Consider the following 140,810-nt stretch of genomic DNA (forward strand, 5'->3'; position numbering starts at 1 on the left):
TTGGCTATAGGAGCATCAGGAATTCCCTTTACTTTTTGGCTTTACGGACACTGAACACACAGGTGAAGACAAGGAGAGGACCTGAATGGATCTTGAATATCATGGTTATAGTGTAATAACACTACTTCCCATCAACTCCCTCTTCTATCTGCAATATTTCCCACGTGAGCCAAAAATAAAATGATTTCGTCTAAAACAGATGAAAATGTATTAGCATAATTCAACAATAATGAAAAAAATGATTGGGTTCTGAATGGGTTTTTTACTTGTAATATGAAATAAGCCATTATCATCCAAAATATGAAGATCCTTCTTACAGAACAAACACTACAGAAATTTTAACAGAACAGTAGAAACTATGTCATTCATCAGACACCTCAACACATTCAAACAGGATCAAGTACTCAATGTCCAAAACGCCAAACCTGAGATTGCACACAAGCTCATGTTACCCTAAATGGCAATACCACCCACACATTAAAAGAGTCACTTTTAAAAATACACAATCAAAGCATCTAGTTTAAAACACTACTCTTTAAGTTGAGGACTTTATTCTACTCAGCAAGGTGTCTGTCTTCCAAAGCAGCGTCTCGCATTGCAGAAATACAAACTCATGGTGAGTTCTGTGACCACTGCTGGCCTATTTATGTCACTCTAACCACTACCTCTAATCCCAGGGTGTGTTCTTGACTGTGTAAAAATCTAATGTTTCTTGATAAAAACACTATAATTCTCTTCTCCAATGGTTACAATTATTTTTTAAAAAGTATGCAATAAATTTAGTGTTACTGCCATGAAAGGACAAAAAGATGTAATTCTGTTCCAAAATTAACTTAGTCTCATGGATTTCTATTAAGTCTCTCAAGCATTCCAGAGAATCTTTTCATATCTCCGTTTCTGGAAAGTGTAATCAGTATAGAAGTAATTTGGGAACTTGGAAATGGCATTCATGTTTTGCAGCAGATGCCAAATTTTTGACCGACATGGCTCCCACAATTACTGTTACCATCAGTCCAGTCAGTTAACAGGTTGTAGGAAAAGATTCGTTTTTGCAGATACTGCTAAGCTGTTTAAAGAGAAGAGAAAGAGATTAATTTAGCGAGTATAAAACGCACAGATATTTAAAATATTTTGAATACTTTGTTGGATATATCAGAGGTCTGACTACATTTTTAACAAACATGTACTTTTTAGTTAAGCCTGCTTAAAAAAGGTTAAAACTTAAATTACCATTATAGAAATACTATGCCAATATGTGTTAGTTAATTCATGTATGAATACTGACCTCCAGAGGAAGACAGGGATTAAAAAGCTACATCTTTAGGTCTTCTACCATTTTTACCACACAGGTACAAATCGGAAATCAAACTCGAAATAGTTCCCCAAATACTAATTTGTTCTCAACCATCACATTAAATACAACGGAACCTGAAAATTTCAATCTATTTTATATTCCAGAACTCTCTATCAAAATTCTAATTATTCACAACACAATTTCTAAAAATAGTAAGACAACAGTTTTATATTAATCATAATTTTTAATTAACAAGTAGTGAACAGGACACTTTAAGATACTGTTTACTACACAATGAAATTAAACAACTGTTGTAAACTGAGAAACCCAAACATTTACAGAAAAATGTGCTTACACATAAATATGATAAAATTTATTTAAATCCCCTGGTCAGTCCTAAATACATGCAGTTACCAAGTAAAAACATGACTATGAGTTGATGCAAAAAACAAAAACAAAAAAAAAAGACAAAAACCATTGTCGCCCAAACTAGGAAAGAAACAATGAAATGGAACTAGAAAAGACAGGTACTAAAACACGTGGACCTTAACAAAGCAACTCTAAAATCAGGCATTCTAATCTTGCCACTATCAAGAGCTCTAATTCCCCAAGCTGCCATTTATAAAATGACATTCTACAGTCTGTACTGGAATTTCAAAACAGAAACTGATCTCCCAAACCCACAACTTGAATGCAGGAAAAGCAGATGTTAAGAAACCAGTCCACGGAAATGGTGTAATTCTTAGGAAAACAAGCTTACTGCTTCCAGAATCTTTTGACTAAGATCACAGTCTGTATTACCAAGAATCATTTTCCCTATTTTCATCCACTACTTCCCAATGTCATGCTAAAGATGAATAAATTCTTTGAGCCCATAACTGAAAGATCAACAAACCTGATTTTATTATGTCACCATATTTTTGTCATTGGTACTGCACAAAATTATATACAAAGAAATATATACAAAAATGTTCAAGTATTAAATTTCAATTCAAGGCTTCTGTTTCAAAAGCTACATTTAACATATTTCAGAAGGAGCACAAATTAGTCATTTCAAATAACTTTCCAACTACTTTTGGTTTATCTCTATGTATATATATATATATATATAATTCAGTAGGCACTAAAATCCATGCAGCTGCATTGTGGGGGCTTGTTCCTGCCCTTGAAGAAGCAGGTCCATCACTCCAAGTTGTAAGAGATTGGCTACTACCCATTCATGCTCAAGTGCAGTGGATAACTTTACAAAATGTGATATACTGAAAACCAGAGACTAATTTAAGTCTCAAATCATATTATCTAGCAATAAAACAGTTACAGTTAGTTGTGCAAGAACAAGATTCCATTTCCATAAACAAATAACAAAAGAAAACATCTTACGTGTAAGATAACTTACATCTTTGGACTGCTGGAAAATACTTAATAATGAACATTTTAAAAATAAAAGACAGCAGAAGCCCTGATATTACCTCTTCTTCCTTATTTCTTATACTACCTTTTAAAATAAAGCAGGAAATGTGGCCAGCAGCTGGTCCCGTCTCTTCTGCCCCAACAGCTGTATCCACTTTAGCACAAAGAAAAACAAGGATGCTAAATACGTATATCCTTTATCAAACAGTGATGTTTCACAAAGAATTTAATGTCTCTTGCACTAGGACATGATAACACAGATTTAGACAAGTGGACAATAAACAGTATTTCAAGGGAAGAATACTTTTCCATCTTTGGAAAAAACAGTCTAAATCATATTAAGTGGCCAAAACTATTTAATTTTAAAAAGTGAAAAATTTTAGAAATATGGAAAATAAGATTCTTTGTGAAGCCTCACTTTACATGTTTTCATTCACATTTCATAACCTTCAATATCTATCTAATCATACACAAATTTAGCCTAAACTTTAATACAACAAAAATAAATGCTTCCAACAATTTCTTCGTACTCAGTGATAGATAATTACTGTGCTGGTCCTCAGACATTTCACTAATCATTTCTCCCAGAAATCTGAAGGGTAGGTTAATTTCCAACTTAAGTAATGAAATATTAGGATCTTATATAGATTGTATTTCTGTGTTTTCTACTGTAAACTAGAAGGCATTCTTAAGTATTTTAAGAGATTTGTCATCTCCAGAAAAATACATTTGTGCATGCCTCAAATACTTATGTCAACCTTCGAAGTTGCTCTACAATTGGAATTCCAATTTGCACCGGGTACAACTCGGAAGTTCCATTCACTTCACCTGTTTCACTGTCTCCAAACTGTATCTCTATTAGCAGGTTTCAGTGTACAGTTGGAACCGATGTCCTCCAAGGCCATGTCCACACTGGGGACAGAAGAGCTAGGGACACGCAACTCTGAACAAGGGGACACATTTAACAGCTATTCAACCAGAAGCAACTTTAAGTACATCGTTGACCAGCACAAGTCTGTTTCCAGGGTGGACAGGGCCCAAATGAAGATTCCCCTCCCACCTTTCAATAAAAAAAGAAACAAACGAAAAATTTATCACACACACACACACACACACACAAATTGAGATGTTGCCCAGTAAAGCAGACTAAGCAGCAGAGCATGAGCGTTACGTGAAGAGATGGATCCTTACCAGGTTGGGAGGCGGGAACGACTGTTCTGTAACCCCTACAACGGAGCCTGGCAGGAAGGAAATCACCTAAAAAAGAAACTGTCAGAGAGATTTAATAGTCACAGGTTATCATTAGGAGTTGGTTACAGTGTCACATTCATGCGTTTTAGCTAAACACTTAAAAGATTTAATATTACTTTTTTTTCCGCCTCTGAAATGTGTCCGGTGAAGATGTCCCACTAAGGTGTTTGACATGGTGTAAGGGAGCAGAAGGGGGTAACCGCGGGTAAAGAGCAGATTACTTGACCCTACATTTTAAGAGAAGACGACGCCTTCCGAGCGCACGCCGAGCAGAACTCCACCGACACCTTATCCTTGTCCACATGGAGACACACTCCTCCCGCCGCGTCGTCCTCTTCCGGCAGCTCCGGCGGCTGCTTCCCCACCGGCAGGGCGTAGTCGTGGTCACCGGCGGGCGAGTCCCTGAAGAGCGAGGTGGTCAGGCGCAGTCCCACGCCGCTCAGCCGGCTCAGCAGGCGAGCCAGTCCCGTCTCGTTGGCGAGGACGGCCCGTAGGTAGCGACTCTCCTCCTGCAGTGCTTGCACGCGTCTGCCCAGCTCCCGGTTCTCGGCCCGCAGCTCCTGGTTCTCGGCGGCCAGTCCCCGGACTCGACTCTCCAGCCCCATCACGTACTCCTTCTTCTTGAGCCGATTGAGACGGGCCGCGGCCGCCGCCGCCTTCCGGGGACTCTTGGTCGCCGCTTGGTTGTTGTCGTTGGTGGTGGCGCTGCCGGTGCCTCCTCCCGGGGACTTTCTCCGCCTCTTTTCCGCGTTGCCGCGATCGCCACCGGCGCCGCCGCCGCCGCTGCAGCCTCCGATGCCGTTCAGCAGCCTCTGCAGCAGGTCAGAAAAGCGCTGCATCTCCGCGGCCGCGCTCTCGTCGTCGTCGTCCCCCCGCAAGAGGCCGCCGCTCTCCGAGCCTCCGCCGGACGAGGACAGGGGCCCGGGCGAGCTGAGCCCGGGCTCCAGATGCCAGTCCGGTTGCCGAGGGTCCAGCAGATCGGCCAGTTCCAGCCCGGAGAGAAAGTCCATGTCCTCCGGCTCTTCTTTGGGGACCATGGCGATCGCGTCCTCCTCGTCCTCCTCCATCTTCCCTGGCGGGGGCGAGGGCACGGGCGCGCGCACGGCCACGCCGCCGCGGCTCCCCCTCCGGGCCGCCTCCGACTCGCCCCCGTAGCCCGGCGGCGGCCGGCGCTCAGGCGATCCCGACCCCGCCGAGGTCTCCGCCCCCGCGGCCGCCGCGCTCGGGTCCTCCCGGCCGGCGCGGACACTCGACGAGTCTCGGCCCGAGGCTGCCAGCAGCTTGGTCAGGCTGTGCCTCATGGGGCCGGGCGGCAGGCCCGGCTAGGCCGCAGCCCCGCCGACCCCGGGGCCCCCCCGCGCCGCCGCGCGCACAGCCACGACGCGGAACGAACCGCAGGCACCGGGAAGGTCCGAGTCGCCTCCCGCGGCCGCCCAACCCCCCGCGCGGGGCGGGGAGACGGCCGTGGAAGCGAGAAGCGGCGACACCCGAGGGGACCCGGCCGCGCCACCCAGACAGCGGCCCGGCCGGAAGTTACCCTCGCTCCCCGCCCCGCCCACCGCAGTGCGCGCCGCCAGCCGTGATCTCGCGACGTCGCGAGTGCTTTCGAGGGGCGGGATTTCGAGCTCCGCGGTGATGTCATAGTAACAGCGGCAAAAACAATGGAACTTGGGTTTACACACGCTCCCTAATCCATCAGTACTACCCAGTACCAAACTCGACAATCCAACGCTTGACCTCTAGCTTGACCTATATATACAAAGATTTGAGAACACTTTATTTTTGCTGTTTCTCCCTAAATTGCAAGCAAAAGAACACGCGAGGAAAGAGCCACGACTAAAACAAAAGACTAAATGGTGTTACCAACCTCAGAACAACTTATTCACGCACTCATGTCATAGCTCTCTGGGCGACATTCAGAAGTCCTTAGTGTCAGGCAATCTTTCATACTACAACCACAGCTATTATTACTGTTGTTATCATCTTCATCAGCGTCATTATTTGTTTTTGCCACGGACTCACAGCATTACCTGGTTTGCTGTGGACTGAGTGGCTTGTTTGTTTACTGGTCTGTTGTTTTGCTGTTTGTTTTGTGCATGTCTTTTGGTAATGTTTTCTTCATTTGTCAAACTAGCAATTTCTTCTGCTTTTTCAAATACTGGCTTTTTGAGAAGACCAAGTCAGCTGTCTTGAAGAAAACACCACATTCCCAATCTGTGGTTCTGGCTTGTCTATGCTATTTCTCTAGTTTCCTAAGGGATTTGGGACTTGAAGTGTTTACAAATGCCCTACAGTATAATGAAACCATAGCTCATGTTTGCCAAAGAGAAGCTTGCATTAAAGAAGGACACACACACACACACACACACACACACACACACACACGAGGGAGAGAGAGACAGAGACAGAGAGACAGAGACAGAGAGAGACAAAGCGAGAAAGACAGACAGAAATGTTACCTTCTAGGGTTCTTGGTCTTGCTTGACTCTGCTAATTAAAGAATTAAAAGCAGGAAAAATGGAAACAGAGCAAGCAGCAACGGGTAAATTTTATTACAAACAAAGCACACACAGGTATTCCTGGTGACCTAGGATCTGTCCCCACCCCTCCCATTTTGGGTTGATCAATTTATGGAAAGAAAGAGGAGCTGACAGGCCTATAGCTTTGGGCAAACATGTTGCAGACCAGCTTCGACCAGTAAGCTGAAAAGCGTAGAAGGGCAAGCTGCTGGCCTGAAAAAGCATGCCAGGCCTTTGTCGCAGGTAAGAGCAGTGAGGAAGAAGCCCAAAGTTGGCAGTCTTTATTATCATGTGCTGTTCCTTTTCCTGTCTGTCCACCCGTCAGTTCGGTTCTGCCTCCTGGCTCCTTTAAACACACTCCACTTGTTCATGTGTAAAGTACTGTCAAGGCAAACTACCTGCGCCTCAAAGGGAGTAGAAAGAGATGGTTTTTCTTGTGCTGAATAAACCGTGGCCCAGGAACATGAGATTGAGGGTGCCCTGAATGACATATTCCAATTTGGAAATAGTTCCAGACAAACAGAAAGACACAAAGCAAGACATTTTTCAAATACGTTGGTGGAAACTTCAGGTAGGCAGATTACAGCAAAGTGAGGAAATCCCTGTTACTGTTCTCAGAGATCTTTGATAAAATTCCTAGCTTTGGATTTGGGGGGCGGAGCTACTGGTCTGTTAAATCAATACTTTCCAAACACTTTTACATAATAGTTGAAAGGATATAAGGTCAGGCATAGAGGTGGTCAATGAATGGTAAGCCTAGTCAAAATAGCCCAAGATAATTTCTCTCTGGAGTTTCAACATCACAACACTGCACAATCAAGTTGTGATCAATCTTTCAAACATGCAGAATCTTTAACATGGAGATGTGGTATTTCTTTCTGGAAAACGCAGTTCATAGTGCACATGGTGACTAGAATAAATCCATCTCCAAGCTTAACTTACATACCAATAGAGGACCCTGACTGACCCAGAATAGAAGACATACATCTAAACCCATGTCGCTCCGCCGCATGAATCTTGACAAAGATGTCAAAAATATGAATTAGAAAAAAATAACCTCTTTTGAAAAAAGTGGTGCTAAGAAAACAGGTTATCAACATGTAAAAGAGCTAGGCAGTGGTGGTGCACATCTTTTATCCCAGCACTTGGGAGGCAGAGGCAGGCGGATCTCTGTGAGTTTGAGGCCAGCCGGGTCTACAAGAGTTAGTTCTAGGACTGTTAGGACCCCAGTTGTTCAGTGTACAGTTGTTCTGTGTGAAACCCCAGAGGTTCAGTGTACAGTCGTTCTGTGTGGGATCCCAGATGTTCAGTATACAGTCGTTCTGTGGAGGACCCCAGATGTTCAGGAAATGATTAGGTAATAATTGATAAATGGGATCGCAAGAAATCAGAACATGTCTTCTTAACCAAGGAAGCAGTCTTGTGAAGAGACGCCCTACAGAAACAGGGGAAGTCTGTTAGCTCTGCGCCTGACGTAGGATTAACATCTAGAATACATTAAGAACTCATAAAACTAAATAACAAGAAATAAAATGATTCGGTCAATAAACGGGCTAATGAAATAGACAGGGGGTTCTCAAAAAAAGATGTGAAAATGGCCAATAAACCTGTAAAACTATGCTCTGTCTCAACAGCCATCAGAAAATGTAGACTGAAATTACAGCCGAAAATCCACTTCTTTCTCATCAGAAAGGCGGGCGCTAGAGCAGCACCAAGTGCTGGAAAGAGTGTGAACCATAGGGAACCCGTATCTGCTGCTCGTGGGGATGCACTCTGGTCCGTCCATGGCGGAAATCTGTAAAGTAGCTCTGCCTTATGGACCGACCGTCCCTGTGTCTTCACCAAAGGACGCCAAGTAAGCCTATCACAGAAATATTTTCACATCTGTGCTCACTGAAGCACAGGCCACAATAGCTAAGTTATAGATCCAATCACGGTGTGCCACAGTGTAAGAATGAATAAAAGGTAATATATATAGACAGAATGGATCTTTTCTTCTTTCGTGCGTGCATGAGTGTGTGTGTGCTGAGACAGAGTTTCTCTATGTAACCTTCCTGGTCATCCTAGAACTTACTTTGTTGTCCAAGGTGTTCCCGAACTCACAGAGGTCCACCTGTCTCTGCTTTCTGAGTTCTGGGATTAAAGGTGTGCACCACCAACACCAGGGCAGAATGTAACTTTTGTAAGCCATAAGGAATAACAAAGTTTTCCCTTATAGAGGAATGGGAATGACTAGGGCTAATATATTAAGCAAAGAGAAAGCTAGTCTCCGGAAGATAAACATTACATGTTTTCTCTCATTTGTCGTTTCTAGGTTTTATGTAGACACACAAAATCATAGACATACATAAACAATTTACATACATACATACATGTGACAAAGTGAAACTGTCTAGGAGAACAAAAGGGTCCAACAGAAGTAGAGCTGGGGAGATGGGAAATATGCTCGAAGAACACTATATACCTATATGAAAAAATACTTTTTGTAATATATTATTATGTACAGTGGATACATAATGAAAACAAACGTATAAAATCTAAGATCTAAGAAAATCTGAAATTCCATGAGAAAAGGTAATACTACCCCAATCATTAAGTTTGAGAGAGAAATGCTAGCTGTTAGGAGACAGTCTTTGGAGTGTAGAATGCCACTGGGACTTGCCATATGCTACTGGACATGTGTGAGCGCAGCCGCTTCCAGCTGAATGACCTGACCCAGATCTGTCAGGCCATACTTAGCGTGCCCCAAAATAGATCCTGCCTGCCTGGTTGGAGAAAGAGAAGTCTGCAGACTTTAAATAATTTACACAGAAATGAAGCCTACTGGAAGTTAAGCAGACACATGGAAGGTTCTTTCATTTTGTTTTGAATGTTGCTGTCTTTCAAGTAATTACGATGGTGTATGGCTCAAAAATCAAATGACGTAAAAAAAATTGTCCATGTTGAGAAGTGTCATTTCAAATCTTCTTTTTGACAACTTCATTCCCTATGCCCCACAACACCGCTAACAAGTCCTTTCCCTAGCATTTTTCAACATTCATTTGTATTTCTAGACATAAATTTTACTCATAGTCTCCTCTCCTCTTTTGCCCAGAACCAGAGAAAGAGCATATATTATATTGTTTCACCTTTTTACATACATCCTGAAGATACTGCTGTGTAATAGATAATCAACTATTTCTTCATGGTTGTGCCGAATTACAAAGAGAAATGTTAACTGGGTGTTCTTCAATGCTGTGAGCCATTTCTAATCTTCTGCTATTAGAATGATATAATCAATATAATCTTGTGTTAGCATTCCATAACTGTAACAAATACTGACAGTTGACAAGTGGGAGAAGATTGCTTTGGCTTATTGCTTTGCAATTTTAGCCCATGATTAATTAGCTCCCTTGCTTTGGGGCCTGGGAGGGCATCATGTCTGGATCAGAGAGTAGAACAAGACCACCCACCTCACGGTCAGAGAACAAAGAAAGAAGAAAGGATCCAAGTCTCTCAGTCCTCTTCAGCAGCAAGTGACCTAAAGACCTTCCATTAAGCCCCAACTCTTAACACTTCCCAGTGATGTTCCCTCCAGGACCATTAGCATGTGGGCATGTAGGCACTTAGGATCCAAACTGTGTCAAACCTTTAACATGAAAGAGAAAATTATTGTAGATGAGTACAGAGAAGAATGGATCAGAAAACGGATGAGAACAACTTGGCAGCTAGCAAAGGCCGGCGTCCCCTTGTGGACCTGGGGAGTTGGGGCTTGCGGGATATTATAGTTCATTAGATGTGTAGTGAATGACAGGGCTGGCATGGTCCAAGGGTGATGTGAGAGTGTCATATATCAATCTGTTGATTTCATTGGTTAAGCAATAAAAAACTGCTTGGCCCTCATAGGCTAAAACATAGGTGGGAGGAGTAAACAGAACAGAAGGCTGGGAGAAAGAAGTTGAGTCAGGAGTCGCCATGATTCTCCCACTCCAGGCAGATGCAGGTTAAGATCATTCCTGGTAAGCCAGCTCGTGGGCTACAGCAGATTATTAGAAATGGGCTAGTCCAGGTGTGAGAGCTAGCCTAGAAGAGGCTAGATAGAAATGGGCCAAGCGGTGTTTAAAAGAATACAGTTTCCGTGTAATTATTTCGGGGCATAAGCTAAGCTAGCCATGTAGGTGGCCGGGGTGCTGGGGACGCAGCCCCGCCACTCCTACTACAACACAAGGGGATGTTTTCTTCATATGTTTTCCGAGTGGAAAGGGCTTGGTTCTTGATATCTTTTATTTCCCAAGTGACACGCACATCAGGTACTGGAACTCACCTCACCTGTGCAGCCCAGGCCACACACATCAGGTACTGGAGGTCCCCTGTGCAGCCTGGGTCACGCGCGTCAGGCACTTGAAACTCCCCTGTACAGTCTGGGCCATTAGGCTTGACAGGTTTTTAGCATTTAGACGATAACATCGATTTGTTCTTAGGAGGACGGAAAATAATTGCAAAAGCCTATTCTTAGCCCGTGTTCCACATTCTGAGCAATGTTTCCAAGACTCATGATTGAACTTCTTTAAAAAGTACTCCCTAGGGCCTGGAGAGATGGCTCAGCAGTTAGGAACTCGGTGTTCTTCCAGAGGACTCAAGTTCAATTCCCAGCACCTGCATGGCAACTCACAACTATCTGCAACTCTAAGATCTGTACACCCTCACACAAATGTACATGCAGGCAAAACACCAATGCACATAAAATAAAGGTTTTTTAAAAGAGAGAGAGAGAGAGAGAGAGAGAGAGAGAATGAAAAAGCACCCACTCCCCACCTGACATGGACTTGGGAACTAAGTAGATATAGCAATGCAGACACCTAGTGACCCATTAAACACTCATGCCCCTTCCTTCTAGTTCTCCCCATCTCACAGCAGAGATTGACCGCTTTCCCATCACAGTGGTGGAGCCTGGTTCGTCTGAATCATCCATGGCAACCTGCCCTATGAAAACACTAGGCTGAAGTATTTCCTGAGGGCAGAGTTTGGGACAATGGATGCTGGAAGAGACACCATCTGGCTGGGTAGCCTATGTTTTAGGGTCACAAGTCCAAGTTACAGTCCTCTTTCCTGGTGGCCTAACAGGCAAGGTTTCAAAGTTCTGCTCAGTCTCATAGTGGGGAGGGAAGACAATTCGTAATTCGTAAATTCATCTGGTCAGTGCCCTGACCCAGCCAGCCACAGCTACTCCATAGGTGTCTTGGTAGAAGTAGAACTTGATAGAATCACAGGCGCGGGTGCCAGAGCTCCTTTCAAGTCTTTAAATCATTTTTTAAAAACTTCAATAGAACAGCGCTGTGGAGATCTAGGTTTTCCACCCATCCCTTACTGGGAACTAGCCTGAATTCATTTTCACTCCCCGAAGCAGGCACAGTGCTCTGAAAACACGGCAGATCCCCTGTCCATCAATGTTTCTCTTTGCAAATTCTCATCCATCTTTCGGACTAGACTCTTTCCTTCAGGGCACACCAAGGGCTTACGAGTTTGTGCTCTTCCAGAGGTCACGCGTAGTTCTGCAATGCAACAGACACAGCGTTTAGTTTTAGGGTCTCCACTCTGCTGCCATTCATTTTAGGGTTACTGACGGTGAGTGTGAAGATTCAGTCTGCTTTAGAAGAGTTTTGTTGCTGTTTTGCTTTTAAATTTTTCCCTCTCAAGGTAATAGCTTAGAATAAGCCAACTGACATGTTGTCGGTTTGGTCCGATGACACAATTGGAATTGGAACCTACATGTTCCAATGATAACTATTACTTTATAGAGGAGAACACTCTATCCTGGATGCTCACTCTTGAATGGTCAGAAGTTAAATACAAAGTGTCAAGCATGCAAGAAATACCACACACACACACCCCGTGTGCGTGTGCACGCTCGCGTGTGCGTGCCGTGTGTTTCAAGGGTAGTTTATATACTGGGAAGAAGCATATGAATTTTAGAGTCTGAAAACAGACTTGTTTACTTAATTGGCAATGCCCTACACAAAAAATAGAAGTGTGACATCCTTCGTTAAAACATTAATTGCGGGGGCTGGAGAGATGGCTCAGTGGTTAAGAGCACTGACTGCTCTTCCAGAGGACTTGGGTTCAATTCCCAGCACCCACATGGCAGCTCACAACTGTCTGAAAATGCAGTTCCACGAGATCTGACACTTTCACACCAATGCACATAAAATAAAGTTAAATAAACCATTAAAAAATTAAAAAAACATCAACTGCTTGACAGTGACTATAAAGGATTAAAGCAAGTCAGGGAATTCCATGGCACCCTGGCCAAGAGCCTTCAGTGTAGACCTCACTTCAGAGCATCGTGACTTTAGACAAACTACTTTCTTAAGAGGCTCACTGTTTCATTCACAGAACAGGGACAACACATCCTCTCTTGAGTTGTCGCAGGGTGGAATGAAAAGTGTTTGACACACTGAGGGATGGAGGGAGGACTGGAACAATGGTTGCTCTTGCTAAGGACCCTGGTTCAGTTCCCAACACCCACATGAGCTCACAACCACTCATGACTCCAGCAGCAGAGAATCTGATGCTGCCTTTTAATCCCCTTGAACAAAGGCATGCAAAGAACTCACACACACACACACACACATGCAGACAAAGCACTTACACACACACATGCAGACAAAGCACTCCCGCACACATGCAGACAAAGCACTCACGCACACACATGCAGACAAAGCACTCCCACACACATGCAGACAAAGCACTCCCGCACACATGCAGACAAAGCACTCCCACACACATGCAAAGCACTCACGCACACACATGCAGACAAAGCACTCACGCACACACATGCAGACAAAGCACTCGCGCGCACACACATGCAGACAAAGCACTCACACACACACATGCAGACAAAGCACTCACGCACACATGCAGACAAAGCACTCACACACACATGCAGACAAAGCACTCACGCACACACATGCAGATAAAGCACACACACACATGCAGATAAAGCACTCACACACACACATGCAGACAAAGCACTCCCGCACACATGCAGACAAAGCACTCACACACAAATAGTATAAACACATCTGTAAATAAAATTCTTTGATATACAACAATCACACTTTCTCATTCTTCTTTCTTCATTTACAGGGTGACATTGTTTACATGGGGAATTCAAGGGCAACCTGGGTGGGCTAAGTTTCTCTGTCTCTGGGAAGGAAGGAAGGAAGGAAGGAAGGAAGGAAGGAAGGAAGGAAGGAAGGAAGGAAGAAAGAAAGGAAGGAAGGAAGGAAGGGAAAGTAACAAGCAAAAAGAAAGCCTGCACGTAATAGTTTTTTAGTAAATAAAACTTGCTATATAACTATTGGTGTTCTTGGCAGCAAATGACTGAGAAAAATTACTATACTATAGTCTACCTTACAGGTATTCATAATTTCATATATAAAATGATTAAGAATGGGGGGAAATGGGAAATAAAATATATTTTGGTAATTAACTTGAAGACTTTACTTCTTTAAGAACATTAAGAAGTCTATATTTAACTGCCATATTAAATAGCTATTTCTACAAAAATTATTCCTACCAAATTCCTAAGTATGTATATATGTACATTCAGCTTAGACTTTTGAAATGCAAATTCAGTTGCAAGAAATGTATTGACAGAAAACAGTATATAAGTTACTGGAAAAACAAACACAGCCTGCTATGACTGGTTCCCTAAACTGAGGTGCTTTTGCCTATTAGCATACTGAAAAAAAGAAAAAGAAACCATTGAGAATCTCAGTACAGCACATCTAAATCCTATCTGTGACTCAGGAGAAAAACCAAGAAAGTGGGAGTAAGCTAAACTTGCAGGAAATGTTAAAATTAATGACTCGGTGAACTTGAATCTCAATGATCAATAGAATGAGTGTAACAGAGCTGGCTTTTATATTTTGGTAAGCCAGTGAGCGATCAAACTTTTGGTTTCCCAAGCTAATACAAAATCAGATCAAATCAGACTCTTTTCATTGCGAATCGGGCTAACGTCTGTTTATGATCTTAGCTACAGTAGGCCTAACTCTCTGCAACGGTCAATGGGGCTACGTTTTCCTTTTTTTCACAATAGCACATTCATTTCGGGATCCTTGAAATCATAAATCTTAAGCAATAGGAAGACATCTGAGGTTGAAGATGAGTAAGTTGTGAAGTAGAAGAAACAGATAATCTTAAGAAAACTTCCGGGCTGGAGAGATGGCTCAGAGGTTAAGAGCACTGGCTGCTCTTCTGAAGGTCCTGAGATCAATTCCCAGCACAAGGTGGCTCACAACCTTCTGTAATGAGATCTGATGCCCTCTTTTGGCCTGCAGGTGTACATGCAGACAGAATACTATATACATAATAAATAATAAAGAAAACAAACAAAAAGAGAAAATCTCAAAGGCACAGTGGGGACTCTGGTTAATCTTAAATGTATTCTAGGTGGTCGAACTGAACATTAATAATAATTTTACAACAGCAACAACAACAGTGTCATAGTAAAGTGGTTTTGTACTTAAAAGTATAGTAAATGAATTATCTTTGCTTTTGCCATAAAGCTATGGCACAATATCTGAAGTATTAACCCCAGGCAACGGGAGGCAGAATTTCCCTTATGGGAAGAGATGGCGGAGTTTGGCGTTAAGTTCTCTCTCCTTGCTTAAAAGATCCAGGCTGTGCTTTTTGAAGGCTTCTGATTGGAGACGGAGCTCGTCATAAGCTTTTTGGATCCCGTCTACCTTGCGCTGAAGCTCTCGAACCCTCAAGTTACTGTCAACGGCCACCGCCTCCTGCTCGAAGCGTTCGAGTGCATGCTTCTTGGCCATGGCTGCCGTCTCCAGCTTCTCCTCAAGCTGGCGGATCTCTGCTTGCTTGTTCTGGAGAACCTTGCCCCTCTCCATGGACAGCTGCAGCAGCTCCTCTTTCTCGCGCGAGACAGTCTGCAGCCTAGCCTGCAGCTCCTGGCTCAGGCTGCTGTGGGCCTCCTGGTCCTTCGCCATCTGTTCGGTGGCCTGCCGGTGTTGCTGCTTGAGGCTCTGCAGCTGGCTGAGCAGCTGCTCTCTCTCCTCGGCATGGGCACAGGCCTGCTGGTTCTGCAGACCCAGCAGCTCCTTCTCTCGGGCCTGAGCCTGGCTGGCATCGTGAGCACATCTCTGTTTCAAGACCTGCAATTCCTCCGCCAAGGCCTTGTTGTGTGCGGTAAGCTGCAGTACCTTGTCTTCCTGGTCTTTCAGAGCCTTACTGAAGAGGCTGCTATTCTCCCGCTTCAGCTTCTCGTTCTCCTCCTTCAGTCTGATGTTTTCATTCTTGTGCTCGTCCTTGAAACGAATCATCAGCTCGTGGTTGGCTGCGAGGGTCATAAAGCGACCCTCCAGCTTTTGGACGTGCTCACTCTGGACCTTCATCTTCTCTATCTCCTGCATCCTCTTCTCCTCCAGCTCATTGTTGAGCAATTCCAGGATCTGGCAGCGTTCCAGAGCCTCATCGGCTCTGCGTTTCAGGATGCAGATGAGCTGGGACTGCTCTTGGATGCGGGAGCGGAGCATTGCCTTCTCGCCCTTCTCTTCCTCAGACAGTCCCCTAAGGTTGGCCAAAGCTTCTCTCAGGCCGTCCATTTCCTTAAACCCCAGTTCCTCATCCTGGCTTTGCAGATTTTCGTTTTGCTTCCCAAGGGGCTCGTCGGGGGGTGGGGTATCCATCCTAAGCGTCTTCCCGTCCTGAGGCATAGACGCTCGGCCTGAAAGCTGACTGCAGTCTTTCCCCACTCTGATTTCAAAAGGGCGTTGCTATGGACTCTTGGCACGCTCCAGCAGTTGGTTTTTCCAGTAAGGAGTCCTGTAATTGGTGGGCAGATCTTCAGAATCCAGTGAGGTAACAGGGGGCTTTCAGAGCCAATCTGGTCAGGCTACGGCCCGCCCTTTTTTGTTCTTAACCAATCACAGCTCTCAGCTCCCTGCCACGGTTCTGCCTGTGCAACCCTGAGAAGCAACCACAAAGTCGGCTTTTTATGCACACTGACCCCGCCTGATTTCTGGTAAGAATAAGCAAAGCAAGCCCCCAGAGACCTAGGCCTCCTCTTGGTCCTGAAAAGACACTGCACTGCTGTCTGTTGAGGCACAGTTGCCCTGTTCAACAAAGGACAGTCTGAACCCAAGTGCTCAGCTCAGCTGTTTTAACTGAAATTTCTTTTGTTTCTTTAGTGCTGTCTGGGAACGGATACCTTTAGACACTTAGCACTCCTGTTTTTCTCTATCCGGAAAATAAATTTACAGAAGGAGACACAATGAACAATATAGATGCGGTCAAATCCGCAAAGAAGAAAAAGAAATGATAGTTCCACGTGTGCCTAGCACCCTGGAGAAACCGAGATAAATATGTTGAACAGAGGCCAACGGTAAAAATCGAATGCCTTTAATTAGCTTGTCAGATAACACCGACATTTTAATATAAAGCTTATAGGGATTATTAGAACATCATGTTAAAAGAAAAATAAACAATTTCATTAAAAAACAGAAAAAGTCAGCTGTATTGTGAACCCAGAATTGCCCTTGTCAGAAGCCCTTTCTTGGGATAATAATCTGAAGAAAATATTTTGTGCATGGTTTTTGCTGTCTGCCCTATAATAATTAAAAAGATTGAACTTAAATATCCAAAAGAAGCAGCTATTGATCATTACCATGTCCAAAGGAAGTTTCTCATGGCACAGGAAATATTTATGTTAGAAAGATAACTGAAGAAGAGAAAGGTACAGAATTTGGTGCTCAAAATAAACTTGGTATTGTCAAACCTGGGGAGAGAGAAATAGTTGGCTCTTTGTGCAATGACAGTGTTGAGGAGTTAGACTTCATCAACACACATACAAAGATGTCTATGTGTCCTTGTAACTATTGGGGGGATGTTCAAATACTTCAGCTTTCACTGGGCACAAAACATAAGACAAAGGGGTTGAGATGTTCCCCTTGGTCTCAAATCTTAGAGATTATTTTCCATATCACAAATTTCTTGTCTATACATGGACTGCAAGGCTGAGGACTATGAACTTTCCTAATTTGGCTGTTTCAGACTTTAAAACTTTTTTAACTGATAAAAGTATAAATACTATACATATTAGAAGGGTACTGTACAATATTTCATATATATGTATATAGATACACTTTTGATCAGATTAAAAGGGTACTGAACAATATTTCATATATATGTATATATACACATACACACTTCTGATCAGATTAAAAGGATACTGTACAATATTTCATATATATATACATACATACACTTCCGATCAGATTAAAAGGGTACTGTACAATATTTTATATATATGTATACACACACACACTTTCGATCAGATATACACATTCACACATTTCTGATCAGATCAAATATATCTCCTCACATTTTTACTTTTATCACTTTCTTCTTCTTTTTTTTTTTTTGTTTTGTTTTTGTTTTTCGAGACAGAATTTCTCTGTGGCTTTGGAGCCTGTCCTGGAACTAGCTTTTGTAGACCGGGCTAGCCTGGAACTCACAGAGATCTGCCTGCCTCTGCCTCCTGAGTGCTGGGATTAAAGATGTGTGCCACCACCACCCGGCCCTTTCTTTTTTCTCCCTCCCTCCCTCCCTCCCTCCCTCCCTCCCTCCCTCCCTCCCTCCCTCCCTCTTGCTGTGAGAAAGGGTCTTACATAGCCCAGGCTGGCCTCAACCTACCATGTACCCAGGCATGACTGTGAACATCTGATCCTCCCATATCCACCTCTGGAGTGTTGTTAATGGACATAGATTAAGCTTCCCTCTTACACTTGTCTTTATACCTATAGATTAGAGCAGCTCTCAACCCTCATCAGAGAAGCTTCTTTCAGCAGTAGATGGTGCTTAAAACTGAGTCACAACTGGTCAAAGTTCACAGGATAAACGACCAGAGTATTCAGTTCTCCATGGAGTATCTGTGTTACCAACCAGTCTCCCCCCCCCCCGCCCCCACACCCCCCCACACACACAGAGCTCAGGGATCACAGAAGAAGGGACAGAGAGATAAAAAGAGATAGAGCTTTGCAAGCTCCACCCCAAACTCCTGTTTCCTGGACACCACAAGGCCCATTCTGAATGTGAATTCTGTAGTTATGGGTCCATGCTCATGACCTCCATAGGATCAAGCCAGTCAAAATTTCCACATGGCTGTGTCCTGCTGTGGTTTCCTTGGACATGGAAACAGTCCATTCTGCAGGGAAGCTCTCAAAATAGCTTCAGGAAGTACATGAAACTGATCAGATCCACCAGGTCCCTCCCTGCCAGAGTAAGCAGCGAAAGTTGAGAGTCCCTTTCAGCCTAATTGTAGGCTAAACTGCAAAGACGACTCTCAGCAAATTTAAGCTGCAAAGGAGACTGAGGCCAGACCGGCCGCCTGGAAGAGGGTTAAATCAACTGAAGCACCTGGAAAAGGGTACGCTTCAACCTGCTGAGCTGCTCGCAGGCTGTGGACTGTGTGCTTTTGTGAGCTGTCACCCGTGCTCCTGTAAGTTACCCCAATAAAACTCACTGGTTCACCAAGTTGGACTTTGGGGGTATCCATACTTTAGTGTGTCATGGGATCCTCTTCTTGGGTAAGGAGATGGGTATGTTGCATCTCCCCGGAGAAAGTTTTGTCTCACAACGGAGTGGGAATGAAACCCCATCCGTAGCTGAGGAATTACTGGCAATTGATGGCTATGGGGGAGGGGAAACCAGTTTTCTTCCGGGGATGCTACCCTGCCCATGCTCCAGCTGATGGCCCTACACCTACGTTCACAAACTAGAAGAACTAACTAGACCGAGTGATTAAATAAAGAGGACAGGGAGTTGAAATGGAGATGTGGTGGGTCAGGGGTGTCTGGAAGGAGTTGGAGGGATGAGGGGGGTGATTTTGGCCAAAATACATTGTTTACAGATATGACATTAAAAAAAGGATGAATCCAACATGAAGGAAAAGTAGGTGAAGAAATAGATGGAGTCCCTCTGACACGAGTCAACCTTTTAGTCTCTGAGTTTTACCACACGCGAAGCCTTTCCCACCTACCTCACTTCTGATTCAGTAGGAAAGACCATTAATATCTGCTCTGGAAGCAGACTATCACCTCTAACTGGACACGTGACTAAATAAGTGTTAGAAATATTTTCTTTTATTTATTTATTTATTTATTTATTTATTTATTTATTTATTTATTTAAGATTTCTGTCTCTTCCCCACCGCCGCCTCCCATTTCCCTCCCCTTCCCCCATCAAGTCCCCCTCCCTCGTCAGCCCAAAAAGCAATCAGGGTTCCCTGCCCTGTGGGAAGTCCAAGGAACCCCCACCTCCATATTTTCTAACACGAGCTCTCTGCCGACACAATAATCCCGATCATGCCGAATCAAAGCAAGACGAATTAGAAGATATGCAGGTTTATATAGGACTCCTGCGCTCTCTGATGCCGCCACCTTCATGGGAACCGGGAAGCCACCAGGGGGAAAGAGGGAAGACCACAAGTCGACTTTCCGGGGAGCAGTTTAACTAGACTGGGGGAGTAGTTCTGACCTCCTCTGCGGAGGAGTCAGGTTTGGCGGGCTACCTTGACCCTCTTTCCGGAGGTGGCGAGGTGCAAGGGGCACGGGGCGGGGCCTCCAAAGACGGAGGCCAGAGACAGGGATTTACAATAAGTAGTAAACACATATTTAAATTCTAGTGCAACACTCAAGAAAACTGAAAAAAAAAATCCTTGATGTAGTCAGCAAGCATTCGCAACACATCTCCAGATTAAGTCAGGACGGTCTTGGCCTAGAAGTCACAAAGGCACAAAATGAAACAAAACCATCATGCTGCGTTTCCTTGTGGTGGATGGGTGGTTCCATTGCTCAGGGAGGCAATTGCCTTGTGACTGTGGCACCAGCCAGAGCGGGGCTTGCAATGACGCTGCGTCCCAGAGCAACCTCGGTGCAGAGCAACTGGGTGGCTCAGTTAATGCATCATTCCCTTCCTCAGCATCCGAGAGTACCGCTAATCACTTCCAGGACAGACCCGGCGAAACAAGGGGAAGGAATCTTTACATTAGTGCTCACTAGTAGATTCGAGGCTACAGTGTTCGTTTGGGGAAAGAAGCAAATAATCTTTTAATCTTTTATTCGTGTGAGAGAGAGAGAGTTGTTTGGTTTTGGTTTGCTATTGTTATTGTTGTTGTTGTTATTATTATTATTATTATACCAGTCTCACCCTGTAGCCCAGGCTGGCCTCAACCTTAAAGCAATTCTTCTGCCTCAGTCTATTAAATGGGGCATGACAGGCAGGAGCCACGTGCTTTCTTTCGTGGTTTTGATGATATCTATGATGAGGCATCTTTATAAGATTCCATGCTCACTCATTGACCAGACTTCCGTAAATCCACGTTAAATCAGGGCTTGTTTTGAGAAATGAAAACTAGTGGCGTCTTAAGCTGGAGTAATGTTTCATGCATCAGAATGGCCCAAAGAAATCTTTTGGGAGGGGGGGGATTAGGAAGAAATATTAACGTATCGTCAATAATAAATGCTGACTTACTTGCAAGTCTTCAACAAATCTTGTTAAAATAAAAATTCTGCTTTTCATAATAACCAGAGCTGCTCGTTTAGATGAAACAATGCCTAGAGTTGTATTATAAGGACTATAGAGAAATTAGCCACATTAAAGAATTTATATTTTAAGATTCCCAATACGAAGCATTTTTAATATAAGAAATCAGGCTAAACTGTGAGTACAATTTAAATCATGATAATTTATTCTAAGGGTTTTTACAAAATACCTTATGAAAATAATACATAGGAAGTACAATAAAATTGACAATTTATATTCTAATTAAAATTTGTAGCAAAGCATATCCGTGACTACCTTGATGCTGTTTCCGTATCGTAAAATTATAAGAAAAACAATCAATTATACACAATATTTTAGCATACTGTTATAAAATACAGACTTGCCATCCCTTAGAAATTAAGTCAAAATAAGCCACGAGCTGGATTCCATGTGCGACCAGTAGGTGGCACCAAAGTCCAATTGAGATTGAGAAGGGGGCGGGGTTTCTCCGGGCAGATTTATGAGCAGGAAAGTGAGTCTTACTGCTCTGAAATGGAATTCAATGTCTTATTAGAGGTTTCCAAGTAAATAGTTGTCTGGTTATGAAGTTCTTTGTCATCACTGCTGTTCTTCCTCTCTCCACCCCATCCTGGGAGTATCTTTCTGTCGCTTTGCCCATAATCTTCCTATTCGTATGCCCAGCAAGCATTTTAATAACCGAATTGCAGGCCTGAACTGCTGCACAAGATTGGGGCGTGAAACATTTAAGGGTGGCTTTTTCTTTGGTGCGGAAGCAAAAGTTCGATTTTCCTGGCTCGTTCCATTACGTTCTTGAACGTTGCTTCACACGTCTCGTTAGGCATAGCTCCTGACCGCTGTTAGCCATGCAAACAAAGAAATGCATGCAGGCTGACTTGGGGAGGCTTGCATAGTAATCGTTAGTGACAAGGGGGGGGATCTGTCCACAGAGTCAGAACGCTCAAGCTCAGATCCACCTGGGATCTGATTCTGACGGCGGAATCGGCTGAGTAGGGTCATTTGGAAATCTTGGCAATCAGAAGCATCCTGAGGGGCAGCGTAGCTTCAACCCAAGTGTTGGGAGAATTTGCCATCTTCTCCCAGAGAGCAACTTCCTCGGAAGTAGAATCCATCCAGTCCACTTCAGTCCCGTAGCTTTTTCCTGCAAGAAAGTTTTCCATTTACAATCGTTTCCCACTGTGGGCAGGGGAGAAAGGGAGTTTGTCATCTCCCAATTCTAACCACCGTGGAGGAGAAGGAAGAGTTGGCACACACCTGCAGAACAGATCTAAGGCGTAATAAAGAACATTTTACTCCCCGAGTAGCTTCACTACCTCAGTTCCTCATGGTTCCCAGATGGTTGCTCTTCACAGAAACATGGAGGCTGCACGGTAACTTTCTTAGGAGTCAGGAGGACTGTATTGGTTAGAGACGACACTAGAACGCTGGACCTCAATTTTGCTACTGCTATAATCATAACAATTAATGTCTGGTATGCAACCCCTGTGAAAAGGGTCACAGCCCACAGGTTGAGAACCAATGTGATAGATGAGTACCTGGGAATACTGGCTAATTTTTTTTTTTTTTGCTTGAAAGACTCAATTTTATAACTTGCCTCTGTAATTAGCTGTTATTTATTTATTGTTATTATTGTTGTTATTATTTGGGGATATCAGTTCCTTTGGGACTATTACTAACTGCCCCATGGAACTGTTAAAAGGAGTAAGTATAATAATGTAGATAAATCGTTTACTACAGCGACGAGATGGTAGTCGCTATCATTGTTGAAAGCAGACTCTTAGCCATGTTGTTTGTGGGAAGATAGAATTTCCCTAGTTTGCTCAAACATCTTCTTGAATGTTGCATCATAATCTTATCATTGTTTAGCTCTCTTGAGCTGTGCAACCAAATAAATGCATGCAGACTGACCTGGCCATGCTGCAGAGTGCTCTTTAGTGGCACCGGGCAGGGATATTTGGTCACGAAGTCAGAACTTCCAAGCTCAGATTTTGGAACTTACCAGTAGTATCTTGAGCTCCACAGGACTTCCCTGGACTCGGCTGGTCCTCTTGATCCAGAGCCCTTACAACCCCAGTGGTCTCTCAATCAACTGGTTCAGTTACCCTGAGGACTTTCGCATTCTGGCTCATAGAGATTTAAACTTGTCACAACTGTTACCTGTTCCGAAGCCGATCCGGAGACCCCCCAGAAACTGGTTGGTTAGTTTATAGTGGTCCCAGACTGTGAGTTCAACACAGGCTTCCATCAGATCTTCAGGCCTGAACCCGTCGTACACCATGGTGTGATTGAAGATGGGGTTGGTGGTCTTTCCTACGGCTCTAGTCTTCTGTCGACTTTTTCTACTGGTGTCTGGAAGGATGGTACTATAAAAAGAGAAGGTAATGTTAGGGCATTGTAGTTCAGAGAGTGAGCATTTATGTTGTCCCAGCACGACTGTCAGGTGGGCCATGAGAGAGAAAAGTATGGAAACAAGAGAAATCTACCCTTGTTCGCTGAGGAGACAAGCTGTGTGACATCCAGATTAAAATTCTGGATCCCTTCAGCAGCAGATGTACCCCAGAAGACATTGCACAATATGAGTTTAAACATCTAGCGTCATCTGCAGACATGATCTCTCGGGCTTGATCTTAAAACGGAGTAAAGCCTTGGGAGTCGATGCTGTAGACTCTAAGACTTTGATATACCTACTAATCTATGGCAGATGAGTGTTAGCCTCGCTGACACGGAGGATTAATACCAGCCTGCAAAGACAAGACTGCAGGAGAACTTAAGAAATTCGAGTCATGAATGTTCTTACCATTTAACAAAAGAATTTAGGTGGCTCCCCCTCAGCAGTGGCAAATCAAGGCATTCCTTCACCCAGATGTGGACTTCTCCAGTTGTAGGAGGCTTTTTGCCTGCGATTGAACAAGAAAAACAAAATGTCTTGCTATTTCTTTTCAGAAAAGATGTTGCCTTGCGTATGGAATACCACAAGGCAACAAGCTAATGCTTGCTGGTATTAAGTTGACTAGAGTTTATAGACATTCAACCATATGCTTCTGGGCCTGACTGTCCTGAGGTCAGACAGGTCTATGAAAACAGGAACTACTGGCAACCAACTGGTGCTCAGAGTGGGAGAGTCACTCTCGTTCAAGGATGTGGCTCTGGTTCGTTGGCCACATTCTGGAGGTTCAAAGGCCACATATTCAAGCTGTGTGGACAGAGAAGGATCTAGGAGGAGTTGGGAGGGAGGTGAATGTAATTCAAATACACTGTGTAATATTCTCTAAGAACTAATACAGAGCGAGAGAAACAGTTCTGGAGAGAGGAAACATTCATGCTGCTTCCAAGTCCAGAGCACTTGCTATTCTCCTAGGGTTCCAGTTGTTTCGGCAACATCAGACCTCAGGGGTGGGGGTCATCTGTTCAGAGTTAGACTCCAAACATCTTGAGACGATGTGTAGCCCTTCCAACACCGTTGCCAGTGCAGATCTGAGTGGAACATGACCAAACTAGATGGTGGCTGAAATATAGCCCTTTCCCCCCTCCTGTTAAAAATCCTAACATATGTAGTACAGACTGTCCTTTTCCATGCCCGCACCAGCCATTGTCCCATGGCTTGGTTATTGAGCATAAGAGTCTGCAGCTCCTGACTCCAACAACAACATTCCTACAGCTTCTTGAAGACAGTTTGCCTGGGAAATGAGTTGTTGGCTGGGCCTGACATCATCCTACCAGCTTTTCAGGCTTGTTGAACTGGCTGGAGACCTAAGGTCCTGGTGACTAGGCTGCAATCAGTAATCAAGACAGGAAGCTTTATCTCCTCGTGGAACTAAGAAGGGAAGACCAAGCATGGAGTTCTGATTTCTTAGGGACATTCTATGAACCCTTTTAGTTCCCACCTGGGAAAATAACACTTGAGTCTCCTTCTTATCACCACACTGTCCAGAGGCCCAAATTCTCACTACAGCAAAGCCCCTTCACGTGGTACAAACATGAACGCTTCCCAGAGAACAAGGGGAAGGCAAAACAAGGACTATACACAGGGCTGGAAAAGACAGGACAGAGAATTTCCTTGTAGAAACGGAAAGTGAATTTGTATTTCTTACACTCTGGGGTGGAGGAAGGAGAGGCTGCTATTTAAAGGGCACAGTGCTGTTTAAAGAGGAAAAAGTCCTGGGACTCTGCTGTACAGTAATGTAAGTATAGTTCATATTACTAGTCTGTAGACTTCAGTGGTTAAGATGCTAAGGATTACATATTTTTTAACATAAGAGAAATAATGAGGTTTTTCTCTTTTCAAACCATGATTGACTCCTTAGGTCTATACAGCTATCAACTTAATATGTTCGCTCAGGAATTCATCTTCAAAAATGTAACAGAGCTCAAGTCATTTCTAGAAGGCAAAGCACTAAGCAGAGGGATTGGATCTGAAGACTAAGTCATTTCCATACCTGGATTTGGCTCTGGAACATATTGGAGAGCTAGCTTCATTTCCCCTCTGTTTTCTGTCTCAAGGGCAACCGGTGCTGTCTGAAAAATAAAGGAATGTTAGCAGGTGTAAGAAACAGATCCTTTTTTCTCTCCTGTTAGTGAACACTCTGTTACAGGACCGTGTCTGTCCCATATCTGGGAAAATGGATCACTTGTCTGCTCTGAATTCTGTATTTCCTCTGCTTATTCTACACAGTTATTTTTATAACTAAGGAAAATTGTTACCTATCTTTGAAGACCTTGCAACAAACTCATGAAACATTCCATGAACTCTGCTCTGGTGTGATTTTCTTCTGCTCTCATAAAGCATCCTGCCCCCAAAGCAGCTTGGGGAGGAGGGTTTTTATTTTATTTTACAGGTTTCAGTACATCATGGAGGGAAGTCAAGGCAGGAACTTCCGCAGAGTGGGAACTTGAACTAGAAACCATGGATGTATGCTGCCTAACCTTTATTCTTAACTGGACACAGACCTAGAGTAGCTCAGGAAGAAGAGCCCTCAACTCAAGAATGGCTTTGAATGGATTGTTCAATGTCCAAGTCTGTGAGGGGTTTTCCTGATTGATGGTTGGTGTAGGAGGGCCCACCCATCATGGATGGTACCATCTGTAGGAAGGTGGCCCCAGGCTTGCTAATCAAGGTCCAGGAAGAGTAGGCCAGAAAGTAAGCAACTTTTCTCCATGGCTTCTGCTTCAAGTTCCTGCAGGAAGCTCAAGTGAACCTCAGAGAGATGAGAGAAAACTACACTAACACTCACTATAATAAAATTGCCAAAAGTCAAAGACAAAAAAACACTAAAATCTGAAAGAAAAAGCAAAGACATCACCTTCTAAAGAGTTAAAAGAAAAAAATAGATAAATATCCAACTTTGCGATGTAAATTACATAGGTCAGAACACAATGGAATGGCATTTTAAAAGTACCCACAGAGATCAATTTCAATCTCGCAACTGAACAAAAATATCCTTCAAAGAGAAATGTGAAGGGGATGTCATAAAGCAGAAAAAAAGCTAGAAAGGCTTCGACTTGCCAGTCAATAACCAAGAAAACTGAAAGTAACATAAGTCCCTGGCACAAAACAGAACTCTAGATACAGGAAGGGGTCTGTGGTCATCCCTTCCTGATGGAGGAAGGTCATTGGCTAATAAAGGAACGGCCTTGGCCCATTTTATTGGTTAGGACATAGGTAGGTGGAGTAAACAGAACAGAACGCTGGGAGGAAGAGGAAGTGAGGTCAGACTCGACAGCTCTCCTCTCTGGAGCAGACGCCTCAGATAGACGCCATGCTCCCAGCTCCCAGGCAGACACACACTATGAAGCTCCGACCCAGGATGGACAGAGGCTGGAATCTTCCCGGTAAGCGCACCTAGGGGCGCTACACAGATGATTAGAAATGGGCTAAATTAATATTTGAGAATTAGCCTAGATAGAAATGGGCCAAGCAGTGATTAAATGAATACAGTTTGTGTGTTGTTATTTCGGGGCAAAAGCTAGCCGAGCAGGCGGCTGGGGTGTTGGGGACGCAGCCCTGCCGCCCATATTACTACAAATGGCGCCCAACGTGGGGCTCGAACCCACGACCCTGAGATTAAGAGTCTTATGCTCTACTGACTGAGCTAGCCGGGCAGGCGGCTGGGGTGTTGGGGACGCAGCCCCGCCGCTCTTATTACTACACCTCCCTGAACGTGTCTACTTTTGTCTGATCTCAGAAACTAATCAGAGTTGGGTCTTATGAGGCCTTGGGTATAAGACACAGCGAAAGGGTAAGGAGAAACAGGAAGTAAATATGGTCAAACCTGAGTGAATGTTTCTGCACTTAAGAGTTATAATGTGGAAATTTAAATACAAAGATCATTAAAATATGACTAAAGATATCAGAACCTGAATCAGTGGAGTAAAAGACTTTTGATTCTTGTCACTGGTCTGGATGTGGCAGAAACCCTAATATCTATTAGACACATCTTTGTTCCTGTGCTGGGGATCAGTCACAGGGCCTTGTGTAGGATAGGCAAGTGCTGTACCCATGAGTTGCTTCTCCAACCCTACAGTAGGCATTTTAAATTCAAGGGTAAATATTGTTAATGAAAAATATGGCTTCTGTATTAATGGAGAGAAAAATATATGATACTTGATTAATCCTTACAAAAGCAATCATAGAAAAAATAACATAAATATTAAGGCATTAGATTTCTATTTTATCATATTAATAATTATATTAACTACAAATACATTAAATAATGAAGTTGGAAGGCATATTGGAAGTTGGATATGGTAGAGCATGATGATAATGGTGATAATTAGGGTCTAAGCTGGAAGGACCATGAGTTTGAGGCTGCCTGAGGTTAAAGAGCAAGTTCCAGGAAAAGCTGGGCTGTATAATAAGACCCTATCTCTAAACAAGACACCTTCTTTTCAAGGGACAGTCTGATCATATGCTAGGCTAAAAGTCTGCCTCAGATCTCAAAGGATTGGAGCATTTAAATGACCTTGAAGACTGGCATCAAATATTTCATTGAATGACTTAAGTTCTCCACATAGCTTTTGAAAACTCTTTCTTTACTAAATGTACAAAGAAAATTCAATCCTCACTGCAAATGACCCCGAGCTCCACACTGGCACTGTGACACCCGGTGAAGGCAACCAGGCTCTTCCCCGTAGACCAGGTCCCACACCGACCCACCGCACAAAGAAGGAAACCTGGACCCACCTTCCTCTTGAGAGGGTACCACTTCAGCTGCTTGTTCTGTTTGCTGTCCCAGTCCCACGTTTCCAAGTCAAGTTCCACCTCCCCCAGGAAGCTGTTGCGCTTAAATGTATCCCGATGCCAGACGGACAGGTTCAGCTTCTGCGTCTTTAAAACTTGCCTTTCAACTTTATACTGCAGGGGAGAAGAGAACATTAAAATGATGACTAGCATTGCCTTGTGCCAAAGTTATGGCACAGAGAGAAGTCATCTGTGGGGATCCAGATTTCTCCTCTGTTTGGTTTCAGGTCTCAAAAGCTTACAAAGGCCATCTTACTCCACGTGTCTGATTTCAAAGAGCTACAACTCCATCTTTCACAAAAGCGGATGCGTTCCTCTCCGCTGGAAAAGGCGAACCGTGGCTCAAATATCATAGCTAGAAATAGCTTTCTAAAAACAGAAGTCGATTATTCAGTCTTGCTGGATGCCTTTCCACTTGATACAGCATAAATCTGGTTCATTCTAAAAATGCAGCCACATCGAATCTACTTCGGTTTTTCTAGCTAAGGACAAGGACTGCGTTTTTTTTTCCTTTTGTTATTTTGAGATAGAGTCTCACTCAGCCAAGGCTGTCCAGAACTTCCTAACTGATCATAACCTTACATTCCTCTTCACTTCCTTCAAAGCACTTAGGTTAGAGGTGTGCACCACCACGCCCTGCTTGGCTTCAGGGTCATAGAGAAATCACACACAAAGTACAGTCCCATATACGATCTGCCCGACAAACACACGTCCCCTGTTATCAGACAAAAAAATAAAAAGTTCTTTTTTCTTAAAAAAAGTAAATTTGTTTTTTTTCCCAACCTCACATGGCTAAGTAGAAAGGGTTTAGTGACCTAACATGTTTTCATCTCAAATTAAGTCAACCCTTGATTATATATAATCATGGGAGGAATAAATAGTACTTCCAATCTATAAATAATCTCCACTTGACTTTGTGACATATTCCTTGAAGGACCATTTTGGTTATATCAGACCTACCATTCCCTGAATTCACCATGTAAGTGAGCCGGCTTTTGCTGAGTATAGGGTTGAAGCAGCTAACCCAGAATATCCAGGGGTCCTGTGATATGTCACAAATATAATTACAAGCTTGTTGCCTGAATCCACTAATTCAGCCATGGATCATGGGCTGCTTCTTCCCCTCTTCCTGGAGGATTACCAAATACTGTAGTTTTCAAAAACGGAGAATGAACACATCTCTTGTTGTCAACTTTAGATGATTTGTTAATTGTGATAGATATCACATGTAGGGAGAGAAAGAATGTAGGTACTCCAAACACTGTGCTGCAAATCAGTCCGTGTCAAATGTCTAATATGAGACAATACCTCATTTAATGTCTGTCTAGTCTGTGATTCCCAAAGGGGATAGATAAGATCAGTAGTTCCCCTTTGCAAATACAAAATTACCATTAGCCTCATTTCTCAGATCTGAGGTGCAGTGGTGTTATTTGCCCAAAGATAAACAGTCTATATACATCACAGGATTAGTCCTTGCCCTCATGGACCTAAACATTTAGTGTCAAGGTACTGAGTGTTGGGATAGCCTATCATAAGCAAGGTTACAGAGTCAGCGGACATTAGAGGAATTCTGGTAGCTAAGGAAGAAGTGATAAAGAGTAGCTTAAGAGACAGTTAAGGAAGGGTTGGGAGGAAGACTATTCCAGCCCAAAGAATAAGAAACTGTGGGACTGTGAGGAGAGACATTTCTCCTGAATTATAAAACAGAACACACGTGATTGGAACAAAGATTGTGAAAGCTGAGGCAGGAGTGGTGACTTTTGCAAGACAGACACCATCCAGGCAGACATGGCTATTTCGATACCCAGAACCCCCGAAACTTTATCTGTGGTTTAGAGTTTAGAAATACCCGCAATATCTCATTGTACACAGGATTCAAGCTCTTCTTCACGACGAGTGTTTTCTTCTTGCCCATTTTGCCTTTGTCTGGTAACAGATAGGTCTTTACGTATCTAAAAGAGAAAAGTGGATAGACACGAAAGTCAGAGAAGAGAAGAGTGGTATTCTTCACGCCTGCTTTTTAAAGCACATTGAAACTGGCAGCAGGACTATCTCCGAACACTGATAAACGTGGAAAGAAAGGAATTGTTGTCCACGCCTTCGTATTTTTAAGTGTTTAAATGGATTAAGAAAATTTAGAAGAATGGATTGTTCAACGTTATTTTAAGATTTTTTTTAAAAGAAAGTTTCCTTATCTTTTTAAGTCTGGCGTCTTAGTGTAGCTCAAGCCGGCCTCAAACTCACGATTCTCACGTATCCATCTGTTAAGTGCTTGGCTGCTAGGTGTGAGCCGCCACACCTGCTCCTCATTATTTCCGCTGACTTTTCTGGTGTTTGATGTGTGAGGGGAAGCCAGCCACAGACTTCCAACATAGTGCTTAATTCTTTTATTCTGTTTCCTGTTGTGAAAAGGCTTTGGTGCTTGTGGAATTTGTATGCTACTGCTTTTTTAAAAAAAAAATATAACAGTTTTGTTATTATCTTATGAACAAATTGATATTAACACATATCTGCTTGGTTCGTATTTGGTACAAAATCAATGAAGGATGCCAATGAAGCTCTTCTGGGTTTTTTGTTTGTTTAAGTAAGTAAAAAAAAAAAAGGAGGTCCAAGGAAATTGTTCAGTGGGCGGTAGAGGGGGACTTGGTGCATAAATCCGATGACCTGAATTTGGCTCCCCAGAACCTACATAGAAGCTGGATAGGGTAGTGTGCACTGTGCTCCCAGAACTCTACAGTGTGGTGAAAGGAAGAGGTAGGAGAATCCCCTGGGAGTTCATGGCCACGTTCCCTGGTATATATGGAGCAGCAGAGACAACAAAAGGAACCCTGTCTCAAAGCAAAGCAGAAGGAGAGAACTGGCCTAGTGACTGGGGTTACCTTCTGCCCACCACATATATGCCACCCCATTAGTATCCCCGCACTCAGATACACATCATTAACACACATCAATATACAGCACCCCCCCACAGACACACATGCACAAGCACATATAAATAAAAAAATGAAAGGACAGGGTGGAGAGAGGGTTAACCAAAAATAGGGATGTACAGAAAGTCTAAAGGATATGCAAAGCCTTATGGGTATCTGTTACTTTGTAAAATTATGAAAAAGAAAGAACTTTTAAGGGAGTTTTAATGACGGTATCCTGTATGAGCTTATAATACCACCCCCTGGAAGCCACAAGTTATTAAGAGAAAATCTCATTGCCAGATGGAAATTGTATGAACTGCTGGTCAGAAAGATCCAGAGCCGCCCCTCTGAATAATATACGCTACTATCATTGTTCTTGGTTGTCCGCTAGAACCACATGCGAAGACCCAGCTGACTAAACACACCACACACTTGGTGGCAGGACATAGAGGAATCAAGCGACGCTGGCCTGGAAATCTACTTTGCTGGCTAGCTTTCGCAGCGTGGGAAGGTGCTGTATTAGCCACCAGGAGAGAAAGCTAATCTGCTGTCTTATGAGTAGCATACTCTGTGTGCCACCATACTGACGTGCCAGGCACGATATGCCCACTGCAGCAATGGCAACCAAGACGTCACAGGTGTCACCATCCACTTTCTGCTGGGTATGGAGGTCTGTTCCCACAGGACACAGTTCATGCCTGGGCACTGTAAACTTGGTCAAAAGCCCATGAGAGAAGTCATGGGGGAGCCTATTATTGTTATTTTGCTAAATGAACAAGTTATCAAATATTTGTGTTTCTAACCATAGACCAGTGCTGCCCGCAGCCTTGGTCAGAGACGCTTCTTTTAGTGGTTAGTGCAGAAACTCGTAACTGGTCCAAATGCTGAGAACAGGTGACTTCTGAGCGCTCAGCCCTAAATGGGCCATGTGTATTAATCTCTTCAGCTCCGAGCTCGGGGAACATGGTGGGAAAAGGGGCAGAAAGAATATGAACTAGAGAATGAAGATGAGCCTGTGAGATGGGAGTCCTCTCAGGAAGCCACAGCAGCTGTGGGCTTCTGCACTAGATGGAGACCAAGAACATTCCAGAACATAGGGGGGAAGGAATACAAGAGGTCCTACCCCTAGCTGTAGTAATTTTTCTCAGGTGGATAGCCACTGGTGAATTATCCATGATCCACTAAATAACCCCACATTCATAACATGCAAGCAACCTTAATTAAACCTCGTGGGGTTTTGTTTTGTTTCTTTTTAGATATACTCAAAAGTGAAAGGGGTTTGTTGGGATAAAGGAAGGTTCCAGGGGAAGTGGGAAAAGAGTTAGAGAAGGGGAGAATAAGACAAAAATATATTATGTAAAATTGTCAAAGAATAAAGAAAAATTATTTTTAAAAAGAAATGGCTCAGCGGTTAAAAGCGTTTGTGTTCTTACAGAGGATCTGGATTGGTTCCGGGCACCCATGTGGCCACTTACAACCATTTTTAACTTTAGTTTGAGTTGATCAGATGCCCTCTTCTGGCTTCTGCAGGCAACAGACACTCTTTTGGTTCATACATATACATGCAAGCCAAACACTCAGAGACATAAAGTAAAAGTAAAAGTAAAAACAAACTTAAAAAAGAAAGGAAAAGGAACACTTCACAATTTGATATGTATATATAATTTATTATATATACATACATATATGTATGTGTGTGTGTGTGTGTGTGTGTAAGCACCTTCTAACTTTTAGTGAGTTATATTTGGAATGATTGCGATCCTCTACTCTACTTTTTAATAAAATAGTTCATTGCTTTTAAAATAAAATAAAATAAAAAGCCTCATATTGACCCAGAAAAATGGTCACAAATCAGACTTCTTTAAAGGCTATGAGAAAAATGTAGCAACTAACTCTCAAATAAACTAACATGCAACCATACACCTGACTTAAAAGGTGAATTAACAGTTCTTCATAAAGTTCTTATGCAAGACTTAACTTCATTTATTGCTCATTTGCCTTGAGTCGGGGATCTCCCTATCCAGCAGAAGCTTGCGTCCAATTCGCCATCCTCCTGCTTCAGCCTCCTGAGGGCTGGGATTACAGATATGCACCGCCACACCTGGCTATGTAGGACACAGTCTACGGAAACTGCCTTAGTATTAAGTCTTGAGTATTTCACAACAGTTAATGTTATGAAGTCTGTTCCCTGTGCCTCTAATCTTAGGAAAGGTTTGGAAGTCAGTTAGAAGGAGCAGGGATCTGGTTTTATTCCGGATTTTGCCGCTTTCTAAATCCATGTTTACGGGCTGCTTATCTCTAATTTTTGTCTCTTTATCTGGAAAACGAATAAGCAGGGCAAGATGACCCCCTTACCAGCCCCCCAAAGTGTTTGGTGCTTCTGTATTTTTTATAATTTAATGTTTGGCATATGGATTTATAAAGCCAGTGCAGTCATACCCCCCAACCCAACTTTCCAAACACGCCTTTAAACACGAGCCCACCCAGACCCGCCCTTTGATTGCTTTGACTCCTTGAGTCCCACCACCAGATTAACTGAGAACCAAGAGAAAATGGGTGAGTCCCCCCAGGTCTGCACTTACGGGTCTGAGCGCTGTTTCTTAGCATCGGCTGCTGCTAAGTCCTTACACTGGGCCACAAAAACATGCAGCTCTCTCAGGGACTCCACGTAGTCGACGGCGAACTGAACACTTCCTTTTACTTCGAGGTTGCCGAAGTCCCCACTATAAACGCTCATCACACTGCCACTCACCTGGGTGCACCAGAAACAGGCGGTGTTTGTCTGCGGCTCACTCCCGACACCCCCGAGCAAGAATCCCAGACACAGTCTTTGCTTGGCATCGCTTCTCTAGCTCGCACACGAAAGCAATTAATTTAATGTGGCACAAGGTAATACCAACACAGATAACTGGATATGATATGCCTACGATTTATCTTGTTCCTAAATAGCAGGCGATAGGGCAACGCAAAAGTCTTTTAGATGCTAGTTCATCTCAAAACAGGGCGGGTTCATGCTAGGTGGCATTCGCTGTCGGCCATGCTTAGTGTCTAAAGGGCTGACGGGAAGGGTTGTGAGAGACTACGGCCCCAAATCGCAGCGGCATGTCCTTTAAGACTCCATGGCACGAGCAAGGACTTTTGCCATGTTTCTCATCCTCCGAATCTAGGAAAGCGCTTGCTGAGCCATGCATTTTTAGAGGTCAAGCAGGGTAGACTATATATGAAGGGAATTTAAAGCCTTCCCAAGGGCATACATAGATTACCAGAAAGAAAAAAATCAATATAAACAGCTTTTTAAGGGCTTCAGAAATACAAGGCTAGTAAGAATTTAAGCACAGTGTCGTTTTTCTAGTGTACCTGCTAAGCTATATAAACGTGTATGGATGGTAGAAAATTATTTAAATAAGTGTATGATAATGCCATTTCATGTGTATATGTCCATGCGTGCAATACATGCACACAGAGCTACCTCAAGTTATGGGGAAAGTTCCATATAATCACATTCGCTTTGATCAGAGATGAACAACTGTGCTTCGGGAAAGCCCCATTTAAGACCCTCTTCTGGATCCTTCCAGAAGGCAAAGAATTACGATCCCATTCCTCATCTGTCTCAATCTAAGTTTCGATAGGTTTGTTTAAATGGTGTACAATTCTACGCCTGTAAGCGGTGTGTGAAGCCACGCCTGAGACGAACAGAATCTTTAAAGCTACCCCATTTGTTGTTGCACAGAAAAACTGAGCGGTTTATCTTGTTGCCAATTTAGAATTTTAAAGCATATCAAAAAATTTTCCTTTAATTTATAATGTACATGAAACCCCTTATTTTGTGAGAAAAGGAAGATATAGCTAGCCAGAAGCGATTAACAAATGATAAAAAAAAATAACTTTTTGAGTTTTAGAGCTAAGACAGGCGGCCACTTTACAGCGAGCTGGGGCACAAGAGCAAGGTTTAGAGCAGCAGGGAGGTCAACATAGAGCCGTCATTTACATACAGAGGACAAGGACGTCATGCCAGAGGAGCTGCTAAGATTGGTTAATGAGCTCGGGCTCTTCTTGTATCTCCTGAGCTGGTAACTGCTCTCGGATGCAGTATCTGTTTCTCTGTCATCACTCTACAAAACATCACATCACAAACACAGGGTTTCAGTCCGGAACGAGGCAAGGTCAGCGTGTTCGAAGTTCGGAATGAGTCAGCATTAGAAGTGTGTTCAGGCAAGGACGGTGTCTTGTTACACACTGGTGTCAACATTGCCCAAAGCGGTGGACGCAAGGGGTCATTGCTGGGGACTCAGGATGGAGTGGTCCACGGTGGACCTCACCAAAGGCGGGGCAGTGCCTGGCTAAGAGAATGATGCAGTGATCTTTCTGCCAGAGGGTGACCCTTAGGAGCTACAGAAACAGCACCACTGTGGACTTTCTTGTCCCTCTTAATACACGCACATTTCCTAAAGGATATATGTATATATCATAAAATAAAACATCTGTGAAATCCTACCAAAGCACTAAGATCCATGCTTAATTCTTTCCGTTGTTATTATTGTTGCTTTATCGTTCTTAAAAATCAAATTTTTACTTAAGACACAATTAAACTAGGAAGAATAAAAACTAGTCTGACCTATTTTAATGAAAGTATATATATATATACATAAAGCATCCCTTTTGTGACCCTATTGTTGTACTTAACGTTTTGTTGCTTTAGGAAAGTATGTTAAATTAGCCATTCCCCAGATTTCCACATATTTCTTTAAAAGTTAGAAAGCAATGGGATACTTATTTTAAATATGTCCCAACATCTATCTGGGACAAGGAGGAAAAACAACAATGACAAATTCAACTGTGTTTATTCTTAAAGTTTGCTAGATGTTTTCTCATAAAGTTCATTATTCATGAGAATTTCATTTGGGAATTGCAGGGTCTGCGGAGCAGTGCAGCGGCTCCTGGGTTATGAAGAGTAGTTAGTTCATGCCAGCATATTCCAGCATCATGCAATTACACATCAACCTCACGAATACCAATTATAATGCAGATTAACGAAGGGGTCAAAGAAAGAAGTTAATGCCTTACACAGAAAAGAAAACAATCTTGTCTCATGAATTTCTAAAACTTCATACCTTTTAAATATATTTGATGTTATAATCCCTTCCCCTCTCTTAGGACACTTTATATGCCCTACCTAGCACATCAGATTTTTTGTAGTTATTGGGAGGAGATGTTGCCCTGAATCAGCATTTTTCACATAGCCGGCACTCAACAAAAGTTACTAAGTTTCAAAGGGCCAGCTGGCAAAGGGGCAAGGGCTGGTTTCATCTCTGAATTCTTTAATGTCCAGATCAAGCAGGCCTGCTTTGAAAGGTAAAGTGATACAGTTTAATTCCAGCATCTCTGGTGTACAAATCCAATCTGCCTGCTAAGGGCTGAGACATCAGGTTACAACTGAAGGAGAAATTAAAAAAAACCTGATACAATTCACCTCTCAAATTATGTTTCACTCTTATAATCTCCCTACCCCACCCCTGTTACAAGGCCTAAGCAGATCTCCAAAGGTCTAAGACCACAGAAGTCATGTGGTGTTTATGCTGGCTAGCTTCCAGACAATGGTTTAACTACTGCCTCCCATGAGTAATTTTTCTTTCCAAACTGTAGTGTGGGGCTCCTAAACACCGGCAAGGACCAAATATTTGCAGGTGCGGTTCACCCAAAGTCCCCAGTGAACAGAAGGACCCACAGGGCAGAAGCAGGGTGGTGTTTACATCTCACCCAGACTTCTGCTCACGTCTTACCTTCTAAGAACTTTGGCTTGAGTATAAAGCTTCTCGCTTCTCCTTCAGAAACCAGAGCAGAACCTGGAATCGCAGGTGCTAGCTTTTACTGCCTGCTCGCTGTGTTCCAGGACCACGTTTTATATTTTCTCTGCATTAGCTCAATCTGCCTGAACAGCTTCATAGAGTAGACGCTCAAAAAAACCAGTCTCACTGAAACCAAAGAATTTGCCTGTTCCTGGTAATAATACCACAGTTTTGCTTCATAGCTAGAATTGGAAATATCTTACCACAGACCACAGGCTCCCAATCATGTGGCAGCAAGAAGCTGGGACCATACTAAGTCAAAAGACCTCAGGCAAAGTCTGAGGTCTGCCTGGTGGTGGGAACTGGGAACTGGGCACTGGGAAAGGAACGGGAGTATTAGGTACATACTCTGGACTTGATGAATTGTAGAGCATAGCCATACTCCTGCATGGTGTGGCAGAGTGGTTGCCCACATGAGAGTCAGATATGGACTCTAGCCCACAATCTGTCTGTGTGACGATGCTTTAACTCCATAGACTTTGCTTTTTCATCTGTAATATCGGGACAATGGCAATGCCTACGTCCCGCGGTCATTGGAGATTTAGATGAAATAAGAAGTGTAAAGTTCATGGAATCCAGTAGATCCTCTTGAAAGTTTGTATCATTATTACCTTATTACTCTAACAAGGGCTTTGGAAGTAGTCATAATTAATTTGCATTAATTATGCGTAATTAATTTATGCCACACACTTTCCCCCCAGAGTTCTTATTTTGTACCTACTCTGAAACAAAAGTAACACATCCCCAAATCTATGCAATCTGGTTTCACTGGCAAAAATAACCTCTGTCTGAGGGAAATGAGATATGCCTTGCCCTGTTCCTGGATCAACAAGAACACTGCTTCCATTGACTTGGGAGGCAGGGACCAGCCCCACTGACCTCTTTGGTCTAGGCCACAGCTGAGTGCAGACAGCCCAAGGGTGGGCAGAGAGAAACCACTTACTGGGCTCCATTTTCTCAAAGGTGCAAAACATGAACTTGCCTCATCTTGAAGAAACGCTGGAACAGACTTGCTCATCCTTTTGAGTTTGTCAGGGTGGGAAAACTGATTGTCAGGCGGGGAAGGCGCTGTGGAAACTGAAGAGCAGCATTTCGAGTTCAGAATTGGTCACAACCACCAGGCATCAGGCACAAGGCGGAAACACACTTTGCTTTCGTTTACAAACGCTGTTTTGTATGAAGGTTAAAGGTGCAATCGTTTGCATGCATAGTCGTGGGTTAAGTGGCATGCGGTTTGTATAAGTCACATTCAGAGAGAACTACAAGGGAGCTGAACCAAATACCAAAGGAAAACTAACTAGGAAAAAAAATCCCACTAATTCTTATTCAACTCCTGTTGGTCTTGAATTATATTGTTTACCAGACGTGGTGGCTCAGGCCTATAACCCCAGCAACAGGAGAGGCTGAGGCCAGTGGACTGCTGTAGGCTTCATGTATCGTAGGCTACATAGTGAGCTCCAGGCCACTCTTTGGTGCAAAATGAAAAAGACCACAGTCCCTAAAAGACCCTTGCCCGTCAATGCAAATTGATTTTACTTATGTTTTTCCACATCAGAGCTTTGAACCCTAAGTGCTGTGATGGATTGGTTCATCTCCCCCTCCCCTCCCTCACCAATCAGATCCAGATTTATGACATGCTGCAGGCTGAAAAACTATTTCATTTGGACAATAAGGATATATGTTCACAATTCAACAGTAAGGATCCTTGACTATGGAGTGCCTAAGACCAGGTTTGTTTATTTAGTGATTAAGAACATTCCTGTTGTGTGTGTGTGGGGGGGGGGGGAGGGAGAGGGAGAGGGAGAGGGAGAGAGAGAAGGGTAATACCATTGTGATACCATGGATCTGATGATGGTCCTCACTCAGAATTATGAGAAGCTATAATTTTAAAATAAACTGTTTTATTCAAGTGTGATAAAACATGTCTTTTTATCCCAGTTCTCTGAATTCAGAGGCAAGTAGGTTTCTGTGAATTGAAGGCCAGCCTGGTCTACATGACAATTTCCACGCCAGCCCAGGCTACATAAAAAGAAACCCTGTCTCAAAAAGAAAAAAAGAAAAAAAAAGAAATCATCAAAAATACATATTTAGACACCATTTGGGTCAAAGAATCTTCAATATACCGAGGCCTGGTTTAATGGATCAAGTTAATATACTCTAAGAAAAGATAACATATGACTTCTTCCTAATACAATAAGTACATGTAAAGAAGGCTTGGACCCTAATTTGCAAATCTCTAGCTATGAAACTATTTTCTTCTTTTGTACATGAATTATAATGTGTAAGCTTTTGATATGGTGAGTAATAGCTATTACAATGAGAGTTTTATATTTCAAGATATTTTTTACTGCCTGGGCGCTGTATACGTAATTTTTTAAAACACCAGTTTTTATGATACATCATCTTCAAATTACGTCGTGAACACAATATGAATATATTCATTTGGTTTTATTCTTCAAATTGCCATTAGGAAGTAGATACAAATCAAATTGCATTTCTCTTTATAACTCAAAAGGCGCAAATCCAGCCTTAAAGAAATTAGCTAATCTTGGGTCAGGCGGTGGTGGCGCACGCCTTTTATCCCAGCACTCGGGAGACAGAGGCAGGTGGATCTCTGTGATTTCGAGGCCAGCCTGGTCTACAAGAGCTAGTTCCAGGACAGGCTCCAAAGCTACAGAGAAACCCTGTCTCAAAAAACCAAAAAAAAAAAAAAAAAAAAACAGGAGAAAGAAAGAAAGAAAGAAAGAAAGAAAGAAAGAAAGAAACTAGCTTATCTCATCTTTAGCCGAAACAAATCTAATGAAGGGAACACAAACTGAGCTACAAATATTAAATACATGCATATTCTATATCAGTTCTCATCTAGTCTGAGGCTCACAAAGGTAAATGCATGCACCAAACCATTCAGTGTCTTATTAGAACACCCACTTTATCATTTCTCAAAGAACTAAGGGTGTGAGCATGCACACGTGTGTGTTTGTATGTGCACATCTGCATTTTTGTATGTGTGTATGCGAGTGTGTGTGTGTGCGTGTGTGTGTACATGTGCGTGTGTGTGTGCGTGTGTGTGTGCATGTGTGTACATGTGCGTGTGCGTGCGTGTGTGTGTGTGCATGTGTGTACATGTGCGTGTGTGTGTGCGTGCGTGCATGTGTGTGTGTGTGTGCACTTTTGGGTAAGTTAGAGTGGAAACAACTCAAGATTAGGTCATGTCCTATGTATGGGTTCATAAATTATAAAAATCTTTTTGTTGCTTCATTGTAGCAAAGTATATTGTTGGATGATGAAGGTGGGTCAGATTCCTCAAATATAATCAGTTTCATATTTGTGAGCTTCAGTTATGTATTTTTAATCATACATTTCATTTTTGTCTTATGGTAGGAATATGTTAATTACTAAGGAAAAGACAGTAAGAACCAATTTTTAAAAATTGCTGAAGAAGAGAATTTACCTACAGTAACAGCACATAATTGGTCTATTAGGCTATGAATGAAATCAGAGATTTGGTGCCTATGTCTTCCTATGTTTTGTTTTCATGCCTCAAACAAAATGTTAAACAAACACAGCAACATAAAATCAGATGCCCAGACTTCAGCACCTCCCAGTTCCAAGGCAACAGGAAAAGTCTCTAGCCATAAGCATCTTTGGGGCGGCCACTTGTTCCGTCTGCAGCAGCCAGACAGAGCGGCCTCCTTTCCTAGGCGGCTCTTAAGAATTTGTCAAGTCATGAGCCAGAGCTCAAGTGCCTTTATCCCTGGCAGGAAGACCTGGGAGCAGGCTCGGGTTTCAAGCTAGACATTAGCCATCAGCGCTTTGTTTCTCCATCTTCAGTCTCTTCCACTTAGCTGCTCTCTGCAGGAGGGCCATTAGCAAAGGCTGCTGGGGGTTACTATACTAAACACTGTGGACCTGAGAGAGTCTTGGGTAGCACTGGCTTCAGACCTACAGTGTCTATCTACATTCGTGAAAGAGGGGCCCCAACGACCATGCTTTATAAGGCTCCAGAGGACCACTTTAAATACATAATTTGCCCTTAAGATTGTGGCCAGACTTATGTAGATAATCTTGATACCAAAAACTGGGAACAAGCATCCTTGTCATCTAGTGAATATAAATTAGTTGATGGGCATTAGTAGCAAAAGTAAACATTTATTTTGTATAGATTCAAATATTCACCATTTTTAGATAGACTATTTACTGTTTGAAGCCAGTTTCAAATCTTATAATTTAAACACTGAATACAAGAAATCTTACTTTTATGGATATGTAGGGAGATATATCCAACCATACTATTTATGAACTACCAAAGCACAGTTCTTTGGGGGGGGGAATTCTAATTGCTTTATGACTACTATTGTATAAAAGTTATAGAGACCTGACATGCTCGACCACAATGCAACCTAAAACTTAACTGCAAAAAAAAAAAAAAAAATCTTCCCATTTGACTTTGAGCAAAGTCAAAGAACAGAGAGAAGTCAATAACTTATCAATAGCAATTTATGTAAGCACGTTATACAACTCTTTCTTAGTGACAATACATTCTTTTGGTATAGGCAGGAGTAAACTGTGCTTAATAAGCCCTTATCAGAATGAAATAGTTTTTTTGCAAGCTTCAGAAATACAGTAATAATAAGTGCTGTGGTATTAATGGATTAGTTCATTAGCACATTTAATGTTACGTAGAATGAAACATTTAGTCATCCATGAGCAATGTCCTGCTACTCACTTCCTGGCACACACTCATTTGTATCTGGTTCCTGGTCTGCCTTTTGATCTACCCGAAAGAGTAACATCGAGAATAAAACAGCATTTCAGTTGAGGATTAAACTCAAAGGCTAGTATCAGAGCCCGAAGTTGCAGAGTTCATCCGACAGGTTTTCAGTTTGTCGTGCCCCAGTCTGATCCTACATTAACCCCGTTAAAGCCTCCTGTTCAGTTAAAAGTCTCAGATGCAGCCTAGGAGACCTGAGGTCTCATTCCTGGAAGCCACTCCAACACTGCATGGACATGGCAAGGAAGAACCGGGCCAGGAGCATCTGAGATGATGCTTCTGCTCTCTCACTGACTGAAGCGCTACATGACTGTAGAAAGGTCACCTTATTTCTCTGAACTTCTTTATTAAATCTTCAAAATAAAGACTAAACCCATTTTCTCATTTATTTCAACGAGGGGGTTGTAAATATAAAACAAGGAAACTATACATAAAAGTAAAAGAAAAATATTACCTCCGAGACGCTCTTGTGGTGCGTTTAGCATAGTTCAAGTACATATTTTTATGATTATAGCAAAAGCAGCTCCCAAAACTTAGGAACTGTCGGCAAATATAAATCATTCATTTGCTCAGCTGCTGAACTGCAAGAATCAGACTCGTTTCCAGCCTTTCTTCCTCTCCCCCATCAAGGCTCTATTACACAGTTAATTTGATAACAAACGTAATACATACTTCAAGAGCTTTGGTTCCTTAATAGTTGAAATCAATTCATCTCACCCCCAACCCTTATTCACTTATATAATCATGGGCAGGTTTTCCTACTTTAGTCCTGAGCCCTGTCCTTGGAAGTTAAGACTATTAGTTGTGCCCAGAAAAATCCTAACTGCTAAGATTTGGGAATCAAATACACGAACAATTTAACCCAGGTTCCTTCTCTACTCTTTCTGCCTCCGGAGAGTTCTGCAAGTCGGAGTAATACAAATTAGCTCATACCCACAGAATTATAATTTCCTATTTATAGAAATCCTTGCTTCTCTGGTGCATCTGATGAGATACTCATGTTATCACCAGCAGAAGCCTGAAGAATACACGCAGTATTAAATGTACCAAGTCAGTATGCTCTTACAACTTACGCACTATCCGGTACATACTGGAAAATGACGTTCTTCTATTTATCCAGCAGCTGCATCCCCATGACTGCCCAAATCACCCCAGAACTCAACACACAAACAAACATGCAAATACATAAAGATATTTACCATCTTCAGCACTACGTACTAAGTCTTCCGGCAGATTATCTACTTTTGCTTGATCTGTTCAGGAAAAATTAGCAAATGGTTAATGTGGCTGAGCCTTGATGAGAAGGGAACAATGAGATTGTCCCTGGAAGCTCCAAGCCGCCCGTTGGGAGTGGGAAGCAATTAGTCAAGATGCAGTGAGGGGGTGCAACCAAGATGTCTTCCCCCAAACAGTTTCTTTTTAGATTATCTACTTGAGCCAGTGTCTTAGTGGGCGCTTCCATTCCAGCCCGATGCAGCTCACATCGGCGAATGGCTGTGCACTGACTCCCATGGGTTAGAACGGTTAGCTCACAGCAAGCAATCCGCTGACAGCAGGGGAAAGCGCAGGGCTAAAGCAGCCTCTCTATCCTGCGGCAGAGGGTAAGACTCTGGCCATGACTAACACCTTCCCAAACCTATGGTCATTAGCAAATATTTGTGTATGTGCATCATCGTTTGCATGTGCCTCTGGGAGGCTCGCATGGGAAGCCAACCAAAGAGATGGAACTGGGGACCAGCTGCTGAGTGGAATCTTGGCAGGCTAGTGTGAGAGTGGGTATCGGTATTTGGGAGAGAGAGCACGCAGGAATACCGGCAGCTCACTTTTTTTTTTTTAACCCTACACATTCCTGAGCACTTTAAAGCTGCACCATGGAAATAACCCTATACTTCTCAGACAAGAGGGGTTTTGTTTCGTTTTGTTTTTTTATTAAATAGCACAATTGTTGCCTTTTTCTCCTTTTTGCCTTGGTGCCCATCACTAACGTAAGGAAGGACAATCAGAGCTGTCCAGCAGAGGACTAGACTTGCCTTTTCTGGAAGCATTCAGGCGGATGTGGGGGCTGGCCACCTGTTGAGGAGGCTTATGAATGACTTTCAGGGTCCCCTCCAACCCTGAAATTCCAAGATCCTTGGGAGGATTACAGCTGTGATCTGAACTGGGGATATTTCTTCTATGCCCTGGGAATCTCTGAATTTTATGGATCGTTTTGAGGACAGAGCTCTTTTCCCTTTCTATCTAAACCCTGATTTTTGTTTAAAATCTTAAATTGTGAGTACCTAAAACTTATCCTAAGCCCAACAATGTCAGCAATCATTTCAGTTTGGCAGGGGTTAACTTCTATGTAATAAATTTTCTCATGGTCATCAGCAACACCAGGACAGATCATCGCTTCAAAATAGTAGGAACAAAACTCCAGAGGCCGTGGCTTCTAAATCCACTGGTCTGGCACATGAGTCCCGATGTGCATTCTGTCACATCCGAAGCCCTCCCCTCTTCACCAGGGAAGCAACAGCCTGCATGAAACAGTACCTGACATACCACTTCATGGTAGTCTTTGGCCGGTACCAAAAGAAGTGTCTGAGTAGCAGGAGAGTGATAGAAGAGAAAGGAAGGTTCTTGAAGTCAAGGACTAATCCAAATTCTATCAAGGAAAAATGCATTAGGCACCCAACACCGTCATATGTAATATGGTCGCTTTGTAAACACTGTTGACAGTAGTCTATTTTGAGCCTCTGGTCTACTGAGTAATACTAAGCAAGGCATTTGATCTCTTATTTGACCATTTTGCTCAGTTATAATATGCAGATAACTGTTTGCCTCTCATGGGCAGGTAGGTGCTTGTGGAAAATTCTTAGACAACTTGTTGACTATTCAGTAGATGCTGATTACTAGTTCAAATTTCCCTGGCATGATTAGCTACAGCTGTTCTTTAAAACCCACTGTACTTGTATTTTTATTGAATTGTGTGTGTGTGTGTGTGTGCGTGCGTGCGTGCATAGTCACATATGCATACGTGTGTCGTTTATACCTGAGGTATGAACGTGCTTGAGGAGGCCAGAGGTTGAGAAGAGTTTCTTCCTCTATCAGTTTCTACTTTATGTATTGAGGCAGGGTCTTTCACTAACCCTGGAGCTCGCTGATTTGGCTAGTCTAGCTAGTGAGCTTGCCCTGGGGAGTCCTTGTCTCTCCATATATATATGTACACACACACACACACACACACACACACACACACACACACAATCACTCATGCTTGCACCTCAAGTTCTTTAACCACTAAGTCTCCCATCCTCAAGCTGGGATGTAGCAACCCAAGGAAATCTGATTTTCTCAAGATTAAATATCGTGAGTTGTCTTAAAAGCAAAGTTTCAGACACCGAAGGGCAAGCCGTTTGAGCGCACTTGGGAAAGCATGGTTTAGTCTAGTCTGGTGGCACCTGCACTGGGGGGTCGGTGCATGCCAGCATGCAGTGAGGCCACGGAAGAGCGCACAAGCGTTCTTAAGCTCGGGCGAGACATGGACAGTGGGCAGACTTTGATCTCACTTGCTGAGTCTGATGAAATGTCGTCGAGACTTTTGGAAGGCATTGTCCTAGCCGCGCTCCTTCCCAAAGCTCTCAGAACAGGGCTGTGCTCTTCTTCTGAACCTGTTACGAGACAAAAATGATGAAGGCTGCACACGACAAGAGCAAAAGCCCCTCTCACCAGGGGACACTGAAACCACAGGGCAAAAAGAGAAATTGTACATCGAGCATCCCCTACGTCACAATAGAAACTAAAATATCTGCCATCAACACGCTTCTCAGAGATAATTCTCCTGGTCGTGCGAAAGCACAGACCAATGGAAGTGGGGTTGCCACGCTAATACAAAAGCCCTCTCTGAGTTATCCACACCTCTATTTTAGGCACAAAATTTATTGAGTCACAGCTTGGATCTTCACACTTCACATTCTGGTTTTTGAAGACAGACATGAAATGATTTGGGGGCCATTAAAAAAATGTTAGCAGAAAACCACAGAAGGCAGGATTCAGATGGTTCACATCTGTGCAGGGCCGAGCACATGATGGGCGGGCTCTCCACACCAATAGCAGTGGGATTTCTAGATTTCAAGATTCAGAAAAATTACCAACTAAATGGTAAAAAAAAAAAAAGAAAAAAGAAAAGTAATCAACTCTTTAATTGACAAAAGCGTTTTAAAGGGTAGGGAGGATTTCATTATTTACTAATGCCTCTAGATCTATAAACATTAGATTTTCATTATATATAAAGACATTTTTAATTATTAAATTTAAAACACATTGTGTATTATATTTATGCATACATTTATAACTAAGAGATAAAAGAGGTCATCATGTAATAAGAACAGTCCTTGCATACATCTAAGGATTTCATTTAAACACTGAAAACTCCATCAGGGGTAAGTCCTGAGTATTAATGAGTATCCATGACTAGAAGATTTACACTCATATAGACTTCAAAAATATGAGCTGACTCAGCAAACGATTCCATCAGTCAATCAATCAATCAATCAATCAGTGATTCTAGGCACTAATTTTCTGAAATGCATTCCCAGTCTACCTAATGTACTTAATATGCATCCTTCAGCAAATGGGTTCTAAGACAAAATAAATCCAGGATGCCTCTTGTACATAATTACCCAGCATTTCCAAAAGTATTTGGCCATGGACAAGCGTCCCTGCCACCACCAGGAACATATTAAAGTGGTTCGTGGTTAAGAACTTAGCCACAAGGCCAGCATGTTAAGCTGTTCATCAAAACTAAGGAACCTTGAAGAAAGTTTCTTCCCCAATGCATTCCACTGCTTCCTGCCTGTTGGTTTTCAAGGCTATAAAAACCATGAGGAACTCATAATTTTAAAAATATCCTCTTTGATTCTGCCTGTCATCAGTACTGTTTCTTGCTTAGATGGGTTATCGCTGTTCAGTCAGTAAGACGCTAGTGTACCTACCACAAGAATGGTTACACACATTCCACAAGAGTTTCTATACGGAGTGCAGATTCACAAACCCTCTACAGGCCAGTTTACCCACCTAACTCAAAGGGCAGATTAGTAAGAGAACACCTCAACAGGGTTGGTGGGATGGTTTTATTCTCATGCATGTTTGGTTTTAGGAAACATTTCACTTTTCTTGTTTAGTTTTTTAGTCAGTAACATTTGTTAAAAGAGACTACTCTTGACTGATTGGGATCCCATACGGATCCTTGGGTTGGTGGTCCAGAGAAGATGCTATAGCTACTTGTCAAAGAACTCAGATCTCACAAGCCAGCCACTCAGTAAAGCCCCTGTATTTCCACCACTGTCAAACCAGAAAGAAGATGTTCAACTACGGTTAAGCAGCTTTGGTTAAAATGCTCCAGTCAGAGAGCATCCTCCCCTGCCTCATCAGGTAACGTCCCATTCCAGTTTGCTCTCGTTTTTTTCTGCCAAAATGCCCAAGAGTTGATCAACATCAAATCAAGGCAAGCTTGGTGTTTTGTGGCATGATTGAAAGCAGAACCCTCAGTGCGCTGAGATGAATGTAGCTGTTGAGTAAGAGCCTTCACAACTTAGCCAAGGCAGCAGGGCCAGGCAACGCCCTCAGGTGGAATCAGGTTAGCTCATCTGACTGAAAACTTGTTTGAGAAGGGGAAGATGATTCTGTAGACACACGGGAAGAGAGAGGGAAGAAATACGGGGTAGGAGACCCTCAGCACAAAGCATCTGAGAGAAGGGAAGTTGCGGCCTTGCATCTGGCCCTGGGTGTTAGCTGCACCCATGCTAAAACACCCATCCTACACGGTGAGTTTGGGTCCATTTGTGGAACTTTCCCCCTGCGACTCCTACAAAGACTTCCGGGAGGAGTGTCAGTTGAGAAATCCTGACTATTCCCAAGAAAACATGGCGTGTGTGTCTTCAAGACTCTTCTAATCCCCTAACAAGTTATTTAAAAAATACTGTTGGGCTCTAAACATTTTATAGATTTGATGAGATGATTCTGAAACACAGCCTGCTAAGAAAGCTGTGTTTATACAAACTACCCAAATAAAGAGTATAAGCAAAAGGGCTTTTTCTAACTAAGAAAAGTTTAGGAGAACTCAACCAAACAACAACAACAACAACAAAAATATCATTATGGTGGAATACCAAATGGACCCCAGTCTTTAAAAACTCATCCTTCATGCACAGATCCCATAAAGCAGACTCATTATGGAGTAAAAATTCACAGACACTCACTGGTATTTCTCCAGCTCTCCCCGTTAGAGCTGGTGTTCCCATCTGAGAACTCAGATTCAGAGCTTGCTTCTAGTCTCCGCTCTTTATCTTGTCTCTTATGTGGTATTGCTAGGATCGATTCAGCTTTACTCATTGCTGCTGTAGGTTTTCCTGTTGATTCCAGGAGAGCAATGGGTTGCTTATTTCTGGACACGCTAACTTCCTCAGGAGCTTCTTCAAAGTCGGGTTCCTGGGGAGCCCATGTGCTTTCTGTAACAGCCCTTTCTCTGCCCCTGTCCCCTACAGATTGGACTGTTTCAATAGTCTCTATTTCATAGTCTCCATAAAGTTGGGAGCGTTCAGGGACTCCAAACCCATGTGGGTAACCCCGAACATCTACTGATGGACCAATCACAGCTTCATCTCCTCCTAATAATTTATCACCAAGGTTGAGTTCAGATTCCAACCCTTTACACTTAACCTCCATCTTAGAGGTTCCTGGGGCATTCTGATAAAGATGGGGGATTTTCCCCAAGAACCTGTCTTGCTCTGCCTGTGAAGGCTGCTTCTTACTGTCTTCTTTAGCTGACATCCCGAGCTGACAAGGTCCTTCAGACATCTCTTTAAGAAGTTTCTCAAAACCATCATCAAAGGCACTCTGAGTTACTGATGGAGCCTCAGCCTTCTCTACAGTTTCTTGGATTTCTTTAGGACAGAATTCAGAAGCAAGTTGCTGGGACATCTCACACCTGCCTGTTACAGCTGATGGAGAAATAGTCTCTGTATCCTCTTCTTTCGACAGGGAACTTTCTAATGTTTCCTTCAGTAGTTTTTCCAAGCCAGCCCTAAATTCAAGGCACTCCAACTTGGGCTGAATAAGGGTTTCCCTCACTGTCTTTACCACTTCCTGAAGAGGCTCATGGACTTGCTGAGTGACAGCAGAGACAGATGACCTAACGAGATGTTCTGACGGTGACATTCCAGCAGATAAGTAAGATCCACCTTCAAGAACTGTATCAGGAGCTGTGTAAAAGGAAGGGAAGTCCATGTCTGGAACAACAGCATCCACAGCAGTCCGTGGGGGACTCACTCTCTGAGAACTTGAGGGTCTATCTGCTGTTTGCACTCTCTCAGGAAGTGTGGTTTTCACTTCTCCAGCTTCCCTAAGGAGCCTCTGTAAGACAGCATCTACGTTCGTCTCCTTTGGTCTGGAGGGAAGAACAACTTGCTCTATAGCCTCTGAAATTTCCTCCTGAGAAAGCAATGTGCCATCCTGGGACACAAGACGAGTATTCCGAGTTAAAGACACAGCTGCTGAAGAATTGGAAACACCCTCAAAACAACGGAAAGGCTGAGCTGGGGGAAAAGACCTTTCTGCAGCCGGCTGAGGCTGGCCTTCTGGGTTCCAACGTTCAGCCTTCTGGGTGAGAGCTGTATCTTCCGAAGTTTCAACACCCTGTGGAGAGGGAACTATTAGCCCTCTCTGATCTCCTGAAGGACTGTGCTTCCGTTCTATCCACCTTTCAAACAACCTGTCATCTTTAGATGGGGAGTTGGGCCTAGCGGTTGCAAGTTCCAATGGGGATGGCAAGGGAGTGGATGAAGATCTAGCTGCTTCCTTCAGGAGTTGGTCTACACTGGAGCTCTGTTGAACCTGTGGAAGTGCTACCACTTCATCTACACGCTCCTTGAGGGTCTTCTTGGGCCCCGAGACATCTTCCTTTTCCTCGTTAAAACCTGCTTTATGAGACCCTGTTTCAGAAACACCTACGTGGAGGGCTTTCTGTTCTTGAACGCTCCTGCCAGAAGTCTGGGTTGCTGAAACCGCACCTTCTGCCAACAACTTCTGTAGCCTGTGATTGAACGTGTCTTTAGAGACAGGAGGCAAAACGCTTGTTTTCACTATGGATTCTTGAATTTCTTGATCTGAGTGATCCCTTGTCTCTTCTATTACTGGAGCAACAAAACACCCCATGTTTTTCCCCACATTTTCCTTGGAAGGCTCATTTCCTGCCGAATGATAGGTGAACTTTCTGGGTGGTTTTTGTGGAACTGCGGTTTCATCTGGAGGTGCTTGGAATATGCCCTTTGAATTTGATGTCTCCATCTCTTCAGCTCCCATAATATGTCCCTGTCTTAAAGGTCTCCCTTCTTCTATGTGGGTGTTTTCTCTTGATGATTTCATGCTGTCAAACTCCTTGGATTTTTGGCTGTCAAATGGCACGGATTTCTGTGTATTTGCTGAAGTATTAGTCTCATCATTATCTGTATTATTTACATTGGCTCCCAGGCCCCAAAACTTTCTCAAATTCTCAAACTGAGAATGATGATAGGCTCGTTCTATATTGGGTTCACCCATTCTTTCTTTTAGGGACAGAACTTTGAAGCTGGCATTTGATTGATCAATTACAAATCTGTCTTTCTCCGAAGAATGACACATTTCATCACCAGTAGTGTGAAGGGGAGACACTTTATCTGACTGGTCAGCTGAAGAATAGGTTTTGGATGCACCTGATGTTGGGGGTCTGGTTGTTTTAGGTTTATTTGAGGGATAAAAACAGGAGAGGTGGGGTGTTTGGTCATCCTCATCAAGGACCACTTCTTTAGCAGTGACTTGACCAAATTCACTCTGGCCTGGAGTTGAACTGCCCGTGAACATGACCTGTGACTTGGCAGGCTTGTGTGCTTTGGCAGAAGATGGCTCCTGGCCGCAAGAAGGTGTGGGTTCTTTTGCCTTTATCTTAGCTCCAACCTTTTCTCCTTCCCAGAAGGATATTCTATCACTCACGCTCTTGTATGTCTCTCTCAGCACTTGGTTTTGGGGACCCTCACCTGCTTCCTCCTGGCCTTCAGGCTTCCTCCAAGAAGATCCACTGTCAGCAGCACCGAGTGGCAACTCACCATTCTCTGGCTTTAGGGATGGTTTTAGGATGGAAGTGTTCCTGGTTTTGCTCTGGCCCTCCAGATCATCTTTCGAGTTATAGTCTAGAACAATTGCAGAAGTGCCAACATTCACATGTGTGTTCCCTTTGCTTTTCTGGGGCACATGAAATTTGGATTCTTCTTTACCTAAGCTGCCAGTACGCTTTGGGTTCCATGCAACTTGGGGCTCTGCTTCAGATCTTTTCAGAGCACTGAGGAGGTAGCTACTGTTTGGACTAACTGTCCCACATCCTTCTCCAGTACTCTCTGAACCTTGGCTACAAACCATACTGACACTCCTTTGACTTGGGATTCTGTATCTTTCAAACGGTTGCAGTGTGTCCGGACCCTCCTTTGGGGTGCCCTGTTGGGACCTATTTGCAGAGTTAGATTTGAGAAATGCATCAGCATCTTGGCAAGCTTCAGAAACCAGCACATGTCCCTCCTCTTGGAATGTCGAATCCAATCTCACAGGCTTCCGTTTAATTTTAGTGGACGGCAGGATCTTTGAGTCGCCTTTTACACAGGTATTGTCCGTCATCAAGGGAACAGTAATCTGTGGTTCTGAGTCTGTTTGCTGTCTGGGATCTAGTCCCTGGAGATACTGGAGGGACGACATACTGCCCTCTGTGTGAGAACTTCGGTTAAACCAGTCTAGAACTTTAGATATGGAATCATCGGTTGTCTTCCTTGTCTCAGTAGCATACGGACCCAAGCGCGAGGATGTCTGGGCACCGAGAGCCAGGAGAAGGGGCTTACCTTGCTGATGGTCTCTAAAGCTGTGATCTGATGTCTGAGAGGGCTCAGGCACAGCGCAAGGTGTCAGTTCATCTGCAACACAGAAGTGCTCTTCTGAATAAGATATTCCTTACAGGACCCTTATTTAATCCTTTATTCTAGCATCTCCAATGGGCACTTTGGTTTGCCCTTTCTACATTATTAGCAGCTCATGCCAGCATCTTCCAGGGAGTTTGGTATAAGATATTCTAACTGACTACTCTGTCAAAAGTGCCTTGAAACAGGACAGGAAGGCAGATGTAGACCCGCAAAGTCGTGTGGAGAAGTACTCGGGGTGATTACTTTGGAGTGCATGGTTTATGGTTTTAAAACCATGTGAGTTTTACATTCTGCTCCAAGTTACATTTTAAGTATTAATCTTCTCCAACTTTCAAATATTTGCCTAGAACCTAAAACTGAGAAAGCTCTGTCATATTGGCTTTATGGCTTTCTTCATCCAAGGGAGGTTGCCGTTAACTAGAGGAGGCTTTGAGGGGCACAAGCTGAAGTCATTTCAGGAGTCGGGCAAACAACTTTCAAGTGAGACTAAACAACGAATTCTTTCCAGAACACTTGGATAAGAAAAGGGGAATATCTGCATTCCTGGGACTGACTCCTCAAATATCTGTCATGGTGACTGGTCTACATGCTGGAGGTTCAGAAATCTAATCAGAATAGCCTCCTCCGTCACTTCCCGTTTTCTTTCTACCGTTTCAACTGTGAGTCGGGAGTACTTCTGTAAGACAAGCCAATCAAACTGGTGTTAGGTAACCCACAGCTAAGGGGTCTAAAGAAGCGTGTTTGTGTTCTTTACAAGCCTGAATCACAACGTACATAGAATGTTCACTCACAAGAACACAAGCATTTTATAAGAACTCATAAGGTATTGACTTAAGATACTAGGGAAGATTCTGATCCATTTTGTTTTAATGCTAAGCTGTACAGTACCTGGAGAGGGGTGTGCTTAACACAAGAAGGGCTGAATTTTTATGAAGTCAGCCACATTTTCAGACCCAATAAAATCATACCAGTTTATAAAATTCAATATTTAATTTTAATCAACTCTGACTAAATATGAAAATGTAAGAGATTTGCATAATATTGATATACAGTAGATATTAGCTTCCTTACTTAAATGCACATGGTCTCATTAGATATAAGTCAATACTTGGGAAAGTCATAAAATTTATGTGTCTGTTGTACAGACTATTTAATAATGAGGGAAATGTTTGTGATAAACTAAACAACAAAAACAAAAGTCTTGGGGGCAGGGTTAGAGATGGCTCAGTGGTTAAGAGCCCTGACTGTTCTTCCAGAGAACCTAGGTTTAGTTCACAGCACCCACATGGTGGCTCAAAGCCATCTGTGACTCCAGTTCAGAAATTTGATACCATCTTATGGCCTGCACAGCCTGGTACACAGACAAAGAAACAGGTGAAACACTCATATACATAAAATAAAAGAAAATCTTTTAAAAAGCCAGGGTGTTATAAATACAATTTATGAATTATATTCATGCCTAAAATTTTTGGCAGGTTATAAAATGACAAGTTAACAAAAGTTGATGTTGATCAGCAATATCACAGATGAGAATTTTTAAAATTCTGTGTGTGATTCTTAAGTATTTTACATATAAAGTTGTTACATCAAGAATTAAGAATAGTTCTTTTAAAATATTTCCATCTTTCATTTCTTTGTGTTGTTTTTCATTGTAAAAATACAATGAGTCTTGGTTGCATCAAAGCTCACAGCTAAAGCCAAGCCCCTATGAGTCACATGTCTGAAGGGTTCTTTTATGGCCCCAGAACCTTCTTGTATATGTTATTTCAGTAATCAAACGGCAAAAAGAGATCTTAGTGAATGGGCACACTAAGCGCTCTCTGAATCTAGTAGAGCTAGGAGCCAATCAAAAGAGCTTTGCTGACAGTATTTTCTTCCAAAAACGTAAATAATCAATCACGATTTTAAAATTTGGCAGGACAGATACTTAAATACAAAATTACAAAGACATTCTGTGAGGAGGCAGATGTAGTTTGAAAACAAGGAAAGTCTTATTATTTCCTCCATATAAATTACAACAAAGGAAAATATTATCCCCCAAGTTTTTTTTCATGCTTAAGATAAACATTTAAGTCAGTGGTTCTCAACCTGAAAGTCATGACCCCCATGGGAGTTGCATAGCGAATATCCTGCACATCAGATATTTATATTACAATCAGAAGCAAAATCACAATTATGAAGTAGCAACTTGACGGTTGGGGGGATTACCCCAACATGAGAAACTGTATTAAAGGGTTGCAGCATTAGGAAGGTTGAGAACCACTGGTTTAAGTAAAAGCCACCTGATTATTTGCTAATGTTTGGTCCATCGTTAGTAACTGCTTTTCACATGAATTCTCTCATCACTTGAAGAAGCACTTTTGTTACTTTTTATGAAACAAGTTCTGTAATATTCAAATAATTTAAACATGCAAAGAGCAAAGAGCTTTGTCTCCTAAAGAGCAGCGAACTGTAGGGCTAAGCTAAGCTGAACTACTTCAGAATTAACCTAATACTAAGAGAGAGGTAACTGAATTAGAAACCTGATTATTGCTATTTTAAAATCTTATGGCATTAAAAACTTAATTTTAGTATTGAATGAAGGTTTATTTAAGATGGGAGAAAGTGCACAACATTATATTTCCAATTTGTTTTTCAGGATCCAAGAAAGTGGTAATTACTTAGAAGGGACCTGAGAAGGTAGTTGGAAGGATATTTCCTCAAAAGGACTCAGAGTCTGGTTTTTCAGCCTAATGGCAGGTGAATAATAATATATTTACTCTACACAAACATATTAGAATTCATTTAGTTCTTACCATCTATATAACTTTTATTTAACTCAAAACTTTGCCATTTGTACAAATGATTGGTTTGATTTTGTCTTTTCGACACAGGCTCTCTCTATTACGCAGCTGTGGATGTCCTGGAACTCTCTACGTAGACCAGGCTCACCTCAGCTCACAGAGATTCTCCTGCTTCAGTCTCCTGAGTACTGTGACTAAAGGCCTGAGTCACCACACCTGGCTGATTTCATCATCATCATCATCATCATCATCATCATCATCATCATCATCATCATCGGATCAAATGTAAGGGAACTCATATTAAATATAAGTTAGGCACTGTGCTATTCTGGTTCTTTTGGCAACATCACCAAATCCATGTCCCACAGCAGCTTTTTTAATTCTAGCTGGGATGCTTAAAGAATGCCTTGGTCTTCTACAGGGATAACTGGTCTGGGTATCTCAAGCTATGGGGACAGCTTTTGTAACCCACAACGATAACTCTTACCCGCAGGGCTTTTGGACAACTCTGATTCCAGTCTTGTTAGCGATGGTGATTTATCTTGGTAATCATTGATGATGGGTGAATTCTCAACAGGCTGTGGTCTTGTGGGTTGAAAGTCGGAGTGACAAGGGAACCCATCACTTGGAAGAGACCCAAAAGACGTTGGCTGGTGTGTTTCCCTTTCTGAAACACTTGGGCTTGACGCTGACTGATAAGGAGACAAAGGTTTCCTGTGGGAGGGCTTTTGGTGATCTTGAAACTTGTCTAGGCCCCCAGCATCTTCTGTTCCATTTTGCAAACTGTCAGACTCTAAAACAGTGAACTCTCCTACTTCCTGGCCAAGAACAGGTCTAGGACCCTGAGGAAATTTGTCCTTCACAGCGGAGAATCTCACATGTTTGAATGGCTCCAGCAAGTTTGTGGGCGAGTCGTCTTCTAAAGACGGCTCCTTCTCAGAAATCCTCTCATGGATGGTTAGGCCAGGGGATAGGCTTCTGCTCTTTTGATCAAAGCTGAAATTTAGGCGGAGAGTTTCTGAGTCCGTACTGCTGGAGCTGGAGTTGCGCTTTAGGATCCCCCTTGGCACCCCTTTCGCGTTCAGGGAGTCCCTCCTTTGTCTAGGAAAAGACTGGTTATCATCTGTCTTGAGGTCCTTCGGTTTGTAGAGCAATTTTCTGGCCTTCGGGATTGGAGGTTTGATTTGAGACCCATTTTCAGGTGCCAGGGACACGGGTTGTATTGCTTTCTCTACCTTTTGACTTGAATCTGGGATATAAGTCTTTTCTTTTGATATTGACAATTCATCTGAAAATCAAAACATATTAAGACCTATATTAAGTGGAGAGGAACTACACTTTAAAGCAGCTCTAAGTTTAGTCTGTATTCAGCAAGCACTATGGAAACAGTAAAGACAGCAAAAGAAGCTGTATAATCGCAGACCTCATGGGAGGAGCAGGCACAGGCTCGTAAGTTGGTACACAGATGATGTAGCAATGTTATTTAGTGATACAACAATGGTGAAAACACAGCATTGCACATCTGTCCAAAGCTGTGGAATATAGAATACCAAGAGTGAACCCTTGATGTGAACTATTGACTGTGAATAACAGAGATGTCACAAAGTAGTTCATCTGTGCAGTAGTTTAAATGTCTGGTTCCCACTTGGTGGAACTGTTTGGGAAGGATTAGGAGGTGTGGCCTTGTTAGAGGAGGTGTGTCGTCACTGAGTAGGCTTTGAGGTTTCAAAGCCCCCCCCATTCCCAGTTAGCTTTCTCTCTCCCTGCTGTCTACTTTCCAATAAGATATAAGCTCTCAGCTACTATTCCAGCACCACGTCTGCTGCTGTGTTCCCGCCATGACGGTCATGGACTCACCATCTGAAACTGTAAGCAAACCCCCAAATTAAATGGTTTCTTTTATAAGTTGCCTTGGTCATGGTGTCTTTTCACAGCAATAGAAAAGTAAACATACTTCTATAGTCATAAAAAGCCTACCACTCTGGTGGCAGATGCTAATCATGACAGAGGCTCTGCATGTGTAGGATAGGGTGTGTATAGATACTCTATATACTGCTGTTCAGAATTGTTGTGAAAACAGTTTTAGCATCTTTTAAAACTGATACATGAAAGCTGATAAGATGGTTCGGAGGGTAAAGGCATTTTCCACTCATTGTCAAACTGAATTCAATCCTACGAAACCCATAAAAAAGTAGACAGAGAGAGCCAAGTCCACAGCGTTGCCCTCTGATCTCCACGGTGTGTCATGGCATGCGTGCACACACATATACATGCACACACAGAGGATATGAACATAGAAGGGGCACTGCCTGAGAGCATATAGGGAGAGGTTCAAAGAGAAAGCAGACAGGCTAAAAAACAACGGAGAAATAGGAAGAAAAGCAAAAAAAAGTCACTTTTTTTTCTATGTGGAATCTAGGGGTGTGTGTGACAAGAAACCTGAAAGGGGTTTATTTACATCTGTAGGAGGACTAACAAAGAGAGGGAGGGATGAGAGATAGTAGTGGGGAAGAATACAAGCAAGTCACAATAGTATATATGTATAAAATGTCACATCAGGATCCATTATTTTGTATGTGAAAAAATTACTGGAAATATTGCTGTGCTTTATGTGCTTTGAGATATTTTACAATGATTATAAAAACTTTTAAAATAGAGTTTTCAGGGTCTAGAAAGATGACTCAGCAGTTCAGAACCCTTGTTGCTCTTGCAGAGGATCTGTGTTCAAACCCCAGCACCCACATGGTGGCTCAGAACCATCTGTAACTCCAGGTCCCAGGGAATCTGATACCTTCTTCTGAATTCTGAGGGCACTAAGCGTGCATAAAACAATCTAAAAACAGTCTTCAGAAAAATCCTCAAAGGAGGCTGAAGACAAAACACAAACGCAGCCTTTCAAAATCATATATTAAAACCTTAAAAAGTAATTCTACGTTTAAAATTAGAATCCCAATATCCAAACTAACATCTCAAAAAAGTTTGAAAAGTGAACAGCTAAAAGGTCCCAGTGAGTTTTCCCTACATTTGTGTGTACTATAAAGTGTGCCCGAGGGGAACTTATTAAGGCGGGCTAATCGAAGGCCCTGGATCACTGCCCAACTGCTTCTCATCCTAGGCTAATTTTTAGTGAGTGGCATCTTCTTAGAGCCGCTTTTGAAGGGACAGAATTATCTGGCATTCCCTCTTCTTGGCCCGTAAAATTCCGTAAGTGACCAGCTTAAATCTGCCCAACGACACACTCAATGAAATACTTCTGAGCGGCAAGCCTTATCATTTCTTCCTGGGGGTAACTTTAAATTTGTTTTTCAGCCTCTTTGAATTTCAGACAGGCAACTGGACCAGCACATGGCAGACTTGCCAGAAACACTGTTCTGTGAAAAGACTACACGCCTTTGGTCCGAATTTTTCCCATGTCACTGATGAGGGAACTCAGATCACAGAGGTCACGAAACAATTGACAGCCCCGGGGCTGGAATGCACAGACGTCCAGTTCCTAAGATCTAGACCAAGGACGCAGCCGCAGAAGAAAGCCATCAGGACTTCTCGCATTCTCTAGGGAGTTATTTTAGTGAAAGGAACTCTGAGTATTTCCCCCAGTCCACGGATAACAAAGATAAAAATAGCTAGTCCAGAAAAATAATATTTACCCTCTTTTGAGTTCTGAAATAAAGCAGCTTTTCCAGTTTTTGACTGTTCATTTTTGGTTTGTGGCAGTGAGTGATCTTCTGGCAGCTCGGAGTTGTTAAATGGATTCTTCCTTTGCTGGGGAAAAATAATGTTTATTAAACTTGGTTTAAATGTCATAATAGCAACCCAGCACTAGCGAATGCCTAAGATCTTGCATATTTGATAGCTTTAAACAGCCCAATCTATTATCTGGCATGTTTGGGGCCAGGGAAACTGTTTAATTTGGTTAGCATAAAATTAGTGTACGTCATGCAAAAGCAGAGATACAATTATATAAAGTATACACATTACCAAAGTCCTTTGAAATTGGATCAGAAGCACATTTCATTGATAAAGAGTAAAGACTTGGCCAAGGGCAAGGTTCCGTAATCAGGTCACATACCCACCAGGGCTCTTCCCACCACACTCGTTGCTATACTAGATTACAGCTGTCTGCAATGACCTCCATCATGGTGAAGCGCTTGGCAGTTGTTCTGGCCAATCCTAACATGGCAGCAAAGGTATAAGTACAGGCAGACTGGGTTTGTTGTTGTTTTGAAGCAGGGCCTTCCTACACAGTCTGTAGAGTGGCTTAGGGTTCACACGTTTCCTGACACTGATTTTTCATATTAATGCAAGACCTATTCGCAATGATTACTGTTTGCTGTTTTGCAAATTGGCAATTTCGTACAAGAAGCTATGCCGAAAAGTAAAGACTATGGTAGAACTAACAAGCCGCGTTTAGTAGCCTAAGAATGGCAGCAGCATACAGGCTTTCTACTTTTTACTGTCTGAGACAGGGTCTCCCTGCCTAGCCCTGACGGGCCTAGAACTAACTCTCTGGACTACGCTGGCCTGGCACTCACAGAGATCCTTACTGTCTCTGCTCTCCTCCATCCCAAAGCCTGGGATTAAATGTTAGGTCACCACCTGGCTATTTTGAAAGCAATGTTAAGGTTTGATTATGTGTCTGTTCTTGGGGGTATATGACCATGCACGTGGCCACAGAGATTAGAGGCATTGGATCTCCATGTAGCTGGAGTTGGGAAACTCATGTCCTGTGAAAGAGCAGTAAACCTTTTAAACACTTAAGCCATCTCTCCAGTCCTTAGACACTTAACTCTCAAGGACAAAAAGACATCTGGGTCTTTAGCAACACCAACATAATTATCAACTTTCTCCACCACAGGAGGGACTTCTTACATTAAATACCCAAATTAAGTACACAAAATGAATCACAAAATTCTTTGTGTCTGTTTTGCTTTGCTATGATGAGGAAAATGGCATTCCTGCCAATCATGAGAATTTTAAACATCTAGGCTCAATCTACCTTGGGCAGAGACACAGCTGGATTCCTTGTATTTTGCTGGGACATATCACTCACAACGGAAGCTGGATCCACCACACTGGAACTGCAAAAGAAACAATCGTTCAGAGAATAAAACCTCACTCCGGAGGAAGCATAGATCATGGCTTCACCGTCAAGGGCTTTTAAGGCAGGAGAAGGAAGGGAGTTTATAAGATCCAACCACCAGGAAGGGAGAAGAAACTGGGGTCCGGCCATGATAAGGTACAAAAACAAAGGAAATGATGGAGCAAAAGATGTAATTGCATCCTAAGAAAGGACAAAAAGGACCATCTGTTAGGACCCTGGAAGATGTCCAGGGTACAAGCACACAAGAGGTTCGCCATTTAAACTTGCAGAAATGAACCCATTTCACACTTAAATTTAAGGTCAGATACAGATGGATAAAATAAAGTCACAAAATCCTGATTCCACAGCAGAGTTTCCCCTAATGCATATGGGACATAGCAGAAGCAAAGGCTCAATAGAACAAAGCAACCTGGCCAAGAGACAGTATGACCAGGTCAGATAGCTGGACACAAAGGCTGATGTGTTGTGGCAATTCCCTATGACCTTCCAATCCAAATGTTAATAGGTGCAGTCTTACACAGACACAGAGACAAATGCAAGGGCATCGAGAAGTGGTTGCTGAGGAGATGTCTGCGGCTGGTTTAAAGAGCAGAGGATTCTCTAAAGCCTGATGCACTATCCAGAGGCAGGGCAGTCCCAAGGTAAAAGTCAAATGCAGTCACAGCAAATAGTGAGTTGATCAGGTCATTCCCTTGGCTATAAGTAAGAAGAAAAGTAGGTCGCAGAATCCCGGGAGAGGAAGAAAATCAGCTTGCCGAGAAGGACCGCTCCAGGAGCCTCGCCTTAGACATAAAAGATGAAGTCACTGTTGGCTGGAACCACAGTTCCTTTGTTAATCTCCACCAACTCTAAGTGACATCAGAGTCAAGAGCTTGGAAAAATCCTCTGAAGGTGATGGCTTCTCACCACATGGCCGAGGAACAGAAAGCCCAGCAAGGAGACATTTCACCCTGGAGCCATGGAACCTCGCCCAAGATTACTGCCACTAAACCCCAGGGCTGGATACTTCATGGTTTCCAGTTCTTATTTCTGTATTTGAACTGCTATGTTTTTTTTTCACAGCAAGTCCCCGGAAACCGTTAATCTCTTAAGGAAGCCATTCTCTTCCTTCCATCACCTTCTCTACTGATCCAAAGGTAAAGTAGGGCAGATGAGGTGTCATTTCCAGCTTGAGCGCATGAATGCAAAAAAAGGGAAGGGAGGGTTGTATGAAATGGAAAACAAGAAAAGACATTATAATGGAACCACAATTTGGACAGAGAGTCCTTACAGGAAATCTATCCCTGCACTAGATGAACGCAAAGTCAAATCAAGTTGTGCAGCAGCGAAGTATCAAAAACAAGCATGGCCACCAAGTGAACCTGGTGTCCACAGTGGAAGGCCAACAGCTCAGAACCAGTAAGCCATTTCTTTCCAGTGCCAGTTATGGAGGCCAGTAGGGGAAACGGAGCCAACTACCCGGCGCTAGTGCAGTCCTGGATCTTGGAGGAGAACCTACAGCTGCCGCTGTGTCAATCAATCCCTAACTGTGTTCCTAGCATTTGCTCTCATACCCCAAGGTAAATGCATTCATCCATCATGAAGCAAAGTTCTTTGAAACACTGACCATTACAGGAAACCATACCAGGTCAAAATGCAGTGTCTACAACACAACTCCCACATCAGTGATCAGGGATCATTGTAGAAGAAGGGGCATACAGACTGTAAGAGACTGAGAGGGGGCTTGCTATGAGATTCTGTCTCCTAGAAACGTCAGATATGATACCCATTAAGTCTCACCAGCATTGATGCCTAAACACGTGCTGAACAAGAACAGCACCAATAGACATGATAGCATGGACGAGGGAAAGCCCATCCCTACAAAGTCTGCCCTACACAAAGTACTACAGGCAGCCAAGGAATGCTGAGGGCAAGAGGGATAGGCTTCCCCAGGGAAGAGTACACCAATTAGTTATCTGATACTGAATGGTTAGCCCTGAAAACTTACACATGCAGGTAACATTAAACAGTATGAACAGGTGTATTTATGTGTTTAGGAACACAGGCACATATGTAACAATTGAAAAAGAGGTCACGAATTTGAAAGGGAGCAAAGGAGGTTACATTGGAGGGTTGTGAGGGAGGAAAGGGGAAAGTAAATGTGATTATATTATAATCTGAAAAATGTTTTGAAATTACTTATAAAAAGAGCCAGTGGGTACTATGATGAAGCGTATAGAGCAGATGCCTGGCTCAGAATAAATGAGCTCCCTTAGTAAGTAAAGCAGCGGGATAATCAGAGGGCCTGAGCCAATCACAGAGGTTAGAGCTCCTCAAGGGACAGCCATGGTTTCCTGCCATCTTGCTCCTTCCCACTCCCTAACCGCAAAGGATAAGCAGAGCTTGATACTATACACCCTCCACACCTGGAAATTCAGCTCCTATGCCCCTAGGCTCCAGGGGCCCAAACTGCACATTGTGATTGTCCTCACTAGAGATGAAACCTGTCTCTCCATTACAGAAGTCTGCTCCAGGGTTCTCGAGGAGAACAAAGTGGTTGGCCTAATCATGTGACTCTTAGCTGTTTCCACTCAACCCCCCACCTCATTGTCTGCTGACATCAGTACTGTCATATTCAAGTCCAATCTAAACTGCCCCTCCCATCACGACACTTTTTATTAGTCCTTTGGATTGAGAATTTGCTCTCTGCCTGGCATTGCTTGCTATCACGACAGCAGATCTTTACGAAGAAGCAGTATCTTTCCTCGGGAAATAGTTCTTTATGGCCAGATACTGTATATTTCGTTCTTAGAATCCCACTCCTTCCAGAGGGAGGTAGATTGCATCATAAAAATAAAAGATGCTCAATATATTCTATATGAAAAGACTTTGTGTGTGTGTGTGTGTGTGTGTGTGTGTGTGTTTGAGACAGTGTCTCACTGTGTATCCCTAGCTGTCCTGGAACTCTCTGTGTAGACCAGGCTGGTCTTGCACTCACAATCCACCTGCCTCTGCCTCCCAAGTGCTAGATTTAAAGGTGTGCACCACCACACCGAGTTGCACAATAAGATTTTTTAAATGGGAAGAGCCTGTGCTCTGTAACTTCTTTCCCACATTCTCCAAAAAGGACCTGGGATATCAGAAGTCACACTAAGGCAGAGTAAGATGACTAAAACACTAGATGTCAATACTGTTCTAGAACCAGAAGGAAATTCTGCAAGTAATTATTTTTATGTTTTTAAAAAATTATTTTGATCTCCTTCAGGGCTGTTAAGTTTGTTGGAGGCTGCCGCTGTGTCTCTCCCCAATAGTCTGGCTCTAGGCTCAGCATGTCGTGGTATTCCATGGCGCTTCAACAAATAAACAGGAAGAGATGACCCAGAGGAAAAAGAAACGGTGTGAATTAGAAAACATACTTTAAGCCTTTCAAGTCAGCAGTACTTTTATGAGCACACACACTTCTTTAGACACTACAGACCCCTGAGCACAAGTGTTCCTATCCAAGCAGGAGGCACTTGGAAGCGCCTAGAGCATTTTTATTACCGTAACTGACTGGAGCAGATCTAAAGATCCGATAAGATTAGATATTCTCTTGAGAGCTCAATAGAAATGATATTGTGAGCCAGACATCTTAAAAATGAAATTAATTCTTATTACCGGATTTCCTATCAATTCTCAAATGCGTTGTCCCGCTTACTGGCTCAACCCCATCTTCCTCCAGGGCAAGCTTGTAGCTTCCACTGACCCTGTTACTGGGGGTCCTAGCAAATAACCGATTCTTCTGGTAGAGCACGCTAGACAGATATAACAAAAGCCTTCCGGGAAAGAGGTCATTGGTATAAAAAGCCATGCTATTTCAGAGGCCAAGATGAAGTTGGGATTTATTGGTTCTTGTTCCACAGAGGGCAAGAAGGAGGCTGGTGATAGAGTAAGCGTGAGTGATACACTGGTATTGAAGTGGCATTTTGGTTCCCTATGCTGATACACAAAAAGAGCATCTAATTTCTCCCATACCAACAGTAAATGGGATGCTGGGAAGGTAACCTCCTCATTTTCCCACCATTTCAGGAAAAAATACGGCAGCATCAGGGAATGAAATAGCATGGTGAAGAGTTTAGTTTCTGGAAAGGTGCCCCAGAGAGGTTTTAGCTAGCGGACAGTACACATCCTGACAGCGGCCAGCCTCCCTCCTGCGCCATGCCTTCCTGATTTCCATCCCCAATGCTCCAATCCCAGGGTTCTGTTAATTGGGGAGAGCATTCCAAGCCTTCTCCACCTTTCTCTGGTCACCAGTGATTGAGACCCCACACATCCAAACAACCCATCCACTTTGTCTTATTGGACATCTCTGCATCCTTACCAGCACCACAATGTCTGTCTAGCTGACCCAGAGTGGTCTCATGTTCGACCCTCTCTCCATTACACTTCTCAAGAAAGAAATTCTTGAAGCAAAGCGTTGGGATCTGGAGGCTGCTGGTTCCATTTTGACTTTTTTTCTTTCCATTTCTTTTTCTTTTTTATTACTTACTCCCTGGAGTCCAAACCAATCCATATGTTCATTAATTTATTTCCTGATTTGTTTTTTTTGTCCATCTCTTCCCTCACCATTTATTCTTTATTTATCCATTCATGATCTTACTAACTATTCTCTTTTACTCCTCCATTCCCTCACCTTCCCACTCTTATATATCCTAACTCTTTCTCTGTGGTCTAGATTTGTCGAAGTATTTCCCCGGATCTAATGAAGTCACTGACTTCTATTCATAACATTTAAGTTTTAGGTCCCTTTCTTACCAAGGCACTGAGGTAACCAGGACCCTCCTGACTAGTTTGGTTGAAGACTCCGAGCTTTATGAGGATGCTTATCACAAAGTAACTCATAACTTTTAGAAGCCATCAGTCCTAATAAGTTTTCTACTAGAACTTACATAGTACACAGTACACAGGGAACAAATGTCTGATCCCTGCCTGGCTAGACCTTCTTTGTGCTACATCGCAGCCAGGGACCACCTGGCCTACCTGTCAGGATGGCACAGATACCTTTGGGTCCACATTTCAGGAAGGTGATGGTTAAAAAAAAACAAAAGAATTGAAACTTCCAAGTACATAGGCTAAGTCCTTGGGGAATAGTAAAGTATTCTTTATTATCTAATTCGTGTTACAGCCTTTCGTGAGAAAAGATGACACTCCCAGGCATCTGAAGGGTGTGTGACAGAGAAGAGGAGAAGGGACAAAATGGAGAAAGGACTGGAAGCTGACAATGCACCCAGGCGAGTATTGATATTTTAGATGTTTCTGCCACCCTCTCTGCCGTTCCAGAGATAAAACAATAGAGGCTACCAGAGTGTAAGTCTCGAACAGTGCTATCAAAGGAACAGACACGCAGAGGCAGATTAAAAGTCCATCCTTTTTAGGTTCATCCAAGCCAAAGAAGCACCATAGCAGAGACATCAAAGGCCCTGGTCAGTAAATGCCTCTTAGACTCTCCATGGTACCCAGGGTTCCATACTTGCTTCTCAGATAATAAAGGGTGGTTTCCCATGCCAGACAAGATGTGCTGCAGTTCATTGTGGGTAGCCACTACCTGACACAGAGGGAAGAGATCCCTGGTCTGCATTCCGTAAGCCCCACATTGACTAAGCCATGATCTACGGCCTTTTGTGCACATGCTCAATGAGGACTTTAGGAGGGTATACGATACGTTATCAGTGTGGGGTTCATGGACCAGTGGCAATCCATAAAGTGTTTATCACTGATCTGTGGTGATGTAAGTACAGGGATTAAAAGCATATGCGAAGGACCATTTACAGCCCTTTGTCAGGATGCTCAGTAGACAATGATCTGTGTGCTGTTTTTCCCTTCTGTATTCATTTCTGTGTTTTACAGAAGGCATCAGCCTGAGACATCTAAAAATCAAAGTGTAAAGCAAAATGAAGCAGGTCCTCTGTCTTAGTTTATGAAGTTCAGAAGAGACCATCCAGCTAAGCTAGTGATCAGGACTATAGCTGCTGGCTACCAGATTTCTGTCCGCTGCCCTCAGGGACCAGTGTTCTCTGTTTATAAACCTTCCTGCTTTTCCCAGCACTGCAGCTGTAAAGAACGGTGAGTTCAGAAGGAATGGCGGTGGCTGCCCATGTCTGACTGCTTGCGGGTCACCCATACCATTTTAATTTATAGGCGAGCCCCCCACTGTCTCGTGGCTATAACACAATTAAAGACCTTGCCACCTAAGACCTTGCCTACCTAAGAAACTGCGCTATCCAGCCTCACATCCCCCCAGTTTTCATTCCTGGCTAAGAAAATATTGACAGGTGTTGAGTCATTCGATAGCAAACAACTTCGTCTAGAAGGACGGGCCCCAAAACACACTTAACACACCCAGTTCGCAAAGGTTATGAAAGCATAAGTGAGAAGCGTTGCAGGAGATTGATACCAAGAGAAATGGCGGCCTCTGACACGGAAAGGGGGAAGTCAAAAATAACTCCTTGTACAGCTGACTGATTACCACCCGAGCCACGCCTCCCAGAACCGGCCTTCACTGAGCAAAGCATTTGCTTGATACGACGAACAGCTGTGTGCTTGCCTTCCCAACCACACAGTCCGTGTAATATAATAGTGTGATTGTAATGCTACCCGGAAGTTGCCCATTTCTGTTCTTCCTGAGAAATGCTAACCAGTTCCCACACTGAATTTCAGTTAACCTCACAACATCCTAGTAAGACAATCCCTGTCCGGTTTACAGATACGATCAAAAGGAGCCACACAGAAGACAGTGCATATTCAAATCCCAGATGTTATATTAGCCTGGAAGGAAGGAAGGAAGGCTGAGGAGTGCCCACCAGCCTGGGGGGTGGGGGGGCATGAGGAAGCCGAGTCGGGCACAGTTGCCTCTCAAGTCCTTTGAGATGCAATGAGAGCCTGGGGGGTTAGATGGGAAGTCTGGGCTTGCTCAAACTGTGAACCGAGGTGTTTGCCTCTGAGTCTGCAACGTGTCTTCTTGCCTCTTCTACAGAGGTGTTTGTTCCCCCTGCTGGTTAATGCCCCGTGCTCCTTAGCCCTGATCACGCACAGACTCTAAGATTTATGCCCAGCTTCTTGGTCATGTCTGTTTAATGGCTATGACTTTTCTACTTGGGTTTCTAATATTTTCGGCCTCATCTTTTTTTTTTTTATGAAAATAAGGACTTTACCCATCCGGGGCAGAGCAGGCAATGGGGCTAGGGGACACCAAGAGGAATGACAGTGTCCTGAGTTTCTCGAAACACTTCATTCAAGAGTCCACCTCTCTGCTTACGAGTACCTAGTAGTGCTATGAGCTATGTTAAGAATTCTCTGTTTACTAGCTATTTGGCTTCCTACTAACTCCGTTAGCCGATTATCAGTCTCATATAGCGGTGGAAGTAGAGGCTGAAGAAATTAAGTGGTCATTACTCTACGGTCACGATACCAACCAGCAGCGGTTAACAAGGTGCCTCAACCTCGAGCCAACATGGCAGACCAGCGTAGACGAAACAGAACGTTACAAATTTTTATGACCATTTGGAGTCCTAGCCTCTAGCTGCTCTTCCCTGCTAGAGATCTTTACTTTCCTTCTGATTTGAGTTACTGAAAGCTGTGTCAAAGTTGTTTACCAGCTCTGCTTCACGAGCACGTGTTGCCTTGCCTTGAGGATCAGAGGGTAAGGTTTTCACCTGTTGGCCCACCTGACTGTAGGGTATATAAGCCTCCGTGGTGCTATGGAATGAAGGGCTTCTCACCAGTGATTAGAGGTCTGTGTCTCTGTCTGTGTGTGTTTGTGTGTTTCAAGCTCCAGCCCCTTGCCCGAAGCTTGGGAACTGTATGGTAGTGCATAGAGCGCAGACAGGCCTTGTGCGCTGCAAGGTTAGTCCTGGAGGAAAATCAACACCCACCACTCATGAGAAGTAGGCAGTTAGCAGACACCTTATTAGAGTCAGCATGCCATTACCCATTGGCATAACTTTATTCATAATTGACTCCGAAATGCCCGTTGGTAGCTGTGTTATACATAGACCCTTCCTTGCCTATAAACGTTGGAAATATCTCTGTTCCCATGTGGCCTTAGTCTTGGATCTAGACTCAGTGTGTCTGAAGTCAAAGACACTGACTTCGCACCAGTAGTAGGTTCCGAAGTGAGTTGTCTCCACTGAGGCACTCCTCCCACCAAAAGGCAGTAACTGTCCCTTGAAGAGAGCGGTGCTAACGAGAATATCTTTAAGGACGCAAAACAACTGATTCAGCATCAAAAGTGGAACAACACAGCCTCCCAGTTGGCTGCTTCTTGGAAAGGAGGGACAAACAGACGCTTAAGCCATCAAAAGGTCAAAACTGAAAATACAGAGGACACCCTGCGTTTTAATGAGGCAACTTGCTACCTATGATGTGCTCACTGTCCTGCATACATGAGAACCAGCTCTGACCGGTCTATATCATTCCCGTCCATCCTTGAGCTTCTTCCATCACACTAGACATAACAGTATGATTGCCATTCATCTGTCCCCTTAGATGAACGGTAGCCCGCACAGACCTCTTCAGTCTACTCTAGGAAAAGCCTACACGCCAATGAAAAACCACCACTCCTGGCACTGGAAGAAACAACCACTTAATAACTATGATACCACAGTGGAGATCTGTCGGAAATTCTGAAAGCCAGGGAAGAGTCTGGTTCAGGCTCCATTCTCGCGGGGGCTCAGAAGGCCCCCCAAACATTACCAATCTCCACATGGGTGACTCCAGTCCTTCATCTGTACCCCAAGCCCACATCTGCCTACATAGCACAGCAGGCCACCAAACCCACCCGTTCTGGCTTACCTTGGGCCTGCTGGAGCTGTGTCACCTTCCGGCTCTTCCGCAACAGCCAGCTCTGGGGGGAGGAGAGCATCTTTGTTGACGTTATTCACCCAGCTTTCTTTGGCCCTCATTGCTGTGTCCTTACTCTGCTCTTCTGAAACAGGAAATGACAGACAGAAAGGTTATCTATCACTTCTACAATCTATACCCTTCCTTCTCCTTGGCTCCCATTAGTAAGGGCTTAGATCTGAACCTTGGGCCTTGTAAGTACCAAGGTGACCGACAACTGGGTCTCAGAATCAAAATTATAGCTGTGAGAGAAGACAGGAGATTTGCTTGATTTCAGATCCCTGCCTTCCACTTTCCTGAAAGAATAGGTGTACCCTTATAGATACGGGTGACCCTAGAGATGGCTGAAGCCAAGTTCTAACTGCCTCTAGGTTAATCTGACCTACATTGGAGTCAGGACCATTTAGTCAAGAGATGTTCAGAGTGGGAGTAAGCATTGAGTTCCTTACCAAGCATTTACTAAAAGCCTACAATGGGCCAAAAAAAGGTCAACTCTGGGGTACAACGGAACAATCCTAATTTAGGAGGTCCCCCTCCAGTGCCAAATTCTAAATTCTTTGCAACACACTGCTCAGGTGTCATTGCCCCCATAAAGCCTCTGTGCTGCGTCTTCAGAAATCTCTTCTGCCTCTGAATACCCAGCATTCTCCTTACCTGCATCTCTATCACAGTTGGCATCAACTGAGTGGTGAATAGCAAGCAAGAACTACGCTGAGCTCTTTGTGGACACTGTCTTGTGTGGTGAGAGGTATTTTCTATGTTTATACTTAGAAGTTTAGAACCAAAAAGTTCAAGCAAATTGCTTAAGGTCACATGATAAGTGCCAATAATGCTTTCATCGGTATTAAATGGGCAATATGGGGGCTTTCAGTTTCTAAATGCATTGCCAAATGGAACCTATCCCCTCCTGGTCTTGGCACACATCAGTCAAGTATCTTCAGTTGCAGATGGAGTCCATAGTACTAACCAGTATCACCCAAGATTTCTTAAGGCCTGGGCACATTTGAAAACCAAAAGAGCTTGAGGCAATGCACCGTTCATGCTTAGGAGTCAACCTTTATCTGCAATAAGTGTGACGCAGTCCAAAGATTTGCAATCCCAGTTTTGCTGCTTAGCAATAAGAGGACCTTGGGCGAGTTAACTCAGGGTGCCCAATAAAGCTTATAGGGAAAGTAAACTTACCTTACAAAATGCTGCTACCGTTAAAAATAGATAGTTAACCTTCGCTGAATACTAAATGCTTTAAAGATAGTCTTTCTTCTTCGTCTGCAAGCTAGACCTAGAGGTTTATAGTGACCAGTCATGAGTTGATTAGAAAGGAGTCAGATAGAAATCTGTAAGGCAAAAACGAAGTGGTAAAATAAAAAGAACCGTAAATAAACTCTTAGAGTCCAGGAAGTACTGCACTGGACGATGGAAGAAGCGCATGTTAAGAGCCTTGAACATGAAACCTGATTTCTCTCTAAACCTTTGGTGTTATTCAGTAGGCTTTGAATTTCCAGAGTTAAAAGTCAAAGAAGGAGCCAGGGAGGGGATTCAGTTGATAAAGAGTTTGCCATGCAAATATAGGGACCTAACCTGAGTTTGATAGCCAGCACCTATTCTAAAAAAGCTACCTGAGGATGACTTCTGCCCTCTACACATGTGCATATACTTGTGTGTGTATCCATATATACCCGTGTGTATATATATACACACACCGAGAAAGCCAAAGAAAGATATGCACATTCCTCACAATCCCCAACCACAACCACTACTACATTTACGCCTGGTGCCTAAGAGTTGTGTTCATTTACAGCCAGTTGCCTAACCCAATCCTCACCCATCCAAATCCAAGGCAAGAGGATTTTGAGTGAGAAGGACACACACAATGTGAAGCATCCCCCCAAATGATGTCCTTCAGCAGAGTCCAGTGAAGAGTCTCCCACCCTTTCCCTCCCTTCTTCCCAAACAATTGCTGGCTGTGACCTCACCTGCCACGGGGAGCCTCTTCTTCCTCATGGATGCTCTGATGATATCAGCGCCATGGATTCTGTCCCTGTGCCTTTTAGCTTTAGCTTCGTAAAACCATTGGCCGCTCATATTCTTTAGCTGTTGGTCATCCTTAATTTTTTCAGGCAAATGTCTACAAAAGGAAAAGAGCTTTACTTGCCAAGAACCCTCAGTAAATAAACAAGTCCACTTTGACACTGAAGAAATTTGGAAAGATGCAAGCAAAATGAAGCACTCAATAATTGATGTGTCACAAGCCTCCTAGATGTCTAACAACTGCTCTGCTTTGACTGAAAAGCTAATCAAGTGATACCAAGCATGATTTTTAAAGGGTTTTATTTATTTTTATTTTATGTGTATGACTATTTTGTCTGTCAGTAAATGCATAATGAATGTGCATTGCCCATAGAAGAGAGTATCAGAATCCCCTAGAATTGAAGTTACAGGCAGTCATGAATTGTGGGTTGCGGGGATTTGAACCAGGTCCCCTACAAGACCTGCAAGTGCTCTTAACTACTCTGTCTGAAACTTCTCAAGAGCAGACTCACTTCTTGGTTGAAGTCTTCTATGTCCACCATTCAGATGGGCACAGCAGAGAGGAATGACGGAGAGTCTCTTTGGCCTCTTCCTCATCTTTAAAATGGGGTTAAACACCCCATCTTAGAGGGTTTCTCTGAGAATTAGATTACACCACTGAAACCACCCTCTGCATATGCCAAGGGCCTGTCAGCCATTTAATGGATCTGTGAGATAAGCAGTTCCTTGGATCTTCTCTTTTCAGTGAAATGAGTTTATCAGAGACTTTACTGGAAGCCTGTACAGGAAGAGGACATGACACTCTGTGTGCTGAGGGCGGACCAAAGCGAGGAGGTACAGGCAAGATCCATCAATGCTGAGATTGCTTTTAAGAATTCCATAATCAAAGCCGGGCGGTGGTGGCGCACGCCTTTAATCCCAGCACTCGGGAGGCAGAGGCAGGCGGATCTCTGTGAGTTGGAGACCAGCCTGGTCTACAAGAGCTAGTTCCAGGACAGGCTCCAAAACCACAAAGAAACCCTGTCTCGAAAAACCAAAAAAAAAAAAAAATTCCATAATCATTCATGCTTGCTGAAAAACTAAAACCTAAAGAGCAAACCAACTGATGCCCTTCTAAAACATCCCTAGTTGAGACTGGTTGGGGAAAATGGTGTTCTAACCAATGAGTCTTTTAACCTCCACATTCCCTAGGCAATAAAATGAGAGTCTCAAAACTATCTTTTCTTACTCATGGAGATAACACTCAAGAGTAAAATTTGATTTTAAAAAAAAAAAGCCTTTGGGAAACTTTGAACTCTCCCAAGATAATATGTTGATCAAATCCAAGTGGGTTTACGATTTTCGCTCAAGCTGAGTTGTCTATGTGGCAAGTCTGGATTAGCCAGAGAATGTGAATGGGCCAGGCAGGGGATGAGCACTGAACACAGGCACATCCGGGAATGGAGAAGGAGCCAGAGAGGCAGTCTCCCAGGCCCAGCAATGGCCGCTCCTCTTCCCTAAGTATGCCTGAGGGGACAGCTTCTTTGTCTGTCATTTGCAAACACTTCACCAGTCTTCCCTCCTCTCCCAGTCACCTGGGAAGAAGTGATTTTGTCCCCAATGTGCTCGTCGTGGTCCTGTGTCCAAATCCTGGCAGGGCCAGCATCATTGGTTCAGAGTCCTCAGCCACCAAAAGACTGTGACTCTTATTAAATCCTGCTAATCGTTGCACATTGCCTAAGGCTTTTGACCAAGCAGATAGTCCTTGCTGGGCAACTGCTCTCCTTGGTCAGATGGGGCTCCAGGAAGGTTGGTTTTCATTTCATATATATTTGCTGAGTGCTGTACAAAACACTGTGCTCAAAGAGTGAAGGGATGCTGTACAAGGCCCTGACCTCCTGCCTTCAGATCGGCTTTTTGGGGTTGTTCCCCAGCAGACGCTCCTAAACCCCACTCACCGGCACACTCAACTTTGTGTTGCCCTCGAAACTGCTCTGCTGTGACCTGTAGGTTTTAGAGGTAGGAAATCCTGACTGAAAGACTATGGGCTCCAGAGGATCTCCTAAATAGGGCCAAAGCCTAGTCTGAATTCTGCCTAAACATGACAATGGAAAGGTTAGTGAACTAGTCTGTACTTTAGTCTCGTTGCTTATAAAGATGGAGAAAGTAAGACCTCCCCTTGAAGTCTTCTGAGGTAATTCATTGAAGTGTTTTGCCTGGAAGCACTTAGCAGTGCCTGGCTTTTATAAAGAGACCAGCGACCTCTGGATGTCTTCCCTTGGCTTCTCTGCCCAGCACATTCCTCTTCCTGCTGCTGCAGGCCTAGCCTGAGCATCACAAAGGCGTGATTCCCTTGTCCTTGTTCCCACTAAACCTCCCTTTCGCGCTCCCGCAGATCCCAAGGCTCTGTTTGGACATTTGTTTTGCCCAGGCAGCTGTAGACTCTACACTCCTTGAATACAAGGATTACATCCTTATCACCATTTATAGTCTTACCATGAAGCACAGAGACTGCCACAGGGCTGATACCCAGTAACTGTTTGCTGAGTGAGTAAGTCATCCAGCAGTTATGTGTCCGGCAGCCACCCTAGTCTGAGTAAGAAGAGATAACGAAGATCCCACCACTGCCAAGTTTCAGGGGACCAGACTCCACCATAGTAGGAGGGTTTCTGACGAGGCAGGACTGCTCATCTCTCATCAGAACAGGAAAAAACAGATCATGAAATATGGTTACCTGTCAGCATACCACAAACCCTCACAGCCGAGCTATTCCCGGTTTCTCTGCGTGAGATTGTTTTTGTTAGCTGGAAAGTACTGTGCAATAGATCCTTTGGAGGTCTTTGCAGCTCTTGGCCTCTCTCATCTTAATAACGGCCTGCAAGGCCCTGGTGTACACACAAATAGCACAGGCTACTGAGTCATGCCTGTGGAGAGGCACAGCCCCGGAGGAGGGTGGGAAGCCTTGTGGCAAGAACAGGGTTTCTGCGTCTTTTGTTTGAAAGCGGTAAACGAATGACAATTCTTTCAAATGTAGTGAGGGCCATTTGAGTATTTCTTAATATGATTATTTCTGCTGGGTTTACTAACCTCTGATTTTTATACCTTGGCCACTTGTCATATTCTGCAGATGATGTGTGACATGGAAGACCAAGTTTGTAAAGATATCAATCATTCGAATAATCTCCCCGTGGTGGGTGCTAAAATCTCTTCCAATAGTTCTCTCCTTTCTTCTGATTTAAAATTGAGTGAGCCGCATTAGCACTGGATTTTCTCGTTGTTGCACTGACTTGTGAAGAATGGTACATTTCTTGGGACTGACACTGTTCGTCCTACACACGCACGTTATGTTTAACAGCATAAAGAGAGCACCAGGTCAACCCTGGTGGGCAGCAAGACATCACCCAGCCCAAAAATGCCACTGTCCCGTCAGCCTCCCAGACCACGCACCCAGTGATTATGCTGCACAATCCCCATTCTGCCCCATCAACATCTGCACAACCTCTGCTTGAGTGAGCACACACTCAGCCTGTGCCCGGCATTTCATCCTTCTGATTTCACTACAGATGATTTAGTCCATAGCAAGGGGTGGCCATCGTACCCTGCCATGATTAACCTTTCATGATCTTTTGTTCACTGACTCTTTAATTTCCTAACATATGCCAGGCATATTCTGGGAATTGGGCATAAAAATCATTCTACAGCCCTGATGGCCAGTGGCCATTTTTTTTCAGTGTGTGAGGAATATGCAGACTTACAGCAGAAAAAAAAAAGGACAATGGCATTTTCCAGACTGGATTCAAAGTTGTCCCCAGCCCACCTCCTTCTCACTGCCTGCACACACGCACTCCAACTTCCGGCTTCCTGACTTGATCGATAAGGCCTGACATCACAGACAAGACCTGATCAATAATACCATCTCCAATGTGGGTAGGAAATCTCAGCAGATCAGCCAAAAAGATGCTCCTCTTTATTCTCCAGAGTTAGTTCCGTCCCCGTTCCCAACCCCCCAGTATCTTCTGGGAAAGATGATAAGATTGAGTGATTTGAAAAGTTGCTTCATTGTCTAATGAAAGAATGAGGGCCCAGAGAATGTAAGAGATGTGCCCAGGGTAACACAGAGCCGGACCCAGAAGTTAGCTTGGCCCTCAGCAATTCCACCCTGCTTGGTGACGCCTAGCAAGCTTTTGGTTTCTAAGGCAGTTACCACGAGTCATTCTTCCTACCATTCTTTCTCTCAAGCACTGATGGAGAATCAGGAAACCACCAGACCTGGAAAGAAAATGAACTGAAGATAAGAAATGCGTTTCCGAGATGCGGGCACACCTCGGATCCCCACAATCTGCTGAGGCTTTGGAGGTAGAGCAGCAAGTGTCACCCTGCAGGCTGCTCACCCTCTCCCACGCTATTTCCCCACCCACTGGAGGGGGCTGAACTGCACTGCTCTGAGAACAAAAGGAAAGTGCACGCGAGGCTCCCTGCATGCTGCAGTCCTGGGGATGAACCCCGATTTCTTTTTGCATTGCTTTCATGGAAAATGCCAGCAGAGGTCCTGGAAGCCAGTCCTTCAGTAAAAACTGCCTTCACTTAAAAGGGAGCAACGTCCTAAAGAGGCGGCTGAGAATCATAAGATGTGGTGGCGGTTGAGATGGTATCTCCGGCAGACACGCCCATCGCTGCAGATGTGGTTATATGCATGTGGGGGCCGGGACGTGGTGCTGGTGTGGTGAGCAGACAGATGTGTGCATCAGTTTCCTGCTGGCAGGGTGACGCAAAGCCCAGGAAACGCCACCTCGGCAGCATGTCATTTTCAAACCATAGAAGTCTAAAATTACACACGCGTGTGTGTAGTGATGTTCCCCGCAAGGGTGGAGAGGGGCCAGGGTAGGAGAGAGGAAAACATCTAGCTTGATGTCTGCTTCTCTGTTGACCTATCAAACATCTCCACTCAGGACAGAGTTAGGTACACAGGATGACTTGAGCCCAATGCTTGTAGCACAGAAGACAGAGGCAGTGTCAAGGGTAGCCTGGGGCTGTTGCCTCCCCATGTGCACCCTAGAGACCTTGCGAAGATATTCCCCTGGGTCCATGTTCATATGCTACCACTGACAGCTTGGGAGGTTTAGGAAATGAGCAAGTCTCCTACTTAATGCTCATTTTTATAACCCATGAAGTCAGCCTGGGCTACACAACGAGGTTGGGGAAGGGGATGGAGAGATGGCTCGGTGAGAAAAATGCTATCCACGCAATCCTCAGAACCAGCAGGAAGCGGGGTACAGCAGCTCACACCTACAATCTCTGTACTCCTGCAGCGAGGTGGGAGGCAGAGACAGGAGAATCACTCAGGTCACACAGCCTCATGCCTGTAGTGGGGAACAAAAGGGACTGTCTCGCAGAACTATGGAAGTGCGGGGCCAATACCCAAGGTTTTCCTCTGCCCTATTCGGGTATACCATGACACACATACCTGCCTGCATTCACACACACACACACACACACACACACACACACACAGAAGAGGAGAAGAGACATTCATGGCAGGTTTGCCTTTCTAATAATAACTATAATTAATATATCACCAGCTTGGCTTAGACAAGAGAAAGGATAACTGAAACAGTAAAATCATGTTAGGAGGACAAAATTTAGATTTTCAAATTTCCAATCCATAATCCTTTAAATGGATAAAGGTCATAAGATAGCAAATTCCTTAAGGGCTGGAATCTTGCCTTCTGCAATCATTTTCAAATATCAATACAGCCCTGTCCAGAGCAATCTCTTACTTATAAGATAAACAATTAAATGTCACCGTATTAAAAGCAGTTGAGACTTTGAGGAGTAATTCCCTGATAACTATTAGGCAACATTCTCTATGTCTTATGAGAGGCACAAGCTGAGTGCTGGCAAGGAGGATTCAAATGGTCCCCATCACCCTTTGCAGGCCGGGAAGATTAAGAAGCATTCTTACAGTCAGACTTAGGACCTGGTCATGCTCAGCCTCCGAGTTGAAGCTCAGAGAAGGCTAAGAGACCTGCCCCAATTGGCCACAGCTGATTAACTACCGGTGCTGGGATTTGACTCCATGGCCTCTGTGTTGTGACTGGGCTCTCATTGTTCAGTTCCGAAAGAAAACTTTCAATGAGTAGCATGAGACGGGCGTAAGGCACTAGACCAAGATCGTGGCTTTGTCCCTGACCAGCTGTGTGATCCTGGCAATTCACTCTCCCCCTGCCTGCTTTGCCATCCGGCCTGTCTGTGAAATGACTGAGGCAGATTAACAACAGCATGTCTTGCCAGAGCTATCAAGCCATAATCTACCAAAGAAAGAAGACAGACTGTGACAGATTACAGAGGGGCTGCTGAGCCAAAGCCCTAGGAGGATCATTTTCAGAAACCGGAGACCCTGTCCCGGCAGAGACCGAGAACCACCCCTAAAAGCCCCTTTGGTCCTCAAGCAGCTTGGTTGGGGAGCAAGAACCTTCTTGTGTGGTTCATCAAATGGGCTCTTCCAGTAGAATCCAGTCCTGTGACTGTCTGGCCTTTCTAGTGAACGTTGTCACTAGTCCTAAGGTCCTGGTCCCACCTGTGGTCAAGTCCACAAGAAATTCCTGGTTCCTAGGTAAAAAGACGCCCAAGAAGTGTCAGCAACTAGGGCTGACACAAGACTTTTTGTCACCTCTAGGCTTCTTCCTATCATGTTTTTTATAACAACAATAAGTCATCAGTGCCGGAAACCCCCAGAAACTTGCCAGGCATCTCCCAAGGGTGGTCTCCCATGACACACGGCACTCCTGCAGACACTGTGGCCTAGTGGATGGTACAGTCCCTGCCTTGCCAAAGTTCAGGGCTGTTTCGAGTACCACAAAGGGTAAAGTTTAGCAAAAGGCTTGGAAACTGTGAATGGGTGGAGCATTCACGCTACTGGAAAGTTCTAACGGCAGAATTAATGTCAGTCCTCTACATTTCTGGGGAGACGCCACGGAAAGCTGCAGCTGACATGGGAGATCCCATCTGCAGGATTACAGCTCCGTGTCACGACTGACACGCCATTCTCCACCGGCATGTCTCGGGGAGAGAAGTCGGTAGCCATCAGGATTCAACTCTCACCTGTAACACCTACTATTGGGCAAATCACCCGCCTGTCACATAGTAAATTTCCACATGTCGTCAGCTGGGGTTTTCATATCCCGCTCCGTCACTCAAGGGCTCCAAAGAGTGCAGGATCAAGAGGAAGGATGAGCAAGTGAAGCCCTTTGTGACTGGCCAATCACCGTTCGCTTACCGTCCTCGGTAGTAGTCATCAGACATGCCACAGTGCCTGAACTGAGCTGTTCTCTAAAGCATTCGTGTTCAGAGTCAATACAGATAAATCATCCTTTGTAGCCCTTCAGGAAATAAGAGCACGGCTTATTTTTCTCTCTGGAAGACCGGGGTTGGTGCTGTTAAGCTAATACTGCGAACTTAGATTCCAGAGACGCTTTCACTGCTTCCAAAGCCCATGATTACAGAGACCGAACCCAGACCCTAGAAGGGACAGAGAGGAACCGTCATGCAGCACCAGGCTCTAGGGTTCTCTCTACCGCGGAGAAAGTGGTAGGGATGTAGACAGGGAGCATGTGCGTTATATTGGAAAAGGGATAGTGGGTCAAGTTGGCACTTCTCTTTGAAGGACCCAAGTCAAACGGAAACCTGACCTGTTTGGAGAGCACTTTTCGTTTTGCTCTGAGAACCAGTTAGAGCAGTTCGCAAAGGATTCAGAAATATGAACTACTTCTCGTATTTTTTTTAAATTTTAAAAATTAAAATTTAACTCAGGTAACATAAAAATAAGAAATAAGACAGTAGATATAAAAATACATGCCAAGTTACTGTAGTAACACATGCTCATAAATCCCTGTTCATGAGTCTGAGACAGGAAGATCCTGAGTTTGAGACTAGACTGGATTATATAGCAACTCTGTCTCAATCTCAAATTTCTCTTTCTCTTTCTCTCTCTCTCTCTCTCTCTCTCTCTCTCTCTCTCTCTCTCTCTCACACACACACACACACACACACACACACACACACACACACACACACACAAAACTACCAACTACATTTCTTCTCTTTTTCTGCTTTTTAGTCTTCCCCTTATTTTTTTATGTGCAGTATGGGGGGGGGGCGTTCATGCTCCTGCACGGACGCAGAAACATGTGGAAACCAGAGACTGACAATAGGTATTCATCCTCAACTGCTCTCCAATTTGTTTCTTTGTACAGTTTCTCACTGAACCTGGAACCCACTCATTCAGCTATATGGGGTAGCCAGTAAGCCTCAGAGACTGTCAAATTCTGCCTCCCAAAAACGGTATTGAAAACACATGTGGCCATGCCTGGTAGGTCGTTATGCTTAGTGGCAAGCACTTGAATGACTGAACCATCCCTCTAGCACCTTTTTCTATTGGATTGGGTTTTACTTTTTGGTTTTTTGTTTGTCTGTTTGCTTGCTTGCTTGTTTTTAGTTTTTTGAGACAGGATTTCTCTGTAGCTTTGGAGCCTGTCCTGGAACTAGCTCTTGTAGACCAAGCTGGCCTCAAACTCACAGAGATCTGCCTGCCTCTCTTCCCAAGTTCTGGGATTTAAGGCAGACACCACCACCCAGCTATTTGTTTGCTTTTTAAAAGATAGGGTTTTATATAATAACCCAGGCTAGCATTGAACTCCAGGCAATCCTCCTGATTCAACCTCTCAAATTATAAGGCTACAGAACAGACATACGCCATCATTCCTGGTTCTGTGCCTCATTTTAAACAGAGTCAAAGGCATATGTGGCACATTTCTCTTTGGGGAAGTCGGATCTCGCTGCATTGCCCATACTGATCTCAAACTGCGAGCTGAAGAGGTCCCAGATCACCATCCTGAGTAGCTTGAACTCAAAGTCCACACCATATGCCTGGCTAAAGTTTTCAAGAGATCCTATTTCTGCAGGCATATCGTAGGTAAATTAAGAAACAGCAGGAGCTGGGTGGTGGTGGCACACCCTTTAATCCTAGCACTTGGGAGGCATGGGCAGGTGGATCTCAATGAGTTCAAGGCCAGCCTGGTCTACAGAGTGAGTTTCAGGATAGGCCCCAAAGCTACACAGAGAAACCCTGTCTCAAAAAACCAAACCAAACAAAAACAAAACAAAAAGAAAAGAAAAGTTCTGTCCAGGAAGTTAGCCTAAAATTGGAATGGGTGAGTTTACGTTGCAATACAAACTACCAGTTACAGCTGAAAAGGAAACAGCCCTATTTTCTGTGGACCGCCTCTTCTTTCCCTCATGCCCGAGTGCTCGTCTGGCCTCTTACCTGACTCTCTCCTCTTCAGTCCTCTTCAGGGCCGCATCCCGCTGCAGAACCTTTAAAATGGCATCTTGTTCCTCCTCTGTTAGGAAGCTTAAGTCAATCATTTTGAAGTACACACAGGAAAAGAAACAATTGTAGCGAATGTGGCTTGGGATTCTCAGGGGAAAAACAGTTATAGGAAAACTATAACCAGGATGATTGCAGGATACGAAAATGAAATATTGTCTTATGGTGGCAAAAAGTCTTGTCTGTGCTCCAAAAAAGTTTTAAACAGATGACATCAAAATCCTAAAAATAAGGTCCCTCGAGGTAGTAGCAGTCTGTGGGATGACGAGCAGGTCTCAAGAAGTTGCTGCACTCCTTGTGTGTGCCTTCGTCAACATTCCTGGAGCGCACCCTCTCTGGACCAGTCTTAGACACGAACGCTCCATGAGCATCACCATCTTGAGAGACAGCCGCTTTGGGGCATTCCTGACCTGGAGGATGACGAGACAGCAAACACCAATCAATGAGAAGAAATGCCTGCCTGTAACCGCCACTCCGCGGTACATTTTAAAATGACCAGAGGTGATGGTTTCGGAGAGGAGGAAACCAGTTCTGCTAGCCTCCCGAGTTCAAGGTCAATGTGTCAGGAGCTTCCACCCAATTCTAGACCACAGGGATGGGACGCGCAAAGACGCCTGTCAATGTTTAACAACCCACCTGAGCGGCAGGCATTCCCTCTCTAGAAATTCCTGCCTAACATATGATGCTGGCGTTCAGCAGGCCCAGGGAGATGCCACCTCAGGCACCAAGGAATTATGGGAAAGAGATGGAAAATAGAGAGTCTGAGGGCTGGCCACTTTGCAGATGGGAGCATTTCGCTGGCGTGGATCTGTGTTCAGCAGTGCAGCAAAGCTCACCCTGGTCAAATCTACAGCATGTTATAGTTACTGTCAGCTCAACTGCTCCCCTGACCTTCACAGGGCCTGGAGGAACCTGCCAAGCTTGCCTTTCTTCATTTCTGAACACTTAATGCTAGGCACATATAAAACTGGGGGAAAGGAAGAAAGAGATACAGTTCCAATACACCCCCACCCTCCCGGGTCAGCACTCATGAGTCACAAGGTAAGGAAGAATCCTGTTTTGCTAGAAGCATCCAAAAGATGGGTGAAACACGAGGCTGAAGTTTGAAGAAATGCCACGAGGAAAGATCTTAGAGATGATTTACTTGGGTATAGCTCCTTTTAACAAGTCTAGAGCGGCCTATGCAGAACAGACACTCAAAGCCACGGGCTTAAGTCATCCTTAAAGCACCCCTACTTAAGAAGCGGAGGAAATGTGTACACAAGAGAATGAACTTTATTCATAGGTACCTTGCAAAACAGTACTGGGCAGCTACCAAGAGCATTGGCTTGCTAGCTAGAAGCCACTGATCAAGTTGTTCTACCCCGGGTTTTATACGCTCCTTTATACTCAGCGTTAGGATGTCCTATGCAGACCGCATTGGCTAAGCAAAGCGGTGGCTAGGAAAAGAACACATATTGCACCCCGTACAAAAAGTAGCCACTAAAAGACATTCTTGCCTCCCTTTGGAGCCCACGCTTTTGTTGCTAAATAAGAGCATGCTTGATCAAATCTGACTCCAACTTTTTTTGTACACTTTTTGCTTGTTTTTGTATTTTTCTTATTATTATTTTTAATTTGTTTCGATTTCCATTTTTTTTTGGTTTTTGTTGTTTTTCTTGTTTCCTTCTTTGGTAAAGAGAGAGAGAACATGAAGTTGGGTAGCAAGGGAGATTGGGAGAAGAATCTGTGAGGCATAGGGAGAGGGGAAAATATGATAAAAACATATTGTATGAAAACAATTTTAATACAAATTTTTAAAGGAGAAAGTAAATATTGTGCTTGGCTCTGTTTTCCAATTGTCTTTGTAACATAAAATTTGAGATTCATAAACAGAAACTGATAACTTTGTTTCATTTTCCTATAGTTTTTTATTTTGCCACAGAAACTAAAATACATTATTTTAAAAGTCTCTTTTTAAAATCTTCATATATTTGCATAGGCTATACCTTTCCTGTCTACCTTGGAATCCGCTCATCCTTCAGGAAGATCAAAGTTATCTCCTCCATGAAGCCTTCACTAACTTCCATAGCCAGGAATAAAACCTAGAGTACATTAAATTATTGTTGTTCCTAACTTTTCACGCCCTCCCTGTAATAGACTTGAGCCTGATCCGCCTGAGTCAAGATCACTCTGGCAGACCCACAGCTACAGAAGAAAGAAACAAATGCTTATCACTAGAAGCCGCTAAAGTTTCACATTCGCAACAGAAGCCTAGCTGATACAAAAGCCACCCCCTTTGCCATATACAAATATATGTGTGTATATACACATGTGTACATATGTGTATATATACATATATAAATATATTTAATCAATACATATGGATATTTATGTCCTTTATCTAGATATAATTACAACAGTGAGTGTTTTATGTCACCGAGAGAGAGATCCACTACTATAATTGCTCTCCACCCCCTATTTTACTAAGTTGAGTAACTACGTGAAAGAAGGGGGTTTGGTTAGAGTAGGCCTCACTGACATGACATTTAAACAACACTTGAAAAAGATGAAGAGATACACCATGCTGATATCAGAGCGCCCTGAGGTGGGAGGGAAACCCACAGATTGTCTAGAGTTGGGCATCACAGAGTGAGGAAGGATAACAGGAAGAGCAGGTCAGAGAGGAAGTAGTCCAGAATGCATTGGGTGCTGTAAGGACTGTAGGTTCCGGCTCTCAGTCTGAAATGGAGCAGTGTTGAGAAAAGGCAGATAAAGGAAGAAGGGAACGAATGTTTCCTGGTGCCTCCAGCATGCCTGGTACCCATTCTGCCTCTCCATAGAATGGAGCTGAGTGCCTCCAGCATCCCTGGTCCCATTCTGCCTCTTTATAGGATGATGCTGAGTGCCTCCAACATGCCTGGTACCCATTCCATAGAGTGATGCTGAGGTTGGTCCTGTATTTTCACAGAGCCTGAGCCCCAAATAAGGCTTTTGTCATCAAGTGAGACAGGCATTTGCCAATTGTTTTATCATGATAGATGACCCTATTGCTGGCATCTCATTCAGTGCCCACTTCCACAGACTCCTCAAAATGAGATGAAAAAATCAACTTTATCTGCCTGTAGACAGTCATTCCTTTCAAACACAAAGGCTCATGACTATAAGCAAGTATTATGTTGCCTGAAGTGCCTCTCTTTCCATACCCTCCCTGTGAAGAGGGGATAGCAATAACTGTAAGGAGGGGAAGCCAAAAAGGAGCATTTCTGTATTCATGGGGATCACTAATTCACGTGATCCCCAGAAGTAGCCCAGCGGTGAGCAGAGAGTTTCCCTTGTGTTCAGCCTCCCACTCATCTTCAGCATGCTGCCAAGTGATTGTTCTATGTATGACTCAGATCCAACAAAAACATATGTGAAGCTGAAAACCCTTGGCCGTCTTTCCACGGTCCAATTACTGAAGCTAAAAGGCCTCAACGTGGCCTGGGAAATCACACCTCTTTCTTCCTCGAGTTCTCTCCCTTCCGAACCAGCTCTGAAGAGCATCTATAGTTCCTTTGGCCACTGGGTCTTCCCGCAGTCTAGTCTTTCTTTCTCGGTCCTGATTTACACGCCACTTCCTGCACTAGGCACCTCCAACAGCTCTAGACCAGGTTGGCGTCCCTCTGTGTGCTCTATCAACATCTGATTCAGAGTGTCACCGTAGACATCAGCCCATCTCAAACTCGGGGCTGCTCATTTGCCACCCACCTGCTTGGAGGTGTGGTTTGGATTTCTGAGAGATTTGTGTCCTCAGCAAGTGCCACTCAAATAGGAATGAAAGAAGCCCAGCGATACAGAAGGGGAACTGGAGAGCTCTGAATGTGGACTGTGTGACATTTTCTGCGTGTCATCCCTGCCGTGGCTCATCTGTAAAAGGGCGTGCCCCTCCCATCAGCAGTCAAAAAACTGAGCCTGAGAGAGAAACTAGACCACAGCAGCACCTGCTTTTGCTGATAGCAAAGAGGAAATGGGGGTGGGGAGTTGGGGCCTCTACCTCAGTCGCCTTGCTGATTTGACTCCGGTTAAAGCCTGGGTAGCTAAAGACTCTCTTTCCCAGCATGCTCTGCCACAAGAAGGGAGCTGTTGGCGGTGGTGTATCAAACAAGGCCCTGTCAAGGGGCTGAAAACTCACGTCAGCAGTGACTCTCGCATGATGAGCTAGCTATTCAGAGGAAAAGCAAATTGTTCTGGCTGTCCCATGACATCAAGGATGAGAGCTAAAAAGAAGGGTGGGGGGAACCCTCTGGATGATCGAAAAGGAACAGAAACAGACGTGTCTGAGCAGCAGAGAATGGAACTTCACTAAAAACATGATAAAAAAAAATAAAACAAAAACAAGAAAAGCTCTGCCCAGTCACCTCTCATTCCTGGTAGTAATACAAGCCCCATGGGACACAGAGCTAAAAGCCTCATAACCTTTCTAAAGCGCACTGGCGTTGAAGGGTTCATGGACTAACCCACAGGTGCTGCAGGGGACACTGAGGATGAAGTCAGCACCCTCAGAGTCCTTGCCTGCCTCCCTCCCAGCAGAAAGGCCCCCCTGAATATCCTACAGCGCAGGCTTGTGCGACCAGGCATAAACACAAACGCTTGCACCAAGGTGGAGCCAGCTCGCAGTTCTACAACGTCGGCTTCATTTCGCCCTGCCATCTGGAACCACATTTATCTCAGCGTTCCTTCACATCCACATTGCTGCCTTTCTCCTCCGTCTCTGGCTTTCCTCTGCGGGTACTGGATTGGCGCCCTCAGCTTTATTCATCTGCCTATTTGTAACCTCTGGGCCGTTTTCCCACGTAAACGTCTAGATTCTGTATCTGGCATTTAACCCACGTTCGTATCTCTGAATTCTGTTGTGAAGGAACTCTTCCTTCGGAGGACACACGCGGCTTGTCTCTTCAAGCGTCTTCTGTCTCTGTGTTGAGATTTGTGCAGCCACTGTTCTGGGTACTCATTTGGGTTTTATCTGGAGCTCTTTCCTGGGAGCAGTTTTTCCTTTAGAGCTCAGCATCGCTTTCGGATTCAGCTTCTGCGAGCATTTCCAGTTCAGTCGCACAGCTGGTAGAGTTTATATATTTAAACCCTCTCTCCCTCTCTTTGTGTGTGTGCATGGGCCTAAGAGCACGGCAAGGCACGTATGTAGAAGTCCAAAGACAACCTGGAGAAGTCAGTTCGCTTCCTCCGCCAGGGAGAATCAGATCATCAGACTCGACAGCAGGTGCCGAGGTCCAGAGAAGCGCAGCTTCTAAGATGTCCCCACATGTTGTGTCTGTCTGACCAGGCCTGGGATCACTATAAAAGATCCCCCAGGAGGTCAAACTTAGCTGACTACCAGCTAAAAAGTTCAGCAGTTACTAAAAGCTGAACACATCCCTTTACATATCAACTGATTTTCAGTTGCTGCCAGAGGGTGCGCCCTCGCCCACCCCGCGGTCACAGCTGCGTCACAGCCTCTTGGCGAGTTCTTTGTGCAGACAAGGGAGTTGAGACAAAGAGGATGCGTTAGACACGTGCTTCGGGCCGCACAGCTGCCTAGCATCAGAGCCAGGCCTCTCTCTCCAAGGAAACCTTTCTCCTACAGGGCCGTATCCCTTTCCGGCGGAAACACGGCTGAGTAGATGAGCCGGCCTGCTTTTCACAGCATTCCTGAAACCCACGCAGCGCACGGAGAGCACGCAGGAACTACGGACACATTCTAGTTTTAATTATTTCCAAGGTTTCATAGCTAAAGGAAGGGAGTGGAGGAACCAGCTGATTCCTTAACTAGACAGGAATTAGCCCAGAAAGATCAGGTTCACTCAAATGGAGCTGTCAATAGCTGGGACTTTAAAAGCCTCATTTGGGTAGAGTTATGTCCATTTCCAGCCAGGCTGGGGTTGGGAGTTGAGGGACCCTCTTCATATGTATTAACGTGGGGTTCCCAAAGCTTGCCACTACATCACCTGAAAAGCTTTTAAAAAAAAATCCCAGGGGAAGGCAAGGCACTATCAAGAATGCTTGGGAGACATGGACACGGGCAACGGAGAAATGGCTAAATCGGAACAAAGATCAATAAGACACACATACAAGACTGCAACTGTGAGACCCTTCACTCTGTATATTAATTTTACAATTTTTAAGAAAGAAATACATTCAGGCTTCTTTATACTCTCTTTCCCTGCTCCTTCCCACCCCCAAGTGAGTCTCTTGTAACAGTTCAGACATAGGACCCCACCTGGGAGATTTTTGTTACAGGTTCCAGATGACTATGATGTAGGGTGCAAGATCAGACCACTGAACTAACTTGTCTCTTCTCTCTAAACCCTGCTCGAATCCAGTATGAAAGAATAAAGCAAGCAAAGTATCCAAGACACAAAACATGAAGCAATGCCCCTGAGTCCAGCATCGTGCACTAGCACCCTGAGAATAAATGTCTCCCTAAGAGCGATGCTGCCGGGATACAAGTTTTAAGAAGACACTGAAGATGTTACCAGTACAACAGTAACACTTAGCACCCTTGCCTCAAAAGCTATGATGCCCTAGCTCCTCACCCTCATCCCATAGCCGCTCCTATCTCTGCTCATCCCATGAATCATCCCATCAAAGATACACCAGAATGTGCAAGGTCTCCCTTCGCCCTCTAGTTTTCTAAACAGATGCTTTTGTAATCCAGCCGTGAGCATTCTCTATGCCCCTGCCATAAAGCCTTGCTGGGCTATAGCTGAACGTACTGACTTTCGTTCTTCTTGGAAGACGACTGACCTCTTGTGAGTCTTTGGAGACACCTTTAAGGACTCTGGGTTAGTTTCCTGGTCTGTACTTCAGGTTAGTCAGCATTCTGCACAAGGTCATCATGATGCTGACATTTGGTCATAGGTAAAACGGAACACGTATAGTAGTGAGTGCCCCGTCAACCGCCCTTCGCAAGGAGGCTCCCGCATTTTCCTAGCTCTCCCCTTTCCGTGTTGCCTTGAGGCTGGAACACGACTGCCACTGCTTTTCCTCTGACCTCAGGGAATGCTCTTCCTTCTCCCACCCTCCCACCCATTTTAGGGAGTAATTTGCTGGTTTCTATGGGCATACGCACGCAGACCCCACCACTGAGGTCTTTGCATAAGTCAAAAATATGATATCTTGGATTCTGGTTCTACATTTTAAACTTCACTGTGATTCTACCATTTTGTTTTATTTTTCAGTAGTGTGCGGAGGACTTGGCATTGCTGTGCCCCCAGGGTGTAGCATGCTGCTTGACACATAGCAGGTACCTCATTCACTGTATAATTGAAGGATAAAGGGAAAGAGAGTAGAGAGGAAAATCAAGTCAATTCAAAGACACACACACATACACGCCAAGTTGGATCACAAGAGGCATATAAAAATGTTCCTGTTATCGTCCACATATGTATTTGTTAACTCTACAGTAGGCAGAATGATGTTCTTTCAAATATTTCCACATGCTATTTTAAAGAAACTGTAAATATGTTGTAAACATGTAGCAAAAAGAACTTTCCAAATGGCATCAAGGACCTTGTCGTAGGGAGAACGTCCATGCTTTAGTATCTAGGTGGCGCCACCATGACCACGGGGTCATTATGAAGGGCAGAGGACAACGGGGGGGGGGGGGGGAGATATCCGGAAGAACACAGTTGGAAAGCTGGGTTGTCAAGTTGGAGGAAGAACTCAGGGATACCACCTCCAGAAGCTGGGAAAATGAGGGAACATTCTCCACAAAATCCTCAGGAGGAACTCAACTCCGTTGACCCCTTGATTTTAGCTTCCACGACTCCTGTGATTCACAAGCTGGAGGAGTTTTACATCACCCAGCTGAGCACGGCAGCACTATGTGCGTGCGCACATCTCTGGATCCCCAGCGCTGCCTAGGCTCCTGTGCTTTTGTTTTGTTTTGTGTTTAGTGTTTGGTTGTTGTTCTGTCCTGTTTTGTTTTGTTTGGCAGGAGTGGGGAGAAAACCCAGAGCTTCACACGTTCTAGGCAAGCGTTCTACCACTAAGTCACCTCCCCAGCGCCCTGACTAAATGCAGTCTCTAAAGTAACTATGGGAGGCAAACAGCACTGTTTCCTCCGTGTCCAACAGTTCCCGTGCAGACGGAACTCTGAGCTTTCCTTCCAGTTCTACTTCCAGCCTCCTTCTCCATCAGTCTTGGATTATTAAGTAATCCAGTAGATTCCGAGCCATCATTCTGGTTCTGCTATACCACTACTTAAACACCCCCTTCAGAGCTTCCCTGCTGCAAAAGCCAGATTCTTTATCCTAATATTAATGCCATCCTTATTCTAAGGCCGGCAGTCAACTTTCCCATGGGCCTCTTCGTAGCCCTTGAATTCCAGCCAACCCACTCCTCATTCATTCCCTTCTCGTCATCGCCTGGTGGTTGTTTATGTGGCTTCCTCCCTCTAGAATACCTTCCTTGAGCATCTTCATATAGTCAAACCTTCTCTCTCTCTCTCTCTCTCTCTCTCTCTCTCTCTGTCTCTCTCTCTCTAAGTCCCAGCTTGAATGACACCTCCCCCACGAAACTGCTCCTCCAACCCACTTCCTTTCACCAACACCCCCACCACAATCCGGCAATATTAACTCTTTCGCAGAGTCCTTGGGTTGCTGCCTCTCATCTAGGGAGAAAGAAGGCAGTCTTTGGAGTCAGGTAGACGGATACAAACCGTGTGCACTCTCCCGGCACAAGCTGCCTAGCTTCCCTGAGCTTCAGAGCTGCCTGTAGAACGGACATCATAACAATCCTACTAAGTTGCTGAGAAGAATAAAGCCAACAGTGTCCAGAAGGCTAGCTGCTCACTAATGGCTGCATCGGCAGTACCGTCACTTCTAAGTGCACTTCTGACACTCACGCTCCTTAAGGGACGAGTTCTCTTTAGCTCATTTTTTAAAACCACTTCGCCTCTTGTCCATCATTTAAGAGCTAAATAAGGTACTAAAAGTTTTGAAACGTTCCTCTAAGTTTCCTGCCCACCTGGACAAGGATGACCTCACCTCCAGATGTTTCAGAGCAGAGGAGAAGGAAATTGGATCTTTCTTCAGCCTCGGTGTTAGAATTCTTTTGCATGTATGTAGCTATATGCACAGACACACATGTATGGGCATATGCATACGTGTAGTGGTGTGTGGAAAAGCCAGACATCAATGCCAAGTGTCTTCCTCCATCACCCTCCTCCTTACTCTTTGGAGACGGAGTCATACACTGCTCCTGACTTTACTGTTTTAGTCAAATGGCTGGCAGGTGAGCTCCAGCTAGCTGCCTGTCTTCCCCTCCCCACACTGCAATTACAGGTGGGACCACTGTACCTAGCTTTGTTTTGTTTTGTTTTTTTACTGTGGTACTGAGGATTCAAACTCAGATCCTCATGCTCTGATGGTAAGCCCACTACCCACTGAGCCAACTCCTCCTTCTCCCGGACAGAAATTTTAAGACGGACACTTTGCGGACTCCGTCTTCAGCTAATGCTACTAACCCAAGCTTTACCCCAGCTGAGCCATAAATAAGTATTGTTTTCATGAGCATGATTGTGCGTTGCTATTGTGACATCATTGAACACTACCTCAAACAATAGACATTGTTCCAGAAGCGGGAAGACAAAGATGTTTTGACTGGTCATGTTTAAAAAGCCATGAGATGAATTCTCCATGGATGCTCAGGCATATGAGCAGCAGAATTTCCTTCCTTTAACCATAACCTTAAACCACTCCTACGGTGAGAAAGAAAACGCCCCTCCACGTCCCCAATCTATTTGGCTGTGTCACGAAGGAAAACCGTGAGATCTAAATCCACAGCATATTGTTTGAAATGTGGTCACTCACTTAACGAGCTTTCTGACCAGGATTAAGGTTCCATTTGTTCCGCTGTAAAGCTGAGATAAACCATTGCCAGGCTCCCCTGCTGAAACACTGCAGGGAGCCAACAGCCCAGATCGGAAGACATTTTGTAAACAAAAGGCTGCACAATTATATGTACCTATTCATTTCCTAATGCAGCTTGAGCATCAAGCAGATGCCCTTGAGTTTGGCTAACAGAAGGGTTCATAGTGCCCTGTAGAGGAAATGAAGACCGCCTTCTTCATCTGCCTTCAACTAGCTCCCAAAAGGAGTAGTGTTATAGCCATAGATCTTTTCAAACACCACTTGGAAACCTCCTAGAAGTCTTAAGGAATATCTGACCTGAGTAACATTCTCGAGTCAGAAGTGCGATTGTGTTAATGGTAACTGTTGCGTGATGTGAACTATCTGGTAATTTGGTCAGGACTTCTGCTCTGGCATCATACTGAGCTGGTCCCTGACCCTTCAAAATTCCAGCCATCCTTCAAGGAAGAGGTCATTTGCCAGAAAGATACCTCCTGCATATGAGAAAGTAAGAGAAATACCCGCCTTTATGCAGAACTGCATTTAAGGTTAATATTGAATGCCAAAAGCAGCAGCTCAGATCCCTCAAACTCCCTCCCTTTGCCTGTTCTCCAGTCTCCCCTGACTCAGACCCAGTAGGATCCTTCACAGAAGGATGAAAGTCCTAATGAGCAAATCTCATGAAATATTCAGCTGGTCTTTTGGAGAAAAACAGCTGGAGATGACCTTAGGAATTCCACTAATTCCCCCTACCACACAGTTTAAAAATAACCAAAGAGCATGTTCTACTGAGTGATGGCCTTTCCTTTAAAGGCAATAATATGCAAAGAGGCATGCTGGGGTCATTAGCGCAAACAGTACAGTCCCCGTGATAAATCTCTGGCCAAGCGTTCCTATGAGAATCTGCCTTCCAAGGGTCAACGTTGCATTTCATTGTGTTAGCCACCCTCCCCCACCCAGCCCGACACTCCACTATATAAAGACATGTGGATACCATCAACCCTTCATGACCTGTGTAGCCATGAGAAACCTCTCCTCCATCTTTATCTAATAAAGGGGTGGGCTCGGGCCTAGGGTCCTCTCTCAGTTTAAGGTTCCTTCCTAGGAGGTACATTTGATGACTCTTCGCTGCTTCAAAACGGCAGTCCAGCCTCCAGTGGTACCCTGGGACCCCGCCTCTGCCCCTGAGCCTTCCTCTGCGTTTTCCTTATGTGAGTCTGTGAAGTTCCTTAAACCTACCTCTCTACCTCTGTTCCTTTGAGATATCTAGCTCCCTCTACTGCAAGGCCCATCCAGACTTCCTTAAACGCTTATGTATCTTTCAGCATGCCTGCCTTCTTTGGAAAGATGAGGCTAGCCCGTCTCACAAATTACGTTAGCATCTCTTCTGCTGTGGTCCCTAGAGCTTTTATTATAGAGTGATTATCTGTTTACTTACTGTCTCCATTCGCCCAAGCTCCCCTGCAAGTGGAGATATCAGGTTTGACTCCCCAGAATCCCCCAGCGCCAGACCCGTGTCTGCCACTCCATGTTCTGTGACTTTGCACAAATTCCACCAAAGTACCACACACATTTCATGTTATTCCAAAAGATCAGCACTTTCTTCTTTTTTTTCCCCAAGAAATGTTTTCTCTACTCAAAAAGTGAGAAACTTTTCTCCAAGCTTTTGCCCTATTAGGAAAAAAACGTATATGGTTGCTCAGAACTATGACATAATCTTTGCCAGGGTTGAAAATATACATTACATAAAAAAAAAAAAGAAAATATACATTACATTTATCCCTGAGAAACTTCCACTGGTTTGAAACCAACTGAACCACAGTTCTCAAAAAGGCAACACGAAGCTAAAAATGATGTCCAGCTTGGTGGGTTTCTTCTTCTTTTGCTGAGCCCGAAGGAATAATTATACACTTCCTTTTCTAAAGATTTCTCAACCAGATGCTGGAAACTTAAATGACAAATGGCAAGGAGGCATGCAATCTTCTACAGGAAAATCGAAGTGCCTTATTAACCACTAATAACGCCGAAGTATGTGTGTGCTATAGAAGAGAAACAGTTAATTAAGGCAGTCCATTGGCAAGATGTGCATTCGGTGGAAGAGTCTGAAAAGAAATAGCCATTTCATCTTCTTCGAATCCCTTCCCGAGTCCTATCTTATAGTATATAGATCATGCTCTATAGATTGTAAAAAAAAAAAAAAAAACAGATCACAATCATTCATATTCCAGGGAAGTCCCTGAAGTTTGGAGAGATTAAGGAACTTAATTTGCATCCATACACTTCTAGCAATAAAGTCAGAACTTGCACCCAGATCGCTGGAGAGCCAAAGTTCTATATGATACATCAGGGAGAGAAGAAATAAAGATAGAAGAAAAAGTAGGGGTGTGGGGCTCTGCACAGGAACTCCCATGGAACCCTGCAGGATGTCTATAGGGCTGGACTTCCGTACCCAGCCCCTCGGAATGCCTAACACACACACCTGCTAAACTTGCCACGTGATGTAGTCAGTTTCATTCTGCATGTGGCTCCAATGTAGCAATGTCTGTAAAGAAACACCGAGTCTGGGGTCCGGGGGGGAGGTTGCCACAGCAGCATTTTCCCTAAATCTTTATAAAAAAACAAAACTTCCTTTGCACTGACCTAGGAAAGAACTTGATGGTATTAGTCAATCCTAAAGCACCCTGAAAGGCAGGAAGAAGTAACTGATCACTGACACTGTATCTACAGGGTCAGCTACGCCCTGCCTAGAAGAATAAAGATCTGGGTTTTCATCCTTGCTTGACTACTAACGACCTTGCGCTTACTCTCTTGGCTGGCTGACCACTCTTGTAAAATGAGGTGTACCTACCGATGTTACTTGTTCTTACACACGTAAAATCAAACAACAAATCAGATGCCACCTCGGCCTTCGAGTTAGCTGAGAGAAGAAATAACTACAGAGGCAGACTATTTAAACTTCTCAAGAAAAACAACACATCCTCCTGCTGTATCATGAAAAAAATAATTTAAGCATATGATATGGTGATAGCGAAGGAGAGAAGAGTAATTAGGAAAACAGGACCCAAAAATGAACAACAGTTTTCAGTGTATTTGTGTGTGTTGAGTGTGTGGATATGCACGAGTGTATGTGCATAAGTGTGTATGTATGTGTGTGTGTGTGTGAGAGAGAAGGGGGAGGGGTGTTGCTAAAGTTTAAAGCCAGGACCTCAAACACCCTGCACATGCGTTTCCCACAGAGCTACAGCCCAACCCCCTTTCCTTTTCTCTATGCATCCCTTCCCTTTTTCCTTTTTTACTGAGAATGCCCTCTCACTGGGATTGGACAACACACAACTGATAGAAGTCCTAAACAGGAAGACCCAGTTTTAGTCATGCAGAAGACTCTGATTCAGAGCTGTACTGCGTGCTCCCATTGGCACAGTGTTGAGGGCTTGCACGGCCTTGAGAACAAGCGTGCTGGAGGGAGACCAGGTGTCACAATGTGAAACCCGAGGATATTGGCTCTCAGCTGGCTCATTCAAGGTTATACAGGTGTTCGGTGAAAGAACTGAGAAGAAAATGCATTTGTATTTGGGAAGGAGGGGAATAAATAACTAAAGACATCAGGGTGTATTTAAGGGTCAGTTGTGTAGTTAGAGGAGGAAGAGGGGTGAGGGCAAAGACTAGAAAGAGCTGAGGGTGGAATTGAGCAGGATGGGCTTAAGACTAACCTGAGTCAACTCATGAAATTCATTGCAGAAGACAAGACCCTGGAACTACTTTGGAGAGGCTGGAGTACAGAAAAGGAGATGCCTAGGTCTCTACATACAGAAAAGCACATTGTCTTTTACTTAAGAAGTGGGCATTCCTTTGCCACCATAAGTAATCAGCATACATATCTTTCCCAGGAATAGAAACAGGCATCCTTGAGGCTTGGTTTTCCCTTGGCTCTCATAGTGGGTTTTGTGAGAGGACTTACGGAGGGCTAAGGGGGTGGGATCTAAACCCCTTCCTGAGGATAAAATTATCTGGCCTTGGCATTGCTGATTGTTGTGTAACTACCTGAGGTAGCCAGCCCTGCCCATCAAAATGCTCCCATCTGAGAATGTGACCAGTCACATGGCTGAACAGCAAGCCTGCCTTCCCAGACTGCATTTGCTGTTACCAAGCCTCAAGAATGTAATTAATGAGCAACCTGGACTCTTCCTGAGGGTAGAAGGGAGTGGAGGTGAATGGCTGGAAAGATTTCAAGGTGGTGATAGAGCCTCCAAGTCACAGGAAGGTTTAATCAAGCAGGCCTGGTTCTATAAAACAGACAGTGTTCTGAATATCATCCAAACTGCTGTTGTGGGGTGCTGTAGAATAACTGGAGATGCTGAAGGAAAAGCCTCATACACAAAGGAGAGCAAGACCTTTGTTAACTGCAAACCCGTGTTTGGAAGGGAACCTAGAAAACAATCCTAGTATGTACTCTTAGCAGAATGACAGGTCTAGGTTACAGAGAGTGCTGAGTCAACCCTACAGAATTCTCATCATTTTATTTCACATAGGAACCCTAAAATAATATCTATTTCGTCAGGAGTCATTGGGCGAAATTCACAGCTATAATTCATACAATATAGAGCATGATGAAATTAAAAAGAAACTCTTTCTTCATTCTCTCATCCCTAAGCAGCTAGCAAGCCGGGTGGCCAGTGTGGGGACCGGTGTTATGTGACTGCGTTACCCAAAAACTAATCTTGGAAAGCGACTCTGACAAAGGAAGTTTCTCCTCCTCCACATCAGCTGTGAAGCGAACAGAGAAGCAGATGCAAGGAGCAAGGGAGTTCTAGAGCAGGGGCCACTTCTAGAACATCCCTCAGGGTTTTCTGGCATCTTGACCTCATGTGAAGGTATTGAGCTTCGTGAAGACATCGATGAAGGCACGAAGGGTTGTCTTGGTAAAATAATAATAATATTATTATAAATATAATAATTATAATGTTACTTAAGAAGAAGCAAGATGTAAACACAGTACTATACTATATTAACTATAATCTTTGTGTATGTGTGTGTAGTGTATGTATATTGTGTGTGTGGTGTATGTATTGTGTGTATTGGGGGTGGGGTGATGACACACAATTCAAGCTACAGCAGAATTTGGGCTACAACAAGCCATGCCACAGCAACTTGCAAGCTTAACACTCATTCCATTTCAAATGCAAGAGGAAAGCCACCCCTAAATCTGTAGAAATTTCCATAGTCTTTCTTTTGATAGTGCTTAGTCTTCCATAAAGTGGGACTATTTTGAGTAAATTAAATGATCCCATGTGTTTGCTGTCCCCTTGGCACACAGGCCTGTTGGAGTTCTACGAGGCCCTCTAACACTTCAGTCAAGACCAAGTAGAAAGGAGTAGGGACCCCACCTTACAATCAGAAGTGTAAGTGGCAACCTATTATTTGCAAACATCATCTGAAGCAAAGGCGGTCTTGTGGAACAGGGTCCTTCAAGCTGTGGGAGCTGATGCTGTAGACAAAGCATGAAGGTGATGATACCCAAATAACGTCTGAGAGAATCAATCACTCAGCTTCTATGTGGCAAACACAAAATCTGGGGCCACAAAACTGGTCTGTGCTGGCTGAGAGGAGACTAGGAAAGCACACTGCTATTCTTAAAACATTGTTCTTGACGATAACTAAGGCATTAATATTAACTGATAACAATAATAGCTAATTTAATTAAGAACGATGAGGCTTGAGTAGCGCTCAGAATATGCCAGACACTGTTTGAAGCACTTCATGTCCATCGCCACCTTGAGCGCTCATAATGTGATACAGTAAGCTCTTCAACAAGAACCAGGAGTCCATCTTCAGTGTGCACACCCTTGACCTCCATACCACCCCACCTTCTCCAGTGGACACGTCACAATGTGCAGATGGGACAGGCTGTACCTTTGTAGTCCTTGACTCTTGGTCACCTCTTAGAGATGACCTTCATGGACTCCATACATTGCTTGATTCATTATCTAATGTCTAGCTCAGAGTCTTTTCCTTAATATGACTGAAATCCTCAAAAATCCCAAAGAATGGAGTCCCTAGGGTCCCCCCGCACCCCTGCTGACCACAAGATGGACATTGCACAGCCACAAGATCTATGTGTTCATTGCAGACACCTTTACAAGGTAACTGCAGTGCTTTGGTTTGTTTCCAAATTGGAAATTCCCTTCATAAACCCAAGGAGACTTCTCACCTTTGTCTAGGGACCAACTCTGGGAGGGAAGACCCTTTCCTGGTTGAAAGGCCTTGACGAACTCATAAACAGAGACAGCAGATTGCTGAAGCTGGACAGTGGAGATGGAGCAACACAGCGGTATGAAAACAGCTTGAGTGTTCAGGGCTGCTGAACCACGGAATGCCTCAGATTCCTCCAGCCTGATTCTCCGTTAGAGAGCCAAAGCCACCAAGAGGAAAGAAAGCCCATGACCAACTTGCACAATGGAATAAGTAAATTGAGAGCGACTTGAAGAGAAATTTTGTCTAAAGTCATAAATTCTATGTTCCACTGATTTTCTGTCCTATATTTAAGAAAAAAGCAGATGACCAAAAAAAGTCAAGAATAACTATTGAGGCTATAATGCTTTGTCATCTCTAATTTAGGGACTGCAATTATAATCATCAGCCCTGGGTTCTGTAGAAAGCAGGTTTAACAAGCCATGATGAGGAAGCCAGAAAGCAGCACCCTCCATGGCCTCTGCATCAGCTTCTGCCTCCAGGCTCCTGCACTGCTTGAGTTCCTGTTCTGACTTCCTTTGACAATGAACTATGATATAATAAAGCTTTTCCTCCCCAAGCTGATTTCATCATGGTATCACATTGAAGCAATATGAACTCTAAACAAGACAGTGACAAAGAAGGTGTGGTATTAGCACAAAAACAGGCATGGAGACCAAAACCCAGAAATAAACCCTACAGGTACAGCCATCTAATGTTCAACAAAGTTCTCAAACATATACATTTGGGAGGAAAATCAGCTCCTTCAACAAACATTGCTAGTCAAACTGGATATTCACATGTTGAAGCATGAAACTAAAGCTGTGTCTCTCATCCTGTACAATGTACAAAACTTAATTAAAAATAAATCAAATACCTCAGTGTATTTGAACTACAAGAGAAAAAAATAAGGAAAACATTTCAATATATGGACATAGGCAGAGTCTTTCTTAAAAGGACTCTGATAGAAACAGCCTCAAATACTGATAAATGGGATTGGTAGGGTGAGGAGACAAGGCACAGGATGGGAGAAAATGCTGCCAACTGCATATCAGACAGGGGATTAATGTCTAAGACACAGAATGAATTCCAAATATTTAACACACACACAAACTTACATCAAATCAATAAATACACGAGTAAATAGTTCTCAGATGTCCAATAAATACTTTAAAGTGTTCAATACTTTTAGCTATATGGAAGATGCATATTAAAACTATTTTGAGATTTCATCTCACCCAAGTCAGAGTAGCTATTATCAATAAAACAAATGACAGAAAATGGCGGTGAGTAGGTGGGGAACGAAGAATCCTTGTCCCCTGTTGGTAGGGTTCTGGACTGGTACAGCTATCTTCTCAACAAACTGAAAGGAGAGCTCCTATTTGACCCAGTGGGACCCTCCTCTGCGTGTGTGTGTGTGTGTGTGTGTGTGTGTGTGTGTGTGTGTGTCTGTACCATCCTAACATAAAAACCAGTCCAGGAGGGTAAGGAAGACACCTTACAGGAGATAGGAAAGGGGGAGGATAATAGAATATACTTGACGGGAAAGCCAGAATTAGATACTCTGTGGGTGGTGGAAAGACCAGCAAGGGTGGGGGCTAGGGGAGGACAATGAAAGAGAGGAGAACCAACTAGAACAAAGTGTAATGAATGGCACTAAGCGTATAGAAATACCACAGTGAAACCTATCGCGTTGTGTATCTTTAAAAATTAACAAAAAGACGGGAGAGAGACGGACTAGGTTGGATAATTGATAAGTTGCTCCGAAAGCCATTAGAGAGACAGAATAATGAAGGTGGGAGAGGAGAGAGGAAGAACGAGACGGCGGAAGATGAGGAGCAGAAGCAGTGGCATTTCTATGTCACCTTGGATCTTATCTTACTTTCCATAATTCCACAGATCCACAGAGCTGGTGACGAAAACGCATCTCCATCATCTAGGTTTACAGACCAGTTTCGATCAGCTCTGGGAATCTTCACCTGTTCACCTCACAGCTAAGCGAAGGGTCCATGGATTTCCCTGCGTTGTTTCCTTTAACCTCCTGCAAATCTATAGTTAACCCAAAATGGAAGGATTAACTTTAAAACCCCCTAAAGCAATTCCACCCCACTGCTTGTGCCTTCATTTCACGGAGCGTGGAGGAGGCAGTGTTTAGCACACACAAAGCCTCTCCTGTCTCCCCAAGTCTTCCCCAGCTCTGTGCTCACCAGTGGACCAATGACTTGTATCATGTAATCTCTCTCCTGCTCTCACACAAAAAACAAACACTATGGCGCTCGCCTCTCCTCATTCAGAGCATGGCTTCTTAGCCTGTGTGTTGTGACCCATATAGGACGATGTAAATGGATGAATGGGGGTGGGGGCTGCAAAAAATTCAGCAACTGTAAAGATTTTTAAATACACAACAACCAGAAATTCAGAACAAATGTGCACAGAATCCATGCGTTTCTGATAGTGCTTCTATTTACGCAGTACCCTGTGATGTCACCGCAGCTACGTGTTTAATATGCAGTCTGCATTGCTCATCCTGCCGTGCCACCAAGGACCAGCAAAGGCAGCCTTAAACACTTCCACTCTGACACAAGACTGTACGTCACCAACCACGGTGTTTTCACTGTAACGCGAGCAACTTCCCGATCTTATAGAGACATAATGGTTTCCTCCCAGGCAGTAATGTTATTGTCATAATTTACAGAACACAAAGATTTCCAGATACCATCTCTTCTCTACACATAAGTATGCATTAGCATGTCTCTGGGTTGTATTGTGTTAGCACATTTGATGTTTCAGTTGCGGACCTCAGCTTCATTTTAAAACATCGTCCAGTGAACTTTGCTTTGGGATGACGACGGAATTTCCAACTGCTTCTGAGAGGGTCCTAGACAGACTTCTGCCATCTTGTAGCAATGCATGCATGCAAAGAGGCAGTGATAGCATCGATTCTTACAAAATTAAAATGCCAGTCAATCCTGAATAGGGTTGAAGGTGTTTTACATCCTTTAGTATCAAATATTAGCCAAGATTTAATCCTCTATAAAAAATAAGCAAGCATATCCATCTCACATGTATGTAAGTCTATGCTATTCTTTAATAAATGATAAGATTATATGCATAACAAAAATTTGCTTCATAAATTTCCTTATAATTTATTACCAGTAAGTATTTGATTTTATACCTACTTTATATAGCTTATATATTTGGGGTCTCATAAAAAAATTGCTGGCAAAAATAACTCATGGGCAGAAAATATGTGAGAAGCCCCAACCCAGGGTCAAGCCCTTTCACGTCCTTTCTCTGGATGCCACAGCTGAGCCTTGAGCAAAACCTTGGAGAAAGTGTTGGACGGATAAATGCACCCCTTCCCCAACCACAAATTCAATAAATTATGAAGTCACAATGCCTGTGCCATTTTTCTTTGCTTCCCAAGGCCAATCATAGCTGTGCCCATCTTTCTCACAGGGCCCCAAGGAGCTGAGGGCCGTCTCATCTGAGCATGTGCAGTAGAGGAAGCACAAATCACTTTAACAAAAGACAGGGAGCTACATCAGTCATTTGTCGTGTGATCTCGTGCTGACTAATATCTTCGAATCTCCGCATTTCCTTTTAAATGGAGGGCAATACTTTGCAAAGCTGCTGTGTGAAGGTTACGGTATGGGGTTTGTAAAAGCCTGTGACTGATGCAATCTCACCCTATTCTCTGTAAACATCTTTACCCTCCCATAGAAACCATAGCTATAAATGGAGGCTAGTACTCTCTCCTAAAGATTAAAATTTGCTCCCATCCATAACACACAAGCCATTGGATAAACTGAATGTACAACGAGGAAGAAGTGCTGGAGAGGTGGCTGTCAGTAAAGTCTAGGCTCACAACCAAAACGTCAAGAAATATGACGAAATAAACGGGAGGGCACTTAGGATGACACTGTGAAATCGTCTCCCCACAAGCCATGCCACAAGAGACCCTGTCTGGGACTTGTTCGTCTCCTCCATAGATAGATTCATGCAGAGACCATCGACAACAACAAGTGAGAATTAAAGACGCTTACCAAATTGAAAGGAGGCGAACTGAGATACCGAAAGAGAGGAGGGGGAACTCTAGTGTTTCCTGCTAGGGACGTTGTTTGTTCTCAGGACTGGGAGTGCCTTAACCTATCCTTACACCAGGGTGGTAACTCTTCCCCAAAGTGTAGAAATGCCTGGCAGTATATTTGCTCTTGATGTGTCATGGGTCATGAGGAATCTCTGACAAACACTTTACACATGGGTATCTCTGAGCCCAAGCAGTGGAGACGTTAGCTGATCCGTGAGGCCGGAATAGACAAACATGGGGCATGATCCCGGGTCCAGTTTTTAAAGAATACATTAAGTCATGTGGCCAAGCAACAACATCTGGGCCACAGTGATGCACCTGACCTTTGCTCATAATGGAGAACGAGCCATCCGTGACTGCCACGCACCAGGCCCCTCCCACGAGGAGCGGGTGGCTTTTCTCTGCACATTCCCCAATTGTTTGCTTTGGTCCTGTTTCGTGAGCTTGCATGGCACGCAGATGTGCAGAGAAGCAGCAGACTCAGAATTCAGAATACCTCCCCAAGTATGTTCCCTCCATGTAGGATTAGCACAAGAAATAACAGAAGGATGGGTCCACGCTGTCCCTGTAGGTGTGGTCCATGCTTCCGCTATCAAGAAAGGTGGACACGCTTTGTAGATGCCTCATAAATCTGTAGTAAGCTGATGGGTTTGCTCTCTTCCTCACTAGTACAGTTAGGGACTGAATAATCGTATTAAGACTCACTACGAGCCAGGCCCTACATATACTAAACCCTTCAAAGAATCGTATCAGTTAATTAGAAAGAAAACTCAAAGTAATAGGGAGATAGGAGCAAAGTTGTAGGGCCACCAAGCTGTCTCGGGAGGAAAAGGCACGTGCAATGCAGGCCTGACAACCCAAGTTCAATACCGGGAACCCACATGAGGTGGAGGGAGAGAACCGATCTCCCTAAAGGTGTCTTCTGTCATTCACATGCGCACTATGGCATTTGCATGCCCATCACACACGTACACGCACATGATACATACATGTATATACACAAAGTGATACAATTTAATAAATTAAGAGGGATGCATATATTCATAATTATATTTATCATATAAATAATATATTTATTATAGATCATCTATTTATTATATAAATAACATGTATTTATATAATAAATGTATTAATAATTATATATATAGTCAGCTTAGAAAAACCAAGGATGTGAACCTAGGAGCTAAGGATTCAGAATTAATCTTCCAAAAATCACTTCTACATTACTGTCTTCTTACTTGATTATGGAAGGAAGACAATGTCATTATAGCCATTCCTAGAATAAATATATATAGTATAGATCCTTAAAACATACTATGTTGAATTAGGCTGAGCCATCATAGGAGCTGTCGATGTAATGTAATGGTTTTTATTCACCAAACTGGCCATTTTCCTCAGTTCAGTTTTCTATGCCACAGAACAAACACACCTGACCCTAGACCCGGCACCACTTCTGAGTAACTGTATCCTTTCAGCACGTCACTTAGCATCTCTCTCTTGCTTGCTTCACCAAGAAGTTGGCTAGAATTTGTCTTTAGCCCCCTTCCAGCTCTATAACAACATGAGAATTACGGCTTATTTCCTCAACCCTTTGCTAAGTAACTATGCTCTGCAGAAACCTGGGCCTTCTCTGCCATGCTAAGCTCATCTGCATTTGTTTCCATCCCAAGAGCTTCCTGTGTTCTCTGCACTCCTGTGATGCTGCAGATAAAGAACAAGTTTTAAAGATCCCCTGCCCCCACCTCCCTTCTAAAGAATCTGAGATGCGCCCTAACATTCTTCCTACAGCTGAAAAGGACCAAGGTACCTAGAAGTCACTTTAGGGTGAGAAAACAGCCTGCAGCAGAGAAAACGCTCAAAGAAACAAATGTGTGTCTTCCAGCAAAAAAGGTCTCCATAAATATCATTCTTGTCGTGAATTCCCAAATAATCTTCTTTGCTTATCCTTCTCCAGTAGGACATTATGTAGCCTTGAAACACAAATAACAGAAAGCAAGAGCCTTCAAACTCTCCTTGGCAGATCATGTGACCATTTACTAGAGGCTCATGATTAAGGACTTGGGGCCAAGGAATACAAGCAACCAAAGTGCAAGCCCCCCAAGATGCCAGCTCCACAGGCAGCCATGCCAACACTTTCCCTCCTGGGAGAGGTGATCTCTAAGTACCCTTCCTGTTTAAAAGAAAGACCAGTCCTCGGATGGCCACGTTTTGACGGTTTAATTGGCCACCTGTGGTTCCCTGCTGCCATGTCCATTGTGTGCGCAGATAACAGCTGCTTTCCGAAGCGCCAACAGTAGCTCTTCAGAGACATCCTGGGAGATCCTTCCACGCGTCCACCTCGCTCTCTCTGCTGTAGCCTAAATCCAAGTCCTGAATGGAGTTGTGTCTTTAGCAGGGTGTGGTAACTAATTCCTCTGGACTCGTGTCTAAACAGTGAAATCATGAGTCAGGGAATGCACACAGTAAAGAGCCTTTTGCTTTCTCAAATTCTTCTTTGCTGTGGGAGAAAGCCTGGGGATCCAACACGGGGCCACGGGAGAGAAAAGCACTTTGCCACTAAGCCATCCTCGAGCCTCTGAACTTCTTGTAACTTAGAGTCACACGTGATTCTCAACCCCGCTCCCAGGAAATTCTACCAGCTGCTCTGAGGATACAAAAGCTGCAAGAGAGAGGAATTAGTAACCTTGATATTGTATATCAGCAATACAGGGGGGGGGGGGAATTAAAACTAAACACAGTATGTAACCGGCGGATTCTGCAGGACAGGTTATTGTTGTGTGTTAAGTTTACAATGTGTACCCAGCATGAGTCATAGGAAATCGGGCAGAAAGGTTAGATGAGGAATAGAGTCTGGCCCAGGGAACGCCCGCTGCTCTCTAGAAGGTTAGACTCTAAGTTACTCAACATAGTAGAACCCACGGGGAAGCCATGACACCAATGTAGCCGCTAGCAAGGGGCCATGGAACTTCAGGTTAGGGGTAAGTCTGGCCTCAAACCATCTAGCTCCTCAAACCTAGCTGCCAGGAACAGCTCAGAACAGACCGCAGAGCGGTGGCCGCAACGAGTGTCAAATCTCATTTATCTTTCTCTGCTCTGTTTCATGGCATGGCCAAACATTTGTCTCTCCACATGTAACCTTTTTAGCCCAATTAATGCAAAATATCTCTAAATCCTGTGGGATGCGTCACATTAAGGCCTTGCAGTCTCCTGGAGATCTTTTTGTCTTCTTCAAACAAGCATGGTCTAAAAACAACCAAAAGCTAAAAATAATTCTATAAGAGAAATCCCAAAGCAAACTATTTGCTAGTGATCTCCCTGCCCTAAGAACCCTACTTTTGTATTTTATTATGCTTTTCTCATTACAAAACACAAATACCCACAAGGAAAAAGACTTGAGCATGCTTACTGCCAAGTATTGTGTTATAAAGTCACTTTTCTTTTTCTTCCTCGGGGACTTCTCAGAAACACGCACAGAGAAAATTTTCAGCCATCTCAAACTTTTGTCCTATCCATGAAATCTAAACTGCTAGATTTCATACCAAGCTTTTATACATCTGTCCTTAGAAATCAAGGCCACGGTCCCAACACTTCCTGTCATGGAAATTGCTCAACAGGCAAAGAAATTGGCATTTCCATGATGAAGGTCTCCCAGCTGTCACACAGCTTAGTTCCGCACAAGTGAAAGACTGCACTACCAAGAAAGGCTAGAGGATCCGCGACAGGACCCTGGTGAGCATGTATGTGTATCAGTAGATTGAGGATGATGTAGAAGAACATCTGTCATTAATTAATCAACTCAAACCCTGATTCTCATTTGTTCCCAAGGAGATGAGAGAAAAGCTGGGTTCCTAGGAATCACTCCATGAGTTTGCGGAAAGTGGAGTCATTTCACACCGCTTCTTCTACTAATAACAACACAAGAAATAGCTGTGCCTTTTAAATATCATGGTCCTAATTCCTTAGCAGTGTCTCTAAAATAATAACGAGCTGCACCGTGGGCTTGACACGTCCATCTAAGAACAACCACTTTCTGAGCAACTCTAGGCAAATTACTTAACACCTGTGGTGATTAGTTTCATTTCGACTTGACACCAGCCAGAGTCGTTTTGGGAACCTCACTTAAGGAAACGCCCCACCCCAGATTGACCTGTGGGCAAGTTTTCTGAATTGATGTGGGAAGACCCAGGTCGTTGTGTGGATTAGGTGGGCAGGGGAGCCTTTGGTCCTGGGTTCTGTAAGAAGGCAAGAAGAGCAAGCCAATAAGCCACACCCTCCACGGCCTCTGTCTGCATCAACTTCTGCCTCCAGGTTTCTGCCCTGCTTGAGTTCTTGCCCTTACTTCCCTCAGAGGTAGACTGTGATATGGAACTGTAAGCTGAAATAAACCCTTTCCTCCACAAGCTGGTTTGGTCATGGTGTTTTTAATCACCGCAACAGAAACCGCAAGACAGCATTTTCATCGGTAGAACATCTACCTGAAATCATGGTGTGAAAGTCAGATGAGCGTCTATGCATAGAGACCTTAGTCAAACACGGGCTCACTGTGTAATTATTAGCTGATCTGACTCCTCGCGGTGCTGTGTTCTCAGTACCCCAAATAAAATCACACCCTACCCTCAAAAGAATGTTTGCATTTCCATTCCTGAAATGGTGGTGACCTGGCCCCTGGTTCACCATCTAATTGAGAAAAGCTGAACCTTGTCACCTGCGGCCAGAGCACCCTAGCAGGCCCTGAGCTTCCTTGCTCTTGGAAGAGATGCTCGTGCCCAGGAGTCTTGGTGGCAGTCATTCACTACTGTGTCCCTAGTCAGTGTGTGGAAATAAACCATCCTAGAATTTATCTGCCCATGGTCAGCTTTTCCATTGTACCCGAAGGCATGGTGGCACCTGCCTGCCACTCCAAGTGCTCAAGAAACTGAGGCAGGAGTTGGAAAGATGGCTCAGTGGAGGACCTGAGCTTGGGTCCCCAGCACCCACAGAAAGCCAGACATGGTGGCACCTATGTGTAACCACAATATTGTGGGGGGTGGCAAAGACAGAAGAATTCCCCAAAGCTCACTGGTTCATCTAGCCAAAACAGTGAGGTCCAATTCAGTCAGAGGCCCTGTTTCAAAAAATAGGGATACCCATATTGACCTCTGACTTTTTACATATTGGTAAGTGCCCCTGCACACATAGATGCATACACACACACACAGACACACACACACACACACACACTGGGTGGGGGAGAAAGAGGAGGCAAAAGAAGAGGAAGAAGAGGGAAGGAAGGAAGAAAGAGAGGAGAAGGAGGAGGAGGAGGAGGAGGAGGAGAAGAAGAAGAAGAAGAAGAAGAAGAAGAAGAAGAAGAAGAAGAAGAGGAGGAGGAGGAGGAGGAGGAGGAGGAGGAGGAGGAGGAGGAGGAGGAGGAGGAGGAGGAGGAGGAGGAGGAGAAGAAGAAGAAGAAGAAGAAGAAGAAGAAGAAGAAGAAGAAGAAGAAGAAGAAGAAGAAGAAGAAGAAGAAGAAGAAGAAGAAGAAGAAGAAGCAATTGGAACAGGACAGCCTAGACATACCAGAAAGGCTGTCTCAAAAAATAAAAACAACACAAGGTTTAGCTACTTGTAAACAACATGAAAAAATAGCTTTTATTGCATGAAGTCGCGCTACTGTTCTCAGGGAACAAAGGAAAGAAAGAGCACCAACTTGGATGTGAGGCCCAAGTTTGAATTCCTTGACGGCCACGAATTTGCTGTGTCACCCTTGGCAAATATTTAAACTTCACTGAGTCTCAGCTTGCTTATCTCTTATATGATTTAAATTTCCTGTCTTGAGGATCTTCATGAGAATTAAAGAAATGCTTTATGTTAGACACCTGACACACAGTAAAAACTCAATATAATTGATGATTGTCCCCAAGGGGTTCACTGTTGTAGAAATACAGAAATAATGAGAAGAAGTTGAAAGCAATTATTGACCCTAATTTGTCTAATACCTTAATTCTACTGACATTTTTTAACCTCTGAGATGCTGTGAAATAGACAACCAAACCCTCTCCCTTCTCATCTAGATCTGTAGGGAACCAGAGATAAGGAAGGCTTCCACCTTTTCCCACGAATTACCAAGAGCACAGAACTGTAGCTCACATCCTCCCAGGTCCTCTGTCCCTTTCTCTTTCTGTCCAATTCTCTACCCAGGTACTAAACCAGAAAGGCTACCTGCATTCTGCATTCTCTCCCTAGAAGTAAACTGTATCCAAGATGGTGCCCAGCAAGAGTGGAAACCTAGCCTTAAAGCTTTCACTTACTCACTGGCCCTTCATTTCTGAAGCTTGGCTGACACATTAGAGATGGACTCCATCAGTATTCTATGAGATGTCGCAGAGCTGAAGCTTCTCTGGATCTAAATTTAAAATAGAAAAGCTGGATTGTTCTGTCATCTGGACAAGACACTCGGTTTTATTTTCTCAGTCTCTTTATCTTTGAACTAATAATGTTCCCCCCACACACATAAAGATAATTTGGCATCAGATGATAGAACTTGCAAAGGCATTTTGAAAGCTGTATATTTCCATACAAATATTATGTTAGAAGATGGTAGTCTTTGTATTGGTTCCCCAGAAGTTAGGGTCCTGAGCTGATGTGTAAGTCTCCCCAGTGGCTACTCTCTACTTGTTCAGGCCCCCAACCTCAAACCACACTGTAGCCTATACACGCTGACTCGAGGCCGGCTTTGGTGGTGGGTGTTGTGTCTGTGAACCCTCCCATTCTCGCTCTGCCTCCAAACAAACAAAAAGTTATCAGAGACCCCAATGTTCTCAGAGTTTGGTGTTTCAAAGCCTGACATTTATTTCCAAAGGATGAAATCTGATTTGGCTCATAAAATGCCAGGATCAATGAAAGCTTTGAAAGCATGTCTCTTCCCATGAGTTAATCTCTATAGAAGGACCAGTAACCTCTCTGACACTGTGTATCCACAAAGCCCTGGTTGGAAAATGAATACTAAATAACTAATAAAATTGAAACCTAATAAATGGCTGGGATCTGCACTGTGTGGCAATCTGTGTTATTTTGAAGGAATGGCCAAGTGCAGTTTCAGGTTTCAACAAGAAGTCACAGTCACTGCTATGAATTTCTCACAGTGAACAGAGACACAGCTGAGTCAGCCAAAGACAAAGCACATTCGGTAAAGTTGGAGGAACAAACAGGTCTGAGCTTCCAAGGTCCTCACCAAGGAGACATGTAGGGCACAGGGCGAATGGGGACAGAATATGTGAAATATCTCCAGCTAAGAGCTCCTTAGAGATTTGGTGTGGGACTGTCTGGCGAGATGGTCACATAGGCATGTGCCCACTTTCAGAATTCCCCGACGAAAAGTAGGTACCCAGCAGAAACTATGTTTTCAGTATAGATAGAATGAGCTACTCTGATCCTTCAGAGTACTGGGAACCCTCCTGATACCCAGATGGGAGCCCTGGGCCAACATTGCCGGGAGACCTCTACATGGCTAAACATGTCAGGCCTGCTAAATTAATTCTTTTCCGCTTCCCTGGGAAGAAAAATAACTATGCAGTTAAGAATAGTTTGTTGGTGAGCTGGAGAGATGCCTCAGCAGCTCAGAGTACTTACGACTCTTATAGAAGACAAGGTGAGAGAACCAAGTCCTCTTCTCTGTAGCCATATCATACAGCTATGACATCAGCTTCAGGGATCTGACACCTCTGTCTTTTGCAGGTACAATGCCCCCATACACATACACAATGAAAAACAAATATTTTTCAAAAGAATTATTTATTAACCTTTAAATTTTCATAAGAAGCATAACTAAGTGAGTCAAGCTAAATTTATTCAGTGTACCTTGCCCCTGTTGGTCTTTCAATGCTGGGGGAATTGAGGAAATGAGCTCCCTTAGTCCCCGCCTCTAAAAGCAATCAAACCAAGAAGGAAGATAAAGCGATGGTGTAGGGATGGATAGCATAGCAGGGGGTGATGGCACCAGAAAGGAGGTACACAGCAAACACTGAGCCAGCTAGCGAAGGACCAGACCACCCCCAACGGTGGACCAGGAAGACCTGGGGAGGAACCCTTAGCCCTGGAGGTTTAAACACAGCAGAGTGGGAGAGCAGTGGGGCCAGGAAGAGCTTGACAAAAGGCGGCAAACTTCACTGAAATAAGTATCAGTCTCAATGGCGTGACGCTCTCCATGGCCAAAGGGTCCACTCCAATCTCCCTGGCCTCAGCTCCTGCCAGCCTTGCTTTAACCAGACTCCATTACCTAACATTATTTCTCTACTACTTTGACTGTTCTGTGTGCTGTGCATCCAAGTCTCTTCCTCAAGGGTCTTCTCTTCCAGAGACCCTTACCATACCGCTGATTCTCTCTTCCATCTGGCCACCTGACCACTGCTAGCTTCTGCACAATAATGATGGGCATCTGTCTTCCCCACTGGACTCTGACCTCAAACAATTATAAAACAGTATTTGTTGTGTGAATTAGTAGATCCCTTAATCTGATGTTTGTCCCACTAGGCGAAGGCATACCCTTTTATCACACATCTTTATAGTTTAATAGCAGCTTCAATGAGGTGCCACTTTTTTTTCAGTGAAGAATGACCAATATTACCAATGTATGTAAAACTAGAATTTTGAGCATTCTCAAGAACATGTGGTCAACTACATAGATAGCAGCATTATTCGTAATAGCCAGGACCTAGAAACAAACTAGACGCCCCTGGACCGAAGAATGGATAAAGAAAATGTGGTACATTTACACAATTGGAGTACCACCCAGCAGTTAAAAAAAAAAAAAATCAGATCTTAAAATTTGCGGGCAAATGGAAGAATCTAGAAAACATCATATTGAGTGAGGTAACCCAAACCCAGAAAAATAAATACAGTATGTACTCACTCATAAGTGGCTTTTAGACATAAAGCAAAGAAAAAACAGCCTACAAATCACAATCCCAGAGAACTAGACAACAAAGAGGACCCTAAGAGAGAGACACACATGGATCTACATAGGAAAGAGAAAAAGACAAGCTCTCTTGAGTTAAATTGGGAGCATGGGGGTAATGGGAGAGGGGAGGAAGGGAAAGGAGCGGAGAAAAATGTATAGCTCAGTAAAAATAAATAAATAAATAAACAAACAAACAAACTAGAATTGTATGCATAGTTGCCACACACCCTCAAGGACCTGAGTGTTCCTACTGGAATTTCATCATTCATAATGCGTTGATCTCCAAGGAAAGAGACCAACACAGAATCTATCACAGACCAAGCCTATGCTTGATTCACCGTTAGATCATGGACCTCGGCCCAAGAAAGAGGTCCAGTTCAAAGGTTGAGCGTCCCAGCAGTTCAATTTTTGGGTGCCTCTAGAAGCTTAAAGCGGATGCCTTATATCCCCTGTGTACTAAGTATCAGCCCAAAGCTTGCTTGCTTTTAGTTTCTGCCTGCTCTGAAAGCCGTCTTGGGGAAGAGAATGAGAGAAAAAGGTAAAAACAAAGGGCTCCGCCCATCCCTCGCTTCCTCACTCCCCAAGCAAACAGCTGTGCTCAATTCCGTGGCAGGGCATCTGACTCCGGCAGGATCTGACAGGTGGCGGTACACTTCCTCCACACCCTTGGCTCCTGGCCATACTTTGGTTCCAGTAAGGAGGCAAGCGATTCTCTTTCCCCAGGCCTCAAGTAACCAAGGCCAACTCCCCAGCTGCTTTCCCTAAGGAGCTCCAGGTATAGGTCATGTTTTCCCCGGGGTCTGAAAAGAACAGACAACACTCTGGAAAACATAAACACGGTCCTAGAAACACACAAACATACACTTGTATGTCCTTGAGTGTGGTCCTAACTGCCTGCGGAGAAGAGCCACGCAGGTTCTTGTAACTTCCCACGAGTGAGAGTTTGAGTCTCTCTGTTCCTCCCGCCAGGAAGTGAGTCGCTGCTAGCCTCAACAGTGCCTACTAAGCACAAGGAACCATACAGTGCACAGGCCAAATTCACGCAGTGGGTATCTAATCCTGGAATCTTAAACTCGATTTGGGAGGTATAAAAAGGGTCCTTACATACTCTTTCTGGGTTTAAGCCTCAGCAGTTTTGCCAAAAGGACACCTTGCTCTTTATTAGAAATAGCAAATAAGGGTTCAGTGGTGGAGTGCTGGTCTAACGTATGAGTTTCTCCATGGTCCCGTCTCCAGTCCTTCCTGTCTCTATGCTTTTGAAGGTCACATGTCTTTCTACCTGTCCCCCACTTTGTCCCCTTCCCAACCTAGCAACATGCCACTCCTGTAGATCTACTTCACCTGTCACACTCCAACTGTCCTTGGTAGCTGCTTTCTCGGCAATCTCACAGTAAGCTGGCCATGTTTATTTTTACCAAAACGCTCACCACCTGCACCGTGACTATTCCTCTACGTTTGCCACCCAAAAGAACCAAAAGAAGAAGCCAAGAGGAATGAAGGAGGGCAGAGGTGAAAGGAATGGGAAATTCCTTTCCATCAGTAGAGCGTCACGACAACATGGGGACCTAGACCTGAGCTCAGAGTCTGGGCACCCACATTAAAAAGCTGGGTGTGGCAACACGCACCTATAACCCCAGGGCTGAGGATGTGGAGGCGGGAGGATTCGGGTGTTTGCTAAACAGCCAATGGGCCCTAGGGTCAGTGAGAGAGCCTGTCCAGAAATAAAAGTGGTGAGTGATAGAGGAAGGTACCTGCTGTTGGCCTCTGGCTTCACATTGCATGTCCTTCCACATGCATGTTCACATATGAACATACATGCACATGAGAAAACAGACCGGAACTGACACTCTCCGACATTGCTACCTTTCCACCCCTCTCCTGATCCTTTTCTCTCTTCTCTGTCCGATCTTCTCCCCTTTCTCTTGGCTTCTTTTGGCTTTTGGGGGTGATGACAGAAAAGCACCACCCGTGGCGCACTCTACATGGAAGGTGCAGAGCTACTTTACTGTGTCTTACACCGAGAGCTCATGAAGTGGCTCTTCAGAAAGGAAACAGACTTGGAGAGACTCAGTTACTGCTCAATTTAACCAACTACTAAGTGGATCCAAAGGGTAACCTGACTCCAGAGCCAAGTTTACTCTTTTGCCAGTTGGTTTTGTGGGAAACACCGGCTTCCAGACCCGTGCTTGACCAAGACCTAACCACAAATGCCTTCTTTACTGGAACCTTTCTCCTATCATGTCGCTGGATACCAGCTTCTAAACTATCTATGGGTGAGCCTCAAAAAAATGTCTGTCATGAACCATCAGTTGACAAAGTGTCCCAGGATTCTAGCAAGACAATGACTACATTCTCATGAAAGTGGTGTATATAATTTCTGAGCGCTCCCCTTCCAATTAGATAAGCAAAAAGGCTGATAAGGAGTAAATACCGCACTCGGTAAATAATAGCTCTTCTTGAGACTAGAGTGTGACTAAGCAGTTAAGAGCGCTTGTGCTCCTGCAGGGAACCCAAGTTTTACTCCCAGCACCCACATGGCAGCTTCCAACTATCTGTCACTCCCACTCCAGGGGATCCGAGGCCGTTCTGACCGCCACGGTTATCAGGCACACATGTGGTGCAGACAGACAGACGGACAAAACACTCACATTCACAAATAAAAATAAATAAATCTTAAAGAAATATTCTGCTTATCACCTTCTTCCGGTCATTATTTATAGCTCACCCAAATGAAAGGGGGAAAGAAAAAACAATGTCTCCTCTTCTAAAGACCAAAAGTGTCATGATTTATTTAATGTAGGCAGCACTGGCTTTTCCTGCTGTAAGCACTGCACGTGAATTACCTTCCGTTAGAGCACTATTGATCCTTTTCTAAGAGTCTGTTTGGTTTGAGATCGGGCACGCGCCGCAGCACACATATGTAGATCAGAGGACAATTACTGGGAGTGAGCACCCTCCTTTTACCATGCGGTCCGTAGCATTGAACTCAGGTCATCAGAACTGGCACAAACTTTACCTGCTGAGGCATCTCTTGGGGCGCTGTATTGGTAGGCTGCTGACTCATAATTTGTAATTTATTGTCACCCTAGATATTCCCTGAACTATTTATTCCCATTATTATTATCTCTCTATAGGAAAATTTTCCAAAGTTTTACAATACACCCATTTTCAAATGTTCCTTTGTATCGTCTCAACACTGTCCAAGCTGTGAGCCCTCCCTCTGCACCTAGAACTCATTTTGTAATGTGAGTTACAGCTTGTATCCTGCATTCACGAGCAAGAGGACAGGATGCCAGTTGATACTGGCAGGTAACAGGCACTTTGAAAGGCATTCTGATGGTCTGGACCATGGGCTCTGATGTCAAGATACCAGAGTTCAAATCTCTGCTTGCTCTCTTGTAAGCCAGTTGACTTTGTATGATGTATCTGTGCTTCATTTTCCTGAGAGGAACCAAAACTAGCATCAGTAACAAACTGTTTCAATAATTAACAAATTTCTGTAGGTACAGTGTTTGGAATAATACCTGATACGTAATAAGTGTTAAATAAATGTCAGACGCCACTCTCATCATTTGCTTGCATCACAGGGTTGAGATGGGGATCCAGGAGAGATCAGCGTCAATGCGGCATTAGCAACCAAACGCACCCCAGCTCAGATCAAATGCTCTTAAAGGAACTGAGGAAGATAAACCCATATAACCAATGAAAACACTGACGCAAAAGACTTATTGCATTTGCCGATAGAATGTCTGTGGTTTTAACTGCTCATGAGTTGCCTTGAATACGTCACGTGGAAACTAGTTAAATCAGAATGGCTCGGGATAGGTATGAACCAGCAAGTCTTTAAATGATGACTCTTGGCCAACCACTCAGCAACAGTGTCTGTTTTGACTGATTTTCATTAAATATACAAGCTTATCCAAGTCTCTCTGCCACGTGGTGAGGCAGATAGGACCGTAGCCATCTCAGGGACACATAAAGACTATAGGATTTGGGGACAACAGGGTTCTTGAGATGCAATCCCTGAACATTTCCACAATGACAAAACCGAGCCAACCTTAGCCTACATATGGAAAACAACACAGTGAAAATCCGAACCCTTTACTTCCAAAATTCAAATGACTAGTCTAGAAACCACAGTGGTAATGAATCTGCCTCAAGGAATCCAGCTTGCCACATTTACCTTCTTCCCCAGAAGATCCCTGGCAGAAAGACCCAGAGCACAGCTCTGACTGAACAGCTCTTTCTGGCCTGGGCTCCAGCTCATGCCCTCAGCCTCACAGCCCTGTGTTTTAACCAAGTGACTCAGCCAGTGGCAGCAAAGCCCAGGCGCCTGTGGCCATGAGTAATGGCAGCATAAAACACATCTGTCTGATCAGAAGCTGATGGTGTCAGCTTGGTGCTGTGAAAACCTCACAGTGAAACAATGCTTCCATAAGGAAAAGAAGAGCCTGTTCACCCAGAGGCCATTTGATGCCTTTCTTTCTCCTCTAGCTTACAAGGTCTTTCCGTGGATGCACGTGGGCCTCTGGACATGCTGGGGTCTTGGGCGTGCTAAGCAAGCCCTTCACCTCCGAGACCCAACCCTATAACACCTATGGATGTGTTTTTGGAGGTCTAGAGGCACAGAGAAGTTATTGTAAGCGTCAGAGGGGCTCAGCACCCGCTTTGGCAGACTTCTCTTCAACAGAGTAGTTCATTCATTCTTTCACTTGTTCATTTAGTCTATTTGGAAATACTTCACTAAACCTCTGTGGAGTACCAGCCTTGGGATACAGAGTGGAACAGCCCAGTCTGAGCCCTCGGGGCCTCGATCTTTCCCTACACTGGTCTTTTCATTGCATTCCTATTCTGACCACAGCTGTGCGCCCCCCTCTCTCTTGTCTTCTGTATTCTCTTTTCACCCCCTCCAGTGCTGCGCTTGTCAAGTGGGGTCATGTGCCTCGCCCATACTCTGCAAAAGTTCTAGCACATGACCAAGTGCCCAAGGGGCCACTACGGAAAAACGCCATTCTGAGTAACTTAAGCGGCAAGTACTTAATGAACCATATGACTTCATTATGATTTTTAGAAACCCTGGTTTTTTATTGTATGTCTATATCCTACCATTCCAAAATTACCCCCAAACTGTTTTCTTCTCCCAACCCTGTAGGAGGTTCTAGATTAATAATTTACAGTTAAATGACTGAAAACAACTGCCCTCCAGACAGTGTGTGAAGGGCAGTCAGGCGCATGCCCGAGAAGCCCCCTTGAATCGTGGCTCCCGGTTCCCGGTCCTCACCTATGTGCCCCCGCCTTTCGAGCCACACATACTGTGTCTGCCTAGCATGCTTCCGCCTGACTGAGACAGCGCCCAGAATGACCCACGCAAGTGCACAGCTCCCTTGAAGGTCAAGTCTGCCTTCACACCGTAAAATGGTCCACCTGCCTCTTCTACTCAGAACTGTGATTAAGAGGGAGAACTATTAGCCACCGAGTATTCCTGGATTCTTAATTTTAAAACAAAAAGGAAGCGAGAAAAAGAGAGAAGGAAAGAGAAAGGAAAAGAAACAAAATGAAACGTGGACTCTGATTCCATAAAACATTTCTATTATAGTTAGGTCTATTCGGTCAAAAGCTAGGACCCACCGCTACATTAGGTCTGCCAAAGCTTCTAAACTTTCTGCATTTAAACGTGTTAATAGCATACACCCTTGGGTACAACTCAAGTGATAAATAACAAATAACGCCCAACACTTGGTTCTCAGGGTGATGGACGGAGGAAAGTGGAGTGGTGGTGCAGTTTGGTCCCTAGCTGTCCCCTGGAGGACCTGATGCTTGGTGACACCCCTGGGATGTATTGGAACCTTTCAGAAGAAGGACAGGGGGACTATTAAGATGGTTCTGTGGATAAGAGCCCTAAGAGGAGCTGGAGAGATGGCTCAGTGCCTAAGCCCTGAGGTGCTAAGGGGCACTGGCTGCTCTTCCACAGGACCCAGGAGAGGAGGATGAGGAAACCGTGGGCAGAGTGCAAAATAAAGAAAAAAATGTTAATAAAACATTTTAAATTAAAACTTAAAAAAAGGTCAGTTCACAACCATCTGTAACTCTAGTTCCAGGAGCTCTGACAGCCTCTTGGGAACTCCAAGGGCACCAGGCACTAATGTGGCACATGGACTTACTTCATGCAAAAACATTCATACACATTACATTAATTTTAAAAACTCAGGAAGAGTTCTGCTCTTCCAGCTGGCACGGTTTGGCTCCCGGCACCTACATGGTGGCTCACAACCTCTGTAAGTCCTCTCCCAGAGGGCCCAACCCCCTCTTCATGCCCGTGGTGCACAAACATACATGCAGGCAAAACACCCACACATAAGATAAAGTAAATAAATCTTTATTTTAAAAAGGAAGCAGACTGCGGTAGACGGAATGTAAGGCCTTGAAGGCGTTCACTCACAGAGGAAACTGAGGCCCCGGTTCCTTCCCCTCTGCCACACACTCCCACCGCCCTAGCGTGGGCCTGGAAGCAACAGAGCCCACCTGGGCTGAAGCCACAGCCAAACACACCCTTACCTCTTTAACAGCAGATCGTCCTAGGTGCTTTGTCAGGGTGAGGAAACCCTGACTCAAGTAAGGAGGATCCTTATCTCCTTTTCCCAAAGGGCAACCGCACAGAAGTAACCTGCCTTGTCTGAGGTCAGGCAGGTGAGAAAATGCCCTGGCTGGCAGTGACCTTTGGTGGGGGAGGGGCTTCCTTCTAGCTTTGCGAATGAGCTTTTGAATTTCTGCCCTGATCTTCACGTTGAGGCAGAGAAGAGCGAGCTTTCCTGCTGCACTGAGTGAGGAGGAGCACAGCTTGACCCTGTGACTTCTCCAGCAGCCCCACTGCCAGACTCTCTGCTAGGGACTGAATGACGGAGGAGAATTACACGGTGGGGTGACATACACTGGGGCTCACACTGCACTGACATTTTGTGATTCTTCAAGTGTTTACCATCCATTCTCTGTCTTCTTTAGAAGCATTCAGGTGGCTCTAAACTCTGAAAGGAATTCAACCAAAACTAAGGTTTATCTGTGTGTGTGTGTGTTCTTATTCATAGATGTGGAGAAAAGATTTAGAAAACTATATGCCAAGTTTTACATTTGTAATTCCAAGCCTAGATACATATTTTCTTTATTATTTATAGTAGTATTCTGTGTTTATCTTTTTCTGCAATTAATATGTATAGTTTAGGTAATAAAAAGCAAACAATTAAAAAATTATTTTTAACACATATTCTTTTTTTTTTTTTTTTTTTTTGGTTTTTTTGAGACAGGGTTTCTCTGTGGCTTTTTGGAGCCTGTCCTGGAACTAGCTCTGTGGACCAGGCTGGTCTCGAACTTACAGAGATCCGCCTGCCTCTGCCTCCCAAGTGCTGGGATTAAAGGCGTGCGCCACCATGGCCCGGCCTTAACACATATTCTTCATTCTGGAAAATGGGAAAAGGGAATTGCCTCTCTCGGGGAGTTAAAAAGTTCAATTCTATAGACAGAGAATGGAAAACTGTTCTCTAAGCCACCAGACCAGAGACTGCCTGATTCTTTGGGTTCTCCTAACCCCTGCTCTACCTGAATATTAATTTTATTCAAATATTCTTTGGAGGAAAAAAGTCTTTGAAATTCATTTGGTTTGTCGTGTGTGTGTGTGTGTGTGTGTGTGTGTCCATGTGTGCACATGTGCCACAGTATGCCTGTGAAGGTCAGAAGACAGCTTGCAGGAGTCAGCTCTTCCCTTCCCCCATGCGGGCTCCGGGGCTCAAACTCACACTTGACGACAAGCTCATTTACAGGCTTAGTCATCTCACTGGCCCAGGGAAACGTGTAATATACAGTTAAGCTGGGGTTCATATATGATGAAAACATTCTAAGTCATTGAGGCAATGACCAAGCCTGCTGGAATTGACCTGTGCCATCTCCCAAGAGCACCTAGCCTTCTTTCCCATTAGGGATCCTTCTATGAGAAAAAAATTGGATGTTCTAAAGCAAACAGTAGCATCTTACATGCCCCTTGCTTTCTGAAAGCATGACAACCTGACTAAATACCAAATCACTTTTCAGGTAAGTTTTTTTTTTTAAGACAGATTTTTCTTTTTGAGCCATATCTAAAATTCTATAAAAACGGGTGTGAACTTTTTAGCTGAGGAATTTTGGAAGTCCACAAAGACACGGGCTACCCTAACCTCCCTTGCCCAAGAAGCAGCACCCTATGGCTGGCATCATGGGCTTAGAGGAAAAGGCCCAGGCTGCCCCGCACTGCTTTGCTGTCCTTGGGGTCGCAGATCACTCCGTACAAGGTGCTAATTCATTCATTCATTCATTCCGCCCGCAAGTGTTTATTGAGCAAAAGCCTGGAACGGGCCTCTTAGGGGACAGAGGGATCATTCACAAGCCAACGGTCAGGTCTAACGGATCAGGTTCGGACAATCGATCTTTCATTAGACCCCAAACCACTTCTAGGATCAAGCAAACAGAACTCCAGCCCCACCCAAACAGTAGCAGCTCAGTGGATCTGAACAGCCTTCTGGAACAGGGCTTCTGTGAGGGGCAAGGTCAGTCGCTGTTTCCCCCAGAACGATAGACATCCCTGACCAAAGATGCCAATGGGTCCTCTGAGATGCTTTAGCGGTACCTGGCACTTAGCAAGAGCTCGATAATGAGGTTGGTGGGTGGGTGAGCTGGTTGCTTGTTTGCTTGTTTGGTTTTTACCTGCTCCAGCTTATCTTTACAGAAGAGAACGAAGTAAAAAGTTTTTAGAATTAGAGACTAGATTGCAATCCCAGCTGTGCCAACGATGAGCTATCTTAGAATAAGAGGAACAATCTTCATCAGCCTCCACATCTCAACTGCAGAACGAGATACAATGTACCAACCTGGAGAGGCTTTGTGAGAAGTTATACAGAGAGCGGTGAGTCTGACCCACAGGAAACGTCCAGTAAAGAGCCTCAGCATCGCTCCTCCCTCCTCACCAGACCTTCTCTTCTTCCTGGACACAGTGGGGTCCTAGAATCTGCTTTCAAATGAATGTCACTCCGGAGGTGATGAGGGGGTGATGGGGGGCAGAGCCACAGAGGTGCAGGAAGTTGTTTGTGGGGCGGGTGGGGCATGTGCTACAGAAACGGATTCAAGCCCTCAGCTACTTTCAGCGAGCCTGTTTTGACTCCTTGTTCCATCCTTCAGACAACAGAGACCAGCATGCTAGCTCGCCCCGAAGGGCTGTCAAAAGGGGAAGGGAAGGCTGGACAACAGTTTGGACCCCTTCTACCCGTCAGCGTCTGTATGATCCCAACAGCCTTCCTCTGCACACTGTTCCTACGCTGTAGCGTTAGAAGGCTGTGATTCAAAGCATGTGTCTGTCTAGAATCCCCTCTGAACCGGGAGCCCACAGCCTGGAGTCCCGGGGACTGCTGGTCACATACTAGCCCCCTGGTAAAAATAAGAACTTTTCAATGATGCCGGAAATGGAGCCCCTCATAGGCAACGGCGACTTATAAAGAGAGGAAAGGGGAAAGGGAAAAGGGAGGAGGCGCGATGTGAGGAGAGCAGAGACCCACTTCCTACCCCACTTCCTATCGGCTGCTGGATAGAGCCTCACACGCTGTTACCCTCGGTTTTGCAGTTTGAAGCGGGCAAATCCCACCCCTGTGACTTAACTCGCTAAGAGAAGAGGTCTGGTTGGGTGCAGGGGAAACTGCCCCAAAACAAATCTGCTAATTTTCAGATTCGAGTTCGCGGGTCCCTTCGCAGCACCTGTGCAAAGATATACCCTCTGCTGGTCCTCACCTGAGCACCTTGGGGCGATTGCTCTGCAGCCAGGTCTGCTGGCCTCCAGCCCCGGGTCTGGGATCAGTCCTTCAAAGTCCTCCCCCCTCCCCGCCCCATCGTGACCGCCCAGCATAGTCCCACCTACCTGGGGTCCCCAGCTTCGCTGACGCAGCGAGGACAGCAGAAGTGAGTCTTACTACTGGAGAAACTCAGGAATGAAGCTTGCCGGTGGCCGATACCGTTCACGTTTGCGAGGTCAGAATAGAAAGGACAACAAAAACCTCTCTACACCAACTCCCTCCAGCTACACCAAGACCCGGGCCGGGGGGTGACCCAGAAACCAGTCCAGGTGGCACGGCCAGTGGGCAGAAATGTCAGACCCAGAGTGCGAGCCGCGTCTCCGCCCCAATCTCTCTGGCCGCTTCTTGGAGTGGGCGCCCCCGGCTGCCCGCGGTACCTCCTCTGCCTTCGAGCTGCCCTCCGCGACCGGGGCTGGCAGCAGATTGCACCGCCCAGGTGTCGCCCGCTGCTGTCTGGGGCGGGCCGAGGGCGAGGGCAGCGCGGGACCCTCCCTGGAGCACAGGGCACGCCCCGGCCGCCCCGCCTGCCGCGCCGCCTGCTCAGCGCCAGTCCCTGCGCTCCCTTCCAGGCCTCCTTCTCTACTTGTCCGGGAAATAGTCCGTTTTTGATTCAAATAAAGGAAACGGTACTTTAAAAAAAAAATCCAAAGAATAAGGAGCGCGGGGACGCTCCATCTGAAAAGTAGAGACTGTCACCATCGCGCGAGGAGAAGGGATGTCTTGCAGTAGGTCAGTTTCTTTATGGGGATAGTTGGGATGAAATAATATGATGGTTAAAGGTAGCAGATGGGAGACGGGGGGGGGGGGGCAGGAGGATTGCCTTGAGTTCGAGACTAGCCTCTTACTAAAGAGTGAGACTCTTTTTTAAAAAATTATATTAAAAATGTGTACTAATACAGGGCCAGTGAGATGGCTTGGCGGTAAAAGCAGCTTCCACATAATCCGAAAACCCTGAGTGTGATTCCTCGTTCCACGCACACGCACGCACACACACGCACACACACAGTGTAGAACCTGGATACACAGTGACTATGATATGTAATGAAAGGGTCACGCAGGCCCCGAAGCACTGAAGGGTCCCTTCTCCTGAAGGCCCTGGCCAAGGCAGGCACACCTTTAAGGACAGAAGTGTACTAGTTCCAGGATGGTGGAAGCCTTTGGAATTTCACTGCCTGACCGATCTCCAAGGGACCCTCCCGGACTCTCTCTCCATGCTCCTTCTATAAATGAGATTACGGGGTGACTCTGGAGGTGCCCGAGATGGGCTTGCAATCTGATAAACCCTGAGCCACTAGGCCTTCATATGTGGGTGTTGGGAAGAGTCCTAGAAAATGCAGGTTTCTGGTGGGGAAAGGAGAATGCCTGGAAGCGATCCTTGACTCTCAGCCGGAAAGAAGCGTCAAACCCGAACCTAGGGTGGGGTCTCCGTTCCCTTCCATCCCCATAATTTTCCCTGTATTTCTGTCCTGCCTCAGCTCTGCTGTGGCCTACGAACAGGCCTAGGAGTCCTTGAACTAGGTTTTAAGGAGCATCTTCTGGCTTTTTCTCAACACTGAACAGTTTCATGGGTCCTGTGAGAAAGCGTTAGGGTACAAAAGAGAACTGACTAGGCTACTCCCTTTACCTTTAACGAGGCTACTTTGCAAATAATTTCAATTTTGGATAAATGATGCAACTGGGTATGCAAAAGTAACACCCACACAAGGAGGACTGTCATAATAAAAGCTGAAATACACATGTGACCAAGGTAGTTCTTAAAAGAGGGCCCCCAGTTAGGTCATCTAGAAGGGATGAAAACCACCGGTTAAACATGGTGGTGCTTGTCATAGTACCACAGTGATAGCGTGAGCTTTATCACATAGTGTAGAAAAACACTTACTGATGGGATGGGCTAGGTTTCTTCAGACTTAAACAGTCTTGCCTCTAATCCCAACACAAAAATCGCCAAGGCCTGGGGAAAATGTCACCAGATTTTGGTCTCCAACATGGAATGGGTTCCGTTCTTGCAACCTCTCCAACTCCAAGGCATATTCCCCAATTATTTTCTTGTCATTGGTTTCCTTTTGTTTCTATAATTGGCGGTCATAGGATCTGCCGCTTCCCTTTCGTTTTAAAGCTTCCTCGCTTCTGGGCTGGGACGATAGATGGCTCCGTGGGTAAAACATGTGCTACACAAGTGTGAATACCTGGTTCAAATCCCCAGCACCCTGTGAAGGAGTGGAGCTCATGTCTCCAATCCCAGTGCTCAAGGGATATGAGAGACAGAGACACAGAACCTCTTGGCCAGCCAATCTACCATATGCTGCAGAAAAACAACAAAAAGTCCTGCTTCAAAGAAGGTAGAAGATGAGGCCTGAGACTTGACGTTCACCCTGGCTTCACACACATGCGTGGCACACACACACCTGCAGGTACACACACAAATATGTACACACACATTGTACATATACACACAAAGATATTTTTTAAAGCTCAGCCACTTTAGAAACAATCTCTCATTTTTCCCCCACTACTTTTATCCTTTCCATTTCTCCATCTCTACCAAAACTGAACTACCTTGTACAGCATGAGTATTCAATAAATGCTTGTTAAATTGCATTGACAAACAGGGTTCTCTTAGTGGATGGGTTACAGAGGGCAGCATTTTTACCACTATATAAAAGTAAAAAAGGCTGCTGATAAGAGATGTGATTTTTGCCTTTGTGCTATGTGAATTTGCAATTTCTCCCCCACTAAAAACTTTAGATTCTGCTGAGAAGCTGCATGACCATCTGGTCAGAATGTGGTGTGATTACTAAGAGCAGGGGTTATCAAATGTGCGGCGCTTCGGAGACAATTTAGTCATGGCTCTGGGTCACCAAAGCAAGAATCTGGTTTTCTGAATAATTTGTAAATACTGCACATCTTTTCAAAATGCAAAACTTGACCTTGAATCACACTGCTGGTGACCTCTAACAATGCCTGGCGTCCACTGCTATGGGCCTTTGTGTTTTTCAAAGGCCTCTCACTTTTGTTATGATGTTCCGTCTTCACATCAACCCTGAGAAGCACTAAGGTAAGACACTGCTCTCCACACGTTACAGATGAAGATAAGAGGGCCTTGAAAGGACCAAGCCTTTGGCCTCAGCCAAATGCAAAGAAGGTACAAGCTCCCAGGGACCTAAAACTCAGGAGAGGCTTCTGATATCCGTGAAGATTGTGGCATCATTATTTTCATCTTTGCGAACAATGAGCATATGCAGATGTGAATCAGTTTATATTGCATATATGTTTCTCACACCTTCATAATTATTACCTCTCGAAGGTGTGTGTGTACAGCCATTACTTATGACTCCAGTGATCCTCATCTGTGCACGTCAACTGCCTTCTAACATTAATTGCATGTTTTTAAGTCTCTAGATTTACTGTCTGTCATTTTATTAATAGATGTGTGTGCGTTGTGCGTGTATGCATGCGTGCATGTGTATGGTGCCTATGGAGGCCAGAAGAATTCCCTGGAGCTGGAGTTCCATGCAGCTGTAAGTCGGTGGGTATTGGGAACCAAACCTGCCTCTTCTGCAGGAGCCGCAAATGCTTTTAACTGCATAGCCATCTCTCCGGCTCCTCTAACAATTTAAAGCAAGATTTTTCTTATTTTTATGGGTAAAGAAAAAAATGTCACTTTGAAAAAAAATTAGAAGACTTCTGTCCTTATGAGGCAGCTGAAATGGTCAGACACGGATAGAAAATGAATTGTAGTTATGGTGGGGGCGGGGCACAAAAGACAGCTGCTGAGTATGCTCAGAGCTTCGGAGTGGAACAATGGAAAATCTCTGAAAATGGTTGGTGGCAACAGCTGCAGGGCAAGACAGATGTTGATGCCATGGAATGGTACACTAAAAAGGGGTTAAACTAGAAGAGCGTATGGCTTATATAATTCATTCTAATAATAAAAAAATGGAAGACCATCTTGTTTAAATACTTTTCCTGCATATTAGCTATATCATAATTCACAACACCTTTATTAATTTTTGGAATTCATCTTACTTACCTGGCCCTCTACAAGTCCAGTGGAAGAAAATAGGCTTCACACAACTGGACCAACCTTTGCACCTCCCATGGATTAAGGCTGGGCAAGGTGACCCAGTATGAGGAGTAGGGTCCCAAAAGCCAATAAAAGAGGCAGAGACAGCCCCTGCTCCCACTGTGGTGTAGGAGGATCTTCTTTCTATGTGTTGCTTTCATTGGATGAATAAAGAGACTGCCTTGGCCTTTTGATAGGGAAGAAAATTAGGCAGGCAGAGTAGACAGAACTGGATGATGGGAGGAAGGAGGCAGGCAGAGAGCCGCCTGCCATGAAGCTGCCAGGTCAGACATGCTGAATCTTTCCCGGTAAGCCATGAGCTCGTGGTGACATACAGATTATTAGAAATGGGTTGAATCGAGATGTAAGAGTTAGCCAATAAGAGGCTAGGACTAATGGGCCAGGCAGTGTTTAAATGAATACAATTTGTTGTTATTTCAGGGTATAAGCTTCCAAAATGGAGGCTTCACTGTATAGAAATTTTTAAGTTTAGTCAATTCGAAGAGTTATATCCCTTGCTGTTAAAACTCTATTCAGAAAACCCTTGCTTCTGCCTTCAGGTGGTCCGCCTGCTTGGTCCAGCACTTTCCAAGTTTTAGATCTCACATTACAATCTTTAGACCACTTAGAGCTCGTTTGGAATAGGGTGAGAGTGGTGGATTTAGTTTTATTCTTATTCCTGTGAAAATTCAGATTTTCCAGCATCGTTTGATGAACACAGTGTCTGATATGTGCTTTTGACTGCTTTGTCAAAGATTAAGAGGCTGTATCTGTGAGAGTGTGTTTCTGAGTCCACTGTTCGATTGGTGTATATGTCTGTTCCTCTGCCTGCACCCTGCTGCCTTTGTTAGCACAGCTCCGCAGTGTAACGTGAGGTCAGGTATCGTGAGGTTGGGGCACTGATATTTTTGATTACATTCTCCACGAGTCTACCTGGTCTGTGGAGAGATTCTTTATTATTCTTTCAATCTTGATGACTGTTTAATTATGATTAACACCACCAAACCACACAAAACATAAAAATATGTTTAAATCAATTAATATTATTAATTAACACTAGCATATCTTCAAAAACCCTAAAACAGAATATGGAAAAACAATGAAGACTGTCTATTGAAATTAAAAATTACTTCTAATAAAATGGAGATAGTAAATAGATAAGAAGTTGAGGAGAGGGAGAAGCAGGATAGAAGCAAGGTTAAATCAATAAAGGAGGAGAGAAGGGGAGTAGATCAGAATGCTATAAAGGGGAAATGAAAAGAACAGATTAAAAAAAAGAAAAGTTGAAAAAAATTCCCAGTAAGATATTTTATAACCAAATAGAAACATAAGAAAGGAAATAAAAATAAAAATATAAAAGCTTTAAAATCAGTAAGATCAAGTCAAAGTACTGCTAAAAACAAATTTAAAAAGGAGAAGAGGAAACAAAAACATAAATGCCTAATGAAAAAATAAAAACAAGATTAGATAAATATATGCAGAAAAATTTAAGGTTTCCATGTTTAATAAAGTAATAATACTATCTAAGCACATTACAAAGAAACCAAGGAGGAAAGAAAGAGGTAAAACCCTGAATCAACTTGTGTGTGGACTCTTGAAAGACACAGACTGCCCGGGGTGGGGGTGGGGTCAGGTGAGCTGAAAACTCTGGTCCTCTTTCCATCGCGTGCTGGTGCTGCGCCTGTACTGGACAGGTTCCTGCAGCTGTACAGCCACGGCACACTTCATGTGTAACCTCTGCAGGCTGTGAGCTGAACAGGGTCTCCCACCCTCCAGAGTCTCCTCGGGATTGCACCCCTGGAGCAGCGGATATTCCAGATGTAGGGGCGTCTCCCAACAGTGCTGGGGGACTGAGAAGCAGTCAGAGCTCTGGGATCTGTACAGTCAGACCTGTCTTTGCGTTTCCAGAACCTATAGCGTTAACTGCTCTGCAGAAGGATGCGCCTGTGGATGTTTGCCTCGTCTACCGGAGCTTCGGAGCTTAGTCGCTGTGAACTGTGTGACAGGTCGGTAGATCCTTCGGTCCTTGACCCTCTAACCTTAGACAAATGGCTGTGAGACTCCAGAGTTAACCCCAGTAGATGAAGTCTCCCCCTAGACACTAGCGTACACACTAGAGTACCCGGTCCAACCTTCCTCTTACCTGCTGTTTTCAGGTGACAAGTATCCACCCCTCTACAACCATCTCTGTGATTCTATCCTGCTCTTGGGTCCTCAGGGTAGTTCTGACTTAAATAATGTGTTCCCTCCCAAGGCGGCACCTGACCACAGCTCTATCTCTGAGCACAGGGAACTCACCTGAGGAGTGAGTTCCTTGGCAAGACCACACTGGATTCGAGACTTGTGAGATGTGTGTACTCGTCCTGTGGGTGGGGCTGCTCTTCCCCACTCTGCCAGTGGTCCACAAAACTGCATCCAATTTGTGTGTGTGCATGTTCGTATATGCGAGAGCATGTATGTGCATGCGTGTATGTGTGTGTGGAGTCCTGGCCTCCAGCTGCTCTTCCCTGCTAGAGATCTTTACTTTCCTTCTGATTTGAGTTACTGAAAGCTGTGTCAAAGTTGTTTACCAGCTCTGCTTCACGAGCACGTGTTGCCTTGCCTTGAGGATCAGAGGATAAGGTTTTCACCTTTTGGCCCACTTGACTGTTGGGTGTATATAAGCCTCTGTGGTACTATTGAATAAAGGGCTTCTTACCAGTGCATAGAGCTCTCTCTCTCTCTCTCTCTCTCTCTCTCTCTCTCTCTCTCTCTCTCTCTCTCTCTCTCTCTCTCTCTCTCTTAGCGCATTTCAACCTCCAGCCCCTTGCCCAAAGCTCAGAAGCTCGCAAACTGTATGGTAGCGCATAGAGCGCAGACGGGCATCGTGCGCTGCATGTGTGTGTGTGATTTTACACACGTGAAGGGGGTGTACTGCCCACACAGGCCCATGTGGAAGCCAAAAGCCAAGAATACTTTTTTCTTAATTCCTAATTCCTTTCCTCCTTCTTGATTAAAGATGTATTTAATATTTGTTAGTTCCTTGAGAATTTCATGCAATATATTTTAATCATGGTCCCCTCTAATGTCTCCCCTTGTTTCCTCTCAGAACTGTTCCTGCTTCTCTACTATCCTCAACTTCATGTTCTCCCTCCCCCCCCCCGTCATTGACTCCAATTGTACTGTCCAAATACTCCTGTACTTCTGGGTATAGAGCAATCTGCTAGATACTGGGAGCCAAATCCTTAAATAAATTGTCTCTTGGGGCTGGAGAGATGGCTCAGGAGTTAAGAACACTGGCAGTTTTTCCTTGGGACCCAGACTCAATTCCCAGCACTCACATGTCAGGTCATAACTGCATGTAACTCCAGTTCCAGGGGAACAGGTTCCCTCGCACAGGCAGAACACCAATGCACATACAGTTAAAAGAAAAAAAAAAGGAAAAGGTGAACTCTTCCTTCTCTCTGGTCGGCTCCTAATGTCATCCCCTATCCATAGCTCTTTGGTTCATGCCTACATGTCTGTGTATGGCATGTGCACAGGAGCGCACGTGCCCATGGAGGCCAGAGATATCAGATTCCCAGGAACTGGAGTTGCAAGCCATCGTGAGCCACCCGATGTGGGTGCTGGGAACTCTAGACCTCTTAGAAACCCAAACTCAGGGCCTGTGCAGAAAGCCAGCCATCTCCCATCGCTTGGCTGCTTCTTCTCAGTGCTCCCCCCTCTCTCCCTTGCCAGGTCCAGCTGTCCCGTCACTCCTTCACCAGTGGGCAGGGCTCCTTTTCCTTCTCTCTTTGGAACAGTCTGTTTTCTCTCTCCCTGACGCTTCTTCGCTAGGTCATCCAGATGTATTCCGTCTGCCTTCTTACCCAGATGGTCTTTGCGCTTTGTCAACCCCCCAGTACAAAGCAGTCTTGAGTAACCATACACTTGCAGAATGGGTCCCCTGCTGAGACCAGAACATAATTCCATTCCATCCTTTGTTTATTCAGCTACTCATCTGTCCTCGTGTATCCATTTCATATTACAAACACGGCTTGAGTGACCTTTTGTGTGTGTTATGCCAATATGAAGACTTCAAGTACAAATGAGATTTGCATCTACGGTTGACAGTCTGTCAAAAACATATTTGTTGCCTTGTTTTCTAAAGGAATGCTACAGGAAGCATAAATAATGAGAAAGCCCTGGACTAAGGATTAAAAAGCCAAAGATCTAGTTCTGATTTTGTGTGAAATAAAAATGTCTCTTCTCCACATCTCGGATTGCTCATCTATAAAATTGGAAAGAATGAGAATATTGTTTACCTATTATGAAAATGATGATCAGCAGAGTCTTGCTTCCTATTTATTAAAAGACACTAGCTTGGTGTTGGGAGATTTGGCTCCTGGACTCTGCTAACAATGGTGGATGCAGGTATTGAGAAGCCGTTTAGCCTCTCGGCCTCGGGGTCCTTATCCCCAAAATTAAGAAATAAGGCCACAAATACTCATGACCTCTTGTAGCTCAAAATCCCAGATTTAAGAATTTGTGGTTTAAGGAGGCCTCTCCCTGAAGATCCTTAGGTAAGTTCGCTGAGGTCATACTTACCATAATAAAGCTTTTGTCATGGACTTCCAAGGCTTTGCCTGTGGTGTGAAATACTCAGAGCTTCCTGGAAATCCTGCTTCCTTGTTTGCAGAAAAACCGCTCCTTTAGGTGTTGGACTGTTTTGTCCTTTACATTGTTAAACTCCAAGTCAAGGAGGAGAGCTATTTTTGACTTGCAGGAAGAATGTTCCACTTTTAAGGTTTTGTGTGTGTGTCTGTCTGTCTGTGTGTGTCTGTGTGTGTGTATTCATTAGACATGGTGCTGTGCCACTGTAGTGGTCTGGAAGAAAATGCCCCCCAAAGGGAGGGGCACTGCAGGGAAGTGCGGCCTTGTTGGAGAAAGTGCGTCACTGTGAAGGGGCTTTGAGGTCTCATATATGCTCAAGCCAGGCCGTTGAGACAGACCACTTCCTGTTGCCTATGGGACCAAGATGTAAGACCCCTACGCTCCTTTTCCAGCACCATGTCTGCCTGCACCCTGCCTTGCATCTGAACTGTGAGTCACCACAATTAAAGATTTTCCTTTATCGGAGTTACAGAAGGCACGTTCATACAAGCCTGTAACAGACATCGAGCGTATTCCTTCCCGCACCTTCCCACCCACCTTCTCCTCCTGCCCATCGCTCTGCCGTGATCCCACAGATAGCCTTGCCTCTAGTTTCATGTTATTATTTTATTCACACATAACTTTATGTACCTATAAACAATGTAGGGCCCACGGATGACCCAGGGAGCTTTCATCAAACTGCCCGGACTGGCCTTCACCAAGGTAACAAATCTTGGCTTTGTGTGGACACCTGGCTTGAGGGACATTTACCACCAAAAGGAAGCCCCTTCCTAACTGAGCATCAGCGGGAACTTGTTAGAAAAGGTGACCACGGGCTCAGCCACGGCATTCCAAAGCCCAAGTCTAACATGAAGCCATGCAGTTTGGGTTTCTACAGCCTTGCAAGTGATTCCAGGGCACACTGGAATTTGAGAGCCATGGAAGCATGATTATTTTTGCAGTTCATTGTGCTGTTCCCAAGTATCAACTAGTATATATATATATATATATATATATATATATATATATATATATATATATATATACTAGTTGAAAGAATGGACAATTAAATTAACAGAATGGATGAATAATTAATAAATGGGAAGTATGGTCAGTTTAAAGTTTTCCCAAACTTTAAAGTTTGGGAAGTATGTTGAGGCCTAGAGGGACCAGAGGTCCTCGGACACATTACACAACGATATTCAACAATCAAATTAGAGTCTAAATCAAGTAGCTGATGTCGGCTTCAATCTTCTGCATTAATAACCTCTGAAATTTCCCCGAGACAAGGTAGAAGTGCGCTTTGGTGTAAAACCACAGACTACACTTACTTTTTCCCCTATTTTACACTATTTTTCACTGTTGTTCTTGTTTTATGTTTCCCTCCCTTTCTTGCGGGCAATATTATCTGTGCCACTTTTGTCAATGGGGTAAAAATAATTTGCAGCAACCACAAACATTGTCTGCAAGTTGCCAAAATTGCGGAGTTGTCTCTTCGGTTAAAGTGATAGCGTTTTATAACTTAGACTTGAGGGAAGTGCCCCAAGGAAAATACTGATGAAAACTTTGAGGTTTGACTCCAGTCTGGGCCTCAGGACAGTGCTTCAAGTCACACTCAGAAGTATTCAAGATATGTGCAAACTCCACAGAACCCCAGCCCATCTCCGTGTCGGCTGCAGGATGCTGTGGTCAGTCAGGCTGAAGCTCCATCGGCCACATTCAGAGTAAACAGGCCGAGGAACTTGGACTTGCCAAGGAACCATGGGAAACCCTGAAGGGACCTCTGAATTCGGAAGAAAGGAAGCCGCATGCTATCATGCCGCCAACCAAGAAGATATTTATAGTTTGTCTAAGCGAGGGTGAGTGCAGACGGAGTCTCGGTGACTTAGAGCCGACACTCATGCTGTTCATGATGTAGCTAAAACACTAATAGTTTCATTGCTCCCGTGGCCTCTTAACAGGACATTCTGAGTCCTCGCTAATGCGGACGGCCAGGGTATGAATGGGATCAGAATGGCACTCGGGTAGAGGCTCTGCCTGTGAGTTCAACTGGAGCCCGGGCTGGACAGATAACACTGTAGACTGGGCGTTTAGGGGAGGGAAGGGGAGGAGAGGGGAGGTGAAGGGAGGAGAGGAGAGATACGTTAAAAGGAGCAGGTATCATTGAAAATGACACACAGTCTACCAAAGATTGCCTAACGTCTGGTTTCTGGTCATTTTCTGAGAGACGATGACACTGGGAAGGTATCCCCTGAGTGTGTAGAACTCACAGAACTCACAGACACAGGATTAATAGCCCCGGGCTGCGAAGGTTTGCACTGAGTAATGATCCCAACCATTTGGTGGTTGGTGAGAACTGTCAATGGCGCATTTTAGACATTTCTAAACTTTGCTCATTTTCCTACTCAGGATAAAGCAGCAGATTTTTGGCCTTTCTCTTATTTTTGGGGGTTTTTTTTTGGTTTTTTTTTTTGGTTTTTGGTTTTTGTTTTTTTTTTTCTTTTTGTTTTTAAGACAGGGTTTCTCTGTGTAACAGTTCCAGCTGTCCTGGAACTCATTCCATAGACCAGGCTCGCCTTGAACTCACAGAGATCTGCCTGCCTCTGCCTCCTGAGTGCTGGGATTAAAGGTATGCACCACCACCACCTGTCTGTCTTCCTCTTGTCCCCTGGATAATTTATAAAAGTGAGTGAGATGACCATGGGCGAGCTTTCCACTCACCTGGAAGCAGGCTCTGCCTGGAGTCTTAGGAAGAAGGGTCAGGGCAACACAGCTGCCATCTGAATCCATCCTCCATGGTTCCTCAGGAGTCTCTCCAAGCTGCCCCTTATCCCAGAAGGGCATCCAGCCCACAGTCCCGCTGGTCACATGCAGCCCAGTATAGCTGTGAGGTTCAGCATAAAACGTGTGTGTGTGTGTGTGTATGTATGTATGTATGAGAGAGAGAGAGAGAGAGAGAGAGAGAGAGAGAGAGAGAGAGAGAGAGAGAGAACGCCCATGCAGGCATGATTATTTTTGCAGTTCATTGTGCTGTTCCCAAGTATGAACATTGTAGATGGCAACATCGTTCACAGTGTTGACAGATGGAACACCCCTACCCCAGACCCTTGGTAGTTTTCGATCATTTTCTAAGCAGAAAGTCCCATCTCCTAACACTATTTTATGTATGCCCTCAGTGTCTAAACTCAATACAAGCAAAGCTGTTCCTAACAGGGTGAAAGGTGGAGCCCAGGTGTTTTCCCTTTCACCCCTTAGACACACTGTGTAGACCTGAGACAAAGCCCTCTGGCATCCACCACCATCGCTCCACCCAGGGTTCCATGAAGCTGTTTGAAAAGTGTAGCTGGCATTGGCGAGGAGGAGAAGGCCCAGGCTGACAATGTCTTCCAAGTCCTGGCACCAGCTTGTCTCACCCGCCCCCACCCCCAGGGTGACTGTTATTCTACAGCTAATGTAGGCTTCCTCAGTCTTCAGAATGAGCCATTGTATGTGGGGCTCTCTCTGCTTGGAACGCCACTGTCCTCCATACCTCTTGACCTTTTCTCTTGTATTCCCAACCGCCCGACTCTTCCTCGGGCTCTCGAAGGCCTGTTTGTTCACTGAGCTCCACAATGATAGGGAGGGAGGAAGTTGTGGGTGTCTAGCTTCTTCACAGGAGTGAATGAATGATCATGCTTACTCCAAGGCTGCCTCGCCAACTGCTGGAACTCAGAAATGTTGATGCCCCTTCTCTCAAATACGAGTCATAAGCAAATCCATGCCAGGTCTCAGTTGATGGCTCCTCAGAGAGTTCTGATGAAACCTCATCGTGTCAGATTGGATGAATGCTCTCGGGAAATACAAAGTGACAGAGATGTTGGAGCTTGCACACAGCCACCTTCCAGTGGACATTGAGACTTCTCTGCAAATATCTATCCTTAGGACAGCAGTTTTCAGACATCTTCTGACCTTCTACCGGCCTTTGGAAATAAGGCAGGCTTACCTCTGACTACCGTCTAACTCCACCAGCCATACTGACATTCCCAATAGATAATCTTTCAAACATCCCACAAGGAATCATCACCACTTCCAGGACAGGAAACCGCGGCCACAAAGCATCCTGTTGGGTACTGCTCTAGCAAGTTTGTGGCAGACAAATCTCTCTCAGAATCCTTATCCAAGATGGGAAAAAGCCACAGAATGTTACATTACAAATTTCTGAATATGTAATCAGCTAAAAATGCTAAATCATCATATTCCAAAATTGGCTCTCATTATTCTTTCGTGGGCAGTAAGTTGTTAAGAGAAACTAATTATCTTTCTAGCGAGAACTACCTTGGCACTTCTTTCACAAGCTGTAATGACTCAAGAAGCTAACTCGCCTCTGCTCGGGCATCATTTTATTTAAGGTGACTCATCCTGGTAAACAGGCTTTTCATTAGAAAGGAAATTTTCATCCTCCTCCCTCTAAGAGAAGGGAGAAGCCACGAAGCATTTAACTAGCTGCATCCTCCGTCTCTACCTATCCATGGCACCACCTCCAAAGGGATTCTACCTGCGTAGAGTTTCTCCCACCATAATCCTTTCCGTTAAACAGGACTTAGCAGTTTATAAAGTAGGTCCACTTACGGACTTTCATCTGGCCCTCTCAGTAACCTCCGAAGATGAGATTCAGAGCTGGGGCTGGAGAGATGGCTTGGTGGTTAAGAGCACTGGCTGCTCTTCCAGAGAAGCTGGATTCAATTCCCATCGCCCACGTGGCAGCTCGCAACTGTCTATAACTCCAGTTCCGGAGGATCCAGTGCCCTCTTCTGACCTCCATGGGCATAAGGCATGAACATGGTATACAGGCAAACACTCATAAAATAAAAATCAGTCTTTTAAAAATAAACCCTCCATGTTTAAAAACAAAAGAAAGAAAGGAATTATAATTATGTAAGTTCAGGATTGACAATGCAGAGGTCTTGGATACAGGATGAGATTTTTGACCCTCGGAACAGCTTCAGGGTCACTGCCATCAGGTAAGTCATGATTAAGTCTGTCCGATGTCTCAGAACATATCACAGAGGGATCCTGGTCCTCTGCAACAATATTTCTCAAACTGAACAGTTTAAAATTACGAAGTTCCACAGTGTATGTGGGAAGCCACAGTTGGCCAAGAAAAAGAATAGGGTGTTTGGCTATCATCTTGAGTGAGGGACTTTGTGTTTCCATAGGCCAGGCCTGTGTGTCTTTTAACACTGAGTGTCTCAAATGTGCTTTGTTTTTAAGGTATTCTATTGCTTTTATTTATTTAATTTTAAACATCACTATATCATTAGTTCAAGCTTCTTGGGTTACAGATTGGACATAAACAATTTGAAACGTTCATACCCAACTAGGACCGAAACATGAACGTACTCTCTATACCCAGTCTGTTTCTGCCCCCCCACCAAATTGGCATAAGAGTTATATTTTTCAGGACAATAGTTTATTGATATCCATGGTCCTCAACCTTGAATTCGTATCAGGGTTATTGGGAGGGCTTGTCATGGGTTTCCAAGTCCTGCCCTCAGAGTGGTGACCAGTGGAGGACCAAGAATTTGTCTTCCTAACCAGTTTCTGGTGATACTGCTTATGAGAGCCTAGAGAAAGACAATCCTCTGGACACTAGCTGTCTGCAGAATATCAAGCAGTCGAACTGAATTGACCAGGCTGGTGCACCTCACTGATTTACTTCATTTGGAGTTAATAAGAAAGGGGCATCTTCCCTTCGGAATTTGTAGCCCGTTACTTTACCATATCCCGACATCATCAGTACCCAGCTGCGGTAGCCAAGCACGTCAAAGATCCTCCACTCTCTGTTGGTAGATGATGCTGATGTTGGACATCACCTTGACAACCGGTGAGGTGTTCTATGTCTGCAGTGAGTGGTCCCTGTCTACACTTCTCATTCTCAATGGCTGGCATCTCTTTGTGTGTCTGTGAGAGACTTTCTTCAGGCCACAAACTGTAGGGGAAGCCAAATTTCTCAGGGGCATCTTTCAAACCTATGAAGACAGGAAGCTGAGGATCCTCCAACTTCCCTGTCCCACAATGGGGGCAATCCTGAAGTCTGTCCAAACAACCTCTCGGAGTGTCAGTAACGAGGTGGAATTCTAGTTTTTCACAGCAGTCCCCACTCACCAGCCCACCCTCTCCTGTCCACTTTCTCACTTGGACTTCCTGGGATCATATCCTGTATAAGCTGCTTTCAGACCAAGTCTTAGATCAGCTTTCAGGGGACTTGAGACTTAGATGGTCGGCTTCGGACTCTTCCCCAGAATCAGGGCTGCGACACTGGATCTTGCTCAGTTTTCAATTCAGTGCCCCTGGGTCTCATTCACAGGTGACGAGCGTTCGTAAGTCTCTGAATAGTACGGACTGTGGTGCCCTGGCGACAACAAGCTCCAGACAATTGACACATGAACATGTGATTCTCTCACCGTGTCTTGAGTGACTTGAGCAGTCACTTAAGAAAGAGCCCTAAGGGGGCTGGAGAGATGGCTCAGAGGTTAAGAGCACTGGCTGCTCTTCCAGAGGTCCTGAGTTCAATTCCCAGCACCCACATGGTGGCTCCCAACCATCTGTACTGAAATCTGGTGCCCTCCTCTGGCGTGCAGGAATACATCGAGGCAGAATGTTGTATACATAATAAATAAATCTTTAAAAAAAGAAAGAAAGAAAAGAAAGAGGCCTAAGTTCACCAGTATATCTCTGAGGGATGTCAGGAAAAAAAAAACCTTCCCATTATGTATATATTCCAGGACACTGCTATAGCAAGCACCTGTCAGTTCTGAGATGCAGATAAGCTCTGCAAATATTTGGATTTGAGGAGTGGAGTTTTCAGCAATGACAGCACCAACATTTGTCACAAGTCTGTCACGGTACAGGACAAAACTCCAACGGGGAGGAAAAGGCTTGAGAACTGAGCCCTCAAAATGAAGCCAATTAAAGAAAATAGATGTTTTTGGTATTTTTTTAAAGGCGTTAACTATTATCTAAAATATAAAATAAAAAATAAAACGTGTTTCACGCTAGATGGTTTTCGGTGGCTTAATCTTTCCAAGAACAACATCAAAAAAGAGGAGGAAGATGGGGGCAGGTGGCAGCCGGGTACAGACTGCTAGGATCTCCAGGAATAACAGAACAGCTGGACAGCAGCCATCCTCGGAGATGGGTCTTAGCAGGAAAACACCAGGTTCAGTTACAGAGAAAGAAAGGAAACTGTGGAACACGGAACAGGAGGGGGAGTGGAGACTCCATTCCGAGGGTTCAGCCCTCACTGAGCAATGCTCACCCCCAGTGTAAGCAATCTATACCACAACAAATCATTTAGAGGAGAGGGAAAGAGATGGGGAGACGGAAAACCTCATAAGTAGCTGCCCTGCCAGGGAGAGTGAAGATAACCCCTCTTCTTGAAGGAGGCAGGAAACCATTGTTAGAAGACCCCTGCTGAGTCAGCACCAGGTGGCCCTGGAAGCAAGTGTCCCTCTCTGGGCAGCTGACTGAGGGAACCCAGAGCAGGTGTCCCTGGACTACTCTGAGACCTGGCCCTCAGAAATACTCAGAACTGCACAGGGTTCTGTGGAAATCTGGAGTCAACATCACAGAGACAGACCTGGTACCCAGTCACCTGTCACCCAGTCACCAGGCACAGAGGCAAGCCCAGAACCCATGCCACTGACAGGGACCACCTCCCCTTTGAGGGACCCGTACACAGGGGGACGAACACCTGCGCCCCAACTCTGCAAGGGATTCTACAGAGGCAGGGCAACGCTGCTCCTACAGGAATACACGAAACAAACTACCTCTGCATGTCCAGGTAAAGGACCACATGCAGACTCTATACTATAACACAGTTCCTCACCCTTCCCGGGTGCACCGCCCTTATTTAACGTCTAAGTTCAACGTAATGGGCTGGGTTTGTCCTATTCTCTTCAATTTCATCCCAGGTCCTCTGCAAGCAAGGAGAGCTCTGGGAGAAGCTAAAGGGAGGACTGAGGGCGGCGGCGTGTGAATGTGATCAAAATATATTGAATGCATATAGGTTCTCAAAGACTTAATAAGAATACTGTTTTTTCTTTTGTTTTAACCTTTGCTGATTCTTTGTGGATTTCACATCATGCATCCCAATCCCATTTATCTCCCCGTTCCCTCAAATCCACCCTCTTCCCTTGCAACCTCCCCACAAAACAACACCAAATTTAAAAGAAAAACCAAAAACCTAACAAAATAAAGAAAAGGAGGAGGAGGAGGAGAATCTTGTCCTGGAAGCTGTGGTGAGACCTGGTGAGTCACACAGTTCACCCTTTAGTCCATCCATCCTTACTTTTAAGTGTTCGTGGCTGTGAGTCACTGGTCCTGTTTGAGGCCTGCGGCTTCTGCTACACCCCCATAATGGGCTCTCAGTGGGGCTCCTCTTGAATAGCCTGTTGCCCTCTGTCATGGAGACCCTGTACATGCTCCAACAGTTGACAGAGTCGGCGGATGCCGGGGTGGGCCAGCTCACAGCCCTGGTGGTAGCTGGGTTTGCCAGCTCACTAGTTTTTCCCCCTCATCCTCATCCCCCAGGTGAGCTCCCAGCACTGCCTGGGCTGTCTCACCCAGTGCAGCCTACAACAAGGAGCTGGGCCAGTTCTCTGAGTCTCGGGCTCAGTTCTCTGAGTCTCGGGCTCTCGGGTCCTACTCCCCCTCACTCTATCACCAAGGCCAGATCTACTGTTTTGCCCAGGCAAGGTGCACGGCCCTCTCTCCTGATTGCGGAGGGGCACACAAGAGGAGGGGGCGGGGCCGGCTCTCCTGCTCTCACACCCTCGTGAGAGGTATGATGGTACCTGATTGCATGGCCCCAGAGGTACCAGGCTGGCTCCTGGTTGATTGTGGCCCTCAAAGACCCAAAAGTCTGGGGGCAGTGGGGGAGGGGAGGTGGCCTCATCTGCATCCATCTCCCCAAATACTGCATTTTTAAAAGACAAATAATTAACCAAATAAGTCTCTACGGCATCAAATTTCTCAGGAGGCCCATGTACCATGACCTTGATGCCTATGCTCTAAAAAAACGCTGGGTGGAGTAAGCAGTAAAAATATATATTAGCAATTTCTTAAGAAGGAAAAGAAAAAAAAACATCGGGGCTGGAGAGAGGTGGCTTAGTGATTCAGATCCTGCCCCCCCCCCATGCTCATGCAGAGAACCCCGTTTGATCCCCTGCAGCCAGACAGCTCACAACTGTCTGCAACACCATTTGCTGGGTCTCAGACTCCCTCTTCAGCATCCAAGGGCACTGCTGACAAGCATATACACACACACGGGCAATAAAGATAAAAACATACAATGAAAGCAAATCTTCAGGAAAAGAAAACATTTCCAGCTAATAAATATAATACGTATTGCACACTAGATTTAAGGCAAACCCAGTTTTACGTAATACTTTTTTGTTTTCACTGCCAAAGTGATGGAGTGGCTTTAGAGCCCTTTGAAGCGCGTGTATCACGAATTTGTAAATGATGGATGGAAATACAGACACATAAACGCTTTAACCCCCAGAACTGACTTTCCTCCACCCGTAGATTCACTGTCGCAAAACCTGTTCATACTCTGGATTTTCCTGTCCGTGTTTTGCTGTAATTATCAACAAGAATGACTGACGGAGTAAATTAGAAATGATCTTCTCGACTGTTCCACAAACAACTTTTCTATCTTTCCATCTCGAGGAACAGGCAGCAAAGTTAGTCATCTTTGTGTCTCATAATTGTTTGCGCGCACTCCCGCGCGCCTGCCCCCAGTGCAAATGTGATTTGTAGGCAGGCCCTCGTCTGCAGAGAAGGAAGGTCGTGCAAGGACATAGGTGAAGCCGGTCACCTACACTCCAGGACCAGCATCCTCAACAAGCCTGCGCCTGCGCGAAGCCAGACCCAGGACACCCAGCCTCCAGCACTGGGAAACTATCTTTCTGCTGTTTTAAACTGCCCTGTGTTGTTTTGCTGTGGTAATACTAACATACTAGCACACTTCTCCCATGTTCCTTAGTACAACCTTGTTGAAACAAGAAGGAAGGAAGGAAGGAAGGAAGGAAGGAAGGAAGGAAGGAAGGAAGGAAGGAAGGAAGGAAGGAAAAGAAAAAAGATGGCGGATCATGCGACGGAACTATTCCTGTCCCGGCTGGCAAGTACAACACCGGAGATGTCAGGGCCTCCAGCTACCAAAATGGTTCCAAGCCCAGTTTGCATTATGGAGGTGGAATCCCCATTTGGACAGTCCACCCAATCACAGCAACTCATCTTCACACAGTTTCCTTCACACATGTAATAATCATGTGTGTCTTGACACATGTAAAAACTATGAAATCTAACACTACAAGAAAAATCTAGAATATTCATGGGCTGTTAAGATGATCCAGTGGTTCACAATACTTACCTCCAAGCCTAGTGGCCTGAATTTGATCCCCAGGAGAACCAATGACCAAATGTTGTCCCTCTGACCTCCACACGCACAGCCAACACACACACACATACACACATATACACATACACACATACACACACTAATTAAAAATATGATTTGGAAAGATGAAATATTTGAAAGGAGGTGTTTTAATGCACAGTTTTAAAGGAAGCACAACCATTGCTAACTTCAGCAAAGCCCTGTGATGGTCATGGGGGTCATTTATGTATGATCTCATTAACACGTTCATGTATGATCTCATTAACATGCAGCTAATAACATAATAAGTTAGTGGGGTGTGGTGGTGCACACCTTTAGTAACTGCACTCTGGAGACAGAGGCAGATGGGTCTCTGAGTAAGAAGCCACCCTGGTCTACATAGGGTGTTCTGGGACAGCCGGGGCTAGAAAGAGAGATCCCCACCTCAAAAAAGCAAAACCAAACAAAAGAACAGTTTCTTTTATAATTCACTCACCAAAGTGGGTCCTGCCCCCTGACCAGTCTAGTGGCCCCATACCAAAACTGCCACACATGTCATAAGTTTGTTACCCACATTGTCTCTGGACTCCTGCCTCCTGGCCAGAGTCCCCACCCCCAACCCCTTCTTGCTTCCTTCGTGTTTCTTGCTCTTGCTTTGGGCATGCCAGGAAAGTCCTGGTGCTCACAGAACAAGGTCTCATCTCCATGACGCCATCCTCACGCACCCCACCTGTCGGTGGTTATCCAGAGAGACACTGAAAGCCTTCCCTATATGACGCCAAGCTGAGCCTGCTTGCTATTAGAGATTTCATTGTCTCTGGCTCAAGCACGACATGGTGATTGTTCTTGGGCTAGAAAAACACTGGTATTAAAAAGGCCGCTCGAACTCATTCAGGCAGCTGTCTGTCCTCGACTGTCTCTTCCGTTGTTGTTGTACGTTAGACCCAAAAAACTTAACCTTGTGTGGTCTTCCTTGCCTGCTTACAGTAGGTAGCTCAGGCGACGCCGAGTGGGGCGGGAGGGAAGGCACGCTGGGAGGGTTTGCTCTGTTTTGTTTTGGGTGATAGAAATCACCTGCAGACAAGGAGACTTCCAACGCTTTTCTCCAAGAGTTTTCCTTTACCTGGGGGTTTGACAGCAGTGAGTAGCAGCAGCAGGCTGTGGGGAGCGGCGGCGAGGAGCGCCCTCTAACGCTAGTCTCTTTACGGGCTCAGTTAGCAGGATGTTTGCGCCCCCACCCGCCCCCACCCTCCCCCACCCTGTGCCTGGAAGACTTGAGGGCACTTAAGGAATTTTTCACGCTCCCTTCTCGGTTTCCCCTCACTGTGATGTCCCTGTAATTTCACTACCCTTCTGCCCTGGCCGCTCTCAAACTGTCCAGCGCCTCTTTCTGGCACCACAACTTCGTGGCTGCTGCTAGGAAGACTAGGGGTTCATTTCGAGATGTAATACGTGGGTGGGGTCGCCCACTGCTACTCAGGATGCAGGGGTTGCTCAGCAACTGGGCACCAGGTACATTTGGAGTCATTCAGGAATGAGGGGTCTTTCTGCCAGGATTTGGGTTCATGGTGGCACCGGAAATTGTGGGACCCGAAGGCAGTGCTGGGCACAGTGACACTCTCTTGTTCTATAAGCTCAGCACCTGAGAGGTAGAGGCAGGATGATTGAGAGTTCAACGTCACTCCCAGCTCCACGATAAGTTCAATAATAGCCTATGTTACTTGAGACCTTGTTTCAAAAATCGAAGAAACAAAAATAGTTCTTATATGAAGGGAGAAAGGGAACCAGCGAGAACTGAGAATAGGGACAAGGAGAACATTGAGGGGTGCAGATACGAGAAAGGTGCAGTGTATATGTGTATCCATTGTGTGGGTATACGAAATAGCATAAAGAAACCCATTATTTTAATATGCTACCTAAAATGAGCTAATTTTACACATAAATATCTCTTTGTTTTGTTTTTGTTTGTTTTAGGCAAGGAGAACTGCAGAGAGGAGGTGAAGTGCATTCTGGGAGGTGTGGTAGGCTCCCTTGTGCCCTGCACAAATTTTCTCGGCATTCACCATACAAGCCAAGGGCTTCTTCTAGCAACTACTTGGGATAGTACTCGGTTCAGATCTCCCTGGCCCACAGGGCACAAGGATATAGCTGACCCCTGCAAGCTCCAAGTGGCGCTCTGTCAGAGCCCTGAGGAGCAGCCCCCAGCCAATGACTCCTGAGCTGTGTCCCAGAGCCCCAGAGAAACCAACCCCATTATCCCATCTCTAGATAACTTGTTCATCCACAGACGCTCACGTCTCTGTCTTTCTCATTTCCCATTCTCCCAACTAAAAGCCTACTTGCACACGAATTCCAGTTTTAGGATACGCCTCTAGGGAAAGCCAGTCAGGGTGACTTTCCACCGCCCCGAGTGGGCCTGATGCCTGAGAGCTGACCAGAATGGGAATCCTCTGCTACTGGCTGAAGCCACCTTAGCACTTAAAAAAGGACGGAGTCTCTGGCACATCGCGGAGAAAGAACTGGATTCAAGAAAACCAAGTGGGTCGGGAAGGCCCGCGGTGGGTGTTGAGACCATGTGATTTCTGCCCAGTGCTCTGAATGTCGAAGTGAAGAAATTCCATGAAGTGCGAGTAAATGGCCGGACTCTCTTAAGGCAGCCAAATGCCTTGTCAACTAGTTAGTGACGCGCATGAAGGCATGAACGAAGTTCCCACTGTCCCTATCCACTATCCAGCGATAGTAGGGAACGGGCTTGGCTTAGGCGGGGTAGAGGACCCTGTTGAGTTTGACTCTAGTCTATTA

At 44.5% G+C, this 140,810-nt stretch overlaps 3 protein-coding genes across 18 annotated transcripts; all 3 read right to left on the reverse strand.

The window, feature by feature from the left end:
* Positions 1-929: 929 nt before the first annotated feature.
* On the reverse strand, positions 930-5,404 carry Crebzf (CREB/ATF bZIP transcription factor). 2 transcript variants are annotated; one of them, XM_075953013.1, is made up of 4 exons: positions 4,187-5,404; positions 3,896-3,973; positions 2,790-2,858; positions 930-1,066 (listed from the first exon to the last, which is right to left on the reverse strand). In XM_075953013.1, the coding sequence occupies exons 1-2, from the start codon at positions 5,254-5,256 to the stop codon at positions 3,958-3,960; spliced, it is 1,086 nt and encodes a 361-aa protein (XP_075809128.1). In that variant the 5' UTR covers positions 5,257-5,404; the 3' UTR covers positions 930-1,066; positions 2,790-2,858; positions 3,896-3,957. The 2 variants fall into 2 exon arrangements, with proteins under 2 accessions (XP_075809128.1, XP_075809129.1); XM_075953014.1 differs by having other exon boundaries at positions 4,072-5,404.
* Positions 5,405-14,791: 9,387 nt separating this feature from the next.
* On the reverse strand, positions 14,792-16,226 carry Ccdc89 (coiled-coil domain containing 89). The gene has a single exon (XM_075952579.1). The coding sequence runs from the start codon at positions 16,191-16,193 to the stop codon at positions 15,081-15,083; it is 1,113 nt and encodes a 370-aa protein (XP_075808694.1). The 5' UTR covers positions 16,194-16,226; the 3' UTR covers positions 14,792-15,080.
* Positions 16,227-21,203: 4,977 nt separating this feature from the next.
* On the reverse strand, positions 21,204-119,369 carry Sytl2 (synaptotagmin like 2). Of its 15 annotated transcripts, none has more exons than XM_075953078.1 (20): positions 118,980-119,369; positions 79,873-80,345; positions 70,517-70,668; positions 68,496-68,628; positions 59,583-59,664; positions 58,234-58,348; positions 55,074-55,874; positions 51,726-51,797; positions 45,375-45,476; positions 43,026-43,079; positions 41,782-41,829; positions 38,038-38,132; positions 35,202-35,321; positions 33,792-33,961; positions 30,147-30,249; positions 28,241-28,411; positions 25,497-25,575; positions 23,858-23,957; positions 23,218-23,423; positions 21,204-22,201 (listed from the first exon to the last, which is right to left on the reverse strand). In XM_075953078.1, the coding sequence occupies exons 2-20, from the start codon at positions 79,971-79,973 to the stop codon at positions 22,056-22,058; spliced, it is 2,850 nt and encodes a 949-aa protein (XP_075809193.1). In that variant the 5' UTR covers positions 79,974-80,345; positions 118,980-119,369; the 3' UTR covers positions 21,204-22,055. The 15 variants fall into 15 exon arrangements, with proteins under 15 accessions (XP_075809193.1, XP_075809185.1, XP_075809192.1 ...); XM_075953070.1 differs by having other exon boundaries at positions 48,066-51,797; positions 118,980-119,331; XM_075953077.1 differs by having other exon boundaries at positions 68,496-68,623; positions 70,512-70,668; positions 118,980-119,331.
* Positions 119,370-140,810: the final 21,441 nt, after the last annotated feature.

This window comes from Microtus pennsylvanicus, chromosome 18, assembly GCF_037038515.1.
Source record: "Microtus pennsylvanicus isolate mMicPen1 chromosome 18, mMicPen1.hap1, whole genome shotgun sequence".
In the NCBI taxonomy this organism is placed as follows: Eukaryota; Metazoa; Chordata; class Mammalia; order Rodentia; family Cricetidae; genus Microtus; species Microtus pennsylvanicus.

Coding starts and splice junctions, on each gene's coding strand:
- Crebzf (XM_075953013.1), bottom strand. CDS start 5,256: ATGAGGCACAGCCTGACCAAGCTGCTGGCAGCCTCGGGCCGAGACTCG.
- Ccdc89 (XM_075952579.1), bottom strand. CDS start 16,193: ATGCCTCAGGACGGGAAGACGCTTAGGATGGATACCCCACCCCCCGAC.
- Sytl2 (XM_075953070.1), bottom strand. CDS start 79,973: ATGATTGACTTAAGCTTCCTAACAGAGGAGGAACAAGATGCCATTTTA. Junction 23,958..25,496: donor TGTTCCAGAGCCAAATCCAG/GTATGGAAATGA, acceptor GTTCAATCGCAG/GCAAAAAGCCTCCTACAACT. Junction 22,202..23,217: donor CCGGATCGGCTTCGGAACAG/GTAACAGTTGTG, acceptor ACTTTCTTGCAG/GAAAAAGCTACGGGACTGAA.